This window comes from Numida meleagris, chromosome 1 (genome assembly GCF_002078875.1).
Source record: "Numida meleagris isolate 19003 breed g44 Domestic line chromosome 1, NumMel1.0, whole genome shotgun sequence".
Classification (NCBI taxonomy): domain Eukaryota; kingdom Metazoa; phylum Chordata; class Aves; order Galliformes; family Numididae; genus Numida; species Numida meleagris.
In genome coordinates, this window is record NC_034409.1 from 153,072,424 (window position 1) to 153,216,602 (window position 144,179).

The window sequence follows — 144,179 nt, forward strand, 5'->3', positions numbered from 1 at the left end:
GCAGCAGTAAGAAGACACCCAGGGCCCACCTCAGGCCTTGCCATGAGCAGAGCTGCCATCCACTAGCTCAGGCTGCTCAGGGTCCCGTCGAACCTAGCCCTGAAAATGCAATCTAATATAAATATAAAATGTAATACAATTATACAGAAGTACGGAAAAGCCAAGTAGCTTTTGCAAGCAGGACGGGGCACAGCCCCCGCAGCCTGCCCACCGCCTTCCCCCTCACCGTGCCCTTCCTCCCGAGGCGCTCCCCGCTCCAGCGCTGTGGACGAGGCGGACACCCGGGCCGGGCCGCACCTGGCGAAGCGGGCTCCCTGCAGCTCGGGGCAGCGCCGCTTCGCCCCCCGCCGTGCCCCGCAGCCCGCTCGGGGCGTAGCTTCGGCGCTCCTCCCCGGGGCGGCTCGGAGTGGGAGGGTGACTCCTCCGTCCTTCCCCGCCCCGCAGGCTGACCCGGCTCGGGAAGGCGGTGCGGTGCGGCGCCGCAGCGGGGCCGAGCTCGAGGCGAGCGCGGCGGAATGCGCGCGTAGCGGCAGCCCCGGCTCCGCCGCCCGGCTGAGCGCAGGCCCCGCGCCCGCACCTCCGCCGCGGTGTCCGCCATGGAGAAGCCGGGGGAGGGAGAGCCGCTCTCCCACCCGCTGGAACAGCAGCCCGAGCCGCCGCCGCCGCAGCCGCCTGGGGAGAAGCGCTTCAGGCTGTGGTACGTGGGCTCGGCTTGCCTGGACCGGCGCACCACGCTGCCCATGCTGCCCTGGCTGATGGCCGAGATCCGGCGGCGCGGGCAGCGGCAGGAGCCCGGCGGCGCCCTGGGCGGCGGCGTGCCGGCCCGCGAGGTGCTGCTGCTGCTCGGATCGCCCACGCTGCGCTGCGTGCCCGCCGGCCCCGCCAGCCCCGGCCCCGGGCGGCCCGCCAGCCCCGCGCCCGCCGTCTTCATCTTCGAGCACAAGGCGCAGCACATCGCCCGCTTCATCCACAACAGCCACGACCTCACCTACTTCGCCTACCTGATCAAGGCGCAGCCCGACAACCCCGACTCCCCCATGGCCTGCCACGTCTTCCGGGCCACCGACCCCAACCAGGCGAGTGGGGCTGCGGGGCGGGGGCAGTGCCTGGGGCCGCGGGGTGCCGAGCGACCCCCGCCCCGTGCAGGGGGTTCAGCCCGACCCTTGGTGCGCGGTTTGCGATCCCCCGACCGCAGCGTTTTGTGGGTGCCGGCGAGGAGCTGGGCAGCGGGATGGTGCTGAGCACCCGTCGTGCGGGAACTGTTTTTTTGGGGCCCGGCGGGTCATGCTAAGGACACCTGGCCGTGCTCAGGCACACTCCGGCAGCCCTGGGTCTGGGTGGAGGCAGTGCTGGGAAAGCGCCAGCGGGGAAAAAAACGAACAGTAGGGCTCTTTTTCTGCCTCTTGAACGGGCTTTGGCTCACGCATCACATGTGCAGGAGCAGCTCCTTGCTGCTCCGCGTCTAGAGTGTGACAGGCAGGTTCAGCCTTTGGCTTAGCATGGCAACAGCAAAGGCCTTTGGACAAGAGGACTGACTAAGGCAAGACACTTTCCCCTTATTTTTCAGAGACAAAGAAGTCTGTGAACAACAAAAAAAACCTTAAAAAGTGGAGGAAAACAAGAAGGATGTGGAGGGAGTATAGTGATAGGACAAGGGGTAATGACCTTACACTAGCAGAGAGGAGATTTAGATTAGGTGTAAGGAAGAAATTCTTCATTGTGAAGGTGGTGAGGCAGTGCAGAGAAGCTGTGGGTGCCCCATCTCTGGAGGTGCTCAAGGCCAGATCAGATGGTGCCTCGGGCAGCCTGAGCTGGTGGGTGGCAGCCCTGCCCTCAGCAGGGGGGTTGGAACTAGATATCTTTGAAGTCCCCTCCAACCCAAACCATTCTATGAAAATACATGCAATTAGAAATACTGCAATTTACCAAAACCGCTCAGATGATTTACCAAAAGTTTTTAGCGTGTTAAATTTTGATTTAAGCAAAGGTACTGCCAGAGGTTGTTACGTTGGAGGGATTTCGATTGTGTATGTAGCTGCGGGTTGAGCCATCCCCCCGGGGCAGGACAGGAGGCATCCCAAGAAGAAGTGACTGTGCAGCTTGTTGGCAGCTGCAGCCCTGTGGAGCTCTGCCAGAGGAGAACATGGGGTCAGGAGGAGCACGCAGAAGGAGCGTGGAACGGAGGCATGGTGTCTGGCAAGTGTGCAGCCAAGATGTCCTTTTATGAGTGTGACCATACGGGCTGAAGGAACCAAGACTGCTGGCAGGAGGTGTTGGATTAAGCATTATTTATTGGATAGCTCTGGTCTGGTGCCGTGACGTGGGACAGCCTCGTGCTGTGAGATACTGGCTGTGAATTACTCTTGCACATAGTATTTTTCATGTTCGCGTTTACACTTGGGATGCTGTTTTTGATTAAGCCATTTATCTATATGTCTTTGTTCCTTGAAGAGAACGTCCTTATGTGCATAGAATTAGTGCAAATTGATACCATAGGTAAAGACTTCCTATTGAAGGAAGGTATTATTCTGAATCCATTCCCTTTTGTAAGTTCCTATCTTGTTCCGACAACATAGCCTAAATTTTATCTGCAGTATGTTTTTTTAACCTTTTAACCATTAACAAAGAATAGAAGGTCCTCACAGAAGGGTTGCTTGGCACAGGCTCCTAGACAAAGAGCCCCAACAGGAATAGTAGATGCACAGCCAGCAATGCAATTTATGGGTTTCTAACAGACATTTTTTCAGGTACCAAAAAGGAAATAATACAGAAATTTATTTCCCTCCAAAGTTATGTTAACAACTGGAGAAGCTTGGTTGGCTCAGTCTGTGCAGCTCTCTGCCCTGGGTCCCTGCTCAGCCCCAGTTCTGAGTGGATGAAGCCAGGCTGCGAGTTGCTAGCTCCGAAAACCCTCTTTTGGAGCTCATTTATTATAAAACAGGTGCTGTTTGTGCACGGTTTCAAGATCTTTAAGTGCATGCTTCTGATTCATCGTGGTTATATGAGCTTCATGATGCATATTAGTTTAGAAATTATTTTTCACATCTGTTATTTTAAGATGACTTTGTTTTCGATCTTGGGCTGTGGTTCCTTCCAGTCAGCACAAGCTGGCACTGCTGCTGAGAGAAGGGGTCTCCTCCTCTCTGAGGTGCCCTCCTCCCCTCAGCTGCTTCCTTCTGGCCTTGTCCTTGTGCCAGCACAGCATGCACAGTGAACAGGGGATTTGCTGGGTTGGCTTCTGAACACTTCCGTTGTTTGCTTTCCTGTGCAGCACTTTGTCAGCACAGGTAGGCTGGAGGCTCGAGGTAGGAAGGAGCAACCAAGGGAAGGAAGGGTGGGATGGCCTTTTGGTGGCTGTACCGACATCAGGCTTCGCTTAAGGTGGCCACAGAGCCGTGGTGTTATTGGTGTGGTGGTAGGGGGTTCAGAAGCACGCTGGGGTTGCTCCGGATGAAGGAACGGTGCAGGAGCTGTCCAGTGGTCTGTGACATAGAAGATGGCTATCCGTCATTTTCATTGGTGGATGAAGCCATCGAAGTAAGATGGTTACAACTGGCTTTCAAGATAATAGTGCTGGTGAAGTAATTCAGGATGCAACATGGTGGAAATTTTGGCTTTGAGCCCATTACTTTGCCCACCAGATATGTTGCACCATGTCTAGGATGCATGTGCTTTCACTGTTACCATGAAATGAGCTGTTACTCACAAAAGAAACCAATACGCCTTTCTAATTCTTTCAAATTTCTAAAGTAGATGACCAATCAAAAGCCAATGCAGTATATGCTCTGATGACATCAGGTAGGAAGGCAGCATCTTTTAATGGTATTTGCCTTGATTGAAGAAAATAGCGGAGTAAGGTGGTGCATCCGTATGTTCTATTTGACAACCTGCAACTTGTGGGTAGTGCAGAAAAGCAGGAGTCAGTGGATGGGTTCCTGTTTTGGAGCAGTACCCTGGCGTCAGACCAGAGCTCAGCTGTCAGTATGGGGGTGAATGCTAAGATGATACTTTTGTTGGGGGGGTTCCTTTCTTTGACTCTAAGGGGAGGGAAAGCTTCTGGAGCTCTCTGGCTGGCTGGAGTGGGAACAAAAGTGTTTTACTCATTTCCTTTGGAATTACTGCAGTGTTTGCTGCTTCTGATAACTTCTGAAAGCAGCAGCCAACTGAAGTGGATTAGGGTAGTTGTCTGGCTTCGTGCTGGCTAGCAGCTTCTTAACAGCAGCCAGAGATGTTTGTTCTGTGCTGCTGTCATTTGAGAGTTATGTAGGATGCACTGAGTCTGTCTGTAGACTTAGATGACAGCATTGGCTCTTTTTATATTTGGCAGATTTTCTTCACAACCACAGGAGCTGATTGGGTTTTTTTGGTTGTTATAAAGCAAAAGTTAGTTTCTAAGAAGAGCAGGTATACCCCACTGTCAGCCACCGAGTGCTTCTGAGTAGTGTTTTCAACCAATCAAACAATGATTTTTTTACTCGAATTTACTGAATTTCTTATATAAAACAGATTTTGATTGAAACAGATCGATGTTGTTTGACTGTTGTCTTGAGTTCTCTGATCTCTGGGGGGAGGCAAAGGACTGATCTGTTTTTACACTTTTTTTTTTCTTATGCTTTTCTAGTTGTTATACTTTCTTCTTAATGCAGCAGCCCGCCTAATGAGCTGTTGCTTTTTTTTAAGCTGAACTTGCATCTTGAATCTAATTATACTGTAACTGATCCTTATCTGTGAAGATGCATTATCATAGCTTCCTCCAGTTAAGCAAAAACTTAATTGATGCATTTTGTGTTTCTTGTACAAACCTTCTAAGCAGTGATCTGAATATACTGCTACAGGGTTTCAAGCCCAGTCTGAGCTGGCCTTGGAAGAAAACTGCTCTATTGCATGGACCTCAGTATGGTTGAGCTTTTGTGTGTCTTGAATGTCGCTGTGGTGTTCTGCTGTAGCCACGAGTTAGTGGGACGAGGCTGTCTCAAGCCAAAGTAGGAGTAGTGGAGCATTTTGCTGACCAAGTAAAGCTGTGGTAGGAGCTGGAGAGGCAGAGGGCTAGAGATGAGAGCGGAAGGCAGCCTCCGTGTAGCCCAGATCCATGCTCTCTAGTCACTGCACAGGCCCAGTCAGAATTGTTTGTCTGTTGCAAGTGAGTATTAATTGTCTGTAAGATAATACCTTTCAGCAAAGCAAGGCCATAGGACAGCTTGTTGTGAAAAACAAGACATCGGTACAAAATCTTTAGTTTTCATCGTCTGAAGGAGGCTTCGATGCTATAATAAGATCACATCCTGTAAGGCTGATGATTAGAAATGTAAGTTAGAAACGTTTGAAGAAAGTTAGTGAACTTCCTATTCAGATTTGTTTTGTGCTTTAATTTTTATGTGACATAGGAGGATGGGCTGAATCCATGCAAATTTGTGGAATATTTAGTACATATGCACAGCATTGTTTCAATTAATATTAAAGAATGTTGCGCAGGTTGAGTCATCAGATAAGTTGTGTTTTGAAGAGGAATAACCAACATGATGGAAAAAAAAAAAGGGCTTTGAAAGAAATGAGAGAGGTGCACGGCTTGGTTAGGCAGACTTGAGCATATTTGGATTGCAGAAGAAAGAGGTAACCCTTTTCCATGGGAAAGATCGGTTTTCCCAGTTTTATCAAGAAAACAAGTTTTGGAGAGATCAAAACAAAATTTTTTTCAAAGACTGTGTGGGTTAGAATTTCATTCATCAATTGAGAAACTGACAAGCTATGGCTCAAAACAAAATGGATGCTAAAGACTTGCAATGAATGCAGAATTGTTCTGCAAGCAGCCTCATTATCTCCGGCCTACTTGGGCTACAAAGGCTCAGATGAAAACTCTTGCTGTCATTGCTTTGATTTAAAAAATGTCTGACAAAGTTTAGGAAATGTAACTGAAAGTTGAGAGCTTAAGGTTTCATTTTTGTTTTCCTTAATGTCAGAATCAGCACTTTTTTTTCTCTTTTTTTGATGAGTGCATTTCATTTTAGGCTTGTACAGCTGTCTTTAATGTCCAGTTCTGAAAAAAAAAAAGTCCATGATAATTTTCTGCCAAGTCTCAAACTGAAGGAGTAATAAAACCGAATTTGTTAACTGTTTCTATGTGCTGCTATGTACCGTTTTTATCTCTGATTAATGTTTAGAAAAAAGGAATGATTTTGAGTGCTCTCTTACCTGCTGGATTCATGTGTTTAATTCATTCATTTCTCTTTTTGCAGTTCCTGAAAACCACCCAGTTATTTGGGAACAGAAGGAATGTTACTGGGAATTGCATTTACAGAAGGATAAAACATAGGATGATAAATATATGAAATGATATAAGCTCACTCAGAGTGGCTGCAGGGCAACATACTGATCAGAAAATAAGGCTGTTTGTTTTAAAGAAAGGAGCTTGTGTGCACACCAAATCAAACTTTCTTTTCTGAGGTTGTTTCTGTGTTTTTCTATCCTGTTTCTCAAATTTCAAAAATAACTAAATAGAAAAATAACCGCCAGAAAGTTTGGCTAGATTATGTATATGTTGGCAATAGGGAGAACCTGACTTCTAGGCTGATTTCTCAGACCAAAGTTAGTGCTGATGAAAGTGAATGTTAAAAAAAAAAGTTTTGATTTCTGTCAGCCATTGTGGAATGGTAGCATGACTGACTGCTTCCCATCTCTGCTCTGTCCTAGAGGTTGGTATTGCTTTTGATGCATACAGTCCACCCTTCTTTGCATCTCTTCCACCTGTTTGGTAGCTCAGATCTCTTTGAGCATCTTGAGTTTCTCTGAGGCAGTGAAGTGAACTCAGATGAATTTCAGAGGCCAGACATGGAAGCTGCTGTCTAGGTCGTGGGTCATAGAACTTTTAGCAGTGCTGGTTTGGTCCCCTCATGGCATCAGCTGTCTGTTCTCTGCCACCTGTTTCTGTTTTTTTTAGATTTTTTTGTGGTTTCACATACTCTTTCAAATTCAGAGAAGAGAGGGAGGGGGGAAAAAAAGGAAAAGTTCTGCTGTGTAACAAACGACTTGTATCATTTGTCTCATCTATGAACTACGGCATTGTCTACCTCCACTGGCTGTGGTGTTCTGTGGCATCTTCAGAGACCACAAGGAGATCATGAGGTATAAAGGCCAGACCTGCTGGAGGTCTTGTAGAAGTCATAAATAATGCAGTGATTGCAGGCAGCTGGACAACAAAATGAAGGCAGTAAAATGAAGTAACTCAACTCTTAAACAGGATCTGTGGTCTTCTGTTCTGTAAAGACTGTAATACCATGCCTACCACCTTATCTTTTTAGGGCACAAATAGGTACATCCAGACCATATATAATAGCATGGCTTCCAAAAAAAACAGCATCAGAAATGCAAGAAACTGTATGATCATGTAATAAACAACTGTATCTGCTCTGAAGTCTTCAAAGTGTAGAAAGACAGTAAGAAGTGTTAGAAAGGAACTGAAAGCTTGAAATGCAGAGGTGGTTGCATCAAGGCTGCACAGAGAACATACATTGCTTTTGTGTATGAATGTGTTCACTGGTGAACATGTTTCCCCTTTCCAGGTGTTTTAATTAGGTGACAACTGATAGATAAGTGAGGCGGGCAAACAGACATACATGGTTGCCCTGTCAGTCTGAGAGTAGTCTGGTAATTCAATCTTCCTCTCAGCATTTGTCAGAGGTAAGCCTGTTTGTACCACTGGGGATTAGTTCTAGTAGTATATTTAGGACTACAGGGAAAACAATGTTAAACAAACAAACAAGCCAACAAACTAACAAAAACACATGCAAACATCCCCAAGGGCTTGTTGTAGTCCAAATCACAGTCTAAGCTTTTTAGCCTTTGCATCCTTTCAGGGCTTGAAAAATCCAGTGAGTCTTCATTTTGAACACGGTTGTACTTTACCAGCACAACATCTACTGGCATCTGAAGCCGTGCTCTCTCCATTCTACTTCTCTGCCTGAAGTGAAGTGTGATGTCCTGCTGTTTGAAGCGAGGCCTACTTAAAACGATCTCTCTTAGGAGTGAAACCGCTACTTGGTCCTGCCCTCCCTGCTGCAAGGAATTAGGGCTCCCATTAGGTTAATTGCACTGTTCTCTGGAATGGTGATGCTAGTGGGGTTCCTCTGTGCTCTGAGGGTTCTCTCTGGGCAGACAAGAATCACACAGCAGAGCAGTGCCCTGGGATCTTTGTCCTTCCTGAAGCACAGTGTTGCATGTTGACTTCAGCTGCAGTACTTAAACGTGTCTCTTCTGTTCTTATATGTGTCTTCAGTTCCTTAAGTCAACTGAATAAAAACCTGAGGTGTACTTCAAAAGCTGTCATACCATGAAGACTGTTCAGACAGCGCAAATTATGTATAGTAAGTACATGTAAAACATGTCTTAGATTGTGTTTTTCTGTTCAGAGCCTCTGAAAGGTGTCACATTAATAAGCAGTTACCTGGATGCACTGCAGTTCTCTTCAGCTTGAATAAGAGAGGCAAAATATTTCAGTTGGTTAACTGCAAAAAAAAAGTGATATGTTTTGCTTCAATGGACTCTCAATTGCATTTAGAAATTGTGCTTATTGCTTCCAAGGAATTCTATCTACGAAACCGCATTTCCCAGCTTTATTAGTTACTTGTAACAGTGAGTTATTTTCACCTCTGTTCAAATGGATTGCTTTCTCACAGAATTTTTTATTTTGTTTTCTGTCATTCTATTTCTTTGCACTTAGAGAATTTTAGAAATGATTTCTTCTGAAAATGTGGAAGGGTGACGTGGTAAGGTTTTTCTTGCTCTGCATCTCTGGAACCACTGATTGTACAGTACTGGGCACGTATTGCACTTTACTGAGGGATTAAATTAATTTAAAATGCAAACATGACAGCATCCATGTTCAGAGTTCAAAGGCTGTATGAAAAGGCTTGTAAAAGCTACTAGATGATGAGATAAAACCAATCCCATACAAGCTTGTATTTTTCCCTACTCCCCCGTTCTTGTCACTGTGGTTTTCCCCCTGCTGCCGCCACTTACTTTTATTTAAAGTGGGTTTTAGTCACGTAGTTCATTTTTGCACACTGATAAACCTTAACAACCAGTCTGCTCAGTTAAAATGACCGGGGTTATGTTTTAATTCATTACTCCTCTTGGCAAGAACATGTAGATCTGCACAGTGCTGTTTAGAGATCTGTGATGTATCTGAAAACATGCTGTGGTAAGTAGGAATATTATCCTCTGGGGCATAGCAATGACTGCCTTCCAGACTGTTCACAGTTTTGTTTTTCCTAGCGAGACTAATAAATATTTAATTTTTTAGGATGCTGATGTTAAATATACTTCATGTACTCTGTGACTTCGATATGGGTTTCCTGTTGTGTTCATTTTAAAAAGGAAAAAGCAGTGTCCCATGAACATTGTGAGCAGCCAGTGGCCTGTGGGTGGGTTCTTGAGTATTTCTAAACCAGAGTAAATATTCAGACACAGAGCAGTGAAAGACTAGGACGTGCGATGTTGTAACTCACTGAAACATTTATATATGCCTTCTCGTGGCTTGTTTCTTGCTTTGGCTTGATTCTTCTTAAAACTGGAAATCAAATTATGCTGGAACTTCCAAAGGAAAATAGAAGTAGGTTAGCACATACTAATAGGGCTGTGTCTGCCAGAGAGAAACAAGTTGCTTTCTTTAGGACCACTCTTCTGGAAGTGTAGAAACAAAGAAGCACACAAATTCTGGCTGTGCTCTGTGCTGAAGGGTGGTATATGACCTTCAAGTTGATGTGTATGGGTGGACTGCAGTGCCCCAAAAGCTCAGTGATTCCTGCCTGCCCTGCTCTGTCATAGCATGCAAAATTATGGGCTTGGTAGTGTAAGACACAGAAATTAATTCCTGCTAGCACACAGATTGGAAAGAAACAGTACTGTGTGTACAAAGCGCTTCCATGCTTGGCAGTGGAAATAAATATCGGACTGAAGTCAACATTATGGTACTTTTGTGGTGATTTAGGCAGTTTAGGACACAGATTCCCACACCAGCCCTTGTAGTTGCACTGAGGAAAACAAATAAACAAGAAAAAAACTGAAATAAGCAGAAAAGGTAATTTCAGATGCTGATGTGTTTAGTTTGCAAATTCTTTAGGATCTTTAGGAGAGGTTTTTGTGGAACATGCTACTCTTTCTGTAGCATTTGGTTTAGGCTCGTGTACAGGACTTTGTTCTTTTTGTGGAGAAAATTTTTAAACAATGTGCCTTCTGTAGAAAATACTTCTGGCCTGACTTTGTGCTCATACTCAATGGGAGTCACTTAATTTTCTGTGCAGCAAGACTGCCGGCTTGAGCACTGCAAAGCAGTTTGTAAATAGGATCTTCTTTTTTTGTAAACCACCTGCAGGTTGGATGGGGCCTGGGCAGCCTAATTTAGTGGTTGGCAGCCCTGCTTGCGGCAGGGGGTTGGAGCTTGATGATCTTTGGGATCCCTTCCAACCAAAGCCGTGTCATCATTCTGTGAAGCACACGCGGCTAGTGCGTGGCAAATGTGTGCATGTGCTCACATTTAGCACTGAGGAGAATTAGCGTTGGGGAAATGTGCTGACCTGAAGATGAGAGCAGAGTGGGAGCAAGACAACATGACTAAAGCCAGCTCAGAAGGAGAGGGTTTACATCCTGGCATGGTGCCTCCTCACGCCTTGGATACCATCTCTGTTTAGTGCAAGAAAGAACTAAAAATAATACCTGCAGATCAGTGTGGTGGCATGAAGTTTGCAAAATGAATGCATTTCCTCCACAGTGACCTTCTCTCTTCAAAATACCACAGAAGGAGATGGAAAAAAAAATTACAAAGAGCATAGTGGTCCATCTGTATGAATTTTGTTTCTTGTATTTCTTTTTTTCTTTTGCAGTTGTCCTTTAAATATACAGTAACAGTGTTGGGGTGTGAGAAACGTGGAGACCAAACCAAGGTGCTGAATTAACGTGCTTGGAGTTTCTCTCTGTAACCGAGTATTTTGTTTCTATGTATTCATCCACTGTTCTGCTTTTCAGTTGTTTCACTTCATGTCATACCCTTGTTAATTTTTGTGGTTGCTATATGGGAATTAGAAAGGTAACTTCCTAAATCCAGTGAAAATTAGACATCTCATGTGTGCCTATACAGCTGCATATGCCTAATAAGGTAAAAATGCACTGCACTGGTAAAATGCTTATTGGTATGCTACATATTTCAGTCTTTTTAGGTAATGTTTTGAAGTGTGTTCACATCTGTTTAATGACTTTCATTTGGATTAGATTACTGATTGCAATCAATACTATGTCAAGTATAAGGTTTAAACTTGGGATCACCTGACCTTCTTGACCGAAAGTTCAAGCATTACATCTATTATGTAATTATATGTATCATATTATGTATGATATTCTTCTCCCCATCAGTTTTAAGGTATTCAAGACTGCTACCTTTACAAGATATAGAAAATACTTCCTTTTAATCCTCTCCTGGCCAGTTCTGTGGGAGTAAAGGACAAACTCCATGGTGTCCTGCTACTGAAGTATCCTAATTCACTTGAGTATCCTGTTGCCTTGTGGAGCTTCCAGCTGCGTTACAGAGAGCAGCTTAGATAAATTCAGTGGATTCTTGCTCCTCAAGGGCTGCTGTTGTGTGGCAACAAGAATCTGCACTAAGCTGTTTAGGATCTGCTTTGTGCTTTCATCCCAGGGATAGTTACGTTAGATTGGTTTTGGAACATCAGTCAGTCCACAGCTTGAGACTGTGTCTTCAGGACCCTGCTCTTAAATCAGGGATCATTTTCAGTAGTCATTCTACCGGAATTGTGCAGTGTTTTCCAGCAGGATCACCAGCTGCTGGAAGGTGGTACTGTTTTACTGATCTGTAGCATAACTCAGGTTTTTCTACTGCTTTAAATATTACCCTACTGGCAAGTACGGCAGTTTCTTGCTGCTACCGTCATAAAAATAATAGTCTTGAAGTTTCTTGTTCTTGCTGGTGCTGTTCCTATTAAAATGTCAAAATACCTTTCAGCTCTGTTTGATAAGCAGGTGGATAAGGATGTGACATGTTTCTGAATCAGATTCAGTGCGTGGTGGTACTGTCATTGGGAGCCCCGCAGAGACCTGGGGAAACATGGCAATTTCTGTTGGCACGTGGATTAGCTGGCCTTGTTTGCAGGCACCAGGAGTGTTCCTTAAGGGGAACGTGCCTGCTAAAGGGCTGTTTTCTCTAGCTGATACACATGAATGGCCACAGTAAAGCCAGGATTAGGAACTTCGGCCTAAAGATGTGGGACTCTGCTGCAGAGCTGCACATAGAATAGCAGGGAATGCAGTTCAGCCGCATACTTGTTGTCAACAGGTTTTCAAATTTGCTATTGTCTTCAATCTTGTTACCACATGGGCATACAAGGCTACTGTTTGTTATTTTCTTGTGGTATGACTCTTGCTCTTCTGTTTTCTCAAATCCTTGAAATTTTCCCTGTCTAGGATTATAATCTATTTGTTGCAAGAGTTTTCAGTGCTGCATGCAGTACTGTTAGATATGAACAGCTATGATTCTGACCCAGAGGGAAAAGGGGAAGGAAATCCCCTTTTCCCCACAACCTTGCAGGATTCAAATTAAAACCAGAAAGAAAAAAAGAAAAAAGCCATTCATTCTTTTGATTGCATGTTCCTGAGAGCTGAGCTTTTCAGAAATAGCTATCAGGGTGACAAAAATGTTGAGTTATTTCATGTTGCATGCATGAGGGTAATTTCAATTTGAATGGGGATGTTCTAATGTTTTACTGCCTTAAGGCTCCTTTATGTTTGAAGTTTATATTTTCACCTTCACGCCCTTTTTGAAAAAACAACAACAAACAAAACACTGCCTGGCATATGGTTATTTTTAAGTCAACACCCCGTGGCAGATAAGAAGCGAAAGTTTGCTTCTTTTATGACCACGTCAGTCATATGGTGTTTTAGAAAGAAGGTAGGGGTAGCGAAAATAAAAAATAGAAAACAAACACAACAGCCTGCTTTGGAGGAAAGGGATGCTGTGCTGTGTGGTAAAAAGCTGTTGTGTTAGCAGAGTAACTCCTGGAGCATGACATGAACAGCTGAGTCATTTTCTGCTGGTACTGAGACAAATTGCTGCTGAAGGATGCTTGTTACTGCTCAGCTGCCCCTGCAGCTGGTAGATGGCTTGGCTGAGAGCAAAGTAAACTTGAGCCTGGTAGGAACTGCTGTGAAAAAGTAAACTCCAGATAAGTGTAGTCTAATCTCTGGAACATTTAATTGGTTCAGCAACAGTCTCTAATGGCTGAGCTTTTAAAATGTGTAAATATTCATGACATTGAGATAACCACGGATTTCTCATTCTTCAATATGAATCCGCAAGTAGTGGTAAAAGAGGACTCTTTTTTTTTTTCTTTACTATTAATGCAGTTACAGTTCGTATATCAACTTGTTTAGTCCTTGAAAGTATCTTAACAATTACTTCTGTGCATATTAATGTCGTACAAGACTGCTACTGTAGATCACTGTCCTGTGGTTTTATACACCTAATAATAATGAGGTTTGAATGTTTGTAAATGAACCTCAAAGAATGCTTTCCTTGCAACTGAGTTAAAATTAATCCTTTCAAAAATTTATATTTGATTCATGGTCTTTGAGCATCATGCCTCTATTGGAAGATGGTTTTGACAGATTAGTTGTTGATGATTTTTTTTTTAAAGCGTGTCTAACTCCTAATGAATACTATAGTTCTAACCATCAATCAAATGTTCCCATATATAAGATACTGTTTGAAATTTGATTTGAAGATGAAGCATGCTTGTGCTTTGTTTAACAATGCCTGTGCCCTTCAGCTCCCAAATGTTGTTTTCCCAAGCAGGTGGGCTCAAAACTGAACGTGAAGAATATCTCCCAACCCTCTGCCCCAGTGCACTGTGGCAGCAGGAGAGCAGGTAGAGTTTTTTATGAGCCCTCTGTTCTTTCACTGCTCTTCGAGAAATGTCCAAGTCCATGAGGAGCTGAAAGATTATATCACAGAATTTCAGAGTACTATTTATGTTCCATTTCAGAGACTTTATGGCAGGGTAGGTTAAAATATTGGGGGGAGAGGGAGCAATTAGGGAATTGTAATGTTTCTGTGGTTGTGCTTGTGCCAGAGTCAGCATGGAGGAAGGGGAAGCTTGGAGTGTTCTGCTTGACAATCAGACTTCTGAGTAATTAACTGATGTCTCTAACAAATACATTTCTTCCAGTTTTTAAATCACGTTATTCCTAAAACCAAGCATGACTAGTTGCCTGTTTACTCATGTAAGTAGCATTGCAAATTTGCAGACTAATTAAAAACTGTCTGTGACTTCTTGTGAGTTGTACCTCCCATTAACTTCAGTAGTTTATTCACATAAATTACTTCGGGACCCTTACACATTGAAGTACTGTAGAGAGTCAAGCCTTTGCCTACGTCTTCTGACCAATGAGCTCAGAGTACTGCAATAAGTCTTCATCACACATTTCCTGCAGTCGTTTCCTTCTGTCGAGTTGGATATTCTCAGCCTGTAGTAGAGTATATGACCGTATACATCAGTGTGCACCTCTTACCCCAACCCAGCCAGTATGAACTAAGAAATGGCGTGAGCTGAGGAAAGAGAACACAGTAACTACATCCATAAAGCACATATTTTTTAAGGATGCTGTTGCATGAAAGCATATTTGAATGCATCAAGTATGGAAATTAGATACATAGAGGTATTATTTCTCCATGGCATTGCAGTTTTTTTTTGTAAGTTGAAAATGAATCTAATTGGAGTAGATACAATCTGTTAGAGATGAGTACATTTAGAAGAAAGTAATGATTCTGTGTGTACTTTTTTGCCTACGTATGCAAATGCTTATTAGGACTATAAAAAAAATCAGATATTTGCAGAAATAGATTGAGTCACCAGTAGTGGTTAATATGCCAGTTGGGCAAAAATGGCCCTTTGAGCCTTTGGGGTAATCTAATGTTGGGGCATTTCTCTAGCTTTTCTGTGAGGAATGATTTTGTCTCTGTTAAATTTCCCGGCAGCTTCTACCATTACTATATTTTCTTATGTGATTTTAACTTTCTTCTTTCCAATTCTGAACATATAGCTTCACTTGAAAGGAGTGCACCTTTCCATGCACACGCTGACACAACAGTGTAGAATAGAAACGTCCCCGCCTTGCAAAAACAAATACACGGGAACATCTAGACCTTGTAAAGTAATTTAAATGCTATCAAGCATAACTTAGTGCATGGAGTTGTTCCACCTCGATCTGTAGTTTAACGTAAAGGAATCTGCAAAACGCAGTACTCTTGCCTGCTTTGAACAAATGTAGAGCTCCTGCTTGTGGAACACATCTTAAAATGTCCAGCTTTCTGTATGTCATGTAAATAGTTCCTTTTGTAGAAGCCAGAAGTCTAGAACATGCAGCAGGAATCCTATCTGTGGTTTCTAATAAAGTATTTTACTACAGGTTATTTCCCAGTTTAGAAACAACCTTCTCTGTGACCTTGCAGTCATGCTGCCTTGTTCAGAGCTGCAGTTCCTGTTTTGACGTGATATGCAGTTACCCTGTGTTACAGCTGGGCTGACTCTACAGATACAGCTATTGTGCAGAACTCTCCTATTTTGGTAATATTTAGTGCACTTAAATACTTAGAAGTGATGATTCTTTCAAAGTTTATTTCTAAGGGTGCTGACCTTCAGATGTTCTTGTAGAAGTCTGGTTGACTTCGGGGAATTTGCTCATGTGTATACATTTTCCAGAAATTGCCTGGAAGCCTGAGATTCAACTTGGAGGGTTAATCTGAAGAACAACGTAGTTAGGGCTCTTTTCTCAATGCAGTCCATTAGATTTATAAAAGATTGTATTAAATCTTAATTTTTGCAGAGGCTTTTAAAAATTAATTTATTCACTAGCTGCTTTGAAATATGCTTTAACAAGAATGTATCTAGAATTCTTCCAGCAGACATACTGCACTTTACCATGAAGTATTAACTTGAAGAAAGCACAAAAATATTCTTTATAAGAAGCTATTACTTGATTTACCACAAAGTCAGATACTCTAGAACATACTACTGGCTTTTTCTTCCAAATGGTGCGTGTGTTTGTGTTATTTTTTATTTTCATTTTTTTAGATCGTAGTCTTGTGACATTCTCATTACTTTGGGGGATCTGCTGAATAAGTTCTTTTATCAGAGTTCTGCCTCTGATGCTGATGGTAAGGGCCTCTGATTGTAGCAGTCCCTGCGGATGGCAGAAAGTACAAAAAAAGCCAAAGTGAAACAAACAAAAACTGTAGAAAGCAACGAGGAGGCATTTTCTTTCTTTGTTGTTTTGTTTTTACCAAATGTTACAAATGCATTATGCATTGAAGTCCTTTTCAAATGCCTCAAAGAATTTTCTGAGCAACCCATTAACATGGCATCTGAACGTTCTACAAGAGCATGATTAAATTCACTTCTACATTTGTGAGAATAGGGAGGAGGTACCTCAATTTAAGAAAAAAAAAAAAAGAGATCTCAGGGATTTCTTTAACTGAACAGACATAAAAAGTACCTGTTACTTGAATGCTTGACTTCAGGTGTTTAGGTGTTTAGGTGTTCAGGTGTCTTGTGAAAACAGCTTACATACCCAGACTTTCTACCTTTGTCTGTTCACTCTGTTACATCCCAGCTCAGACTCTAGGACTTCAAGTCAGTCACTCCGAAGCTGAAAAGCTCTCAAAGCATTTTGAGCACTTTGTCTAGCACCACAGAAGACCACAGCAGTAGAAGTGACATTCTCTTTCACTACAGTTTATCTTCTGTAGCTATAAATTTGTCTTATCTTTCTGTTTTCTGTTCCTGAAGCCATGTGCAGCTAACTTGCATATTACAAGAGCAAGAGGGCTTTCTTCCAATGCAGTTCTGGTTCCTTCTCAGATCTTCTCCATTTTTTGTCAGAAACAAACCAGGGTTTTTGTGGGGAGAAAAGAATCTCTCTTTTAGCCACCAGTCACCACACACAAAGTTCAGAGCTTGCGTAATCTCTAGCTTGATGTTGACTTTTGTTTTCATATGCATCACCAAGCTTTTAGAAAAAGAAATTTAGAAGAACAAAAAAACCTACCAAAAAAAAAAAAAACCCTCAAACCAAACCTTCATGAAAGAAAAAGCTGATGCCCTCAAAAATTTTCGACAACCTCACTGCAAATTTCTGTCCCTTTTGAAGTAATTGGATAACTGATGGTAGAAGAAGACTCTCATCCTCCAGAGCTAATGGAAGGTGGAGGAGGAGATGTTAATTTTTTCCAGATGTTTGATGAGAAAAAGCATTTCAGATCCTGGAGTGAGAATTCCAGTGTGCACTAGGTTCTCCTTGTTCTCATGTAATGCTTTCTGCTTCCAGCTTAGCTTTGCCTAATTTGTTCCTTTGCCATTGTGCCTCTTTCTCTGTTTGCAGACTGCTGCTGTTAAGCTTGTTTGCACTCTGTATAACTGAAATGTTTCTGACCTCTGTATTTTTGTCAGTGTTTTTGTATTGGCAGTCCTTCATCTGTCACAGTCCCTCATCAATCTCTCAGGCTTGTTTTTACCTTATTCCTTCTGTGAAGACTTCAGCCGGTCCCTACTATTTTTCAGCTTTGCCTGCAACTCATTTTCTTTTCTCAGTCCTCTTTCCCTTCCCACTCCCAAATCTGTGGACTTTCAGTATTGCTCTATAATTCATTTCACTCTCCCTTGTCTCTTCATCCTTCTCTTGCAAGTTTTCTTTTTTCCTCTCTTTAGACATATCTTCTTTTTCCCCGTATCTCTACCTATTTGGTTCAAATCTTACCCCTGCAGCACTCAAATCAGATGCATTCTTACAGAAATAGCATTCCTAAAGGTTGGCTGAAAGTACTTACAGGGTCTGGTGAGCATCCAGGGAATCTGCCCACTTATATATATTTATTTATTATCGAACATCTGTTAGCTAATGTCTTGCCAAACTGAAGAGTCTGAGTATCCAGATGCCTTGGAGGAGTTGCTTGGAGTGAGTTTTTAACGGGAACAAAAACCAAAAGAAAAGTGTAATTCTTTCTTAGCAGAGATTGAACTATTTTGAAGATGTCAGTACTGAAAGCTGGATAAATTGTGGTCCAAATCCAGCTCCTTGCAGCCTGAACTATTGGCTAACCTGAGCATCCTTTCATTCCAGGAGACATATGCAATCCTTATTTGAAAACTACTGATGGGGAAAAAACAATCCAAAGTGATGCTCTTCTGTAGAGAAGTGGCCATTATTTTAGTTTACTGAAGATGTCACTTAGTTCTTCATATGCATTGTCTGGGATATGAGTGCTGTCTCTTCCTCTAAGGCATTTTCATCTCAGAAGTGATGAGAATTTTACTAAAAATGTGGGGGGGGGAAAGGGAATGAAGATAAATGTGTTATGAATTAATGTAATCTCAGACATGAGTATGTGGAAATGAGCAAGTATGCATGTTAAAAACAATCTTGGATTAATATAGCGGATGTTTCCATTTTGTGCTTGAGGTTATAGTATTTTGAAAGGGATTAGGAGGACTTGAAGTCCTACTGTTTCCCATTAGTACTTTGAACATTAGATAAATATTTCCATCTCTAATACCAAAACGCTCGTTGGTAAAATACCCTACTTTTCCCTGACTGGTGCTTACAAGTCCATAATAAAATCTGGATGCTAAATGTCATAGAATCATAGAATCATAAAGGTTGGAGAAGATTTCTCATATCATGTAGTCTGGCCATCAACCCATTACCACCATGTCCACTAAACCATGTCCCTAAGTGTCATATCTGCATGTTTCTTGAACACCTCCAGGGATGGGGTCGAATGGATCTATACAAGGAGTTGAACAAATCAAAAGATGAGCACCTTATCTCTCTAGCTTCTTGTCAGAGTCCAGGTTTCTTGTCAGAGGGAAGCAGAGTGGCAGTTGACAAGGATGAGGTGGATTTTCTCAGTGTGAGAAAGAGGTGTGTGTGCCCACTTGATTCACCATTGTTAGATATGGCATGGTTGCTCCCTAAGTGTGAAAACGAGAAAGGCAGATGGGGAGGGAGAAATGCAAAAACAAAACAAAACAAAACCTTATTTTTTCACTTAAAAGACAATGCTGAAATCCACAGATGCCATTAGTTTTTGGAAATTAGCAGGCTAAAAACAGAAATTATTCTTAAATATAGCAGTGTTCCTTTGAGCTCACTGGAGCTCTGCACCATTGTGATGTAGCAGCCACAGATCTGATGGATGATTGGCTTTGTTATGTGGGTCTTAGTGCCTGGCTTCTCAAACGCTGAGATTTTTAGTGCTGCAGAAATTCACTGATTTAGAAGCATCATTTCCATTCATATTTTACAGGAATAATCTTGTGCTTTCTGATGTGTTCTGAGCAGTAATTGCATGTGTGGTGTTAAACACTGGAGTGCTGCAGGTTCCCTTCATGTAGACTAGTAGACCAGTGAGAGGAACTAGGAACTAGAATTTTCATTGGTATGTGAAGCTGTAGAAACAGATTTCTCTGTGAGATCACCTTCAGGAGGGACAAAAAATAGAGATGCAGTTAGCTGATCCTTTCACCGGCTGTCTCCTAACTTCATTTCTGAACTAATCTGCCAAGTGGCAGAACATCTTCCTGGTGTGGCAGTGTTAGGACTATAGAGAAGTGAAGGTCAGCAGAGCTGAGCTCATCCCTTTTGCCTTTGGACTAGACACTGAAGACAGAATTTGGGATTATGTATTATATGCAGCCTGGTGAGCTGGTGAAGCTCGTAATATGAAGTCCAGTGCTGAGCCTCTTACTGAAGCAAGAGAGTTCTGCTAAAGAGCTGCTTTTCAGGTCAGAGGAAAACTTGGAGGTAACTTCAAGGCTTTAGCCATGAGCTAAATACAGATTATTTATTTAGAGCATGATACAAATCCTCTTGATTTAGAGTCTGTAAAAATTTCTCTTAGCTGCATTTGGATTTGAGATGCTATGGTAAGACTGTTCCATGCCTAGCTGAAAGTAACTGGTCTCATTGTTTGAGAATAGAGTTCCTAATAAATAAATGTTTATCAAATATAATTTCAAAAATGATTACTAATTTACTGAGTTTAACTGCAAAGGGCAGCTTTTTATAGCCCACCATTTAGTAATTGGCCTAAATACACGGTAGCTACTTTTAAAACTGTTAATATGTATTAATAGCAAATGTGGTTCTCTTTAAGTGAAAAGGACTGCCAGCTATATTCTTTTGGGACAGCTATTGACTTTTTGAGACAGATTTCTATCATTTTTTTCAGATATCTTCATATCTAGATGGGAACACCTAGACTATCTGTAAATACAGAGGTATCTGCACATTCTTCATATCTCTTTGAAGATTCCTTCTATATCTATTGGTATTGACTGCTCAGTCTTGTTTCATTTTCACATATGTATATATGTAATAAAAGCACAATGGAGGACATTTTTTCATTTTTCCTAACGTTTGAAGTTCTGGATTGTGCTACCGAGCACATCAAGATGTTGCAGCCTTGCACCCAGCCAACACCCTACACTCCAGAGCACCATATCTTCACCCTGTAAGTAAGAATCTTTCCACTGACAAGGAACAAAAACTATAGTGAGTTATGATTTTTGGATTTTAATATGTGTATATATTAAATATATATATATATACACATATACCCACACTGTGGTGTATGAGGAGAGGACGCTCATTAAGATTCCTTCACTGTGTTTTTTTTTTAAACAGTTAATGAGCCAATGAGGTTTAGAAACCTTTGGAACAGACTACGTGGTAGGAGCAGTTGAATGTTCAACAGTTACTTACCCGCACATCATTTTAATTAGGAATGCAACAAGAAGGAGTTTGTTTTGTTGTTTTTTTTTTTTCCATGGGAGATTGCCTTACATATCCAGCAGATTATCAGTCTATTTTAGCTGCTTAGTACAAGTTTTATATAGCCTTAGTGTAAGTTGAGCAGAATTACTCAATCTTGCACAGACATACTGCGCAAATTAGTCTATTCTAGTTTTCAAATAAAAGATGGTGACAGATTTGTCTTTACAGGGAAATATCCCTAGGGATTGCTTCTTGCTGTCAGAAAATAAATGAGGTTCGTAGTTGGTATTTGTAATGAGAGAGTCGGGGGTTTTCAGCTTGTGAATTTGGTTTCCCCTGTCCATGACACACATTCTGGGTTTGCACCACTTCTTCCACCTCCTATATCCTTTTTTTTTTTTTTTTTCATGGGACATAAAGCCCACAGAACAGGAGGGGAGCCACTCTGAAACTCAGAAGACACCCTGGCCTGAAGCCCAAGTCTACCTGAGCATTCAAAGGGTGTCATGGATTGAACCCACCTGGCAGCTGTATTACTGCTGTGTTGTCGTGATTTGTCACGTGTTACAGAAAATAATCAGGATGTGCCTTTGAAAACCAGGCATACCAAGATATATCCCTTTTCCTCAGAAATTGGGCTTGCTTTCTGATCAGAATATTTTTCATCTACTCTGCCTGTTTTTGGAAGCAGCTCTTTGGCAACCAACTGTTCCCAGATTCCCAGTGTGGGAAGATCCAAGCCACATCCCTTGTCAGTGATGCTGATCTCCCATGCTTCAGTCTGGTCTTCAGAGCAATGAGTCAGAGTAGAACTCTTCACGTTCATATCCTTAGGCCATCACTCATGTGTTATGATTGGTTGAAAGAAACTCCCCAAACACTAAAATACTTCTGTGGAACATAACCTCCAAGCACCCTGAACAAGTATTTTTTTATGCAAGAACTGTTCCTAGTGTATTAAAGATTAATGTCTATGTAGACATTTAATTGGGAATAAACATCCTGTGGTGCTAAAGTAAAAATTCCTCTCCATTTAATAATAATCACTTGTATTTTTAAGTGGTCCCCAAATAGCTCTAAAATTTGGTATTTAGCTGGATGTTGTCCCATGGAGTAGTCAGAGAAGAATATGATACTGTTCTAAATCATGACCGTTTGCTTTGAATTTTCATCAAGGAAATCTGTTCATTTGCTTTTCTGTTGTACTTTCAGTGGCAAGGACAATTAATTATTCAGGCTGTGGAAAGTACTGATTAATCTCAGAAATATTAACATAATTGAACTTGCAAATATTTATTGAAGAAACCATAACTGTGCCCCAGAGCTACTGAAAGGAAAAATACACTTACTTATGCTTTTAGTTTTGAAGTCGATGCCTTATGGTATGAACTGTGTGCTCCTGTTTCTCAGTGCACATAGCACACTTCATTTTAGGCTATTTATTTTAAGGCAAAGCATAGGTTTAGATAATGAGTTTCATTACAGACACAAATTGCTCGCTGTGTAGTAGTAGCGGTAGTACTGGTGGTCTAGGATAAGAAGAAAAACACCATGAAATTTGCAAATACAAAATGGCTTGTTCCAGCCATGCTGTCTCGAAAAGGATGGTTAGACTCAGAAAATTTCAAGAATGTGTTTTTTTGAAATTAAAAATATTGAACAGGAAAAAATATCCCTATCTAATATGTTCACATTAGTGAACTCAGACATCCAATTTTTAAGGGAAAAAATACCCTCAGATCCAAGGTAACATTGACTGTAATGAACTTTCTTTAACACCTGTAGCATGGTACAGCCTCAGAAACGAAGTTATTTTTCATTTTGGAATATTAATTTGCATTTTATAGATTCCCATGAATTAGGGTTCCCAATCAAAGTTTACATTAAAAAAAATATTATAATGTTAACCAATAAGGAAGAAATGAGTGCCAATGGATCATTCTGAAGGGTTTTCTTTCAATACAACTTGAGAGTTGATCATAAGATTATTAATATTTTCATAAGATTATTTTGCAAGCATCAAAGCTCCAAGAATCCAATAAATTTTTAACCAAAATGAAAAGACCAAATATAATAAGGAAGAGTATGGTGTAGGAGTGCTTAAGTGTGCTGAACTTTTCTTTGTCCATTTCAAGTATGTGACAACACAGAAGTGATACGTGTGCTTACTTCCCAAAGTTGCTCAAGCTCTCAGTATCTTTGCGCACAATTAGCTATTAGAGATTGCAGGTTCTTTCATAGTCAGAATAAGCTTCCAGCTCTCAGCAGGGGGATTGAAGCTGGTCAGCTGTACTCCCAAGGTTTCTTTGAAGGAATTGAAAGTAAACCATCTTATTCACATATGTAAGGAGGATATTAACGTTAGCCCAGAATGGTAAGATTTGCTTTTTCTCACATGCAACAGCCTTGAAATACAGAAAGTTCTGCTTGTTTTGATGATTTTCTAATCCTCCTGGATATAGCCACTTCCAAGGCAAGCTTTTCACTCACCACTTAGATGTATGACAGCACAAAAAAAAAAATTTGTTTGCAGAAACAAATTACAGTAGGAGGTATTTGGAAGCAGTGGATCTTGGAGCATTTTCCCTGTCCAATACCAGCAGGAGAAACACATACAATCACAGAGTGGCCTGGGTTGAAAAGGACCTCAAACATCATCTAGTTTCAACCCCCCTGCTGTATGGAGGGTCGCCAACCACTAGACCAGGCTGCCCAGAGCCACATGCAGCCTGGCCTTGAATGCCTCCAGAAACAGGGCATGCACAACCTCCTTGGGCAACCTGTTCCAGCACGACACTTTCAACTACTCCCTTCATACATTCCCTTCAAGTACTGGAAGGCCACAATGAGGTCTCCCCAGAGCCTTTTCCTCTCCAAGCTAAACAAACCCAGTTCCCTCAACCTTTCCTCATAGGAGGGTTGCTCCAGCCCTCTGATCATCTTAGTGGCCCTCCTCTGGACCCATTCCAAGAGCTCCACGTCTTTCTTGTACTGGGGGCCCCAGGCCTTGACACAGTACTCCAGATGAGGCCTCACAAGAGCCGAGTAGAGGGGGACAATCACCTCCCTCTCCCTCTGGCCACTCCTCTTTCAATGCAGCCCAGAACATAGTTGGCCTTCTGGGCTGCCAGCGCACACTGCTGGCTCATGTCCAGCTTCTCATCTATCAGGACCCCCAAGTCCTTCTCCACAGGGCTGCTCTCAAGGAGATCTTCCCCCAGTTTGTATAAATACCTAGGACTGCCCTGGCCCAGGTGCAACACCTTGCACTTGGCCTTGTTGAACCTCATTAGGTTCTCATGGGCCCACTTCTCCAGCCTGTCCAGGTCCTTCTGGATGGCTTCTCTTCCCTCCAATGTATCGACTGCACCACTCAGCTTGGTGTTGTCTGCAAACTTGCTGAGGGTAACATGTATTGCGGTGCTCACTATTGCCACCTTTATTTAAATATTTTCCTATCACAACCCAAATGCTGCTTCTCCATCAGAAAACTTGGAAGCATTGGTCAAGATTTTACAAGGAAAATGTCTTTGGACATGGTATGTCTTCACCACAGGGAAAGAAAAAGAAAGATCAAATTAACATCAGTGGACTTACTTCCCTTCAGGCTCTCTTCCAGTGCAAGGCAATCTGCAAGACTATCTGCTAAGTTCCTAATATTTCTAACAGTCAGCAGGCTGCTAGCTGTGTTGTTTCAGTTTGTGTGTAATTCAAGCTCCCCTGTTTTGATTGAAGGGGAAGGATGTCAGTTACTTAAGACTTCCTCAGAAGTTTTCCAGAAATTAAAACTGCTTTAACAGTGATATTAGTTACACTGATGAAACATTTGCATTTAGCCAAAAGCTTTAGGTAGCTGTTTTGGATATATTTATTGGGCTGTTGCTCTCAGTTGCCTAACTCATTTGGTTGAGGCCAGCCAGAAGGCTTCCCAAACTGGCCAAAGCCCATCAGCTCAACATATTGAGAGGTAGCTTGACATTTTTAAAACCAAAGTTGTATGAAATAAGGATAAACTGTGAAGATGTTCTGCTATCGTAATTGAGTTGAAGTTATTTATACTTCATCCCTTCTATATTTAATTATATTGCAATTTAAGTTTCAGTTGGAATACAGTTACAAGCTGACATATGATGCTTTTAAGCAATAACATAGTGCTGTGTTTTCCTGGAAAAAATAGAATATCAGATAAAATATGCCATAGCTGACAGGCAGTATTAGTTTTGACAGTAAGTTTTAAAGCTGTGTAGTTAGAAAGAACTCTAGCAGATGTGCACATTTGCTGAAGAATATGGATTTGCAGATTATTGCATGCGTTACGATTTGCAAATTAAGACTATTGGAAAGCTTCTCCCTTTGCTGTGCCTGCAACTGTGTTCTCAGTCTCCATGATCTGAAAAGCTGAGGAACTCTCAGATGTGTTAGCTAGTTTTGTGATGCAGTTCCATAGCTGTAACTGAGTAATGACATACTGCATAGGTGTACATTTTGCTAGTTACCATGTGAAACAACCCAAAAAATGAACAAAATATTTCTTTGAGAAGGAGAGAAAACTGTTGGATTATATGATGTCCTTTATAATGTTTTTATTTTAAAATAAATTTGAGTGTTTCTCTGGGAGAGACTGAGCTGTAGGGAGAGTGAGCTGGTGCTGAAGATGGCTGGAGGAATGGCAACAGCAAATGCCAGAAAGTTCTGAACAGCTCAAGAGGGGAGAACAGCTCAAGGGCAGCTCACATCCAAGTCTGGTTGCTTATTGACCTAGTCACTGTGACTCCATGAAGCAGTAGAGTAAGAGAAGTTCAGACATCTGCTTACAAGCGATGCTGACATTCCCTAAGCTTTTAAGATAGTTTATAGTTTACAGTTTTTTACGACATTATTTCATGCTGTTGTGTGTCTATAGGATATGTATCATACATAATTAAAAAAAAAAAAAAAAGCTAAACGGTTGTCTTCCATCCAAGCTCCTTTTTCTGAGGTTGAGTTAACAGGACTACCAACTGGGGAAAAAAAAAAGCGAAAAAAAGAAAGTTGGATTAAATCATAGAATCATAAAGGTTGAAAAAGACCACTGAGATCATCTAGTTCAACCATCGACCCATTGCACCATCCCCACTAACGGTGTCCCTCAGTACCACATCTCCACGTTTCTTGAACACCTCCAGGGACAGTGACTGCACCACCTCCTTGGGCAGCTTGTGCCAATGCCTCACCACCCCTTCGGAGAAGAAATTTTTCCTAATATCTAACCTGAAAACGCAGCTAGTCAATGAAGTACACAACAGGAAACTGCAACTTTTAGCCAGGCCCTTGGATTATCAGGGTATTTTCTTATTGCCAACAGAAAGTATGCATTTTAAGGAAAATCAGCTGAGACTTCAGGTACACTGTCTGTGTCTGTACAGACAGACACCTACTGACATGAAGAAGGAACAGTTGTAATAAACATATGTCATATACAGATTTTGCACATGGTTGCTGCCATGGCTGCAAAGCAGTGAAATCCTTGCTAAGTAGATAACTATAAGCCAAATATTCATACTTAATCATTACAAGTCCAAAGTATATTTGTGATAGCTATTAAAACTGTTTTCAAAACAAGGCATCCCGTGATTGCAAAAGGGATTATTATTTTATTTTTTAGGCTTGGGGTTGCAGAGGCTCAGTAGAGCAATATACTTCTGTATATATCTAAGGAGATGCAGAAATAAATGCAGGGCAGTAGCCTAAAATGCTAAATCTTCTGCAGTTGTGTCCTTCCTGATATAGTGAATCAGTCAAACACTGTTCTTTCTGCCTGCGTGCAGATGAGACAAATTTGAAGCTGATCGCATTAGAAGGAAGCTAATAACCAATGTAAAGTTTGTGTTCTAGAAAAACGGAATAGAACAAAAGTTACTTTTTCAAAACATTATTAGAAGATAATGACATCTGAGCTGTCTCTGAGCTGCTTGGCCTTCTGTCACAGAAGTATGGAAGATTAATTTTTTTCAGTGTAAATTTTCTTTCCTACAATTATCTCATTTACTGGTCATGCTAGTTCAACCTCAATTTTAAGGCCTTTCATATAAAGCTGTAGGTAGCAAGACTTAGATCATCCTTCGTCTCATAACAGTATTAGAACTAGCTTAAGAAAAAAGATGTTAATTTTTTTATAGGATTGTGGTATTTTCAGTTGTTATTCATATATTTGCCATACATTAGTTTATACTTTTTGGAGGCTTATGCTATGTCTTTCTTCCTGCAGAAACAGAAACCATTATTTGTTAATTCATATCTATCATCCAGCAAGTAAAAATATACTAGTTTTATTTTAAAATTAATGATTTTTTTCCAAGCCACCAGGCTTCACAATGTGACTGGGAAATTATGATCAACTATGTAGTTACTCAGACTTAAATGGGTCTGGCATACCCAAACTGGGATAATTTGTTATTTGTTCTGTAGTAGTATAGATCGGGGTCACTAAGTCAAGAAACAAAAGATGGAACAAGAGCCTATGCAAGACTGTGTACTACTTAGAGGGAAAATTTTAATCACCCATGCAAGAGTTTATAAGAGTTGAAAAATTAAGCAAGTTTTCCTAAGAGATGTGGTACAGCAACTTGGGTGAATAATTAAGTAGGAATATTCTAGCTCGACAGGCAGATTTTTAGAAGGCTTTGAAATTTAGTCATTGTAATTCATGAAGTCTTGTAGTACATTAACTGTACGTCAACATGTCAAACACGGCTGCAGAATTAGTAGTAAGACTTTTTTTTTTTTAGTGAATGAACACTAAGAGTACTTCTAGGAAGAAGTTCTTCAGACTTGTTTCAGAAATGTATATCTTATAGTTTAGAAGTACTTAGAAGCTCAAAAGACCAGCTGAAGTAAAGGAGAATTTAGTAAAACACATTTGGAATATAATCTAAGAATATAAGAAGATCAGTTAAACAAACTTACCAACTTGGAAAAAAATTGAGGTTCATTAGCATTGCTCTGAACAACTGAGGCACAGAAGTTTTTTCATTGTCACTATAATAGCAAAACACAGTTGGCAACTATAGCACGGAAACTATAGTCACAAAAACCCATGGGACTGCAGCATAAAATAAACAGTGTTTAGAAACATACAAAGGGTTACTCAGATTGAGGCTTTAATTTTCAAATGAGAAAGTAGAAGTATATTTAATTTCATGATGATTTGAGCTAGATTGTGGTTATTGTGTTAAGATACTCATGCTTCTATTTAGGGATGTAGCAGTAGGCCTTACATCATCAGTAGATTTTCAGACAAACATAAGGAACATCATTTTCAGGTTAGTTTATAACCACCAAGCTTTGAAAATAATTCCACTTACAAAAATGAAAAACCATGCCTTTTATAGATTTTAAATTAGAGAACTAAAATATCACATTTTCAGAATTAATTTTGCTACCTCAAAAAATTAAATAGAAATTGTCTATTCAAGATGAAAAAACCAGTGAACTAAGTTCTCAAAGTACTGTCTCAAGCAAACATCACCTCTAGTAAATTCTTTAAGTAAGCATTTGAATGTGGCAGCAGGTGTTTTCTGTGTAAAATCTTGGCTCCCACCTCCCCACCTGAATGGTATTCAGTTGCCACTATCCCTGAAGAGAACTTGAGCACATGTTAGACTAAGTTGACCTGGCTATACTTTTAAGAAAGGGAATTCACCCATTTATTGCTTACGTATGTTTGAAAGGGAAATTTGTAATATCCTTTAGGATGCTGCTACATACAAAAAAAACAGATTTTCTAAAGGTAAGGGTTTTTTTTTTTTTTGTATTTGATTTTTTTGTTTATGTTGTAGTTTAGTGTATAAATCTGTGAAAGATCATGAAGTTGTTTAGTAATTTAGTAGCTATTTATGTGAATGTCCTTTTCTGGTTTCTATATTTTAAAGTTCCTGTCAGTTTTTTTACAAAGCTTCTAGAGCTGACTTGTTGGATATCTTTCCTCCTGTCCTTCCACCCTCCAAGTTCTTTACCCCTAACAATGCTTCAGTGTAATAGATCATTTATTTCTTACTGTTTTTCTTTATGTAAATTGATTTATTTCTCTTGTGAGTATGAAGCTAAATTCTGCTTTTTACGTTTTGTTAATTGTAAAAGTTATTGTGAAGTAAAAATCCATAAATTTAGTGCTTTTATACTAAAGATTTTTTTATCTAATCATTATTGTTGCAGTACAGACTGAAGCTATAAAAAAAAAATTCTGAAAGTCATGGAGATAGTCTGTAGCAGATGGCCTGCTATATTAGAGGTCTTATTTTCTCATGTGAACTTTGTGCTGTAGTCATAAAATTATTATTCCTTGTTTTTCTCTATTTGCCTTTGCTTTTTTGCTCACACTGTTGCTGAATTTCCATGATACTGCCCACATAATAAGTCTGTTTAGGATAACAATGGTAGAACAGGTTCTTCAACCATATAGGTTTTACTTGCAGTGTATTCTAGATTAGACTCTTTAGAAAGTAATCCTGTAACAATAGCCTTCAGTAGGAAACTCTGATTAGAACAGTTATGTTGGTGGGATATCTGTTATTTCTGTGTGGATTTTCTACTGAATCAAAGTTTGTATGGGATAGGGAAAAAGAAAGAAGTTGAAAAGTTGTAGCATGTGTATTTCTTTATTTGTAGTTTTACAAGTTACCTAAGTATGGAGGTTGGTAGGGACTTTGGTGCAGTGTGGCATGGATACAGCTGGCAGTGCTGAGACACCGGTGCGGTGGAACTAGTTCTTCAGGGGTCTGTGAAGATGGGGGAAATAAAAGGAGGATCCCTTTATAAACTGTTGTGCATAGCCCAAATGTGTTTAGGAGGAATCTAAGGTCGTATTTTAAGGTTGCCCATGCTGTAAAGTGAAAACAAAAAGTAGAAGTTCTTCTCTCAATTCAGAGGTCCACAAAAAGTTGCACCTTGTCCAAAAGGCTTAACATTGTAATAATCATTGATGTTGCAATGCTCTGTAAATGTAACAGAATTGTTAAAAGTTATTGCTGACCACCAACCCAGTCAGCAGGCTGGGGAATAAAAACAGGGTCCTTTAGTTTGGATGTTTTTGTAGTTGTAGGAGAGGACAAAAGCTGAAGCCAAGAAAAAGTTCGGCTGTAACGCAGCCATAGGCTTTAGTGCCCTGAGTTATTGATCAGTCTATTACCTTTTTGGATCCAAAGGGATGGTATTCTCAATCGTTACAGCTTTATCTCACATTAAGGCACACATGGAAAATTAGTTGAAAATTCTATTGTTGTGTGCTGCATTTCACAAAGTGCTACCTTTATAAAATAACTTCATCAGTGGTCTAGGGTGCATCAGTTCATCAAACAGGTGTTTTGGTGTTTAGATAGGTGCAGAGCTAAGATATGTTGTGAACCCACTGCCACTTAACTCAGTGCATTACAATGGGGAGAACAAAACTGCGTTATGTGTATAGATACTGAAAAGTATGCAAATTTATTACTCATTTTAACATTCTGGGAGGACAAGTTGTTATGAACAGCATGTGCCTTGCTGGATGTGGTAGTGTTTTGTGTGAAGTACAGTCTTGAGTGATAGGTTTAATCTTATTACGACGAAGCTGATAGCATTAACAGTTGAGGACTCTCTTGCGCAGCTGAACAGCTAGAGTCAATGCTGCATTGCAGTGGGTGATGTGCAAGCATAACTAATGACATGATATTGTCCTCAAAGAGCATCTTTGGATTGAGGTACTTCCTGCTGAAGCCATCTATTCTGGAAAGTTGTTCTTGAGTCCAGCACCAAATAGATCAGAGGCCCATGTTCAAGCTTGCCTGGCTAGCTACCTTGAGAGGGTATGGGCAGTGCCCACACTGCTATGCATCTGCTCGTGGTTTGGCCTGGGTTTCTTTTACAGCAGGCACAGGGCCTCCAGGGGTAGGTAGGTACTTTTTGTGGTTCAGAGTGCTTCCAACCTGAAGTGTTCTGGGTTGGCAAGCACAAGCACTCTGATGGTATGGTGTTGAAGGGGTTATATCATGCCCTGAAATGAGTGGAAGGGAGGATAATGAGTGGTTAAGGGTAAAGAGCAGCAGTTGAGGGTTAGTGTTGAGATACTAGGGGAAAAAAGAATCAAATCTTCTGCTATCTTACTGTTATCCCTTCTTGTGAAGGGGCTCTGCAGCAGCAGATTATTGTTCCCTTAATGCCTTATGTTTGAGGAAGACAACTAGGTATGACTGTGAGAACCAACAGGGAACCTGGGGGTGAGTTTGTGTGCACTGCATGGCTGAGCTAAGATGAAGATGGAGACTGGAACTGGAAGCAAGAAGCAAATTGAAAGGCATCAGCTAGCATTTTCAAGAGATTTTGACAGCTGCTGAAATGTTGTGGCCTCACCGCCAGTACTGTGAGCAGGTTTGGGTGCACACAGAAGGGTATAAAAGTACTAGAGAGTGACCAAAGGAGGGCTGCAAAGATGGTGAGGCTACAAAGGGCAAGATGTATGAGGAGCAGCTGAGGTCTGTTCAGAGCGCAGAGCAGGCTGAAGGTAGGCCTCATGGTGGCTGCAGCTCCTCATAGGGAGCGGAGGGGCAGCGCTGAGCTCTCCTGTCTGTGGCAGCACAGGACCCGAGGGAACGGCATGGAGCCGTTTTAGTCATGTTTTAGGGGAGGGATAGGCTGGGTGTCAGGAAATGGTTCTTCACCAGAGGGTGGTCGGGTGCTGGAACAAGCTCCTCAGGGCAGTGGTCATGGCACCGAGCTGCCAGAGCTCGAGATGCACTTGGACAGCATTCTCAGGCGTAGGGTTTGGATTTTAGGTGGTACTATGTGGAGCCAAGAGCTGGACTTAATGATCCTCGTGGATCCCTTCCAACATCAGGATATCCTATGGTTTTTCTGTACAAGAGTTTTCCTCTGAGGGTTGTCTCTTCAGAGGCTCAGTACAGGTTAATGAATGAACTAGAAGCAGTTGTAGCCACTCAAGACTGGTAGTATTTGAAGCAAATGATTGAATTTGTCATGGAAAAGTTTCTGGGTGCTTGGAGAGAGCTTTAGGTGAAGCTGACTGTTGGAACTAATAAAGCATCTAACAGTAATTGAGTCTCTGCACCAATGTAAACAAAATAGTTTTAGTAGTGAAGAGGGAGTTTCTTTCTCAGTGAAGGGAGAGCTACAGAGAACAGACGGGTAATGCTGGTCCATCTTCCATGTGATAAATGATGTGTATTTGATAAATGTGAGTGTTTTGGCATCCATTTCTGTGGATCATTTCCTTTCATTTTATGCATGAAGTAGGATATTAGGAAATTGTATTGATGCAAAATAGAACATTTGTGAATCTGTATTTGGTTAGCAAAACACTTATTTAGAAATAGTCAATCCATTTTACTTAGCATTTGTACCCATTTAGACTGGTTATAACTTATTTCCTGCGTTACGCAAGATTATGACAAAAATTCTGAGCTCTAAATTACTTGGGTTATTTTTTTTGTCTCAAATAAGGAAATGCTTATCTTGGTTCATAGCTGAATGCCTGTGTGAGGCTTGGGTTTCACTGCTTTTGCATTTAATTAATGAGAAAAATCAAGAGTCTGAATTTCAGAGCCAGAAGTATTTTGCTAATAGTATCAGGAAATGTTTCCACAATAGGGCTGTCAAATTGCCTGCTGATTTCAAGTGTTGTGATTTAAAAAAAAAAAAAAAAAAAAGTAATATTTTTCTGCCAGAATGTGTGAAATTTCACACTGCAGTTTAATATTAGTAATGAAATCACATCTATGCCAGACTGCAAAATAAGTCTCAGACAGTAGAGTCACAAACTATCCTTGAGTACAGTTGTGAGATATGGTTGCTTTGAGTGTTGACGTTCTCTTCTTCAGTGTTGTTCTCCTAATGCTTGTTTTTCCATAGCCTGCAGCAGGAAATGTGTGCATCGCTAATCCTGACATTACAGGAAATGCAAAATATTAAGGAGATTTTTAGATTTTTCAAAATAAATTGTCTCTAATAATTTTGGTACTTGTTTTCTGCTGTGGTGTCTTGGTATTATGATTTGCCTGGTTTATCAAAGCATGTATGGAAGTGAGGCTCAGTGCGCTGCAGGAGTAACAAGGTCAAATACTGAATTCATGCTGGGGTTTAGAGAGTCTGTTATGCAAATACTAGTGTAAAGTACAGATGGTTATGAACTACAGACATATTGGGAAAATTAAGTGGTAATGTAGATTGAAGAGAAGAATCTAATAAAATGTGCATTTACATCATTTACAAAATACGCGTCTTTGTCTCCTTTATTAATGCTTATAAATGACACGAGTTTTCCCATTGCTTATTACTGCACTTGATCTCACTGGACAGCAAAGTTAGTTCACGCCACTCAAGTGGTTAAGAGTCCACACCATATTTGCACAGACAATGTTGCTTGACATGTGCTTCAGCTATGCCCAATTGGACACACCACAGTTATAGTCACCAAATTTATGAGCAGTGGGGATTTTAACCTAATCTGTGTCTGTTCCACTGACTGCACCGATGAACAAATTTCAGTCTTCCATCAGTTTCCACTTAAAGAAATATGAATAGAAGTACTTCATTCATAGACTTAAGGTTTAAGTGGTTCTGCAGTAAAATTCATGATAAGGTACTGTACTATGTGCCCTAGAAAAATGCTGGAGGTGATGAGGGGGAGAGAAGGCTTATTATTGCAGGAAGAGTTGAAATAATCTATTAAAAAAGACAACAACTCTGTGTCTCAGCATCAGTGTGTTTAGGGGGTAATCTTTGCATTCTTCTATGTCAGTTAATATATTTACCAAGAATCAGTCATTTTCCCTCCTTTTTTATAATTCTTTATAAACTCATTGTGTCTTTCCATTGACTTGTAAGGCTTGTATCTCTAGTGAGGCAGGAGGTAGCGTTTTCTTGTTTGTTTGCTTTAGTATTTCAATTTCAAACAGTTTTATGTCTGTTCCTTTGTATTGTTCAGAGTGCCTTAAGCAACGAGCATATGGTGCCAAACTTCCACATGTCCCAGTGCTTTTCTAAACTTCAGAACCAAAGGGAACTGCATGTAGTCACAAATAAATGCTTGAGATGTAACTTGGCTCTTGTAACACTTAAGTTTTACAGAATGGCTTAAAGTGAAGAGTTTCAGTCTCTGATTATGCTACTTCATTTACAAAAAAATGATGAACCCTTGCTTACCTTAGCTGAAACACATTCTTCCCTTGTGCTTCATCTCGTGGTCTGTATTGGCTTCTGAGAAGCTGCTTGTATTTAGCATTTCACTCCTCAGGTTCTTGCATTTACTGTTAATGCAGCAAGCAGTTAGGTAGGTGTGTATCACTTCTGTAGAGCAATGCTAGTTCATTTCTGCCTTCCCCCTCTCCCACCTTTCTGTTGAGGACAACAGAGCTGCAATCCTGCCCCCTCCCCTGCTTGCAGCATCCTCATGCCACTGCTCCTGTAGGGTGCATCCTATCCATCTCATCCATCCATGCCTGAGAGTGTGGAGCTCGCAAGACGCTTCCAGCACTGTGTAAAAGAGGCCCCCAAGCTGCTGTTCACAGAGGTGAACTGCAGCTAAATATCTGCTTAGTAGCTGTTTTTAAAAAGCAGAGCTTTGAAGTGCTTCAAATAACATAGTGGTATGTGTACCTTTTGATACAAAGGATGTTCGATACAAATAGGAGAAAATACTGAAATATTAAGATAAGCAAAATTTGCTGTTATGAACAATGATTCCCAGGGGAGAGCTGACAGTGATCGAAGTTTACCAAAGCAAAACTGTACTTTCACTCAGTTCATAATGGCTGAATAAACAAACATCCTTGATTAAAAAGAAAGTGGGCTAAAGCACACTACTGACTGTTCGTGTTACTGCCTGGTTCTGGAAAAGACGAGTAAATTGCAAAGCCAAGGTCTTCTCAGTGCCCTGTGATGAACATCAATTCAAGTGTGCCTGGGTTTTGTACAGATTTTGCTGTCAATACTTAAGAAACAGTGGGACTAGCTGTAGCTTTTAAAGTAGGTTACCTTCTTAACTGTTTTTACTTAGGCTGAGGTTTTTTTTGTTCCTCTGGAAAAATGAGGTTAGGATTTTGGTTCAGGGGAGTGGTCCATAATGGAGCAGAACTTAGTTCATCTCATGCCAAACACCAGCACTTGATATCAATAATCTTTGACTCAAATATTGCTCTTGGGTACATTTATCGTTCCCATTGTTCTGTATCACAGCAGGAAAAACAATCTTGAATAATTGTTAGCAGAGAAAATCTGCAGACGCTGGGAGCTGAAACAGCTCTTGCAGCTTTGTAACAAAACCCCCAAAATGTTGGCAGTGTTTTGGACCTGGAAGGGAATTTTTGTTGGTAAATGTTAGCAGTGGTTTCAGAATGGTGCATGTTGTTCTTTTCACTCTGTGTGTGGTACTGTGTTAACATTGCACATGTAAAATGTAATCTTTAAATGCTGTGGTTTTGCCTCTCTCCACCCCAAAGGGAATAACTTGTGGGGAACACACAACTGATAAATCCTGACGCTATGAATTTGATTTCCACCTTTGACTAGATGGTTGGACTAGATGATCTTGTAGGTCTTTTCCAACCTAGCTAATTCTACGATTCTATGACTGGCAGTGAAAACTTGGGTGATAGATTTCTGCTCCAGTCATATGAAGCTTTTCTAACACGGAGGAGGCATGACAGGTGGCAGCCCTGTTGTTGGATGTGCATAGGTGGATGCCTAGGATCCTCAGACCTAACAAATTAGATCAACGCCACTGTTGATCTTGTCCATTAGACGGCACCGCCTATTTGGAAAGCCTTCAGACCAACCCTGAGATGGGTACAGACCAGAGCACAAGACTTATTCCAGCTCTTGTTCAAACCTGTTTGCTTTGCAGCGAAGGTGCAGGGAAAAGTGCTCGAGTGCTGGCTGCTGTATAGTTACTGTGAGATATCTGCTGGGTGTTGCTTAATTAGACTGACATGGCTGGTCATCAGCTGCAGAAACGTCAGTTCCTGGAAAACTGTGCCTTGAAGATGCACGATCTGATTTCTGCTTGATCATTAAGACGCTTAATGGAAGAGAAGCTTAAAATATTTAAGCTTACTCTTTGATAACATAATTTGATTCAAAGAGGCAGGATTAGAGATGGAGTTCTTTATTAGGACTTTATTTACAACAAAACTTCATGTCCAAAAAACACAGAAAGATTCTAATGTGATCTTGTGAGTGACTTCAACTTAGTTATTTATTCCGTAAGCTATTTCCCTTCCTTCAGATTGGTTGCATGCTTCCTTAGATTCATCTGTGGGACATTCCAAAGGCTTTTAAAAGGATGCACTGAATGGTGACATGTTACTCTGACTTGATTGTTCCAAGTACTAAGATTTAGGCAAGTTGTTAACCTGAATGTTGTCAATGAGCATAGGTGCTGCACCTGCAAGAATAAACTTGTCTTCTCTCAATCTATCTGATAACCTTTCTATTTTGGGTGCCTTCAGCTAGTTCATGTTTTGTAATTGGAGATACTGTGTTAAATACCTTCAGCACCAGGTAGGCATGCTGATAAAGACTTCTTAAGTTTATGCTGATGATTTTGGAGAGGCCACTAGACCAAATCACTGATGTAGTGGTAATATTTCATAACACAGTGGGATGGTAACAAGTCAAGGAAATACCTGTTTTCGAGAACAAAGTCCAGGTGGGTAGTTCTGTGCTGCCAGACAGTGTCATAGCTGCTGCTGTACCAGTGGCAGCAATGCTATTCTAGCAAAGCTTTCGGATGGGAACTAATCATGGCATCTTTTGGAATAGTTAATGGCATAATAATTGGCTTCTGAGACAACAGTAAGTGGATTTTCTGTTGTAGGTAGTACGGTTGACTGGGTGTATTCTTAATCTGTTTTATTGGTGGTTTTACGTAGGAAATGTAAAAAGCCACTCTTCCCACCAAGCATCAGAGGGGACTCTTGTTAGAGAACCCCTCTTACTGCTACTTGTACAACTTTCCCCAAAGAACTAGAAAAATGCTAGCTAGCCACTGCTCTTCTTCCTTCTGTCCCTGAACACAATCTCTTACTGAAATTTTTGCAGGACTTCCTAGAAGTGTCTTTTGACTCCTGCCATAATAGTTACTGAAAGGCTGTCATGTGAAAGGTCTAACACACAGGTCTAACTCCAAAAGCATTTTCCATATTTCAAACTCAGATTCGTTCTTCACTGTTATACAACTATTTCTCTGATGCAACTGAGCTGCCTCCACAGCTATTGTAATTTAATTGATAATATCTTTCAGTTATGTAGGTGCAGGGCAGGAAGAAAAGGGGGGGAAAACCTGTTAAAGTTAGGACAGGTGATGTTATACTTAATGAAATACTTTGGTAATGATGCTTAGGGGCAAAGAATCAACTACTCTATTACAGCAGAGTTTGTGGAACATTAACGATACCTTATTTCCCAGGTGATGGCACTGGATGGTGTTCAGATGTTGCCTTCACAACACCATGCAACTTCCAGCAAAGTGGTTTTCTTCTAAAGGCTGCTTTATTGTCATCATTTGCAAATGACCCTCACAGGCCTTTCTTAGATCATGTCTCCCCTACCTCCATACATTTTTCTCTTATCAGAAGTTAAGCTGCCGAGGTGATATTTCCTACAAGCTAATAATTATTATATCTCTTATAAGAGATATAATATAATCATATATGATTTGAACTCAGATCTAGATTTTTTTTTTTCCTTAAGCCCTGACTGTTGGAATCAATGGGAGAAGTTGAACATGTATTTGGCAAGGGTTTGTCTTACTTAAAACTCTTGAGTCTTAGTATTTGGGTCTCACTAAAAGTCTGTCTAAAATAAAAGACAAAATAAGAAGTTCTGAAATAATGGAAATACGATTATATATATGTCACAACTATAGCAGGGGTGTTAAACTAAAAAAAGTTGCTGTGGGGTACACAATAATGGCTTCTTTGCAGGCATAACTTCACTGTAACTATTAACCAAATTGAAATTAACTCTTTCTTCAAATTCATAGGGTGGTAGATATAAGGGAAGGAGTTCCTTGTACAACTGACATTTGTGTAGGAGTAGTTTTTTCTTTTTCTTTTTTCCTTTTTCCTGTTCCCCAGCTTAAAACCTGATTACTTGTATAGCAGCCTGTACAAACTTTCAGAAAATACTGTGCTTTTGTAGAAAACTGTCTCTGCAAGGTACAGTTTTGGTGAAGCTGATCCGTTAAACATCTGTTATGTGCAATCTTTAGCAAGCGGTTTTTTTTTTTCTTCCCATAATCAGTGTGATGTCCAAATGGTAAGCTTTAGTTGATAGCAGGACCACCTTCCACACAAGAGGAAGCATATAATTAAGATCAAGATCTTGAAATAAGTTTAGCTGCTTTCTGTGAGCAAGTGTCATCAAACATGCATTGACTAACGTATAAAACTTGAGCAAGGATTTCTTGGAAGCTATGGACTCCCTAATACAGAGGAAGGGATTTTTCTGAGACCTGTGAAAGTATGATGAGTTGTTCCATAAATGTGCATGAGGTGATGCTGTAGCAACTTGCTAGAGCTTTGTGGTGGGATTCCCTGAGGATCCTAGGCTTGCTAGATCCAATTTAGCTCATGCCTCCCTAGCATTTATCCTGCTAAACATAGATTCTGATTGAGAGAGATCCAGAGCTGATAGCAAGGGAACTGCTCCTTTGGAAATGGGTGCTTTTTTTTTTTTTTTTTTTAAATCACCCTCCTCATTAAGAAGGGAACTAGCTCATAATAACTGCATGAGGGCACGGTGGGGCTGGTAGGGCAGAAGGTTGTTATACCTGCTATCGTGTAAATGCACAACACTCTTTCTGTTATAATGTTCATATTACCAGGAACTGAAGTTGGAAGCCTTTGAAATGCTGCTGTCAGGTGTGCAGAATGCAACAGGAAGAGCCGTGCCTTCTCTGATGTTTGTCCTCTGGCTGATAACAAATAGTACTACTGCTGTGTTAGCAGCTCAAATGGCAGTTGATCATTAAGCCACACTGGAGGGTTATGCCCCTTCTGGATAATAGTGCAATGTAAGGGAAAGACATGAAGATTTTTAATTTTTTTTTCATTTATATATACATATATCATAGAATCATAGAATTAGCTAGGTTGGAAAAGACCTACAAGATCATCCAGTCCAACCATCCACCTACTACCAATAACACCACTAAACCATGTCTCTCAATGCTATATCTAAATGTTTCTTGAACACTATATATATATATATGCACATATGTATGTGCATATAACATTTTTATTATAATTATATTTATATATGCTAACTTTCATCTTTCCTGGAGAAGAATGCTAAATTCAGGCTACAAACCAAAATTGAAGTGCATGAATTCTCATAATTAAATAGGCGGATAGTAGGAAATGCCCCTGTTACCTTAAGCCATTTTTTAATGGTATAACTAAGGGGTTTTATGAAGAATTTGCTTTAAAAGGAATGAGTTTCTTAAAAATATGAATCCATTCCAAACTTACATGAGGCAGAGAGGCAAAGGTAATAGAAAATAGCTAGGAAAGAACTTTAATAATCAAGATGAAGATCAAAAAGCTGTTGTCTTTTCAACATCACTCGAGGTGAAAAATTGAATTCAGTAAACTTGGTTCTGGTGTGGTGCCCCGCTCACTTAAAAGTGAGTCTTTCCAATGACTTCACTGGAAGCCAAATTATTTTTATTTTTTTATTTTTATTAATAAACTGAGTACTGTAGGCAAATAGAAAAAGATAAGCTAAATGCTTTTGTCTTCAAAGGGACTCTTGCTTAGCTTGAGGACAGTAACCTTGGGGTTGGTTTATGTGGATTTCTGCTCTATTGCTGTTTCACAGTCCTGAATTTATTTACCCATAAGTACCCAAAACTGTGCTTAATAGAGATGTTCAAGTTGCCATTATACTTTGGTGACAGCCTAGCAAATTAAGTCTGTGGAATGGTTATCCCTGACCAAATGTTGGCATGATGAAAGGCATTCTGATATCTAACTGCATTTCTGTTATCTGTACTGGGAATTCAGATTCTTCAATTAGAAAGACTGACTGCAGGAAAAAGATGTTGCTGGGGAGGGGTGAGCATGACAGGGTGGAATGAACTGCAGATTCAAGTTCCATTTTATTCATCAGATGATTAGTACACATGAATAAGTTATAATAATATTCCTGATCATCTTTTATTTACCACCCACTAAATTATTAATCTAGTCTCATTATTACTGGGTATTACTCATAATAAATAGCCATGTCTAAAGCATGAGATGTCATGTTTTGATTGGCAGTCTCAGAACTATTGCATGAGGGAATTGCTTTAGCTCACTTAGCTAACGTCTCATGTTTTTGTTAAAGTTTTTAAACATAATGTGACTATCTTGGATTTGAAGATCTCTGACTTGCCAAACGTGGTAGTGCAACCATTGGCCTAAGGAGGAGTAGGAAGGGAAGTCACTGTGTTGATGTTCATGTGAAACTTGCTGCCCAGCTTCGCACTGGATAATAAGAAAAGCCTACATTGCTGCAAAACAAATACTTATGCCATTTCATGGGTTGTGGGCTTTCTCATTTTGATCCACTTCTGTCTTTTTTAAAGAGATAATAATGTTGAATTATTAATTCAACATTATTATCTCTTTAATTAATCTGTGGATGCTCCATCCCTGGAGGTGTTCAAGGCCAGGTTGGATGGGGCCTTGGGCAATCTGGTCTAGTACCAGATCTGGACGTTGGTGGCCCTGCCTGTGGCAGGGCTTGGAACTCGATGATCCTTGGGGTTCTTTCCAATCCAAGCCATTCTGTGACTCTTGGGCTTTATTTAAAGGGGAAGGGGAATCAGATCTAAGTAGAGAAGCTTTTGAACTCTGACTATAATAAACTCAAAAATACATATGCTCCATTTTTGTTTCACATTATGGCAACAATTTTTCTGCTTAAATGATAATCAAAGTAGTGGAAGGGCAGCAATTGAGCAAACGGGTTTGTTTGCTCCTTCCCTCCACGGTTAGCAAATAAAATGAAGAACAATTCCTCTCTAGCTTACTCAAACAAATGTAGCAGCAGAACAGAGAAAGGTCTTTCTTCCAAAAAAACAAACAAGCTCTGCCTGCTGTTGGGCATTAGTTAAGAAAAGGTGATTTACTTAAAAAACAACAAAACAAAAAATCATCCATCACCCACCCAAAAGCCTCTGGACAGAATAGCTAGGCTACTTTTGCTTGAAAATTTTGATACAGAAAGTTGTAGCACAGGCTGTAATAATTCTTGTACAATTTTTTTTTTCTATTGCATAGCATTTGCAATTACTGTATGGAAATCTTAGTGCTGTATATTGATGTGTATCAGACCTAAGGCACTGAACATAAGGCAAATAAATTCAGCTGCAAGATCAGCATTTTGAGAGGTCTCTTTCATAGAGACCTGTTTACTAGAAACCATTGTAGAAAGCAGCTGATCTGGACGCTTCTGGACATGGATGTGAAAGGAGACAACTTAGAGCCTGCATCTTTACAATGCAGAAACATTGGTGGGATGGGCAGTAGTAGTTTACTGCCAGAAAGAGCAGAGGTTTCCCTTTTTCATCTCCTTGAATGCCTGTGAAAAGTGAGTTCTTTTTCCTCCAAGCAGATAGACTCTAATGAATTCAATATTGTAACCTTCACCTTTTATTGGCAAACTTGCTATGCAGATCTGCCAAATAAAAGAACTTGTGCTTGTGAATATAATGAACACAGTACTAAACAAGTTCACTTTTTGCCCTTCATGATACGATGAGGAATGCTGTCTCAGTTTCTGCTTTGAAAATTAAACACGCTTGCACAGGGTCCTCAATGAACTCAGAGAATGCAGCAGAACAATAGGAATGAGGCTGGGCACTGCAGCTGCTCAGCCACACCTCTGTTCCTTTGCCAAGCAGTCTGAAGCCCACTGTGCATGCTGCAAAGTTTATTTACTGCACCTTTGCTTGTGGGCAGGTGTTTCTTGCTCTCTTCCTTGCTGACCTCAAAACAAAATCCTGCTGTCCAGTTCTCAGCTGTCTACGTGGGAAACTGGTAGCCGCTAACACTCAGCAGGATGACCACTGTCTAAAAACATAAAAGTCGAGGTGTAAAAATCTCCTTTGTGTTAAAATAAAGCACTGCTGGTGCCTTGAGATGTGAGAACAGCCCTACAGTTAAGCTACTGCTCCAAAGCAGCAGGTGTGGAGGCAGCACTTAGTGGTCACCATGAGATCATTTTGTGCATTAGAGTTAGAAGTCTCCTCCATCGGTGCATCTATCAGTTGGTCACTGGTAGCAAAGGCATGCAGTATGACCTGTGTTGTCCTTTCAGTTCAGGGACTGCTACTGTGTTGGAACAGTGTGATTAAATACATGTGTAAAAATAGGCTGTTAGAAGAAGATAAGAAGTCTATTTAACAATATATGGATAGTAATGACAGTGGGAAGCATCTCTGGTTTTTAACCATCTGTGGTGGGTCAACCTTGTTCAGCAGCCAGGCACATACCCAGCCACTCACTCTTCCCTTCCAACTGGGAAAATGAGATGGAGAAACACATAGGCTGATCTGAAGAGAAAGATCACTTACCAGTTACCATCACAGTGAAACAAACTTGACTCAGAGGAAATTCTATTTTTGCCAGCTGAAATCAGTTTGGATGTTGAGAAACAAAGACAAGAACTGAAACATCTCCCCCTTCCTCTTCCCAACTTCACTTCATTCCTGCCATTCTCCAGCAGTGCAGGGGAATGAGGAATCCAGGTCCCGGTCAGTCCATAACAGCTCCTCTCTTTGCCCCTGCTTTCAGTGTGGGTCCTTTCCACGGGCTGTGGGAGAATCCCTGCTCCAGCATCTGGAGCACCTCCTCCCCTCCTTTCTCTGCCACCTTGGTGTTTGCAGGGCTGTTTCTTGCACTTCTTTCAACACTGCCTGTGTGGTGTTTTGCCCTTTACTTAAAATTTCCCCGAGGCACCGCCATGTTGGTTGCTGGGCCCAGCCATGCCATGTGTTTTTGTTCATGAAAGGGAAGATCAAACTTCAACCAAGCATTGGATACATCATTCCTTTTAGGGCTATCTCTGCTGTCATCATATCTGTTTTGTCATCCTTTGACACTCACTGTGCTACCTGCAGTGCCTGGAATGGGGCTTAGTACACGCGCTCCAGGCCTGTGAAATGTAAGAGTGCCTCAGTGCAGAGTATTTTTATCATAAAAGGACAGTGTATGTTTTCCTAGTTAATGGAGGACAGTGTTCAGATAAGCAGTGAAATAATATAAATACAACTTTGTTCTTAAAGTGATTAAGGGATGTCTTGTAGTAGAAAGAGCAGATCCTTCTCCTACTCAGTCTTGTGTATATTTTAAATGACCTATGGACTTCAGAGTTCTGAAACTCCATTTTTTTGCCAGTTTTTGAACAGCAGCTGCTAGAAAGAGTCTCATAGCCATAGGTTTTTACCCATGTTCAGGGAAAAATTCCTCACTAAGCCTGTGAAGGTGCTGGGTAGCGTTGGTGTGGGAAAACTTTTGATACTTGTAAATGAGCATTTGGAATTCTTTTACCTTTTATGGGCATGAGTTTCTAAGTAGACCCTGTTTAAAAAAAAATAATAAAAAAAATACACTGTGATGTTGCAATCTTATTTATTTACAGCTATAAGTCTGTATAGAGACCTAACAGCAGCCTTTCAGTACCTAAAGGGGAGCTATAAGAAAGAAGGGGACAAACTCTGTAGTAGGGTCTTTTGTGATAGGACAAGGAGAAATAGTTTCCAAATAAAATGGGAGGTGCCCCTTTCCTGGAGGCATTCAAGGCCAGGCTGGATGTGGCTCTGGGCAGCCTGGTCTAGTGGTTGGTGACCCTGCACTCAGCAGGGGGGTTGAAACTCGATGATCTTTGAGGTCCTTTTCAACCCAGGCCGTTCTATGAGTCTATGTTATTATATGACATATTTGTTATTATCTAATGTGTCTCTTAGAAGTTCTGCCTTGAAATTGGCCTCCTCCTTACCTATTGAGATAGAGATTACAGATCAAATACAGAGAAATGAAATCTCAGCTCTGCACAGCATGTAGTAGAGGTCAGTTGTCTTGTGTAGTAAAGGCAGTAGAAGCTCACTTTCTGTCACCTCATATACTCTTCAAAAGGGCCGTGGTAGTTCTACTATGATACACAATTGAACGTCCAAGTCTGAGCTAGTCGTTCCCAGTGTTCCCATGAAGGGAAACAGGATGTAAAAATCATTTTACGAGAATTGAACTGTCTGAGCAGAGCAGCCTCAGCTGGGCTGGTGGCAACTTTTGCTGCTCTCGTATACCACTTAAAAATGTTTTACATACCAAGCACTTTATTTGGAAGAACGAACATGTTTGCTTATGTTTTTATATTGCTTTTACTTACAGTTTGTCATTGCATTAATATGCATTGTAATCCTTTTGTAGTGGCCTCCTCACACACACACAAAAGAGTAATTCTACTTGTGTCAGCTTGATTCCTCTTTATCTAAAGATATGAAGATGTAAATATATTGAGCTTTACTCACTTCTGTTCATGTAACACCTACAAATCCCTTCAAACTAAATTCCATCTTAGTCTATGAATTTAACTGAGTTTCCCAAATGAATTGGACATCTTTCACATTTTGCTGGCTAGCTGACTTCACATGAATTTCTGAACGTTTATAGTTCTAATAAAGCTCTCTTGATAAGCTATGAATCTTTTACTCCTGCTTCATTGTAAAACTCAGTTTTGAAGTTAACTAGTTTATGCAAGATGTAAATTCTTCCGAGAGCAAAACCACAGAAAGACATTGAATTGTATACTAGGCTAGCTTCAGCTCCCTGAGAGTTCACAAACAGTGCAGCACCTGTGACTATGCTGCATATGATTGAAAATCCCCTGACAGAATAATAAATCTAACTAGTGTTGCATGTTTCTGTCATATTTGGGATAAGCTTCAAAGTGGAGATTGCTACTGTGTCTCTCTGTAGTTCATCAATGTCTACTGTATGGAAAAGTATGGAATTGTTTTGGAAGCCCTCACAAGTGACACAGCATGTGAAGGAAGGCATGCATGCCAGTCCCCCCCTCACGAGAGACAGAAGCTCAGGGAGTAAGATGTATCTTGTCTTCCTAGGTATGATGAACAGATACATTATGAAATGTGCATACTCTCGTTGAGACAAGTGACATGTGTCCTTGCTGGATTTGCAAAACAAGTTTCAGCCTTGACTTAGGAAGAACAGGACATCCAGACATGACCAAGAATAAATTCCAGTGTAGATGATTCCCAGATAGGGGAAACTCCCCTGGGAGAGAGAGGGTAGATAAGGAGAAGGGGGAGGAATGAAGTTCACTCCTCCAGGGAGCTTATTTTGCTATTCCCATTAGTAGTCTCATGTTTACTGGAAACTCTCCCCAGCAAATTGAGTTGCAGTTGCAGAAAGAAGTATTTCAAAATCTGAACTATATTAAGTAAAAAATAAATAAAATTAAAAATTAGTTTCAGCTGCAGAATGGTGGAACTGGATAAAATGAGTTTTAAAGTCACCAGTCAAGAGGAAACTGTCTTTTTAGGAAAGAACTCTCCTACTTCTTAAACTTGAAGTTACCTAAAACTCACTCTTGCTTTGATTACAGCTGAGCATGAGAAGTAATATTCTAGCTGAAAAGATTTAAGAAACTCCTGTGGCTTTCTGAAGCAAATGGGATTTCTATTATCCTTTAAAATAACTTGCTGTCATAGGAATTATCTTGGGTCAGTGGCAAAAGCACTCTTCCCTTCTTATTCCTCCCCATATGAGTGCTGAAGTGAGCCTTCAGATGTAGGTTGGAAACAGCCATGTCACAGAAATTGCTGTGTTACGTCTAAATACATTTCCTCCAAACCCTGGACACTGAGTCACTGCTGCCCTTCTCCTGTACATGCAAGGAATATAACTTTATATATAGGTACCCAAGTAAGATGTGCTAATAATACTAGGAAGATGCAGATGCTGCCAGAAGTGGTGAAGCAGTGTAGGCTTCCACATTCCAGAAATCCTTGGAGTACTTATGGTCTTACTGCTAAGATGGGATAAAGTCCATGCCACCGTTCTTGCTGTGAACACTGTTAGCAGCATTAGCTCTGTAAGTTCACAGAATCATAGAATGGCTTGGGTGGTTGGAAGTGACCTCAAAGCCCACCCAGTTCCAACGCTCCTGCTGTGGGCAGGGCTGCCACCCACCAGCTCAGGCTGCCCAGGGCCCCATCCAACATGGCTTTGAGCATGTCCAGGGATGGGGCATTCCCAGCTTCTCTGGGCAGCCTGTGCCAGCGCCTCACCGCTCTCTGAGTCAAAATTTCCTCCTAACATCTAAGCTAAATTTCCACTGTTTTAACGTGACCCTGTTAAGTTAGTTCCACTAACTTAGACTTCCTCAGCTGACCTGCAGAGACAGGAGCCAGCCCCAGCAGCTGGTTCCCTGAATCCTTCACTTAGCAGGAGCTGCTGGATGAACTGCCTTACAGTGTGTGCTGTCAGGCAATTGCTAGCTTAGAAATAACTACCATGCCTACTGAAGTGAGAAAACAAAGGTTAGTTGGGAGCGCTGAGACAAGGAGTATCTATCAGCAGCAATTAGTGACACACTGCAAACGTTATTTTACCTCAGGTAAAGGAAAACGTTTGCTTAAAAACAAAGCCTCCTGCCCCACCGTGAGTCTTCAGCTCCCTTCCATATGTCTTGGTTCTCTGTATTGATTGCAGATTGTGTTCTCTGCCTTATATGGTAACTGCTTGCCTTCGTGCCCTTTGCCTGCAGTTTCAGAGAGCTCAGGATAAAATCTAAACCAAAACAACTTTCTCGTAAGATTTTTGGGAATATATGCAAATGGTCTCCTGGGTCTTTTTCCCCTTAGACTGCTCAGCTTGTATATCAGTGTTGGTGCAGTAATCTCGATCTACTGTTTTTGTACTTCTTCGACTTGTGTCAGAGCTTTCTGGGAAAGCATCTCCATTTCTATTACCCCTGAGTCCTATCAGCTGTGCTGTTTTTAATTTATTTTTTATTTTTATTTTTTTTTACTATTGATGGCAACTCTGTAGCTATTTTGGAATTCCTCTGCATAAAAAATTAAAACAAGTGCTTCCAGCTGTTAAATCTGAGATACTCTCATACATTCAGCTGTCTGTGTGGATTTTATTTTGAATGCCTTATCTAACTGTATTTAGTTCTTTTCACAGCTAATATAAGCAGCTGATGAAATCATACTATTATAACAGCTAGAGATTGACAAGATTAGACTCATGACTCCCAGCAAGAGCAGCGCTCTGTGTTTAGTGCTGTGCTAGCTATGCCTTCGGGCATGGTGCTAGTGATTTTTCTGCGCCCATCAGTCAGGCAAAGCAGTGATTCAAGGCTTGGATTCAAGGAGCAGTGCTGGAGGAAACCAGGTTAGGTGAGCGCTTCCTGCTCCACCAGACACCTTGGGCTCCAAGCAGTTGAGAATTCAGCATCTGGATCATTTGGGCTTCCTGAGGCTTCTTCATTCCTTCTATTTATTTTAGGGTCATTTGCTGGTCGTTATCTGGGAAAATGTAATTGTACTGCTGTTTGCTTAGGTGTTTTATAGTCTTGCAAGATAAAGCAATTCCTCTTCCAAGCTGTGAGATTACCATGCAAGCTGGAACTTGCACAAGTGGGTGCTTCTAAACTACTAGAAAACTAATGAGCCTTACTTGACAAGAGTAGATAAACTGCTGAAAAGCTGTTACAGTCCATGCTTTTTCTCCTATGTGCACACTGGCTGATAAATGTAGGTCTGTCTTTCACAGTTTCTTAGTGAATGCCCTTTCTAGCAAAGGAGTCTTGAGAAGTTTCAAGAAAACCATCTATAAAAGTTTGTAGTCTAAAACCTCTTACTACTGCAGTTAAGACTTTCTAGGAAAACATCAAGTGGGAGAAGACCTAACTCTTTGGTTTTTGATGGTTGGGCAAGATGATCTTCAAGGTCTTTTCCAACCTTAATGATTCTATGATTTTGTGTCATTAAGGAATTTCCAGCATTGTTGACATGTTTTGCTCTAGTTATTGTAGTACCTGACCATGTCCTGGGCTAGATGTTTAGACTCTTGCCAGTTCTCTTAGGCAGAATGGAGTCTAATTTTCCCCATCTCCCAGTGTTTGCAATGAATTAATAAACACACATCATCTTCTCCTTCAGTGACAGAGGGCAGCAGCTATCGTAGCAAATGAGTTTTAAATGCCATGTTTCATCCATGGAAGTCAGATACGGGTGGTTTTCAATGAAATGTGGGATCATAGTCTTTTTAGGAGTCATCCTGGTTAAGGAGCACAGAAACCTTGATCTCTCAACTAGGGAAAAGCCGCTTTACCAGAGTGTGTTAATTTCATAGTCAGTCAATATATTTGTTAGTTCATCTTTTTTCAGTTCTGTCCAAAATTACTGAATTAAAAAAAAAAAATCTGCTTTTTGATTAAATATCATACATGGAACACTTACTCATCTTAGCACTTGCACCTTAAAGCTAGAAGGAAATTCCTTATCTTCTGATCTGCATTTGAGGACTGACCATAAATGGGCAGAACACTTCAATGAGCCATCCAACTGTAGCACTTTTTTCTTTTTTCTTTCTTTTTTTTTTTAAAGGAAATGAGTGTAGAGGATGTATTAATTGTTTGGGAGGTCCATGTGACCATCTTCTCCAGCAAGCTTCTTTAAAAATAGGGTATGTGTTAAAATATATTGGAGATCTAAAAAGCAACATTGTCTTTAGTAAATCCTTCTAGAAGATGAAGTGCCAAGTTAAGATCGAAATGCAGTTTTCAGAAGTAAATTCATATTTCATGCCTGAATTTGTGCTTTCATACTTGAGGAAAACTTGGGATAAAGCCGCTGGAAAGTGTATGCGAGCTATCTCTGAAAGGTGGAAAAGCAGAATTTTGATTGGCCTAAACATAGGAATGAAATACCATGTGTGCCTTCCTCATGGGAAGCAGTGTTCTTGTTGCACTGCCATCCATTAAGTTCTTTGATATGCCCTAGTGGAGTGCTAGCATGCAAGTATAAAAAAAGGCATCTCTTGTCTGCTCAGGCATCCGAACAATCTTGTACCTCTTACACATTCTTTCCTGTTAAGTAACTTGATCCACCTTCTATCATTATACTGCTTATTTAAATTTGGATACTTGGCACAGAGCATCTTGTGCGCGTGTAGCACACAGAATGCGTTAGGTGATCCACGAGTTTCCAGCAGCACGTTAGGCAATGTGGCGGGTTCTCCAAGTGGAAGTCATGCAACTTCTGTAGACTTCTCTGCCTGGTGACTGCATTGAGACTAAACAGTACAAGTAATTCTTGGGTTGATCAGAAGTAAGATGTATTTTGACAAATGATTTTTTTTTCTATTTAATTTTCATCTTGCCTATTTAAAAATCTCTCTCCTTTTAGGCTGGTATAATGATGATCTTCAGGTCTGGCTTCAGTAGGAATGTGTGATGTCCCAAAAATGTGGTTTGAGTTTGAATAGCAGAGTAAAACAAGTGCATTGCTCTGCAGTAATCCTTTAGTAGCAAACCTAACTGGGTTATGAATGGAGACCTAGAAAACAGAATAAGCCAGGCAAATAGGAGGTGAACTGTGTCTTCTGTAAGTAGAACTTTACTGAGCGCAATCCTGAAAGGATTTTTTGGCTTATTCTTTGTGTTTTGCTGTACTTTGGCTGCACTTATGAACAGCAGAATCATGGAAGCACTGGCTGCCAGGGGTGACTGTCAGCTGGAAGCTTCAGAAGCCACTTCTGCTGGATCCTTCTTTGCCAGAGCCCATGTTCTGTCCTCCTTGCTACTGGCCTTGTTTTATGTTATTCGCAGACTTGCAGCAGAATGATTCAGAGCTGATGGAAGAAGTTTATTACTGCCTGCTGAGAGCCTGACTCGGTGTTCTGTAAGCTGTATTTTTTTAGAAGTACATACACGAAATGCAGATGGGTTGCAGAAATGCTAGGTAGTTCTGTTATTCTTTTCCTTTGCAGTGGTGTTTCTCTTGGCTGCAAATCCTCGTTTCAGTAAAACTGAAGATGTTGGTATTCCCTCAGCACTAAGTCTGCTGATGGAGACAAATTCTTCTGTTCCAGTTTCTAAATATCTGATATAAACAAAGCCAACAAATCGATTGTGTGCCTGCCTGCACTGAATCACTCTGAGTTGGTCTTTTTCTCTTTACAAGAAGGAAGCATTTTTAATAGTGAGCACTTCAGGAGCGTTGTCCTCAGCGTGTGATGCAGCAGACTGCAGCAGAGGTAGGAGTGCAGAAGGGCAGCGTGATCAGTGCTGAACAGCCTGGATGGGTGTAAAAGCGTTTGTATCAGGGAAGCTAGCAGTTAAAGCAGTTTGTTTCCCTTCTTTCTGGGTTGAGAAAGTTATTGATATATGTGCTTCAGCTGGCATTTGGATGTGTTTTTATGTGAGATAAGAACCTTTCTTCAGTGTTGAATGCCTGATACGCAGCAGGATATGATACATGGCTTATTTTGTCTTTGCTTGTACTTTGCTGCGGTGGCTGGCTTCTGCTCTACCATCTTGTGGTTGTGCAGCTTAGCCCTAGATGAAAAGAGAGTCGTGTCAGTCTGATTCCTGTACAAAAGTTGCTGCTTTTTGTGGTTTCTAATCAATAGATGTCAAACTTTCAATAATGAGCAAAACAAGGAGTATGAAATTCTGGGACAGCATCTTGCTTCTCTTTGTTCCTCTTTCTGGTTTATGTTTGTTTTCAAATATACACAGTTAGATCATCAGTGGGGGATTGCAGCTAATCAAATAGAGGCAGCTCCCAGTCCCAGGTCAGGAAGTGCTTGGCCCCCGAAGCATAACGTCTGCTGCGCTGCCAGGCTGCAAGCCGAGCAATAGATGCGCTCAGCGCTGCCAGATGATGGCCAGCCCCTCCCGAGAGGGGATCTTCCCACTCTCACCGATCGCAGGAATCTGCTGCCGAGCGTTTGTGCTCTCTGCACCGAGGTTCAGTGACAGCTTTGCCTGAACATGCCTCTGCTCCTGAGCTGGAGCCCGCGCCAGAAGGTACCAACCGCACACGGGACGTTCGCTTGTCTCCTTTCACTGTGTGTTGGAAAGATACGATGCTGCCGGGAGCTGGGTGGTGGAGTAAGAAAGGCAGAGAGGCTCTGGTGCTCTGCACGTAATCTCCTTACTAGAACTGCTGTCATTAGGCAGCCAGAGTTATTAGGCTTATTTGTCAGATTAGTCCTTCATGCTGATGGCTTTAAGCCTTGCACTAAGAAGAGGGGCTCTGCTTTGTTCCTGAGTTCCAGTCTGAAACATGCAGAAATTGGAAACAAATTAAAAAAGTTGTGGTGTAATAAAATCCTCTGTAGCTCTGGATATGAAACTATCCAGCAAATGAATTTTGCTTTTCTTTGCAGTGTTCATAGCATTAAAATGGTGTTGTTTTTTTTTTTTTTGCTAAAAATGGAAAACATTCATTACTGCTGGGAGCATTTGAATGTTAACTCTCCAGCAAGAAGGGGAGCTCCATCTTTGTTTGGTGAAGGCTGCTGTAAATTCAAAGAAAGTGTGTTTTTTTTAGTGCTCTGACTTTTGTCAGTGCTATTCAAGGAAACGTGCAGGATCGCCGTGGAGATACTCTGCCTGGAACTGTGACAAAGAAAAAGCATGGAGGAAAGCCGCAGCATGCACGATTTAGTAGGCTTGATACGCTCTCTATTTTACAACTTATAGGTATAAATGGTAGGCACCTAATAATTAGGTTTCTTCTTCTTTTTAAAGGAAGGTTGATAGAATTGGACTTTACTGTAGCAAAAATCTCATTGCACGACACGAGAATTTCTAAGAAAGTTTCAGTTTGATGATAAATATTTTCATGTGGTCTTCTCTTGCTGACTTTGGTTTTGATTGAGTCAGATGAAAGAAGTTGCATTAGATCTATCAGTTTGACTGATGTTCCCATACATTTCTGTGTTGAATGCAGTTATGCTTCCTGATGTATAGTTGAATGGTTCTTGCTCATACTGTATTTGTATGCGCTTTGTACAGTTTATACATGAGGAAGGTGTTTGTTCTCCATATGTGACCCTCTTGTAGGTTTGGTGTGGTTTAACCCGGCAGCAGCTCATCTTCATGCAGCTAGATGCTCACTCCCAACCATTGGGGTGGGGGAGGGAATTAGAAAAAAGATAAAATTCATGGGTTGATCATAAGGACAGTTTTATTAGACAGAAAAGGGAGAGGGAAATAATAGTAATAATGACAATAAAATAGTAATGATAAAAGAATATGGGGAGCAAATGATGCGCAGTGCAATTGCTCATTGCCTGCCAACCAATGCCCTGCCATTCCCTGAGCAGCAGCAACCGCCTGAGCCAGCTCCCTCAGTTTTAACGTTCAGCACAGCACCATATGGTGTAAGATATTCCTTTGGCCAGTTTGGGTCTTCTGTTCTGGTTCTGTCCCCCCCAGCTCCTTTCAGCATGAGGATCTGGTGGAATGTCCTTGACTTAGTATAAGCACTGTGTAGCAACAATCAAAATGCTGGTGTGTTATCAACATTATTCTCATTTTAAAACAAATAAACAGCACTGTATCAGCTACTAGGAAGAAAGTAAACTATTTCAGCTGAAACTAGGACGTGTAGTCTCAAAGGACAGGATTGGATGGAGATTCCGAACTGCAGGGCCAGAATGAGGAGATATAGGATATATTAATATACCTTCCTTTTTTTTTCCCAGGGTTAAGTGCTGCAGCATTAATCTAAACTACCTGGACAAATAAGTTATGCACCACAGTAGCTCGTAATGTCTAGGTAAAGAGTGATTCATACTATGCGAGGCTACTCAAATATGCATGATAACTGATTTAATTTGGATTCCCAAGTGGCTTTTTCCTTAATAAGACTTACCAAATATATCATGTTTCCCTAGAGTGAACTATTGCTTCCTTAATGTCGTTACAGAGCTATTCTTACTTGCCTCTCACCTTAGACTTTTTACTTCTGCGGAACCAAGTTTTCGGAGGCAGTTCTCTTCACACTGAGGGCTCTGGTATGGGCCCTGAAGAAGGACCTCTGCTATTTTGAGTTCTCTTGGCTCTTAAACATTGCAGAAGAATTGCTCTCAACTGTTAGCCTTGGATAACATCTCAATAATTCCACTAAGTTACTGAGATTTAGAAGGAATAGCCATGAGCACTGTTTCAAGAGTGTTGAAGTACCACTGCTGTCTCCTGGTAAACATGTACATCTCTGAGCATCCTGGAAGAGAGCAAAGCTCATCTGAAGCCCACACATTCCTTTTGGTTGGTATCTAGTAGAGTTTAGTTTACCTTTAACTATTTAAGCATGGAGTCACTGTTGTGCCAGAGAAAGCTCTGCTACTACAACATATATTCTAGTCCCTTTATCAGGATAATACAATTTCTGTCTGTCTCATCATGAAGCTCTCAGGACTTCTGTTGGTTTTATGACAACTTGTCTTTTTTAATTGCCTGTGTGATGTGTGTGCTCCTGGGCTCCTTGCTCCTTCTAAGGACCTTGCAGCTTCTGTTTCAGGAGCTCATCTTCTCTCAATTTTTGAAAGTTAAAAGTTAATGTACTTTTTACATTTGGTGGTCAGTAAATACACGATATTAGACAATTAACATTTAGAAGAGGTATGTCCAACTCATGGCCCATGGGCCACATATGGTCCTGGATAGTTAGTAATACAGCCCCACAAGATCATAATTCTTTAACATTATGGGTTTTTTTTAGCAATATTTTTTCATGAATTGATTGCATGTAGCTCAAGCGTGGACTGTGTAGGCAACAATGGAATGCTGTGGAGGGGAAGGCACAGGGTAGATCTAACTCCATCTCTTACATCTGGTACATACAACTAGCTAGATCAGGTTGCTCAAAGCCCCTTCCAGCTTGACCTTGGATGTCTCCAGGGACAGGACATCCACTACCTCTGTGGGCAACCTGTTCCTATACTTCACCACTCCTATTGTTAAGAAAAAAAAATAGAATTTTTTCTTCATATCCAATCTAAATCTTTTCTCCTTTAGATTGAAACCATTTCCCCTTCTCCTTTCACAACAGACCCTGCTAAAGAGTCTGTATCCTTCTTTCTTATAGCCTTCCTTTAGATATTGAAAAGCCTGGAGCATTTTAATCTCCAGGCTGAACAGCCCCAGCTCTCTCAGCCTGACCTTGTGGGGAGGTGTTCCATCTCTCGGATCATTTTGTGGCACTCCTCTGGACGTGTTCTTACACATCTCCTGTACTGAGGACCCCACATCTGGACGCATTACTTCAGGTGAGGCCTCACCAGCACAGAGCAGAGGGGCAGGATCACTTCCCTCGGCCTGCTGACTACACTTCTTTTGATGGAGCCCAGGATATGGTTGACTTTCTGGCTGCTGGCTTATGTCCAGCTTCCCCTCCACAAGTCCCCCAAATCCTTTTTGGCATGGCTGTGCTCAATCCTTTCATCCTCCAGGTTGTATTGATAGTGGGAGTTGATGCAACCCACATGTAAGACCTTGCACTTGGCTTTGTTGAGCCTCATGAGGTTTTCCTGGGCCTACTACTTGAGCTTGTGTAGGTCTGTCTGTATGGCATCCTGTCCTTCAGGCACGTCAGCTGCACCACACAGCTTGGTGTCATCTGCAAACTTACTAAGGGTACACTTGATCCCACTGTTGATGTCATTAATAAGCATTGATCTCAGTAGTGACCCCTTAGGGATACTGCTTGTCACTGATGTCCATCCAGACTTTGAGTCACTGACCACTACTCTCTGAGTATGATCTCACAACCAGTTCCTTGTCCATTGAAGAGTCCACCTATCAAAGCCATGTATTTCCAATCTGGAGAGAAAAATGTGGAGGACTGTGTCAAAGGCCTTGCTGAAATCCAGATAGACAACATCGCAGAATGGTTTGAGTTGGGACTTTTAAAGGACATCTGGTCCAAACCCTCCCCCAACAATGGACAGGGTCACCCACAGCTCCCATCAGTGGGACTTCCCTTGCTCACTGATGCAGTTACATCAACATAAAAAGCCACTAGATTGGTCAGGCAGGACTTGCCCTTGATGAAGCTATGCTGGTTGTCCTATATCACCTCCCTCTCTTCTCTGTGCCTTGGCATAGGTTCCGGGAGGATCCATTCTTTGATCTTCCCCGGTTCAGAGGAGAGGCTGACAGGTTGGTAGTTCCCTGGGTCATCCTTTCTACCCTTTGTAAAACTGTGTGTGACAATGAGTGTTCATGTAATAGTGTGCTGCTCCTCAGAAATCTAGGGAAACTTAATGAGTGATAAATATAGGCATGTTCCATATTACACTTCTGGTTCCTCCTGGTTTGAGAACAACTGTCCCAGAAAAATGCCATCAAGCTTTTTCACCTGAGAAGCCCTCTGCGACTCCCTTTGGAGTGTAGTCATTTTCTGCTTTTCTGCTTGGCAGTATTGGATGATGGTACCTGAGAGGATTAACTCTCCTGCAGAATTACAGTGCTCTCTCCACTGGATTTGTTAGGGCTGAAAGTATGTCTCTGCAAATATACTGCCTATTTTCCTCTACCACTGTCCTTGCTTGAAGTGACTTTATTCAAAGTTTAACGACAAAAATTCTAGATAAACTACTTGTTTAAATACTCTAAGCATTTATTTCCTCTCTGCATAGGTGAATAATAATAATAAAAAAACCACACACAAAAAGCTATTTATATAAAAACTTGCTTAACCTTTTTGCTCTACTGCAGCTGACTGCCAGTGGTTTATGTCCAGGAAGATGTGAAGTGTCCATATGGGTTTAAGGAATAAGCATCCCCTTTCTCCCCTTTAGCTGCTTAATTTCATGAGGCTACTGCAGGGAAGTACTAGAACTTTGAAACACTTTAGTAAGTTCTGTATGTTTCTCTAGCCTGTCTTCTTAATGCTACTAAACTGATTTCTAAAAGTATTTAAGGAGATTCATCCTGTTAATTCACTATTTTTAATCTCCGTTCTTCTTACTATTTTGTCTAACTTTGCCCTGCAATTTCAACATTAACAACTAGTCAGCTAATATTCAAATCCAAAATAGTTACACAACTTTGATGGTGTAACTTTGTTGGTGACTGGGGCTTCTTTTAATGTAAGAGAGGAGCAAAATATTAAAGAACAACAGCAACAACAACAACAACAAAAAACACCCAACAGTCTATGCTAAAGAAATGTGTAAAAAGCCATGTTGGCGTGGTTGCCACAACTGATAATTTTGTAATTTTTCTTGCATTTCAGAAAAGCACAGATGCCAACTGTTGTTAAGATTCCACTTGATTATGGTGTTTTCCCAAAGTCAAAACATTATCAGATTAAAATAGATTAGTTTAAGGTATGAGGCTTGACAGGTGATAGTGGCACTTGGTTCTTGATAGGTAATGCTGTTCTGGAAGTGAAAAAGTTCCGGTCTAACAATACAAGCTGGCACATAAACACTGGGATACGGTTATTCTTTTACTTTGAAGACCAGTAAAATCCATATGCATAACTAAATACCTAGCTATGTGTCTATCTAGAAGCTGGTTTTCATGCTGTGCTATCTAGAGAATTCATGAAAAGATGAGCAAGCATCTGGAGCTGGTTCTGGACCATGTGATGGATACTCACTGTACATTGCAAAGTCCCTCTGCTACATTGTTTTTCTCTTCATAGGCACAGAAGAAAAATACTCATAACTACAGAGATGAAACGAGTCCTAATTTTTCACCTTGATTTATCACTTCAGTTCCATGGATAGAAGTAAAAAAGAGGGGAGTATTGATGAGGATGCACCTTAAAAATATACAGCATTTTAATAAAGTTACCTAAACTAAACATGGAATAAGGATTGGTCACGCAGTATGAGCTGAAGCCTCTGCACTAATGCTAGAATCCCTCTATACTGAAATGAAAATACTGTATCTGCTTTTGTGGTAGGTAAAAGCAAAAGCTATAAAGGGCATAGGAATCATAAAGTAGCAATTATGGCTTAAAAACTAGTATTAGAAGAGTATGAGTGATCTGAAAAAGATGAATGTAAAACCAAGCAGTACGTAGCAGGATGGTAGAATTTTTTAATTATTATTTTAATAGAATTATAACTACGTAAAATTCCATGTGAATATGTGGGAGATCTCCAGGAACGGAGGGGATAGGGAATCCTACTATGATGCAGTTGAAAGTCTCTCACCCCCAGCCTGTTTGGATATTTGTGGGCAGAAGGTTGCATTAGGAGGCTCTTAGGCTTTTGTTGAAAGACTTCAAAATTCTCCAGTTTTTATTGTGGAAGTTAGGAGCAAGTGACGAAGCCCAGTTATTGGAGTGGAAGTTATGGCATGCTTTTTTAAAAATCTGTATAGCTGAATAAAGAGCTGGCATTGTTTAATCCAATTGATTGCATGTAGAATATCTGCATTTTGAATATAATTATTGTTTGTCACTACGCTTGGAATAGAAATATAAGTAAATTGACCTGTAACGTGTTGTCATGGTTTTGTGATTTTTGGTTATTGGTATTCCACATCATAACATCATGTAGTGGATGTACCTGGTTCTCAGAAGAGAAGGACTACTACAGTCCCCACGGTACTTTTCTCCTCTGTTACCATTTTCCAGCCAGAGGGAAAAGATAAAAGCTCGCAGTATAAAAGCTTGCAGATCACGAGACCTCATCCCTTTTTTCCGCTGTCTCTCGTCCTGGCAGCACCTCACTCTCCAGCTGTCTTATCATCGGTAGTAGAGTAAGGCCTACCTTGATTTTGGGATGTTCTCTCTCTCTGTATTGGATTTATCAGCTTAAATTGTAATTATATTGTATTGTAGTGTATTGTTTGGCGTTCCGATATCTTATTTAGTAAATTAGTTTGTTTCTCCTCAGATTGTTGCCGCTGTTCTTTGCTCTCAGGGCCATCTCCTTACCCTCTTCCCCTTTTCCCTTTTCCTGGGTCGTGGGTCTGTGGGTCCCCCGTCCCCTTCGTCACGGAACTGGGCCAAATGCCCGTAAACCGTTGATGTGTGTTCTGGATTTTCAAGAGGGAAATTTAATTAAAAGAGAGCTAGCTTGTGAACTTTGCTAAAATACAAAGCTAAGGGATTTCAGCTCTACAGCTTTGAGCACAGACCATAGAAAGAGTGAGAAGAAAAATGGTCAGTGAGAAAAACTGTGTCTTGGAAGATGAATCGGCATGGATACTTTGAGTGATGTCCACCTCCAGCTGAGATGACACAGACTGGGGGGAAGTGCACAATGGGCAATGGTAAAGCAGCCTGCAGTGGGAATGAATAAAGGTTAAGTACAGCCTACTGTCTGTACTGTATCAAGACTAACTTTTAGCCTCATTGAAAACTGAAATGATGATGATGATGATGTCTGTAAGGACAAAAGCCAAAGGTCAGTAGATCATGGAGTAATTGGATTAATTTTGCAACAAATGAAGTGGAAGCATATTCGCGTTGAATGCCCAATGGAGGAGGGGTGTGTAATGGGAGATGGTGGTTGAGGCCAAGTAATTTTCCACCATGAGTTGCAAAAGTGTTGGCATACAAGATCACTGCCTTATTAGCATGTTTCAGATGGTATCATGACTGGGATAAAGCAACACTCTAGGAAGCAAAGTTTATTTTCTAAGTTGTGGTTTCAGAATTACATTTTATCTTTTTATTTTTCTTTCTTTCAATTGAAAAAAGTCAAATGATATACAAGTGGTGAGAAGCTGTATGAAATAGAACATTCACTATTGATTGATTGCACTGGATAGGTAAGCACAGAGAACTGATCTCTCTTGCACGGAAAGTAGTATAGATAACCTCCCTGCATCTCATTGTAACTCGTGTCCTTCCAAATGCATGTGCCATGATGCCATTTGTTATCCTACCAGAAAAAAAGAGAGCTGGTGACAAAGAGGCTGGGTTTATCCAGGGTTGGGTAGTTTTGAAAGAAGTAAAAGCACTCTGATCAACTATCGGTAGACTTGCATGCATCTTGGTTTTCATCAGTGAAGGCAAAATAAAAAAGGAGCTTGCATATTAAGTATGCTGATACTGAAGACAGACATTCTCCAAGGTGATTGGGATAATGGAGGTAAAACCAGCTAGCCTTAAAAGACTGGGTGATGCAGGGCTGAAACTGAGAACTTCTACTACAGTTATGTGCAGTTTGGCCTTACAGGGATATAGTAGGAACCTGTAGGCAAAAACAGGGGAGGAGAGGAGAGATTTGGGTGTTCTGTGAAAGAGGTGGGAAACTTTCACAGGAAAGTGAAACCTTAAAGCTATGTCAGTATCAGTAAAATGAAAAAAAAAAAATTAGATACAGGCATCTGTCAGTAGACTTTAAGTTCATTGCTTTGGTAGTTTAAAACCTTATATTCTAAAACAGGTTCCTGTGAAAAATACTATAAACGATTTGCTTTGCTTCCACTTCAGAAGTAGTCTGTACAAAATACTGAATTTAGAATTTGTTTTTATATTGACAGCCAAGAAGTAATAGAACTCTACTGAATAACTTGTGGGAATATTTACAGTAACAATTGTTATTTCTTTATCTGTGTGCTCTTTTGTGCCTGCTAAAGAGACCTTTTAAATTGTCCTTTAGGTTCCTGATGTCATCAGCAGCATAAGACAAGTCTCCAAAGCAGCACTGAAAGAAGATGCCAAACCAAGTAAGGATAGTGAAGATGCCTTCTATAACTCTCAAAAATTTGAGGTCTTGTACTGTGGAAAGGTGACAGTGGCTCACAAGAAAGCTCCCTCATCATTAATTGATGATTGCATTGAGAAATTCAGCCTTCATGAGCGTCAACGCTTGAAACTACTAAATGAACAGCGGAATAATGAATCGAGTTTGGACTTACCCCTGTGTGAAGGAAATGCACCAGCTTCTCCGTTGGATAGCCCATTTGAGGAGCTGGAAAGTCCAAATACCACCACAGGGCATGCTGTGATGTTTACAATTGGCAGCCAGAACAACTTGACCAACCTGGTCAGCACTCGTAGCACCTTTCCAGAGCGAATTTTGGAGGACTCTGGCTTTGACGAGCAGCAGGAGTTTCGTTCCCGGTGCAGTAGTGTCACTGCAGTGATGCAAAGAAGGGTTCATGATGGAAACCTGAAAATACAGCCACGTAGAAGACATGCAAGTGCACCCAGTCACGTTCAGCCCTCTGATTCTGAGAAGAACAGGACAATGTTGTTTCAGGTGTGTACAAGGAGTTCATAGCTTGTCCAGTGTGAAGCTGAGAAAAGTTCCGTAAGAAAACTAGTGTGTATTTGGTGTTGGTTTTGTGATTTCTCAGAAATATTTATGCATATGTTCATAAATAATTGGAATAAAAGCAGCTGGGCTTCAAGGAAGTCAGCACAGTTCATGAGCCCAGGTAGATTTTGAGAAAAAGAAACTACTCATGCTCAACAAAAGCCGAGTTTGTGGGGACTGATTTGAGTATTTCATATGTAATTCTGGTTGAGATCTGATGAGATGTTGGTGAGATCTCGGGCTCAGCTGAAAAAAAGCATTCAAAAAAGATAATCTGTGTCAATTTCATTATGAATATATCGTCTTTTTTGTTCAGTTAAAAAAAAGCTTCTAAGTTTGCCTTATTTGAGCCAGCTCCTTCATGATAACTTGTGCTGATGTTAAACTTGTCTTTCCCAGATGAGTAGTATCTCTGCTTGCATTGAGGGCTTCTTGTTTCCAGCCTCACAGCTCTTTCTTCTCTTGCCTGAAGTGCATTTGACATCCTCAGAGCTTGTATTGAGAAAACAAAAGGGAGATTAAAGGAGGTGACCCATAAAATGAAAGTAAATAAAATTTGAACCTTAAAATAACAGGGAGCTAAATGCTTGAGTTTTTGTCTTTCTGTTTGCATTTAAGATCATTCTTGCATTTTATTCTCTTGGAGAAGTGCTAACTGAAGTGAGAATGCATTGCCTTTTGGAAAGCTGCGACTATCACTAGTGATGAAAAGGATTTAGCTGCAAAACTCCCCAAGCTCTGTGAAGAAAGTTCTGTACGCTTGAGAAGCAGTTTGGGAAAGCTGAAGGATTACTTGCTGCAGAACCTCTACTTTCTCATTCATAATTGGTATAAAAACTAAAAGAATCACCTTAAGATCAGCATAGTTTTTCAGTCAACCTATGGAATAGTTGTGGTGGTGGCGATTCTGAGTTTTTAGTTTTTTTGTTTTTGTTTTCCTTTTTAAATCAAACCATCCACAGATTGCGTAGTTCTGCTGTTTTCTTTATTGGACCTTATCGCAATCAACACAGTAGGGAAAAGGGAAGCCATCCAGAGGGACCTGGACAGGCTGGAGAAGTGGGCCCATGAGAACCTAATGAGGTTCAACAAGGTCAAATGCAAGGTGCTGCACTTGGGCTGGGGCAAGCCCAGGTATTTATACAAACTAGGGGAAGATCTCCTTGAGAGCAGCCCTGTGGAGAAGGACTTGGGGTTCTTGGTGGACGAGAAGCTGGACATGAGCCGGCAGTGTGCGCTGGTAGCCCGGAAGGCCAACTATGATCTCGGCTGCATTAAAAGAGAAGTGGACAGCGGGGAGAGGGAGGTGATTGTCCCCCTCTACTCAGCTCTTGTGAGGCTCCATGTGGAGTACTGTGTCCAGGCCTGGGGCCCTCAGCACAAGAAAGACGTGGAGCTCTTGGAATGGGTCCAGAGGAGGGCCACTAAGATGATCAGAGGGCTGCAGCACCTCTCCAGTGAAGAAAGGTTGATGGAACTGGGTTTGTTTAGCTTGGAGAAGAGAAGGCTCTGGGGAGACCTCATTGTGCCCTTCCAATACTTGAAGGGAGCGTATAAACAGGAGGGGGTACAACTGTTTTCATGGGTGGATAGTGATAGGACAAGGGGGAATGGTTTTAAACTGAGACAGGGGAGGTTTAGGGTAGATATTAGGAGGAAGTTTTTCACACAGAGGATGGTGACACACTGGAACAGGTTGCCCAGAGAGGTTGTGGATGCCCCGTCCCTGGAGGCATTCAAGGCCAGGCTGGATGTGGCTCTGGGCAGCCTGGTCTAGTGGTTGGCGACCCTGCACTCAGCAGGGGGGCTGAAACTGGATGATCATTATGGTCCTTTTCAACGCAGGCCATTCTATGATTCTATGATTTAGCCACTTTGTATTAAAGATCTTAATAATCTGCCAAATATGTGATCTTTTGATCACAATAACTCAAAATGAAAAAGTCCACCCCCCCCAGCTGTCATCTTTCCAAATCTTTTTCTTGTTGAATGGACTGTATTGTTCTTGCTGAAATACTATTACTCAATATAGGCTTAATTATGGCACCCCTACTCCTACTGAGTAAGCCTGGTATGCTGAAGGTATTTGGTGTGAACAGGAAAGAGGTAGATTTTGACATTTTTGTTGCCATTAGCACTGTGCCTCCAAGGCGGTCATAAACTAGACTTTCTTGTTCTTTGTGTTTTTTTTTTTTTTTTTTTCAAGGTTGGAAGATTTGAAGTTAACCTCATCAGTCCAGACACCAAATCAGTTGTGCTTGAGAAGAATTTTAAAGATATTTCTTCATGTTCTCAGGTAAGCATTAATGGGAAGCAATGTATAGGTTATCAGAAGAAAAGGAACGGGTTCGTTCTTCAGCTTGGTTGCCTTACTAGCTTATAGAAAACTGAAAAAATAAGTTCTTTTCAGCATTCTGTGCTGTTCTCCTTCGTTCAGTCTCAGAGGCCACTTTTGCACAGTTTATCCTATCTATCTAAATTACGGTAAATAGTAGATTGCTGCTTTATCCCATTTGATCCTTAACTTAAAAATAGGGAGGATTTTGAGAGATTGTGCTGAATATATATTAGCTCTGCACAAAGTTTGACAGGAAGACGTCATTGACTTCTTTGAGGAGTACAGCTGAAAGAATGTATTGGTTATTGGATATTAAATTGTGATTGCTTCATAAGTACTTGCAGCAGACAAAGTAGTGATTTGCCTTTACAGTAGTGGGAGCTGTTACTCAAGTCAGGGATTACGCTCGTCAGGTAGCAATTACAAGTAGATACTGCAAAAAAAAAAAAAAAAAGACATGCAGCGTCACTCCCAAAGAGCTTAAATACAGAAACGATGAGCACAAAATAATCAGCATGAGCTGCAGTAGTGGTAACTTTCATCACTGGTCAGAAAGCCAAGTATAAACTGTTCTGCTTTGGAAGAGCATCGGATTTAATTTTGGAAGCAGCTTAATCTCCATTCAGGATGCTCTGAGATTCTGAGCAGCTGATGTCCTGAAAGCCTCTGGTGTGAAAGGAGGAGCACATGAGATCAGCCGTCCAGAAAGACAGAAGTTTACCTACATAGTTTCTTCTAGAGGATATGGTAATAAGTGAACCTAGCTTTCTCCAGCTTGTAAATGTGTCTTATGAAAAGTGAAACATCAAGGCTGAGGGATTTGTCTTTCTATCTTTCTGTTGTTCAATGGCTGTTACTTGTGATGCTTTGTGTTTTGAGGTCTTTTTTTATTACCTTCTGCCATTCCCCATACACGTGCATTATTTCAGGCTGCCTTAAACATTATTATTCTAGTTTAAATTATGCTTCCTGGCATACTCTAAGCCTGCATTTCACCCCTCAAGTGCTTTCATTCTAATGCTAATTAGAAATCTGCGCTTGTATGGCTGTGCTACTAATGCAAATATGAATTAAGAACTGGTCGCTTCTTGAAAATCAAGGAGGGCCTTAAACTGCCAGCTAAAGGTCCAGGCCCTTAGATGGAGTCTGACTATGACTGCTGCTAGTAGTGGAAAAAGGCATGTGCAAATATAGAGTGGAACAGTATAATCATACAATTATTTATTAATAACTGTATATATATACAGATTAAAAACATTCTTAAAGAAGTGTTACAGAAAACAAAAGTAGGAAATGGTTTGACTCTTCCTTCTACCTGCCCCCTGAACTTGGTGGTGTACTGAGCTGAATAAAAGTGACGGTCATTATGTACTGGGCTCTGGTGTTGCACACAGGTACTTAAAATGGGCAAGCAAAACTGTCCTAGATGTGGACAGCCTTTGTTCTGCTAACTTCAGAGCATCATGCTTCGCACTGAGGGACATGGTTAGTGGACGTGGTGGTGTGATGGGTTGATGGGTGGACTAGGTGGTCTTAGTGGTCTTTTCCAACCTTAATGATTCTATGATGGAGACCAGCAAGAGCACTGCAGGCCTTTGACACCTACTTTTCCTTCACTAAAATAATTGTATGCGGTCAGTAATGTCAGGTAATGCTGCATGTTGGGCTTTTGGAAGTGGAGGATTTTGCTGTCATTTGGAGAAACATTTTTGTCATTTTGCATGCCTGAATAACTCGCACACTGACAATACTACAGGTTTCTCATTTAATGTAAAAAATATTTTAGAGAAGTCAGGTTTTTTTTCCTATGATCAGTAGAAATGAAATATGTAATTTGTTCAAGACTAAGGATTTGGTTGCGTAAAGCTCATCAGTATTTCTTTCAAGAACTCTGCTAGCCACAGGGCTTCTCTGTTATGGATTTATAGGGAAGTGATTTACTATGTATTGTGAGACTGCAGCTTAGCAATGTTTGTTCTCCTGAGCTTTAAAAATGATGAATAAGATGTTCTTTTCAGCTTGCATTCTGGATTATCTTAGTCTGGTGTAATAAAGGTGTTTTTATTCTGTAGCTTGAGTATGGTTGATTATTCACGTTCAGTTCATTATCCACGCTTTGCATAATTGTCAAAGCAGCAGATGCAATGGACAGGAGACCCCTGTGTGTGCTGTCAGGCAGCTGAAGAAGTTCCTGTGTTTCAGCCTTGCTGACCTTGAGAGAACTGAGAAAAATGAGAAAGGTGTGTGTGCTTTTGGCATTCCGAGTCAGACCACACTCTTGAGGAAAAGTGGTGGAGGAACATACCGTACTGTTTACACTTTGGTGGTGCAAGTGTCACGTCCTTCTCCCCCACGCATGTTCTCCTGCGGAGCTTGACAAATCTGACAGCAGTAGGCTTGTCCAGGCACTGTCAGCAGTGAGGGAACTGGCATCTCTCTGATCCACCTTAAGTAAACACTATTTCCTTGCAAAACAAGGCAACCCTTCATTGTTATATCAATTAAATTATGTGTATCCATCTGTTTTTTTTATATTATTCTTTTGAAGACTTTGCGTGTTACAGGAAAATGGGTTCAGTTAAGTCAGAATTGATGTGGACTAGGGTAGAATAATGGCAGTTGTGCCCTCTTAGAATGTCTCTCCGCTTAAGTGTCCCTTAAGTAGCACAGATTTAACCTCTGGAATTTTGTTTTTAGTTTTGAAATCTGCTGGGAGTAGCGGCAACATGTTCAGTCTGTCACGTATTGTTTTACCACTTTTGTCTGGAGTGTTCTCTGTAGGCACAGACAAGTCGTTTTGCCTCCTCCCCTCTTCTATGATATAGGTGTTTTCTTTGGAGATGGATCCAAGCAACCAAGTTCTGCTTTCTGAGGTATTTGAACTTGACGGGTTAGGCTTTCTTCTGGAGAGAATCTGCTATTACCATACTTAGATGATAAAAACATTGGCAAGAGCTTTAACAATAGTGAGTCATGTTCCATGAATTGAGACTGGGAAGATCGTGCTGCTTAGGAAGCAGCTGTCTTTGATCTTCTCAGTGCTGTTTTTAGCAAGGCACTGTTCCCTCTCAAACAGTTAGAATAGTATCTTGAAGTAAAACATCATCAGTAGTAATGAGTAGGAATTCATGAAACTTGTAGTAACTCAGTCTAAAAACAGAGAATTTATTTAAGAATCCATTTGGAATTCTCCCTGCCACCGCACACTCCCTGTTCCTCTTGATGTCATTCAGACATACTTTACAGGAAAGAAAAGATCTGTTGCTACTTTGATGCTACTCCAATCCCATGTTCTAGCATGGGTGCAGTGCATCCAGCCTTCACTGCAGAGACTGTTCCAAACACAGTCTCAAACTGCTTTGTTGACTGCCCTGAAAATCCCATTTTCCTCATGAAAGACATTCAGGTCCAGATATATTGCTGTACAAATGTTTTTTCAATTGTGAAGAGCTTTATGTGATTTCTTAATGCAAAAAAGCAATTAAAATCAACTATTGAGGTTGTATAATAGATCATTAAGAGGATGTATTTATAGTTTCTCAAATTTTTGTGTTGAGAAGTGTTGGAGTCTGGTGACTAGTTTTGGTTTTTCTTTGGAAACTAAACATGTTTTTATAATAGTCCACTAATGCTCTTTTTAAACTCTTTATTTTTTTAATAAAAAACTTTTTTTTTTTTTTAGGGTATAAAACATGTTGATCACTTTGGCTTCATTTGCCGGGAGTCTGTTGAACCTGCGTTAAGCCAGTATGTTTGCTATGTGTTTCAATGTGCAAGTGAGTCTCTGGTGAGTATTTATAAATGATCCCAACATTTCCCTTAGATGGTGTCTAAAGCACTTCCTAAACCATGGGAATCTCTGTTTTGATCTGTCAGCTGAGCCTCAGTGGTCACGTGTTCAGAGGTGTGAGACCTCAGTTGTGAATTTGAAACTAAGAAATAGGAAACACACACGTTCTATCCTTATCCTGGTGCTCTGCTGATGTGGATGTCAGTAACAAATAGAAAAACTCCAGGTGGATGAGTTCACACATTCAGGCTGCAAGCATGTTTGGACTCTGTATTTGATTTTAACTCTTGCATTTCTAATTGTTGAGACACGTGGTTCCCTATTAATAGTGCAATTACTTGTATTGAATCAGTAACAAAGCTGATGATAAAAGCCAAACAAATTTTTCAAGATTTGATTTCTGCTACTGGCCTGATCTTGCACTTGGCGTCTGCTTTTTTCTGTATTCTGTTCTGTTCCTCAGGAGAGGAAGATAACAGCATCTGATCAAAGAAGCAGAAAACCTGAGTTCACACATGCTACGCATGCAATTAAAAAAGTCCAATAAAAATTTCATTAAGTATGTTATCCCTCGGCTGGGGTACCAGGTGCCAGTGATTTAACTGATAGTTTGAACTGCTTCATGTGAGGCTTATGAAATCAACGGAATCTTTGCACTGACATGAAATGCTACACCTGATTATTGATTTATCTGACCATGTATAATTTGGTTCAATGACACTTAAATTGTGGTCTACGAAGAAACAAAATATCTTTGAATCCCTTTACGTGGTCAAATACTGGTTTGCATGGGAATGTCCATGTTGCAATACAAAATGAACATTGCCGAGGTACCCTCAGATGCAGTCACTTGGACATCGGCAGCAGTTTGACTGTGGTAGTGTAGAGCTGTAAAAACCTGGTGTTTTCCAAATTCTGTGCTGTCAGGCAGGCTGTGTTAGTAGGCTTTGCTACACTGGCTCTAAACCTGGCTCCAGTGCTCATGATTTTAGTGTAGTCAGAATCTGTATGCTTAGCACTGTTTTGTTGATCTTTCATTCGAAGTATCTTTGCTGACTTACTCTGAATTATATATCGGTATTATGAGATGGACATTCATTTTACCACAGCCCACCTTACTGTGAAGAAGAGAGGGCACGTAGGAACTGCTGGCCATGCTTAAAACTTTTTAAAGAAGTAAATGAATACAACCTAAAATAACTGTCTTCAGTCTCACCTGCTGCTAATATAAATACATGAGTAAAAAGCTTTTAATAAAGATTGTGTTACCCTAAAATACAAACAGGGAAACTCCAAGTGGTGACCAGTCTAGTGGTCTTTTATTTGGAGAAAAGTGAACTTGGGGGGAGCTCCTGTCTGCTAGCAGGGTTAGGTCTGTGGGGCTTTGTGCTAAAGGGTGGGCAGTTGTTAGAGGAAAATAATTGAGAGGAACAACATGTAGTTTTCAGGAGCAACTTGAAGCTACAGAGAAAAATTAATTGTTTATTTAGCCAGTAACCTTGAGTTATTGTAGTTTGATGTTCAAAATTACGCTTTTAACTGAGCTTTAGGATGGTGAGCATTCACACAACTCGTATTTCAGTGAAGACTGAGGAAATACAGAATCTCGGATAACCTTTTTTCTCAGGCCAAAATGTGCTTACAGTTGAACAGTAGAAACTTGGAAACGTACTTTGAGACCTTTGCATGGAGAGTAAGTGATAAACTGATTTCCAAAATTGTAATTGTTATCATTTTTGCTATTAGTGGAAACTTACTGTATGTCTCTGAAGCTCTTCTCAACTGTACTAGTAGATGAGTCTCTAGAAGTATTTAGGTGCCCATATGTACAGGTACATCCTAGACACAATGAGAGCTAGATGCGGAGGCTCTGCAAATTGAGACTTCTGTCTTCCACCCTTATGTGCCCATTTACCTTTTGAAATTGTCTGCATCACTAAAGCCTCTATCAGCAAAGTAGTTGGAGATTTCAGAGAACACGAGTGTTGAAGTCCAGTTAGCAAACAAGCTGCCTTTGTCTTTGGAGAGCGGGCAGAAAGCAGGGGATACAATCTTGAGCAACAGAAGACAGCAAACAGGTTTTTTGATGGCAAAGCACCTGTCTTTGATATAATTTATGAACCGTCTTTGATATGTATGGTATGCGTTGTTGTTTACATGTTGTCTTCTCGCTCTTTCCCCTTTAGGTTGATGAGGTAATGCTTACCTTGAAACAAGCCTTTAGCACTGCTGCAGCTCTTCAAAGTGCCAAGACACAGGTTAAGCTGTGTGAGGCCTGTCCTATGCATTCATTGCACAAACTTTGTGAAAGAATTGAAGGTAGCAGCTGAATTTGTGTCATAATTTTTTTGCGTGATTATTTGAAAAATATCATACTGTACATGTTAAATTTAATTGTGTCAACCATGCACTTTCAGTTTAATTGATGTGAGAAGAGGGGGAAAAATATCCCAATAATCAGGTCTTTCCATTGCTTTCCACTCCGTGCAGCCAAATGGAGGTGGCTGCAGTAATGGGCAACTGAGTATAATACAGATTGTGTTATAAATAAGTACTCACTCTTTCACTGTCATACTTTTCTTAAGTGTTAAGAGAGCCAAAAAAGCCAACAACTCTCCCTTCTGTTTTTCTGAAGATAAGCTCTTTCAAAATGGATCATAAAAAGACAGCAGTGATCAAGAAAGGATCTTCCTTTCTCATCTATTCATTCTTTCCTGGGGGCAAGGGGCATTCTTAGTCTTTTTTTGTTTGTTCTTTAATTTTGTGTTTGTTCTCTTAGATACTTCAAAATCTAGTTTCCTTTCTATCATAGGAAATAAATGATTATGATAGGAGATTAATATCTAATAAAGTAAGTCAAGAAAACTACTTGACTTCAAATGTGAATCCATAACTCTTTTTGGTTTCTGTGGAAGTGAGGTATGCCAAAACCCGTGCAAAATATCTTACAAGATAGAATTAAAAAATATTAATAGCAGGGTCCTATTTTTGTAGTCACTCTGATATGTCTCCTTGCAAAGTGTCTTTGGCAAAAAAAGCAAGTATGTTATAATAGATTTGCATCTCCTGGTCTGGTGATGATGGTGATGATAATTGCTACTTATCTCCCTCTGGTGGATGAAAAGCAAACTGAGGTCTTGGAGAAGGGACATTCTGATGGGCTGGTATTTTCTGGATTCAGCGATTGGTATTTGGAAGTGAAAATTTACCTGGGAAAGTCTTCTCTGAATAGAAAACTATAGAGGCTTCTGTCTGAGGGAACATAATTAACTTGAATATGTATACTTGCAAGACTGAAGACAGCATCTGGTATCCAAATAACATGGTAACAAATTGAATACCATGGCAGAATTTTCTTAAACTTTGTGCTTACTGACTTAAAGACTTAAGTGTCTGTTTTGCTTTCTTCTTTTAGAATCTAAAATTCTACAATAATCAAACCCAGGACTTCGTGACTTTTGAGAATTTTTATCTGCTCTGATTGCAATTCTGTTAGAATGATATCTAGCTTGGGTGGAGTAGAATATATTTTTATCTGATCTAGGGCAGTTGTTTTCCCCATAGGTTTTTGTAGGTTCCTAGAATAAGGTCTGAGCAAGTGCGGGCTTTTTTGAAGATTAGGATTTCTTTCTTACTTTGTTACAGCTTTTATGCTGCTCTTGTTTTTAAAGGTGATGTCTTCTGTTCTCTGGTATGGCCTGTACCCTTCCCTTGTCTAGAAGTTCATCTAAACTTCTCAGTTAAAAGCCTCTGTTAGCTTCTTAGTATCTTGTGCATTGAGTATCTTTCAAATCTCCTCCAAGGTCTGTTCCTCTCTTCCTCTCCTCCCATACAGATGCCGGGCTTCCATCTCTGATCTCTTGATACTAGGAAAGCAGATGTCAGTGGAGCATCACCACCTTTTACTCAGGAAACAGCAACTTAGCTGCTGTTCGTTCTATTTTTACTACTATCAAAATGAGACAAAACCATATGGTTTAGAAAAACCTAAAGCATCTCGTATCAAGTACGCTGCAGATGTACAAATATCACACATCAAAGTTTTATGAACTTAAATGCAATTTTATATTTTTTTTTATACCATTTTGTTTTCCAAAACTGTTTCAAGAGATTGTTTGGAATCTAGAAGCTTTAATATTCTTTTCTCTTCTCAGGACTTTATCCACCAAGAGCCAAGCTTGTAATTCAGAGACATCTGTCGTCACTAACTGATAATGAGCAAGCAGACATTTTTGAACGTGTTCAGGTAATAAGTTAGAAGCTGTTACCTCAGATTTGAAAAAGCCCATGCCAAAATGGACTGGATGGATGTTTTTTTCTTTTGGTTATGTTTTTGTTTGTTTGTTTTATTATGTTGTTGGTTTAGAATTTACTGTTGTTCCATCCACCATCATACTGAAATAGTATGCTTTAACCTAACATAATGAGTGATATGCTCCTCTCAGACAAGTTTTGGTTGCCAGGTCTGCTGAAACTTTTTCTGCACCCAGAAGACATTTTATGTCTGAACTTAAATCTTCATCTGTAAACGTTTTTCTCTACATGAAAGTGATGTGAAAATGAGTTGAGAGCAGGTGAGATATACAGGTGGCAGGCGACTGGTTAGCATTTTCCAAAGCTCTCTTTTGACCTAAATTCTGAGGCAAAATTCTGGTGTAAGCAAATGTACTCAAGTGGATGACCTATACAGTAATTCATGTTTCCAAAGGCTGGACTGCTTTCTAGCAGTCTCAAGAAGGGAATGCCTGTTTGATTGATATGGGCTCTTTCTTCCATTTATAAGCTTAGACAATAGCAGACAACCTTTGAAAACAAAATGTGTAGTCATAAGGCCCCCTCCTCTCCACATCCTGTAATGCTCTTCATATGGAATGTTTTGGTCTATTTTACTTGTGAGTATGAAGGCACACAAATGATGATGTAATGTGACTCATTAATTGTGCACTTTGGCAGCTGGAGCATCAATATATTAACTTAAAATAATATATACATATGGAAGTGAAAATAAGCAAATAATGACTTGAAAGACTACATTTTTCTTTTCTTCGTTCTGTTACTAACAGAAAATGAAGCCTGAGAATGACCAGGAGGAAAATGAACTTGTGATCCTACATCTCCGCCAGCTCTGTGAAGCTAAGCAGAAAACGCACATTCACATTGGTGAAGCTCCGTCGGTAAAGCTTGATTTCATGTGATTCCTCTTCCCCTTGGTATTCAAGTGTAACCTTGAATACAAGAAAGGTCGCTGCTAGAGTTCATCAGGGCTAGCTGAAAGAGAGTATTGTAATTGAGAGAAGATGGTGGAAAAAAGTAATTTGATTTAATTTAGTGTGGCATGCTTACGAGTAGGAAGAGAGGAAAGAAGACAACCAATTATTTTTTGGTTTGTTTCTTTACAGCGCAAGGATACCACTTCTGTCCTTTTCCTTCCTCCCCAATCTCCATTCTCAAAAAGCCATTTCTAGGGAGAATGAAGAGGGCATTGGTGTCAGTCTGAACTACAGCTTTGTCTGGCAAGGGAAATTGATATCAATGTTATTAAATTGATATGCTTTTTCAAGATAGTCTTTAGGGATAGAATGTCCCTTTAACTTCTCTTTTATTTAATTTAATGTTTTAAATAAAGGATGGGGATGTATTGTCTGTTATGTAACTTGGCTTAGTTCTAGTCTCTGGAGGTCTGCAATTGCGAAAACAATTGCCAAAGCTGAATTGTGTCCTTGCTCATATCAACAGGCTGCTGCTAACAGTGCGATTCCAGAAAACACCACCAGTGGTGGCAGGTTTAAACTTGACGTTCTGAAAAACAAGGCCAAGAAATCCTTGACTAGCTCCCTGGAAAATATCTTCTCAAGGGTAAGATTAACAAATCATTGTCAGCAGTTCTCCCAGATATCCTTGACAGTGAAGTCCTATCAGATTTTGTTTGTTTGTTTGTTTTATGACTGCAGTCTAATAAACATGATGAAACTAGAACACTGTTTCAAAATCAGAAGGTTCTGGCTGTGCTGATGGTGTATTAACTGTGATAGAAAGGTTATAGTAAGGCCACACCCACAAAAAGAAAGGGCAAATTTCTGAATAATGAGCATTTGTTGCAGGTGGCAAGAGAATTAGCTGAGCAAGATCAGATGACTTGCTTCAGAATAAAAAAATAATCAGAATGGTTATAAAGAGACATATTGCTTTTTTTTAAGTAGTTAAATATACCTACATAAGCTGGACTTTTTTTGTTCTGAGAATTAACACCTTGCTTCTCATAGCTAAAGCTCATGTTGGTCATTAACAATCTTTGGAAAGCAGTAGTAAAGGGGTCCTTTTGTAGGGGGAAAGAAAACCAAATAATTTGCTTAAGAAAAGGGGAGGGGAAAAAGATGGGGAAAAAAAAAAGAGGAAAAAAAGAGTGTTGCTCCTCATCTCAGTGCTGCTAACTGGGTACAATGTGGATAATTACTGGGAATCTCTTACAGTAATTAGCCTTTTAAAGAAAAAGTCTGAATTGCAGACTTTGATTTTGCCTCTTATCTACAAGCAGAGAAGAGGCATATAGAGAAGTAACAGAAGAATGTGTCCTGTGTGTCACTGCACAGAAGGGGCAAAGAGGTGTGATACAAATGAAGAGGTCCAAATATAGTTCAAGCAGTGAAGCTGAGCTCCTTCTGCTAATAATTTTAAAAGTGTCATACTACAGTGCCATCAAGGCCTAAGTTGCACTTGTCCTGCAGCTTTATGAGCATGTCATAAAGTAACCTGCAAACCTGAGATGTCACAGATGTTCCATATTAAGAAACCAAAACATTATTTGCCAGGGTGAGGTCTTAGAACAGCTTGTACTTAAGGTGAAAAGTGAATTTGAGCTAGGAGTGACTCTAGGATTAATACTCACCTGGTCAAATCTGGGTTATGTTCTTTAGCAAATTTTACTGAATGTATCTGAATATAGAGAGAGAGCAAAAGAGAGATGATGGTCAGAAGATCTGGATAATTTCAGCGGCCTGAAATACCATCAGCTGGTGACAGCTACAGTCATGCCTGTGCTGAGTCTGATTTCTTTCTCATGTCTAAAGGACATGTGACTGGAAAGTGATCTAACTCTGACAGTGGGGTACTAACTCTGCAGTGGTTGTGGAAACAGCATACATCACTGGGAATAACCCAGTAAAGCAGGTTGGCCATGTATGGACACATTATTTGGATTATGTGAAGGAAAAATCTTTTACAAGAAAAACGCTGCTGAATTGAAATATCTCAGAAGGGAGATACTCATCGATTGCTGTTTCTGATATAGTATGTTCCTTTCTCACCAGGGCTGTTGTGCTGTGCTGCGTTCTATAGCACAAGCATCCACTTTCAGTGATTTAGTTTAAGCAGCAATGGACACCCAAATCCACACTGGGGCCATTTTAAGTTTGCCTATCTGTGAAGAATATTTGCTGTTACGAGAAAGAGTGTCTCATCTTTTGCTTGTAACCGCTAGAAATCAAGATCAGCATCATGTTGCAGTGAATCATGATGCATGTAGGGGTTCATCATTGCAGATCCATTTAAAGGTCACACAATGCAAGAACTAGAAAAATAATTGACAGTGCAGATCAGCCACTCTTAATTTCATGAAATCAAGTAACCAGTGGGTGGTGGGGCACTGGAACAGGCTCCCCAGGGCAGTGGTCATGGCCCCAAGCTGCCAGAGTTCAAGCAGTGTTTGGACAATGCTGTTAGACTAAGGGTCTGATTTTTGAGTGGTCCTGTGTGAAGCCAGGGGTTGGACTCAGTGATCCTTATGGGTCCCTTCCAACTGGGGATATTCGATGTGCATATGATTGTTTCTGTACAGTGTCTGTGTGTGTGTTCTGTGTGTGACACGTGCTTACGTGTGTTGTGCAGTGGCCGTTTTGATAGCTCTTACTCTTCATCAGACTATTATAACAAGTCTAATAGATCACTGCTAATTCCTAAAGGTACTTAGGCACCAAATACCCATTAGTGTAGTGGATTTTTGTTATGGTTGGTTGGTTTTTTTTTCCCCTTGAGCCAGCTACAAGTTTTACATGGTATTAATGTTATGGAATGCTAATTTTACATGACTTAGAATCTTTATTTTAAAGTGTAATTAGTAACAAAGAGAGCAGGAAAGGAAACCACTTCTTGTAAAATTGGCTTTCAGCATCTTATTGCATATTTAAATATATATATTAGATATATATAAATATTATATATTTATATAATATTATATATTTTTATATATTTGTATTTATATATATTTTTATATAATATATATATATTTAAAAGTCAGTAAATGTAAGATGAGACTAAGCAGCCTCAGTCTTAGCAAATTAGAAATAAGAATACAGTAGCCAGGTATCTGGGAAGACTCATTAAGTGAATAGCTTCATAGCTAGGATAAATATCGTCAAGTGACATTTTAAGCTACTTGAATGAGTAGTTGTTCACCACTTACCATAGGGAAACATGCTGGGTTTTGTGCTCTGGCATCTCTTTATCCCAAAGGAATGCCACTTTTTCACTTGTTTGTTTTGCTCGTATTATCTTGTTTTTGTCAGGTTTGAACTGAAAACAGGCTGTGGTTTCCTAAGGTGATATCTCAGAAAAAATAAATATAACCTCCTTTTGACCTCCTGAACACACTTCTACTAGCCCATGCTGCACTAACCTTTGTTGTTGTTGTTTTCTGAATCAAAAAGCCTTTCTTAGCGTGCCAAAAGCATATTTTTAAATTTAGTAAGAAACTTCCGAGTTATCTTTTCTCCAATTTTATTGTGAGGGTCAATGAAGAGATCCCCTTCAGGCAGAGCATTCATTGGTAATGAGCTTAAATGGGATAATGTACTTAAGGGGTACTCTAGGTCTTGAAAATGAAAATAAACCTAACCAGGGAAAAGTTGGCTAAATAAACACAGCTAATGTTGACAAAACTTCCCCTCGAAGTAACAAGAATACCGAGAAGAGCTACTGTGCCCTGTGTCTGTCTGTGTTTTCCTCCGAAGCCTAAAGTGTTTTTTTTGCCTGTTGAAGTGTTGGTAACAACTTACTTCAGCAGTCAGTAATGTTCAACAGAAAACATTGCCCATGTTTTGTGGGTGTTGAAGACAGGTAGAAGGATGTAGAAAGCACTGCTGATCTATCATCTCTTTCTGTGAAACCAGATGACTGAATAGGTTTGGCCAAGATCTGCTAATGCCAAGTTCTATCAACTTTGCCCCAGCGCTAACCTCACTGCCATTGAAAAGGATTGCTCATATCTGACCTTATTTAGTTGGATTTGCCCCCGAAGAGCACTTCCCAGTTCTAGTGCTTTCTCTACTTTTGCCCAGGTAGACTTAATTTGTCTGAGATCTCTAGATATGGAGTAAGTTATCTGAGATCATAGCAAGTCATGTGCATCTGATAGCTGCAGCGCAGGGCGCAGTACAGAAGTCTGCAGGTTTTCTCAACCTGGCTGTTCAAGCCAGCTCAGCTAGTCTACCTCACGTAGATGAATATTCGGTTGCTTCAGACAAGAGCTATAGGGTTAAAACTCTTGTGGGGAGAGAAGAACTGCTTGCAAGATCTAGTACTTGCCCCATTATCTGCTATTTTCTATCATACATGTCGTGTGCCTGAACTGTCCTGTACTCACCTGCACAGCTGTAGCCATCTTTGTTTAATCTTTGGAAAAAGCAAAAATTCCAGATTAAATTACACACCTTTTTTTCTTGCAGGGAGCCAACAGAATGCGAGGCCGCTTGGGAAGCGTGGACAGCTTTGAGCGCTGCAACAGCCTTGCTTCTGACAAAGTGCGTAAAGAGCTTAGTTCAAATGGGCACGCTTTCATGTGTGGGTGGTAATGAAGCATGAGCATGCCTCTCTTCTTCAGTTTGAATGAAGTAGCACAAAGCACATCAATTTAACTAATCTCAAATAAGAGTTTCCACTGGGGGGTGGAGGTTGTAGGAAAGCTGGCATATATTTTGTCCTGGAGCTTCAGCTTTAATCTGTTGCTTGATTGCCAGACTGGTGTTTTTTGTGTGTGTGTGTGTGTTTTTTTTCCTACGTTTCCTTTGCTTTTACAAAAAGCAGGGAATTTTTGGTCAGCTTTGCTGAACCAATTGTAAATGGTCATATCTCAATGTAAGGAAGTGCTCTGAAGATGAGAAATCCTTTCTGTAAGTAGCAGTTCCTTTAGGGAAGTTAAAATACTGACCTAAAAACATCTGTTGGGGATGCTCTGTGGGGGCAAGGGGGGAGAATGCTGTTCACTTTCATTTTATTTCCTGTTTTCAGTCTCTTTCTTGTGACCTCGTGTGGGGATTGGTTACTGTTTTTCCCAGGAGATGGAGATTCTGTTAGGGTTTTCCTGCCACTGTTACTCACAAACTGGCTGTGTAATAACAGGCTCTCTTCCAGGATATCGTTGTGACGGTACAGGAAGCACGCTCATGATATGTCGAGGAAACTAGCTCACAGCGGTTTCCCCAGTCTTTTCAGTCTCTGTGCTCTCCTGAAAGAGCCCCAAGCCCAGTAGCTGGGATGCTGATCTTTGTAAGAGGATGCCCAGAATAATCAGTATGATTTTGCATTGTATATAAATTTTTATTCCTCCTTTCTCTTTCCATTTTTGGTTGTTGTTGGTTTTTTGTTCTTTTTTTTTTTTTTCTTCCCTCCAAGAAGGACGCTTCAGTCTCAGCGTAACTTACCAAAGGATGTCTGTTTTGGGTGATAATTAGCATACAATAGGCCATGACCAAGAGGGAGGAGAGGCTCCGGTGCCCCAATGCTGCATGGGGCTAGGCGAGCTCCTGCGGGCCTCACTCCTCCAGCACTTCCTTCCAGGACGCTTCTCCGGGCGACTCTCCACCAACCACTCCTCCGGCGTCCCCGGTGTCCTCAGCCTGGCAGCCGTTTCCCGAGGAGGACTTGGACTCCCCCCAGTTCAGGAGGCGCGCTCACACCTTCAGCCACCCTCCCTCCAGCTCCCGGCGGCGGATAACCTTCCAGAACGGCCGGTCCCTGAGCGCCCGCTCCCCGCTGCTGCGGCAGAGCAGCATCGAGCCAACGAGGTGAGTCCCATCTGCAGTGTCAGCACACCAGCTTCTGATGTAAGCTGCTTCTGTGCTGCTCTGGGTTTATTAGTTTTCTTTCAGCTCGTCTTCTCCACCTCTGAATAGCTTGGTGCAGTAACTGGCTGATCCCCAAATTAGTGACTCAGGGGAAGCGACAGGACAGTGGAGAGATTGCCAGGCTGAGTGCTGATCTGTGTGTTTGCTTATTGCCATCTCTGAGCTTGAGCCTCTTGGCTGTGCCACAGGCAGGCCTTCCAGAGAAGAGATCCTCAGCACTTCTAACTGCAGAGGCTGTAGCCTGAGGGTTTATGCTGGGATGAGATAAATGCTGGCAGCTCGGAGTGCTGGTTGCTGTATTAGCCAGGCTCCTGAGAAGTATGTCCAGAATTAAAACTACTGAAGAATCCCACTAAAGGACTTAAGGATTAAACGCCTCCTCTGAACTGTGAGGCATGCAGTTCTGCTGTTTGCCTTTCACAGGAGTTTCCCTCTGTAACTTCTGTACCCTTCCCATTTGGAAGCTCTCCAGCTAGTGTCATGTGGGATCCTTCTGCTTCAGGAGCCAGGCAGAGTTCCTTCGCTTGGTCAGGAGAGGTCCCCTTAGTTCACTGTGGACCTACTCAGATTTGCTTAATTTTCTCTGCCTCCACCCTGCCTTCCTTCATCAGTAAGTCACCAAGCAAACTCTAACACCTTTACAGGACTCTTTACAAGAAGCTGCGACTGTTCCATCTGTGGGGGTGTTCAAGCCCAGGTTGGATGGGGCCCTGAGCAGCCTGATCTGGTGGGAGGCAGCCCTGCCTGTGGCGGGGGGTTGGAACTTGATGATCATTAAGATCCCTTCCAGCCAAAGCCATTCTACAATTCAGGCTGAATGTTCTATGCTGGCAAAGCACTCTCTCCAGGCTGCTCATCTGTTGCAGTGCATGGCTGCACTTAAGCTTTTTGAAGGCTCTTTCTAAAAATGACATTAAATAATCACTTATCACTTGTTGTCTAGATTAAAATATCAGTGAGAATGCCGCATCAGCCTTTAGAGAAAAGTGAAGAATTTTATTCTCTTTAAGAGACTGGAAGGGATGAAGTGTAAGGAACTTCCAAGCAAGGCTTGAAAGAAGCTTTGAAATAGCCATGTTATGTTTTGTTTCTGAAGAGATAAATAATGTGGTGTTTTTGGTGTTTTTTTTTTTTTTTTTTACTGAGATAAACTGGTTATTTTTTTTCCACTGTCCATGTTGTATGCAAACAGGAAACCCTGAAGGACTTGCTGACTTCACTTCTTTGTAGTAACTTTCAAGAAGTCACTGATTAATTTGCACCATCAGCAGATTTTTCAATCCAAACTGCTTTGTAACAACATGGCTCTAGGTTGGGGTTTTCAGTCTCGCTTTTCCTGCTCAGGATTAATCAATGTTAAGTAAGAGGAAACTGAATTGATTTTAATGTCTCCCCGGTACATTTTTCCTCTTTTTAAGCAATGTTTAACTGTATGGGAGGACTGTTGTCTTTGATTGAAATACTCAATAAAAATTTCAAAAATTCATTCAAAAATATTGCATTTAAATAACATCTACTTTGTAGTATGTTCTAGCAGTCCACTACAATTATTTCTGAAAGCAGGAAACAGGGGAGAGGACAGAACCCACAACGTGATTCATGTTATTGGAGGCAATTTTTAAGGCTATTTTATGAATGTTTCAGAAACTATCTTTCTGAATTTCTTTTTGAGGATAATAAGGCTGAAAAAATAAGGTTTTCTGCCTGCTCTGCGATGTCATCAAAATATTTCTTGAAAGAAATCAAACATAACAATAAAATCAATGTCAATGTGAAAACTGCAGTGGTGCACTTGATATGCTTCATTTTCTAGGAAACAAAGTTACTATAAGTCAAAAGGAGGTACTTGGCCAGTGTTTTTAATTTGGATATTTTGTTGTATCTGATTCTATGCTGACATGTCTGCTATGTTCTCTTATTGCCTGCACAGTCCTATTGTTGGGATTCAGCGCTTTCACAGTGAGAGTGAATCTGCATCTCCTGGTCTCCCTTCCTCTCTCTCTGCCCCTTCTTTCCTGAAAACCTTTTACCAGGGCTCAGGAAGGTTGCTCCAGCACTCAGAAAGTGACCTCTCCAAGAGGTGAGAGCATTGTCTCCTGCCTAGTTCTTCACTGCCAACGGCTTAACAACAGGATTCCCAGTGCAAAGTGACATGTGGGATCCTTCCTACTCTGCCTTGTGCTCCTGCATTTCTAACACACTTCCTAAGTACTTGACACTGATTTGCACCGGTGAATAGGCTTTTGGCCAAAAAAGCCTGTTAAGAATAGAGGCTTGTCTGCTGACATCTAGGAGCTGCATCTTGTTTCTGTTACGGTGTTGCAAATCAGCTGCATTGGTTTGTCGCTTGAAATGCAGTGTTTTTAGGAGTGTGCTTTCTCTGCTGAATGCAAACCAGCATGTGAGGCTGTAATTGTTGGCATATGAAAATAAGAAAAGAGCAAAGTGAGAAGAGAATAGTACTAATGCGGGATGTATATGGGGAAGGGGGAACATCAAGTTAGCTGAGTGATACTAGCTGCAGTCTGTCTAGGGAGTGCCAAGTGACTTCCAGTTAAAGATGAGTGGGGAAGAAGCCAAGATACAAGAAGGACTTTCTGACATCAGTGTGAATCTGGATGGAAGTCATACTTTTTAGTATAAAGAATAGGCACTCCTTCAGGATGGTGCTTAAGGAAACTGCTTATGGATTATTCTTCTGAAGTAGGCTCATAGTGAATAAGGTGGAACTGCAGTTTTGTATTTCATGCTATTTTTTTGCCAGTTGCTTGCCTCTCTATTTCTCTTCTGTCAATGACTACTTCAGTCTGTACACTGACAACTACTGTTCATTTCTGTACACTGAACTGTTGTCAGGTTTCCGTTGCACCTCATCTCTGTGTGGTTGTCCTCTGTCCATTTCCAGCAGGAACTTCCAGGGTTATGGAAGATGTTCTTGTGACCGTTTCTCCCTGAAAAAGTAGCAGTAGATTGCACTCTTAACGCAAACAAATATTGATGAGACCTTGTTTTTGGATGTGTCAGGACTCTTTTGTGGTGGTTTCAGTTGTGAGATGGAAGTTTTCAGGGGTGCCTAATGAAATTTTTTCACTTTGTGGAATGTAGTTTTGTTAAACGTGTTCACATTGATTTGTTATCTCCATTTTAGGAAAGGCTATAAGGAATTGTAAAGCCCCACCCAGAAAGGGAGGGAAAGGGTTACCAGATTCACAAATATCAGATTAAGGTAAACGATATGCAGAGATCCACACACAATCATCAGTTTCGGTGAGAATCTATATACTGCAATTATCACAAAATGTTGATGCGCAATTGTCCTCAAAATATTGGCTTGTAACGATTAAGTTACAAGCCAATATTTTACAGTTACACAGTCTAAGCTGTGTAGCTAAACTAAATGACTTTATAAGATGGCTCCCTAACACTTAGAGTCAGTCTTATGCTGTGCAGCTGAACTATAGGACCTTAAGGAACCCAAATATTTTGCAATTACTTAACAACTTGACAACTTAACGACTTTACAAGATATGGCATTTAGGAAATCAAAATAGGTGTTGCAATTACTTAACTTCAAGAGAGAATAAGGGTGAAGAGAGAAATGGAAAAAGAACTAAAGAGGCAGAGAGATGGAGAGAAAAGAGATCACTGATCCGATTCAAGGAGTTCCAATGTCAGCCTGCAGTGCTGGAGATGGGATGATGGAGGGTGAACATGTTTGTCCGGGAGTGTCAGTCTCAAACCACCAAAAAGCAACAACAGCGATGACTTGGATCCCCTCTCAGGCATCCTTTTTTATGCCTGCTGGGTTTGCAGGTGCACTGTCCCAAGGCCGTGAACAAGTGAGTTTGCAATAACAAGTTTGTCAAAAATAAGTTTGTAGCCAAAACTTTCTGTCAGGAAAGGTAGGCCACAGGATCTCATACCTTGCTGATAATGGCCTCTGACTGGTTGTCATGGCGACAGCCTTGCACAGCAGGTGTTCGAGACACACCAAGCACACCTCAGAAAGTCAGAAAATACTTTTGTTGGTTCTTCACAGGAATTAAATAAATACACTAATTAACAGGAGGCAGTTGACCTAAATGTGGCCTTAAGGTATGGTTTAGGTTAGTCATCTCTAATAATACACAGGTCAGAACAGCGAAATACAAAATATATATCTTCCCTTTACACACACTGTATACTGCTTTAATTTTTCTGACATTTATAATTTCTCTTCCTGGTCTCTTGTCTATAACAGCATGAACAGCATGCAGCCAGAAACTCATAACATGGAGACAATTATGAAACATGTAGTGGGAGGATTCTACAGTTAGGTCTTTCCAGAAGAGTAAACTGGTGTGCAAGTACAATAAGGTGAGACATCCTTACAGGAAGGTCACTACGTTGCCTTAATGGTGGAACCAGTGCCCATTCTCTTCATCACCTTAAGTCCACAGCTTTTAAAAAGTAAACGGTAAATTATCTAGATTCCCCGTCTTAATATGGGCATAATATAAACCAGTCATTACTTGGGAAGTATTTCCAAAACCACTGTTAGTAATGTGTCTCATCTTTGAAGATGGAATAACGTTTTAAGTGACTCTACCTTTCTACCCAAGCACAAATGAATAAGGAGTAATCGCTGTATGCTTTTGAAATTTAAGAGGAGAAATTGCCATCACATCCATTGTACAAGTAGGCTTTTAATATCACCTGTTGTACACCTTGTGTCCAATAATAGTCAATATATAAGCAAATTAGATACCTGGATTTTCCATTCCCTATTAGACTGAAGTAATACTAGACTAAGCAGCAAGTGGGTTAGTAGAAATAACAGAAACTGATGAAAAAATAACTACTTACAGACTACTTTGACCTTTTTTTTTGAGTTTCAGTCCAACTTTGTACCTGTGCTCCCTTCAGTTTTCAGACTTAGTTCAAGCTGAACCAACTCCTGAATCAGTTTTCATGGGCAGCCAGAGCTATTAAATACAGTGTTCTGAATTTGGGGAATGTAGGTGTGGATAAAAACCATACTTAATGCCAGGTAATGCCAAGATGAAATATCTGAGGTACTCCTGTTTCCCTTGTGGCTGTACATGGTACTAAAGGTATTGGGTTTCACAGTAACAGTGTTTGAATTGTATGTTGAGGAGATCTTTAAGTTAGGAGCAATTTCCATAAGAAAACCCTCCTTCTGCTTAGGTTTCATAGTATACAGGCATTCATTAGCTATAGCTCTTTCTGGGGGCAACTACACCTAACCTGTTACGATAAGGAAATTAGAGTAGTTGAGGGTGAATACAGCATTGGCAACTAGCAGGGTTCATTTTAGTGAAGTGAATATTAAAAATATAGTCAAAAATACGTGCTAAACAAGTAATCCCCATTTTGTAAGTGACTGAGGTCATCCAACTCTCATTTTAAATGGTTAATGGAGAATGAAATATATTTTCCAACCCATGATTGTTAAACTCTTTAGACTTTCTCCCATTTAGCTTGCAGATGTGTCAGTGAAAGTATCTTGTCATGCCTCTGGGTTTGTGCTTGAGAGGAAGTTCAAATCTCTTATGTATTTTCTCCTTTGGTGCTGTTTTGCTGAGAGAGCTGCCTGCTATCCTGATAGAGAACAAGGCTCTACATGTACTGGGCCCAGCGTGAGGTTTTTTTAGTGTTCTCCTGTGAATGTAAGTTAAGATGGAATAGAGTGAAGTGTGACAGCACTTTACAAGATGAAGAATGGCAAGCTGTTCAACTGTTAGGAACTCTAAAACCTCAGTGCATTTTCCTCACTAAGCATAGTTATGGTGACTGTGTGTTCATAAGTGTATCCTAGCCACAGTGCATTGGAGACAAATTTTTGACAGTCTGATCTCCCATACTGTATAGCTTTGAGACTGCACATACTATAACCAGCAGCTTTTCTTGGTGTTCTGGTGAATGTTGATGTGGAGGAGCAGAGCCACTTTCAGTCAGAATTCCTTTGAGAAACGTGTTTGATTTGTTGCAATCTTATGTAAATAACATCGAGACAGGGTCAGCTGGCGAGTAGGATGTTGAAAAGCAGCTCCCCGTATTTACTTTTTTTTATATTTAGGTATTGGTCTCTGCGTAAAAGATAATTCTGATCCACGTTCGTGTCACATTTGTACATAAACTCAAAAACCAACAGTAAGGGAAACTGGTACTTGGGTACACAGGGTACAGTGGCTCTCATTTGTCTGTAGAGAATCTCCATCTCAGCTAATCAATGGAGAGAAGTAAGCATTTCTGTGGCACAGTTGCTTTCATCCTAATGGGACTGTCTTTTATTATTCTGACATTTACAGAGCTGACCCTGCAGTTTTATCTATCTGCCTTGCTTCCTGAACAGTAATAGAGTCAGTTGTGCCACTCACTGGGAACATCTCCATTTAGAAATGGTGAATCACAGCCTAAAATCTCTTTAATTAAAAAATAAGTCCTAGTTGCCTAGGATTTAAATGGCTGTCTAACGGGAGATACATGAAGACAGGAGAAAAAATATATTTCCCAGAGAATTTCACCGTGGGAATAGTCATCTCTTTTTCCTAGTGTTTGTGGGTAGGCTAAGATTATTATTTTATTTCTAATAATCACCGTTATGATGCTTTATGTGGGTGAGAGTTTTTTCTACTTTAAGAATTGAGCAGTATAGTAAAGTTGAGCCCTAACACAGTATTAATAGGCACCTTCAAGATGCTTTTACTTTGGTGTTAACTCATTTCTTTAGAGAAAAATCTAGGAGGGAAATGGTGAACTCTGGAGTTCTGACAAGTTTGTTGTGCAGTGTTTAATACTGAACACAAGCACACTCAAGGTTTTAAAAAACAATGACTTTCCCACCATAGAGGTAAACAAATAGAAATTAGCATAATCTGTTCTTAAATTTTAATTTCTGTAATTTCTGGCTTTTGTCCTATGTTTACTCTTGAGAGCTTAGCCATTGGGAGAATTTGTTGTGAGATGTTTTTCTTTTTTAAAAAAAAAATAGAAATATAAGAGCTGCATTTAAAAAAAAATAATAATAAAAAAATAAAGAAGACAACATACTAGCATAGGTTTGACTAGCCCTAGCTGTCTCTTGGTCTTTGTGTTGTTATGCAGTTGTGATTTAAGTTGGCTTATGGGCACTTAAATTTGAACAGGCTGCCTTTTCAGAACAGCATCTTTCTCATGCAGAAAGTAAAATATTTGAGAATATTCTTTAAACAAAATAGCTGAAAGTAATTATTCTGATTTAAGGTAAATTACAGTTCTGAGAACCAATGGAGAGGTACAAACTGGCCGGAACCAATTTCTCTTCTTCCCTGAGTGGAGGAATACTCCCTGCTTACATATAAGCTTCTGTCAGCCAGAGTTCTGGGAATGGAAATACTAGCTGTCGTTCTATACTGATCTTGGGGATTTTGTACTGACTTAGACTCCAAGTTGTGAAATATGTTGAGTTGATTTAGTTGCTACTTAGAGTGATGAAAAGAGAAATCAGAACTGAAAGTAAACTGGAAAAAATGCAAACACTAGCAAGAGCAGCAACAGCACTTTATTCTTGAGTTAGATGACTTGCATGGATTTGAATGCAAAATAATTCAGATAAGTATTGTGAAGTGAGTTCATTTGTAATGGGATAGATTTATACTTTCTGGATTACTAGTCTGTGGAAGCCCTTGAAAGAAGAGTTTTGGAAAGAGACTTGGGAAATTGAAAGGAAGCAATAAGCATGTTTGTAATATGAAGATTGCAGAATTGTTTTGGTTTTTTTTCCATCTCTTTTTAAACTACATCTTTACACTCTGCATTATCTGATAGAGTAGTGAATGGGATGATGCCTTGGTGAATTGAATTATCTGAAATAGAACGCTTAGATGCTCAGTAATCTTAATGTTGAGTATTTGGGTTATCGCTTGTGACTGCTTAGGGATGAAAGTACAAACTGAAATGTTTAAGGCATTATGTAGAATGTATAGCTTTTCTCTTTTTATCACATACAAGCTAACAGATGAATTTAGGCTTATGGAGGGAGAAGCAATGTTCTTCAAACTAACTCTGATGCTTTTGGCTTAAATGTAGAGTGCTACAGTGCTGCAGTTTCCAAAGCTGCGTGTGGAAGATACGTTGAGTGATTAAAACAGTAACAGCACATTATTTCAAATTCTTCTTTTTTTTTTTTTTTTGGAATTTTTCATGAATTATTTGGCTTTACTATTTTTTTTTGCATGTCTTGTTTTACTAGGTTGAAATAATCTGATTTAAAATCTATACTGTAATATAGTTGTCATCTACTTAAAATAAAAATTCTTGCAAATCACGTCCTAGTTTGCAGTTAAAATTCTTAAACATCTCTTCTGTAACTCATTAAAGTGTTGTATACTGTCATATCTTTTATTGTGATGCTTTGACTCTGGTTGCATTTAATCTTGCATAGTTCTGGGTAGGTTGCACTAGGGCAGTAACTTGCAGAATGTAGCAGAATTGTGTGGTGTGCATGTGTTTTGTGTTTTGCTTCTTGTTGCCAAGAAATATCCATCTTCTGCCTTGCCCCAGTGCCTAGACTCTATAATCCATAGTTTATGCAGAAGTTATATAATTCCTTGAGCTTTAGGTAGCAATTTCTTGTAAAGTGGAAAATATAATTGAAAACTGGTATTAATGATTGACTATTTCTGCTAGATAACCTTACAGAACATGTCCCATGTTGATGTTTAAGCCTGTCTGTTGTCAAAACAGGGTCTTTATGGTCTTTTCTTAAGAGTTTACCCTCTGAGTGTTTGAGGTTTGATAACAGTGCCCTGACAAGAAAGTTGTGAAAGTCTCCTTTTCCCCATGTTGGGAGGCAGTGAAAACTCTGCTCTGCTTTCAGGTAGCTATGACTGAGCTCTGTTTATGTTTTTGTCGCTTTTGTCATTGGTTTGAAGCTGCTCGTGTTTTTAGTCTCTCTGCTGACATTAATAAACCTCTACTTTTAGCAGGGAGCAGTTAAAGAATGCTCAGGTGGAGCACCCTTGTTTAGAAGAACTGTCTGAAGTGTTGTTGGCTTGTCTGGGCAGAGCATCTGCCTGCCTGCATGAGTCTTAAATTCCAGTTACCTTAAAACCAGAAGTAATGTGATTTCTCGCAAATTTGGTCTAGAGTGAAGCCACCAATTACATTTAAGCATGGGAGATAGGAAAGTCTAGGGATAAGCATTGTGCAACTCATATTTTCAAGGTGGGAAATAGGTAATTGAGTTAACTCGTTAGTTTATTGCACCAACCTTCTGAACCGTTTCATCACAGTATGAGTGATATCACCATTTTGTTCCAGTTTCTTCCTGCTTTTATTCTATACTGTTTCACACCTTCAGATCTCATGTTAAGCTAGATCTTTTATTTTGCTTTCTTTCTTTCTAAATAGAAATAAGGAAACTTTGCTCTCTTTCTCTCTCCTCTTTCTTAAATTTCTGTGTTTTCTCTGGTGCCCTTGCCCTGTATTGAATACAAGGTGGGTGCTCTAATCACTCATCAGACAGCTCTTTGAAAGAGAAGATGGTCAATAGCAGTTGCTCAGAATGCCAGGGGAACTTAGGTAGGTATGACCTAACAGGAAATAAAAGGCCTAAGAACTGCAAGATTTGCACATTTCATGAGGTAGCATATATGACTCATGCATCCCCCTGTGAATTCTGGGATTTGAATGTCTTAAACAGCTTAAACAACTTAGTTCCATTGCCGAAAATAGCCAACATCTTATTCTGCCTTTCCTGTAAATTTTACTACCGTAAATTGAACACTGTTCCCAAGACTGCCCATTTAAGAGCACACTAGACAAATATAGATTTTTGTACATGGCAGTAGAAATTGAGTTTTCTTTTACTTCTTGCATAGCTTCTGCTTAGTAAGCCCTGGAATAACTTAGATTTTGTGTTCTAACGTGGTATGTAAGATTTGAAGTAGTGAGTAGCGGTTTTGTTAGTTATAGGAAAATGGGTTCTTATGATTAATATATACAAACTCAATACATTTCCAGGAGTCATTCAGCTGAAATACCTTTTGAAGACAGCAGCTCTAGTTTCAAAATTGATTTTGTAGTCTGTATCTAGCTAGCATAAAGAGTAGTTCCTCCCAGGTTATGTAAGAATTAGCCCAGGGAGATTGTCGCTGGGTTTTGTTGCTATTTTGGTTAGTGCAACGTGGGTCTCAATTGAGACCACCAAGCAGTGTTAAGCATAGGGAACTGAAGTGCTGTAGAAAGTACATCAGGAGTAGCAAATAATTAGGAATTTATGTTATCCAGGGCTGATGGCCCATAGTGTTGTTTTTAGGGGTAAGCAGGGGTGGTTGACTAAGTGTGGGAAGGTGAACTTGAGAACAGTTATTTCTCTGCCAATGATGTGAAAGCTGGGTCTAATGCCTGTGTGTAATAGTGAGCTTAGTTTGCTTGCTGAGGTTTAGGGACATCAGGGAGCTGCTGTAGATCACTGTCATAGGGACAGCACAGATCTGTCCTAGTTGTGTGGGTAATCGTTCAGCACAGAGTATTCAGTGTGAAATGTGCCGCTCAGTATGGTGTAGCTGGTAGACTGGTGTAGCTGAAATTTCAAGACGTGGTCTTGCCTTCCTTGCAGGTGTCTCCTTTTGTGTGAGCCAAACATGGAGAGCATGGCTGCAGCTGGAAAACTGTGGTCTTTGGCAACTGGCTAACTATTAAAAGCATAGCAAACGCCCATCTTACTGGGCTTTTCTTTCGTCTAATTACGTTTTATGGACGTTGTTCTGTAACATGTTAGTTCTTCACAGGATGAAGGTCTGAGTGCAGCTGCTGGTGTGTTGATGCAGCTGTTTTCCCCTTTGGGGTTGTTGGATTTCCCTGAGATACCATACCCGAACTTCAATGTAATTACAGCCTGTGGGACTTTGTTTCAGCTTATCTACTCCAAACTACAGTGATACCTTGAGGCCCACTTAATAAAGGACTCTGTCAAATGTAGTCACCTTCAAGTAAAGTGATATACCTTTGGGGAAATACACTTCCACATAATATATGTTTGTTGTCTCTAGTGTGTTTAGTCTGTGGTAGGTAAGTACTTCCATTTCTCAGCTTTGTATTATTTTGTAAGAGGTTGGTATGTGCTCTCTGTCCCAGAGTGCTGCTCTTACAGGTGACTTCTGTGTTCATTGATTACTCAGTGAAAAAAAAGCAGCTGGTGAGTGTGTAAGAAGAGATGAAGTCTTGAGAGACATGGTCTAGTGGGGTTATTGGTGGTAGGTGGATGGTTGGACTGGATGATCTTGTAGGTCTTTTCCAACCTAGCTAATTCTATGATTCTATGAAGTTACCAGTGTGTCACATTGCTAATGTGTGGAAGGATATGTGGCAGAGGATCAGTGTACCCATTGCTATATTAGATCTGTGCACCTACTTCACTACTGCAAGTGCAAAATACTGAAATATTTCTGAAAATGGTTCAAGTACTGACAGAAGCTAAATATGCTTACCTTTGGCAATGGTCAGCAGAGAGTTGTGCATGGTGCCCTATTGAAACAAACTTCTAGCGAAGCTTCCCTGTAGCATCTCCTTGCTTCTTTCAGCAACATAAGCTACTATTGAAATTACTGTGTAAGTCTGCCTGGTGATTGGAATTTTTTTCACTGTGGTGGGAACTGAGCCTCCCTCTGCAAAGGCTGTGTTCCTCCAGCTGGAGGTGCTAGTAAAGCATGAGGACTTTTGACTCCCTTTCTGCTAGTGGAGCATCCGCTTCCTGAAACACAGGTAAGAGAAAGGCACGACATTGCCTTCAAGAAAATACTCAGTGTGAGCTCATCGTGCCATTTAAAATGGCACTAAATGGAGCACTGGTTCAAGCACCATCTGTGCTTCTAGGGGTATTACATCAGATCACACCTGTAAGACCATTGTATGGCAAGGCAAATTTTAGCAGCTAAATATTACCACGTTTTTTTCTCCTGCTTGAACTTTTCTTAGCTGTTAACAAACTTAGCTCTTATTCTTAGCTTCCAGTTGAGCACTGTATGAATGTTAAGAATTCTTCCCCGTGGTATTGTGCAGACCTAACAGCACTGTGCTACAGGTTGGATACTTCTGTATTCACGGTGAAGCTCACACACAGCACTGCCTTCTAAAGCTTTCCAGCAAATGCTTCTGCAGTTTTTGTTGTACAGTAGGCAGAATTTGTTTGTTTCAATGTGTTGTTATTTTTTTTAATCCAAAGGTAACTTCCTTTGATCACCCCACCTGTTTTTTGTTTTTTTTTTTTCTTTTTTCTTTTTCCTTCAGCGATGGGGAGGGAAAGAAAAGAGCATCAAACATCTGCAGCAGTGAATCTCTAAATGCTGTGGGGGCCACGCTCACACCTCGCCGCATCTCCTGGCGGCAGAGAATATTCTTGCGGGTAGCTTCACCTATGAACAAATCTGCTTCCAAGATGCAGCATCCAGGTTTGTGTGTGCTTTCAAGCAGTTGTTACTGAATAGTTAGTCCTACGGTAAGCTGCAATACGAGAAGATACGAAAGGAAAAGAGGGATCAGTTTGAAGTGTTCTTGCTAAAACCTTACTGGGGAGGTTGTGCTTATGTGTTGACATACTGTGTGACCATAACACTCACTTTAAAAATGATTCTCTATTACTAAAGTGCATTTTCTCTGTATTTGGAATCAGTGCCTCACTGCTGAATGTGAAACTCAGCTATTTTTGTTCTGCTGTGACATAAATTTTCGTGATATGTCAAACAATCTTGAGTTCTCTCTAATAGCTTTCTGATTCTTTGCAGATAGTCATGACGGAAGTGAATTGTTACCGCTATCCCCTCTTGCTCCACCCTTGGAGGAGGACCCTCTTCTTTTAGGATTGCAAAATGAGGATGGTACAGATAAAACTGGAGAGAAGAAAAACTCAGAAGAACTACAAAGTCTGTGGAGAAAAGCCATCCATCAGCAAATTCTATTGCTTCGAATGGAAAAGGAGAACCAGAAGCTGGAAGGTTAGCTATTTAGAAAATACCTGTAAAGCTATTACAGATTCTGCTGCCTAACACTGAAAGTTGTACTGGTGTCAGGTACCTTGAACGTTGTGTTCTTGTATCCTCTGGGTTCCTCTTACTAGAAAGAAATGCGTTTGCTCAGTCCTGTGTCAGTTTGTTGGGATCTCTGTCCACCTTCCAACTCTCCGAGTCACTTTAGTCAAAGAAAATGATATTTTTTTTCCCTTTTTAGTGCATATTAGATAATAGTTGCTATGGTCTGGCTGACTTCTCCTGGAATTCTAATGTGAGATGGAGTAAGGAGAAGGGATGCTATGTGATCATTAAGTATAGTAAACCTTGCCCTTTGTATCTCATTTCAGTTCTTTGCAGCATGTGACGTTTCTGACCAGGCTTTCTGTCCCCTGTTAACCACATCACAATGATAATTTATAAATATTTGAACACAAATATGATTTTCGAGCAACTGACTCGAGGTATGTCAGAAAGGGATCTGAAGTTGGCCATGCTTATTGTTAATGGTCAGAGCTCCTGACAAAGATATTTTATTATGATTGGTTAAGACTCGCACAAATAAGCAATAGGATGCAATGTCTGTCCTAGAATAAAAAGTTCCTGAAACTAATAGCTTTCAATGCAAGTTAAAAATTTCAAATGTCCTCTCTGCAATTGCTTCCCTCATCTTCTCCTGTATGGTGTATAACCTCAATATATGATAGCTGGATTCTTCAGACATCATGATCTTTTAAAGGTCAGTTAATTGTTTTTCCTTTTTTAGTGGTCCTTATTGAGAAGACAGGGAAGCATATGTATATGACAGTATTTCCTACACAAGTAGCATGTTATTGTGTGTTCTCTCTACAGTTTGTCACACTGTGTTGGCGCAAACTTCCATGGAAGCTCCTTGATTCATAGGGAGCATCTAGAGAGACGTCTGTTTTAACTTCAGCCAAATCACTGTTTATTGTTTTAGCAAATGGTCACTTTACCATTGTGGGGTGGGGAAGTTGGATGCCTCCTGTAGTGACTAATATCATCTTAATCCCTCTGGTAGTATGAGCTTCAGAGGGACAAATTCTTTTCCATACTTTCCTCACACAGCTGGAGTTGCTGGAAAACAGTTAAAATAAATCCAGTTCCTTCAAGATTCATCTGTAATTTATTTTCATTCTGTAACTCATGTAGAAAAGAAGTTCTGCCTACCGAATTGCTTATAGTGAAGACAGGAGTGTCGTAGATTCAAGGAATGGTTTGGATTGAAAGGGACCTTAAAGATCACCTAGTTCCAGCCCCGTGCTGTGGGCAGGGCTGCCACCCACAAGAACAGGCTGCCCGGGGCCCCATCCAGCCTGGCCTTGAATGTATCCAGGGACGGGGTATCCGCAGCTTCTCTGGGCAGCCTGTGCCAGTGCCTCACCATCCTCACTGTGAAGAATTTCTTCCTTAGATCCACTCTGAATCTCACCTCTTTTAGTTTAAACGTTACCCCTTGTGCAGTGACTGCATGCTATCCGTGTCAGCAGTGAGGACTCCAAACTGGGACCCACATCTTGGTTTGCACTCCAAGAAGCTCCATTCTTGTATGCAGTATCGAAGTACTGCTAGTGAATCTGGTCCTCTCATAATGTGCTCTGGCTAGCTAGAATTCCTTATCTCATTTTCGGAGGGTGAGAAGTAAACTGTATTAATGCCTATCTCCTAGGCTTCTTTCCTGTGGCTGCTGTAACATGAACCATTTTATGGATGATACATATGCAGAACTGATGTGTGCTTAAAAAAAAAACCACAGGTTCAGGCAGTGGTTAGCAGCTTAACCTACAGTTAAGTGTAGATTTCAGGAATTAAAAATGTGATAACAGAAATATAGCCATTTCTCTACTTGCAGCTAGGTTCCAACTTGTGAATTTATTCAGCTATATATGACTGGTTTAAAACTAGAATTGATGTGGAATGGTATTCAGTAGTTCTCTGTTAATTTTTTTGTTTGTTTTTATTTTTATTTACAAAATGTTAATAGAACCTTTTTTCCTTTAATTTTTGCTGTCGAGGAGACTTGGATACTATTAGCTCTTTGTTTTGCAGAAGGTAAGTTATACAAATTGCACAAGCTTGGTTGGTTTTTGTCTTTTTTTTTTCTTTTTTTCTTCTGAGCAGGTAGAAGCTACTTTTCCTGGTAGATCACTTAGAAATCTAGGTGCTGCAAGAAGCAGCAGGTCACCTAGCAGTGACTAGGAAGGTCCTTAACAGGTGATTGCAAGCAACCAAGGTTGACGTAGTGGTTAGGACAAGTACATTCAACAGGCAAGCTTGCTGACTTTCACAGGGTTAACAGCAGAGTCAAAATACAGTAAATGATAACCAGTGCACTGAATTCTGGAATTCCCTTTTGCCCATACATTACTTTTGTCTTGAATCTGTCACAGCCTTGCATACTGCTTGGAAGAATGAGCATTCTCAAATGAAATCATAGAGCAATAGGGTAGCATTTAAAATTGGCCCAGGCAGACTGCAGATTCTTTTAGTGAGACCCCATTCCTGATTTTTATGGAAGAGTACTGCACCTTGCAGAATAGTTGCCTCTACACGTCCTGTGAAGTCTTCAGGAAATAGAATCTCACTGGTTTCTCACAGCTTTTGGACATACTTTATCATCTAAATCTTCTGGATCAGCTAGGCAGTGAGCTTACAGATTCATCAGCATTGGTTGTATGCACAGTAAGGTGATTAGGTGAAGGAAGGGATTTGCAGGTTGTATGATATGAGAGTTTGCTTTAACTTAGAGATGATGATTGGGAGCGGGAGTTCGTCTGTGCAGAGGTGAGAGTCTCCTGCAAGGAGTGAATACTGCACACAGATCAAGGCAAATTTGGGATAAACTGGATTTCAGCTTTCAGAGATGATACTGTGAAATATACAGTTCAGCTGCATGATAATTAAGCCTGCCTCTGTAAATTAAGACGCATTCAGATCTTGACTCCAGTTTGATGCCAGTAGTTGATGGAAACAGAATGTCTCACTGTGTGCATGTAATGTATAATAAAATGACCCCAGTTAATCTCTCAGTAATAGAAATGGAAGCTATTCTTCCATGAAATTTCAGAGTAATGCCATGATTTTATGTCAGAAATAGGAAATTCTCTGGATACAGTATCTTGCCATAGGTAGTGTTATGCAGTAAAACTGTCAAGTGTACGGTAAGGTATGTTCTGTATGAAGTATAGATGTGTCTTTCTGGATATGATTGCTGTTAGATACTTGATATTATTTACTTCTAGTCAGCCTGATGACGCCAGGCAGCAATGCAAGAAACCCTAATGACCCTCTTAAGGGATGGGTAAAAACTGGGGCCAGTGTGACAGACTTCAGTTTAGAAGACTTGCCTAGCTTGTTTCCTAAATCTCTATTATAAACGTTTATACGTTTGGGACTTTCCCTACTAAAACCATTCTGATGTTAGGTATAAATGAAAAAATCATCAAAGGTGTTTTTGCAGTGCAGTATGTTGAGCAGGTTTTTGTTCTTGCCCCAAGCCTTAAAAAATGTTTTCATGTATTTCATGAATTACTAATGTTCACGACCCAGTAACAGAAGCTAAATTGCTACCTGCAGCATTTTATGACAGAGGATTGGCCCCATCTCAGCTGTTAACTGATGGATTGTAAAAAGTTTATTTATCTCTAGCCAGATTATCAGATAGACTTATCCAACTTGATTTTTGATGTCTGGTATAATTATCTGATGTTTTAGTTTTTCCTTGTTCTCTTTTTTTATGCTCTGTGCTCCAGCAAGCAGAGATGAGCTCCAATCAAGAAAAGTCAAACTGGACTATGATGAAGTTGGTACATGTCAGAAAGATGTCATAAACGTTTGGGATAAGAAGTTACTTAACTGCAGAGCCAAAATCCGATGTGATATGGAAGATATTCACGGCATTTTGAAAGAAGGTATTTACATAGGTTGGCTTTTAACTATGAAGTCTGAGGATCTTTTTTGTTGTTGCCTTTTTATACTAAAGGAAATCCACCAGCAGTACCCTGGTTTCAGCAGCAGAAAATCATGGGAAAAAAAATGGCCGCCTTTTTGCACATACCTCCATATCTTACTGCTGTCAAACTGAAAGTAGGTGGTGGTATGTCTGAAAGATGTGGAGTTTTGGAGGGCGTCTAGAGGAGGGCCACAAAGATAGGCTGAAGGAACTGGGCTTGTTCAGCCTGGAAAAGAGAAGTTTGTGGGGAGACCTCGTTGCGGCCTTCCAACATTTAAAGGGAATTTATAAACAGGAGGGAAATTTTTTTACAGAGGTAGATAGTTATAGGACAAGGGGGAATAGTTTTAAACTAAAGGAGGGAAGATTTACAATAGATATCAGGGAGAAGTTTTTTACTGAGAGAGTGGTGAGCTGCTGGAACAGGTTGCTCAGACAAGTTGTGGGTGCCCCATCCCTGGAGGTGTTAAAGGTGAGGCTGGATGGGGCCCTGGGCAATCTGATCTAGTATTTGATCTAGAAGCTGGCAACCCTGCCTGTGGCTGAGAGGTTGGAACTTGATGTCCCTCCCACCCCAAGCCATTCTATGATTCTATGATATGTAGTCATAGTCCTAAAAGTAGCTCTGTATCTTGTTCTGCATGGAGTTGTGCATCTCTTCCTGCTGGAGGCTAACAACCCGGAGATGGCAAACTAAGTGATGTTTGTACCTCGGTTGCCTAATGTAATTGCTCAGTTTGATTACTGTAAGTCTGTAGTTAATGTTTAGTTAGTGGGACTAAACTGAGAGAATGCATTTTGTAGTGGACAGCTTCTGAAGATGTAAGGGATGCTCTCTGAGCTGGTTAAGTTAAGACTTCATAAAGCAAATTCTTGCATGTTACAGCACAAAAGTCATGCCCCTGCTTACGCCTCTTGTTTTGACTGACCTGCAGGTGTACCAAAAAGTCGTCGAGGAGAGATTTGGCAATTTTTGGCTGTGCAACATCGAGTCAGGCACAGACTGCCCAACAAGCAGCAGCCTCCTGATGTCTCTTACAAAGAACTTCTGAAACAACTGACAGCTCAGCAGCACGCCATCCTTGTAGATCTAGGTATGTCTGGTGGTAGCTGGGAGATTTTTCTGATGTTTTCCATGTGTGTCTGAGAGTAAATACACTGGTCTTAATGGAAGTTTTTGCTGGAGATGGATGCTGCTGTACAAGCACAGTTTTCTGGACTGTGAGGATATGTTCTACATGTGCAACTTAGTGTCCTCTTAGCAGGTCATTTCTTAGGTTATGTTATTCTTATTTATACTCTTCTATGTCTGTCTGAAAAGAGGATTTGAGCAGTCGTTTCTGCAAGTTCTGTGCAGGAAAAGAGAATATGAAATAAATTCAATGGATACAATCTGAAGCCAGTGGTAAAATATGGTTTGCGTTGACTAAAATCAACCTGCATATGAAAGCAAAGGGAAAAGTCCTATGGGAAGGATAGGAAGGCTGTTATCTAACGGATCTGGGTTTTTTTAGAGGGAGTGGATATCAACTACTCATCTCTCTTTACATCAGGACGGACATTCCCTACGCATCCTTACTTTTCTACCCAGCTGGGAGCAGGACAGCTATCTCTCTTCAATCTCCTGAAAGCGTACTCTTTGCTGGACAAGGAAGTGGGTTACTGTCAAGGTATAAGCTTTGTAGCTGGAGTGCTGCTTCTACACATGAGTGAGGAACAGGCTTTTGAAATGCTAAAGTTCCTCATGTATGACCTTGGCTTCCGTAAACAGTACAGGCCAGACATGATGTCACTACAGGTAAGTCAGTACCTCTCCTAAAGCAAACAGAGTTTTAAATGAATTCTGAGCTCTCTGAGGTTGCTCACGTTCTCCAGGGGCTTACGAAACTTCTTAATGCTGTTTAGGAGGTAGTTAGGTGGATGAAAATGTTACTGTTAAGCCCATTTGTGACTCTAAATTTGCAAACAAAGAAGTCTGAAACTTGCTGACTCTTCTTGTCACACGTTACCATGATCTCCTGTTTGGAAAATCTGCTTTTGTCTGCCTGCATCTGAATTGAAAAATAAATTTGATTTTGTTTTTCTTCAATTCATGAAGACTTGGGAGTTACAAAGAGAAGTCTAAGTCAAGTCAATAGTGACACCCCGTGGCCAGTCTATGTACTCCGCGGGCCATTCTTACGTGGTATCATACTGCCTCTTTTCTCTCATTGTATTCTCCCCACTGCAACCCGCAACACAGAGAAAAAACAGGCAAATTATGAATCATTTAGTTAAGAAATGAAGTGGCTTTTTCGGTATTAGTCTTTACTAGCAATCTGCAGGTACTCAGACTGCTTAGGAAGGAAACAGGAGATCTTTCAGATCTACATAAATTGTTTTTTCCCTAGGGAGATGCCCTGTTAATGTTCATATGTTATGCTTCAGTAGTAGACTTTAAGATGCTTTAAGAGTGGTCAGATGTTTAGGATTTCGCCTTTTGATTTATGTAAGTTTGAAACTTCCCATCAGAAAATCTTAGGAAGAAAGTTATCTGATTTTGAGAAGGTTTACCACATGTAGCCCCACTTGCCCTTTAGATGACATCTCTTCCCCCACCGTTTGCTCCTAGATTGTTATAAATACACGTTTAGTCTGCTGAAAACAAACTAGACTACTGAAGGTGACTTAAGGAATCTCACTAAAGCCTAATCCTTTGTTCTGTTTTTTAGCATGGTTAGAGCACTTGCAAATTCTTTTGCAATTACAGTACCAAAATGCATGCAGGCTTACAAGCAACATGAAGAAAAAATGTTGGATGTTTCTTTAGGAGAATGAAAGCTTCTTACTTGATTCATCTTTTTAATTTTCAGATTTTCAGGGAAAAGCAGTAATCTAGATTATTTTATAACAATACTACCCTATAACTGGTTTACTGCCTCTGTGATGTTATTTAAAATTTCCCACGTAAAAGTGTTTTGTATTGACATTATTCAGACTGTGTTTAATCAGCATCCTTACCATTTAAAGCAAGGATTCAAATGCATGCAGAGATTTAATAAACTTGCTTGAATGAGAAGCAATCTATCTGTGGACACTGACTGATGGTTTCAAGTACAGTCAGTTTGTGATAGAGAATAGTCATGACCACTGAGAGTAGGAAAGCAACTAGATCCACTAAGTCATTTTCTTCTTGAGGAATAGATTCACATTAAGCACAGGACACTGATGACAGCAAAATTGCACCTAACAAGTAATAAATATTCCTGCTCCTTATTTTCTGCTTTTTATGAGCAACTTACTGGGGAATATAAAATCAATACAAAATCAAAATGGCAAGGAAATAGTTTGCCACAGAGTGCTAGTTTTAGCATGGAATAGCAACTTTTAACAACTTTGCTTTGCACCCTTTGAGAGATTATATAGCAGCACTTTTTTGCATCAGTATCTTAAATTTCTCTGGACTGGTGGCATGAGGGAGGTGTGCTGGGAAATACATACGTGGTGCATCTCTGTTGACTTATCTAATGTATTGCATGGGTACAGAAGCTGTCCAAAGTGATGTCTGTATCATATGAGTCTTAAGTGCAGCAAAAATATGGCCAAGGTTCAAAGGATGAAAGCTGAAATCTGTAAATTTATCCAGAAATAGTTTTGATTCTGTGACTAAGAGTTTTGACACGTTGATGACTTTACATTACTTACACTTTCATTGATCCAAGATGGCAAATTCTGGTGTGTTGATGCAGTTAGATCAATATGTTCTCTTCTTACCTGAAGCGTATGAATCTGAACTGAAATGATACTACTTTAATTAATGATGAGGTTCAAACTGTTCATTGTTATTGATGACTGTGTTGGTTTTAATTCATTAGGGCTGAGTTGTTTAGATGTGGGTAGATATCACCTGAGGCCCTAAGCAGCAATTAAGCTTCATTTTGCAGTGCCATCTGCGCTGAAGTTAATATCTCTTGAGTGAAATATGAATGGTAAAGCTGAACTTGTCTTTCTCCACTTCCCTTTTCCCTGCTCCCCCGATGCACTGTAGATTCAGATGTATCAGCTGTCAAGGCTTCTTCACGATTACCACAGAGACCTCTATAATCATCTTGAAGAAAATGAAATCAGCCCCAGTCTTTATGCTGCTCCATGGTTTCTTACACTGTTTGCATCTCAGTTTCCACTGGGATTTGTAGCCAGAGTATTTGGTAAGAAAGATTATTCTCTTGCGATAATAAATAGAATGACATTGTCCATTGTGTTTTCAAACTCAAAGAGAATAGCTTTCACTACATACTAGTGACATATTGGGGTGACTGTTGTGGGTGGCAAGCAGCAGTACTCCTCATGCTGGGATGTCAGCTTCTTTTCAAAGAGAAAAACCAAGTGTGTTCTTTGAAACATCAGACTTGAGCAATTAATTATGTCTTCTGTTATTAGTCAAGATTTGACTTCTGAAGTGTGAACAGAAGAAAGTTTGTCTCAAATGCTTTTTGCACATCAAGTGTTTAGTCAAATCTATAGAAAAGTTTATCTCATGAAACTTGCAAACTGAACTTCAGCACGGCGAAGAAGAGAATGTGTTGATTTTCAAGAAAGTATTTCTTAAAAACTTCTGAAAAGTTCTTTCTAGTAAAATTTCAAGTTAATTAAGACTTAAAGGATGTTTTCAGTATTCATTTATATGGGAGTCTTATGCTTCCTGTTCTATATGGATAGTTTTCCACAATACTCTTCAGATAATGTCTAGTACAGAAGTTTAAATATTGATTGTGCCTTGTAGCTTTTACAGTATCAGCATAATGGTTTTATATTCTTTTCATGTCAGTAGGAACTGCCAACTTAATCAAATCCCTACAAATGCAGCATTTTATTATTTTGTTTTGTTTCATATGTAAAACTCAGTATGTTCAAATATGCAGCAAATATGTACTTCTTCTCACAACAGACATTTTTCCATTTGATTTTCATTTTTCTATTTTCTTAAGGAATATATATATTTTCTCACATTTTTTTAAATTGAAAGTTGTTTTTCCTCTTTTTTTTCCCTCGTTTTGCACAGATTTTCTAGTTTACTTCGTTTTGATGTGTCAAACAAGAACTCTGGAATAGAGAAATTTCTTTTTCCAGCAAACATTTTCTGACTATTCTTTGGGTGAACAACTGATTTCTATATCTGTTTTTCAGTGGAATTCATGTTACTGATTCACATCCTTTCATGACATACAAGCATTTTTGTGTGTTTTCTTTTTGAGTCTATTTTTCAAGACAAAAATGTGGTTTTCGTTTGTTGCTGTGGTTTTTTTCTTTCCAGTTTCAGTGGGCATCTAATTTGGAAACCTAATTCTTTAGGTGTGTAAAGGGTCGGTGTTTATTACCCTGTTAAGTGAGCTGAGCAGGGCATGTTTTTATATGAAAACTGAGAAGCCAACATACTGTTTTACTTTTAGTGCTTTGGATTCCTGCCTCTTCAGTGTCTTACATGCAGTTGTCACATACTGATAACAGATGGCTGATGTCTACCGATTACAAATTATATGCTTATAGAATGTTCTTACGCTGGTTAAATGCATATCCTAGACTTGAAAAGGGAAAGCTTTGGGAACTTTGTCTGAATAGGATGACTGCCTCAGTGGTGTCCTGTTGCTAGTCCATGGTGCCAGGCCATGATCAAGGATGGCCTCACTGTATCATTGTTGGAGGCTGGGACGTTCAGCAGCATAGCCCTGCTTTTGGTGGTGTGACAAAGCCCAAGAGCACAGGAGGCTTATTTGAACTGCTCATGTGTGTGTTCATCTCAATAACCACTAGTCCACTGCTGATACTGAGCTTCTAGTTAGCGATCAAACTTCTAATTTCTGTGCAACTCACAGAACTCTCAACTGACTTGTACAGGGCCTGGACTTTCCCCCTCACACCCACGCAATTTTTATACAATTACCTCAAAATAAAGGTTTGAAGCTTAAATTTTAGCTAATGTGATCACTGTGATGGATTTTGAGAAAGGTAGGGTTGGTAGTGGAAATCTCATGATCATTTTTAAGGACTGTCAGATCCTCTGGGAAGACCTGATAGCCTGTCAGTATTCTAAAGGGGGACTATAAGAAAGAAGGTTTCAAACTAGAACAGGGGAGATTTAGACTGGATATAAGGAAAACATTTTTTATAATAAGAGTGGTGAGGCCCTGGAACAGGTTGCCCAGAGAGGTGGTGGATGCCCCATCCCTGGAAAAGTTCAGGGTAAGGGTGGACAGGGCTCTGAGCAACCTGGTGGAGCTGTAGGTGTCCCTGTTCATTGCAGGGGAGTTGGACTAGGTGTCCTTTAAGAGTCTATTCCAACTCAAACATTTCTATGACTAGCTTCTGTGTAGAAAACAACAAAGCATCAATATACTATTATGTGATCCACTTCCCAATTGTTTTTCAGTCACAGATGCATTAAAAGCAGTTAGCAGTTAGTTAACAGTCTATAGTTGAGTAGATAGTAATGAAATGTTTATTGCAGACAGCTATTGTAGACATAAAATCACGTCATCTGCAAGATGATAGGAAATGCCTTGTATATGTTTTAGCCTCGTGCTGAAGTCCGATAGGTTGCTCTTCTTCTGAACTGAATAAATCTGCAGTATATTTGCTTTAAAATAATAAAACAAAAACAAAACAAAAGAGTCACTCATTTTCAAGGTATTTCAATTATTTTCTTTTTTAGACATTATTTTTCTTCAAGGAACAGAAGTCATATTTAAAGTAGCACTGAGTCTACTTAGCAGTCAAGAGACAGCTATAATGGGATGTGAGAGTTTTGAGAATATTGTTGATTTTCTTAAAACCACTATTCCAGACATGACTCAGCCTCAAATGGAAAAAATTATTACCCAGGTAAGGTTATTTTTGTCTCTACTTCTTTTTCAATATAGTATACTTTTAGAAGTCTGTGCCTGAGGAGGCCTACAGAGTGTATGGAAGTCTTCTCAGGATGTCCCTTTTGGTGTGAAATGCAACAGATTCATCTTCCCAGTAACTTGTGTCGAAATAGGACATTGGGAAGTACTTCTTCACTGTGTGAGTGATAGAGCTCTGGCTCAGACTGCCCAGAGAGGCTGTGGAATCTCCTTGGAGATCTTCAAAAGCTGCCTGGACGTGGACCTGGCCACCCTGCTCAAGGTGGCCCTGCTGGAACAAGGTTTGGGCCAGATGGCCTTGAGAGATACCTTCTGACCTCAACTCTTCTGTGATTGTGTAATGATCTAATTTTGAACTGCAATTTTGGGAAGACTTTAGTTGCTACATAATTGTTAGTACTAAAGATACAAAAGAGGGTTATCTTTTCCTATCCCAGCTATTGGGAAAATGTGACTTTGCTTGTACATTTCATCATCAGAAGGGTGAAAGCAGTGTCACTACAACTTCGTGGCAAAAGTTGCAAAGACAAAGGATTACTGGTGTTGATGTAGGAAAGCACCTGCAGTTTGCTGTGAAGTACTGTCAGTGCTTGGGCTCTTCATCTCTCCACATCCTCTTTTTCTGCAATGAAGATGCAAATTGAACATGAATCTCAGTCTAGTTCCTGAGCTGGGAACGGGTGAGCAGCTTTTCCCCTTCAGGTGGCAACTCAGAGGTAACAGATGAACTCTAGAAAACCATCTTTCCATGCAGGAGTTCAGTTAATATTGGTACGTTCCTGTGGCTCAGTTAACGCTGGAATGGTTCAAGTGCTGTCATTTAAGTCACTTGTTAACATCATTTAAATCTTCACTTCCTCTTTGTATTGTCTTTGATAGCAATGCTGAATCTGTGTCAGGCACTTCAGTGTCTACCTTCACAACTCAGTAATTCTGGCAGTGGTGGAGATGGAAGTTCAATGTCTTTGATACTGTGGAAAATAAATCTCTGTCCTGCAGTTAGTGTGTGTAGCAGAGCAACCTTGCTGTGATGAGAATGGTAGAGGTGGCTTTGAGCAGAGCCATGTCTGATCAAGTAAATAACAGTTTATGTTGCCTGAGTGGAAATGAGTGTGATTATACATGGGTCAACATAGCTCTGAGATGAAGGTCACTTGCGTGCCTGTGGTGTGGTCCCATGCTGGCTGGCCTTCTGGATCTGCATTCATGTGCCCATTGCTTGCATCATATCACTCCTACCTGGGCTGCTGCAGGTGGAGTGATAATGTTGTAATTCTCAGGACCTATGTTATTGCAGATTACGAAAGAAGAATGCAGATCTGTGGGACTATATTGGACAGATAAAGAGTTGTCTGGGTAGTCATCAAAGGAAAATGGCATTTACCTAGAATGAACAGTTTTAAGTTCTGTCTCATTTTAAATAACCTGAAGAGTAGTGGATGTAGAGCAAAACATGTTGAGAGATCGATGTGTCTTTTATTTGTGAAATGTTTGTGACTTCTGTAATAAGGAACAGAATTGATGTCATAGTAATCATCCTTCCCAGTATAAAGTATCTGGTAACTTTCAGAAGCTGAGACACTGTGACTAGGTGTACAAACAATAAGGAGTCATGTGGCCTTGTTGATGTGAGATGTTCAGTCCCATAGTATTTATTCACAGTGCTTCGGTATTTATTGCCAGGATTATCACAACAGGAAAGTATTATGTCCAGAGCACAGTAAAACAGTAACTACGAAGACTGTTCTATAAATTCTATATAGGCACTTGGACTTGAGAGATCTAATTTTCAGAGCGATTATCTTAAAATTCCTGAATTATTCTTCCTCACTGTGAGATCTTGATCCATCACAGGCAGATGAGTGATCGGTTTCATAGAATGGCTTGTGTTGGAAGGGATGATCTCAGAGATCATCTAGTTCCAGTCCTCCTGCCAGCCACCCACCAGATCAGGCTGCCCAGGGCCCCATCCGTCCTGGCCTTGAACGCCTTCAGGGAAGGGCATCCACAACTGCTCTGGGCAGCCTGTTTCAGTGTCTCACCACCCTCTGAGTAAAGAATTTCCTCCTAATACCCAATCTAAAATCTCCCATTGTTTAGTATAAAACCATTCCACCTTATCCTATCACTGTCAGACCATGTAAAAGGATGGTATCCCTCCTGTTTAGAAGCTTCCTTTAAATACTGAAAGGTGACAGAGAGGTCTTCCTGGAGCCTTCTGTCCTCCAGACTAAACATGCCCTGCTGCCTCGGCCTTTCTTCATAGGAGAGGTGCTTCAGCCCTCTGATCATTTTCATAACCCTCCTCTAGACCTGCTCCAACAGCTCCATGTCTTTCTTGTGCTGGGGCCCCAGACATGCATGGAGTACTCCAGCTGGGTCCTCACAAGGGCAGAGAAAGAAGAGGGGGCAATCACCTCCCTTCCCCTACTGGTCACCCCTCTTTTGATGCAGCCCAGGACACCGTTGGCCTTCTGGGCTTAAAGCACACACTGCTGGTTCATGTTCAGCTTTTAATCCACCAGAAGTTCTTCTCTGTAGGGCTGCTCTCAGTGAGTTCTTCTCCCAGTCTGTACGCATATCTGGCATTGGCCTGACGCAAGTGCAGCACCTTGCACTTGGCCTTGCTGAATCTTGTTAGGTTCACATGGGCCCACTTCTCAAACTTTTGTCCAGGTCTCCTTGGATGACATCGCTTCCTTCTGTTGTATCAAATACACCACTCAGCTTAGTGTCATCTGCAAATTTGCAGAAGGTACACTTGATCCTGCTGTGTATATCGTTGATAATGATGTTAAAGAGCACAAGTCCCACGATGGATTCCTGGGGGACACCACTTGTCACTGGCCTCCACCTGGACATACAACCATTGACTGCAGCTCTGTGGCTGCAGTCATCCAACCAGTCCCTTATCCGAGTTGACTAAATCATCAACTCTTCGAATCCATCTCTCCAATTTAGAGAGAAGGATGTCATGTGGGACCATGTCAAAGGCGTTGCAGGAAAAGGTAGGTGACATCAGTCAGTCTTTCTTTGTCTACTGATGCTGTCACTCTATCATAAAGATGACCAGATTGGTCAGGCATGATTTACCCTTGGTTGAAACTATGATGGTTGTCTTGGATCACCTCTTGGTCTTTAATTAAAAAAAGTAAAAATTCTTCTTCAACTTATCACTCCTGCATAAAAGATTATAAGATTTGGCCCTATTGTAAAGTTCTTGAATTAAATAAGACTTTTCTGCTGATAAGTCTATAGCAAGAGGTGATATTTGGCAACATTATTGTGATCAGACTTATTCTAAAGTCTCTATGCTAAGATATTCTTGCTTTAAAACAGTTTTTTTAAGGTACAGGAAAAAAAACATTAGAATAATCAAAGTTTTCTCTTAGACAAACTTTCAAATAGAATAAATGTGCTGTCTCTCTGATGTAGTTAATTCTTTTATCTCATGGCAGGTATTTGAGATGGATATTTCAAAACAGCTCCATGCCTATGAAGTAGAGTACCATGTTCTGCAGGATGAACTGCAGGAAAATGTGAATCTCTGTGATGATGGTGAACCTCTGGAGAAGCTGGAGAGGGCAAACAACCACCTGAAAAGGCAAAACATGGATTTGTTGGAGAAGCTACAGGTAAATTTGACATAAGATCACAAACTTGTGGAGAAGTCATTCCTTTGGCTCAGCTGATAGCAAAGCATTTTTTTTAACTGTACGAGAAGTGTTCTAATTGTAAGACCTTATGGAGCTAAGCATTACAATTATTTGCTTCTCAATTAGTGATTTGCTTCTGTTAGGCATTTTTAACTCATTTGTCATTCCTTATGTTCTTCCTTCTTGTTTTAGATTTCTTTTTTCTCAAAATATTTCTACATTTACTTCACCTAAAAGTTGTTGGTTAAATTTTATGTGTCTTGCTGAAAAAAAAAAAGACCAGTTCTGTCCCTTCGTCATCTTGCTTCTCTACTGAAAAGTTTCAAGAAATAATCCATAGTTGAGTAGGCTTGCTTTTTCCAGATCTTTGTAGGCAGTATCTTTCTGTTTCTATCTGATGAAGCTCGTAGTCATACTTCTGTAAAGTGAAGATCAAGATATTGTTATTTTTCTGTTCATGGGCTGAGATTGCTGTGCTATGCTTTTCTGGAGTTGCTAAAAATAAGGACTTTTTCATTATCATTATTTTTACTTTATTACTGTCCTTTTTGACTACTACTACCTGAGCTTTTGTCTCTGTTCTGAAAATGCACCGAGGGCATAGAATGAGTTAATAATTTGAAAGGCTCCATATAAGTTCTTCTATTCTTCCAGACTTCATAATGTGTCTTCCTACGTTCCTTACACTCTTTATCTATTTGTTTGCGTAGCTACTTCATTGTTGTTCTTTGCTTTGGCCCTCATCTGGGAATGGTCAGAATTTCCTCACTTCTTACAGAGAGGCATTTGCTTCTTCTGAGGTCCAGGGTTTCTGTTTACTATTCAGTGTCCTTTTCCCAGAAGAAACTGTAGGTCTTTTGTTGGAGTGGAGGGAACACTGCCTGCTTATCAGCTGAACCATTTAAGGTTCACTTCCTCTCTCATCTCTCCAACCTGCTAATTTTATTTCATAGGGTTCTCATTGCTCCCTCACTGTCAGTTGTGTCTTTTCCAGTGCTACTCATGCTCCCAGTTTCCGTTTTTCCTCTGTAACTTCAGTTCTTTGTTACTCCCAAGCGTGGCTTACTTGATGCAGCTGGTGTATCTCCTTCCCTCTGTAAAGCTTTCAAAAGTCCTTCAGATTAATCTGGCCTCTCTAAGGTGATTCAATGCATGGTATACAGTATAAATTCCTTGTATCGTCTGCCTACGTGGATGTCTTTTAGAAGTATCTATATAGCTATGTGATGTTGTTACCAAACAGCATACCATAAGAAAAGTAAATGTTATTCAGAACATCTTAATTTATTAAAAAGATGACGTTATTGTTTACAGGTTGCTCATGCTAAAATTCAGAGCCTGGAATCCAGCCTGGAGACTATTTTGACTCGAGAGAACAAAATGAAGACTGCAATTCAGTCCCTGGAGCAGGAGAAGATAACGTATCAAAAGACTCTTGAGCAGATAATTAAGTATTTGCCTACAGAAGCATTGTCTGACTGTGAACTGCTCCTGAAAGAAATAAACTACAATCCAAATAATAAAACAAAATAAGGAATAAGCCATAAACCAGGGTATGATAGGCAGCATTTCTTCAAATATTAAGGGAAAGAAAAGATGAGTATGCTGCTTTCAAAGGACTTAGCAATAGGCAATGTTATTATCCAAAACTAGTGCTGGGACACTTATAGCTACAGATGGGCCTTCAAATCTCAGTATGCAAATTCAAGCTATTAATCTTTTTTTATGATTATGTAAATAAATCACAAGGGGGAAATAAAGGATTCTCACATGTAATTACGATGAGTAGATGTATATTTAGAGTTGACCTAAAGGAAAAGGTAAATTTGAGTACTCAAAGCCAAGATAATGGTGAACTACAATTTCACTCTAGGTGTGCTTATCTTGTAGTGAAATGAAGATAGCGTGTCTTTATATGTATAAATATATATATATATGTTGAATAATACTTGAAGAAGGAAAAAAAAAAAAAGAATGTAATTTCCCTCCAAAGAGCAGCATGTTTCACATCTTCTGTGGAAAATCTGTGTGAACTCATGCGTGCCTCTCCTCAAATTCTACTGACGTTTTGCGCATAGACCAGTAATGCAGAGTAAATATCATGGCCTGGCTCATGCAGGAGGAGCTCTAGTGCCATTCGCTGCCTGGGCTGCATTGGTCAGCGATGTAATTCCACATGCATGTTGGACCTGAAAAAAAAGCATCACATCAGTGTCAAGCCTTTGTAACTCAGACTTAAGAAATAGGTATCTATACACAAACACAGAACTTGTAAAAGTAGCGATACCTCCTTCCTAGCCTGCTTGTTTCCACCTGGGACTGGTCAGTGATGATGTGGGGAAGGAAGTAAAGCTGTTGAGTGGTATTTATTCTGATGTTAATTTTCCACAGGATACTTAGGTAGGCACGTTAAAGGTTCTTGTTTAACCAAAGAAATACTGCAAGAAGCCTTGGCTTAGCTTAATGGGTGCCAGAAAGGTGTTTTTAAATTTAATTTGAAGAGAAAATTGAGGCGGATTGCAGGAAGTAGAGCATTAAATGCACAGAGAGAGGACCAAGCAAGTTTTAAAGGTGACATATACCTTTCAATTTTCATATAGTGAATATACATTTCAAAGGTGATTCTGAAGTACAGGTGTGGTTTAATAGTGCTTTTCAGGTTTTTCATGTTTTAATCCTGCTTTGTGGTCTCCTTTTAAAAACAACAAAGAAAAGTCATGGATTTATGTGTTCTGAGCAGAAGGTGAGGTAAGCTCTGATCATTTCAAGGAAGGAAATATCTTTATAAAAGTTTAAAAAGATGCATTTAGATTTGAAAATGTTTTGGAGTGGAATTTTGGAGAAATCTTAGATAAATTTGTATAGACACGTATTTTGGAGTGCATGTCTGAACTGTTAATCGGGTGTTACTGTGGCTCACGTTATCTCTTACCATTTATACTGTATTTCAGGAAACACTTAGTTTTTTTAAACAAAAGCAATGAAGCAAAGTGCCAAATCCAGCAGTGTCTTTATGCATAAGATTGTCCAATTTAGAAAGCCGAGTATTACACTTTCATGTAATCTTTAACACGATTAAAAGGGAGGAACAACAATGCTGATTTGCTGCACGCTGCTGCGGAACTAAAGGGTTTGGGGTCTATTGGTTTTTATTTTATTTTATTTTCTACTTCCTTGGTGTTTTACTTGATTAAAAATATTGATTTACTTAATGATCTTTCTTTTCACAGCTGGGGTGCAAGGTCTTAACACTGTGTATAAATTTATGTGGAATCTGTCTAAGTATTTCAGGAATGTTGTATTGTACCAGGTGGGAAAATGCCAAGTGAAAAGGCAGTTCTCTTGCTGTTTTGTTCAAAGTAAGTTTTAGCTGATGTACATACACAAAACCAATCCCAGGAACTGCAGTAGTGTGTATTAGAAAGAATCAAGGTTATTCAGATGCATCTTTTTTTAAGATGGGCTGAATATGCTTTATCCTCTGTTTTACTTATCAAATTTTTCATGTGATGCCTGGAGAAATTCCAATAAATGTCATTGCTGCATTTCCCATGGCCTCTGGCAAGTTCTATTTTCTTTTAGGCTTCAGGTACCAATCTTATTGTCAGCAGTACTGCTTACGTGAAAGAAAAGAATCTGTTAAGTTCCTGGTTGTGACAAAACAAGATTTATGGAGGGATGTGAGGAGTATAAAAATTCTTCCTGGGAAAATATTTTCATTGTCGTTAATGGATTGCAAGGTATTTTTATTCTGTAGTATATTTAGTGTGTAAATATGTTGAGAATAGTAATTTGATGAACCCTGTACTGTACGTGTGACCTTGGAGGAGGAGTGCACCATAGCAACAAGTAGGAATAAACTACAGTATTGACAATACAAAGAGGTAAGTGTATCATGACATTAAGACATCTGTTAATATCCTTTGTGTTCTGGACTCAAGTGTGGCTTATAACAGAGTATCTCTAGGGTGTCTAGCTTGAAACCTGTAATCGTGCAGATATGCCCCAGGCCTCCTTCAAATGAAGAGCTAAATAATTATTTAAAAGACTCTCCATCTATTCTTTTATCCCTCTCTATCTTTTAGGTAGCTTTACAGGGGTTATTTCTTTTCTGGTTGCAGCTGTGTTACTGTAGAGAGGGAAATCTAATGTGCAATAGGCCAGAGGCAGAACAGCAAGAATATATGCTTGGGAAAAGGGATGGTTAATGGGTTTGGTCAAATTGTTGGTTTTTTTTTCTCCCTTTATCTTTTTATTTCTGTTGTGGTAAAAAAGAAGTTTTTCAGAGTAAAGCTATTGTTCTGCCTCAGCTAAACGCAATAGAACTCTTTGTTTTTGTAATCAATGTGCTGAGGAATAACTTAAGAGGAAAAAGTATCTGCTTTTTTCAGGAGCAGCTAACTGAAATGGGTTTCTGTTGGCAGAGGGCTTTCTTGAATCTTGAAAGGTCTGGGAAGAGATCCATCTCTGGAGCTAGCAAACTATCTTGTAAATGAGGAACATGACTTGCTAGGAATACAGCTGAAATAGGTCATTCTGGTAAGATGGGCTAACATAGGGAATTCTGGTGTTCACATCTTCTACAGATTGAAAACTTGGCCAGAAAGCTTATTCTTATCCCCCCTCCAAGAGGCACCATACTTACGTAAGGCGCCTTTAAGATCTATTTTGTTCACTGTTCTGTAAAAGACGATCAGTTGTTACTGAAAAATTATTCTAATAAAGGGCATGTTCCAATTGAAGACCTGACTTGAAAGCATAATCTGATATGTCCAGCTAATCTTAAGTGGGATGATTATCTCCTCTTCAGCATGACGCTGCTTTGCTTAATAACATTACTGCAAGAAAGCAGAGCAATTTGCAATTAGAGCAATTAGAACAGTTTATTCAAAGAATTTAATATTGTTAGTGTGGTCCAAAGGGTCTAAATTTGGGCAATTAATCTAAACCTAAAGCTACATAAGTATCAGTGTGAATAGCTTTTGTCCTTTGAGGTGACTTAGCTAGAGCACAAGTAATAGTGAATATCTGCTCAATCTACACAGTTGTCATAGGTGGTTATTGTCAGATGTGTTAGAGCTGTAAAATGTGAAGCTTTTTGTCAGGCTACACCATCATTTTGGAGGTTCACTGTTGATTCTGTGCGTTCATAGTTTAGCTTTTAAAGTCACTGATAGCTCTTCAATGTATTTGATATATGTTTTGCCTTCCTCAGTCTTTTTAGAGTCTGTAAAAGAAAAAAATTTAGCTTCATTTTCCAAAAATGAAGGCAAGTGGGCTGCCTGAAATAATGGCAGTCTTGGAGAAGCTTGAAGACAAGATCCAGGTTAGCCAGAACCTGGAAGCAGCTGTTCCAAAACTGTGTGCTGTTACTAAGCATCCAGGAAGGGAGCAGAGGCTCTGTGTGGCTCTGGGAGGTCTGGACATCGCTGTGCTGCATCTTGGAGCTCCATGCTCCAGGTTAGGCCAAGTCCACTCCTGTGGGTTGGGCACCTTTGTCCCTTGCCGGCTGTGTGCTCCTGAAAGGCATCTTCCAGTTGGGTTTTACATGCTGAGACAGCACTGTTGCAAAACTAATCAGAGTAAGTGGGGAGAAGTTGGAGCCCAGTGCTAACTAAAATCCTGTCGTCACGTGCCTCCTGTGTGACTGTGTATCGAGACTGTGTTCCCAAACCTTGTCCCAGCACTCAGTCAAGTGTGGTTTTCCAATGTGGCAAAGTACCTTTGCCATAATCTTTCAGTGATCAATCTGCTACAAGTTGGTGCTTCAAGAGAAATCTGTTATTAAATTTGTACTCAGGCATTGTCCACGAGATGTCACTGTTGCTTCTGTATGTGCATCTCTATGCCTGCGACAGTTTCATGGTGTTACTGCTCCTGTGCTGTGTAATGTGTGCAAGGAGCACGCCATGGCTCTGGTTTTAGAGAGGAGAAAGAAATGATCTGCCTGTCTTATGGTGCTCTGTTTGCACACTATTTGTAACAAAATGAGATGTTCCTGGTTGAATAATTTATTGTAATAAGAGGACTTGCTGAATGACAGATACAGCCTGCTCAGAAATGAGTGCCTCAGTTGCAATGTTTACCCTCTTTTGTTGTGCAAGAGAACTATGGAACCACTTTTACACCCTACAATGGGCACACTGTGCCCCAGCAATCCAATCCTGGGTGTCTCCTTTTAACTGCACTGGCTGAGCAGGATTTATGTTTGTCTCTTGAAACCAGCCCTGAAGCTGATCTACCTGCAGTGTGATTCTTTATTTTTTTTTTCTAAACACGACTTCCTTGCAATAAGCTTCCCTAATTAATCTTACTGTGTTTCCAGCGGTTAAAACCTAAATGATGGCTTTCTTCCTATTATCTTTTCTTGGAGGTGCAGAGAAAACATTGCTTGCGAATTCCATTTTACGCTTCAAATTTTTCTCTCCAACAGTATTGCTTTGAGATGTCACAGTCTGAAATGCAGAGGATGCATTCAGGGTAATGTGGTGTTCCCGCCACCAAGACACAGCTGTTCCCAAATACGTGTGGACAACACAGGCACAGCATGTTTACCTACTGAGGAGAGCCTAATGTTCAGCCGTACTCAGGTGATTATGGCATCAGCATTTCCCTGGGGACCCCTGGGCATAAACAAAGAGACCACATCTCTTCTACAAATGTGTTTGCGTTTCTAAAAGCGCCAAATTATAGATGGGCCTAATGGGTTGGAGGTGCTTAAAGTAGGGCCAGTGCACTTCATGTGCAATGTGCCATCATTTGAAAAGCTATCACGTTGTGGAAACATCGTTCAAGTGCTAATTTAAATAATACCAACATCTAAAATGAAGGCATGCTCTGACATTTATAGGTTTAATGTCTATTTCTGCGCTCTACCAAAATAGATGGGTTGTGGGTGGATCTATGATTATTGCTGTGCATTAGCAAGGCAGAAATTGCGTAGGCAGCTGGTATTCTGCCTGGGTAAATATAGATGGGGGAGAATCTACAGAGTAATTTCTTGATGTCACATATTTACTGAAGAAGCCATTAGAAAGTATTATATTCAGCAGTACTTAAGGCTTTGGAGAGTAGGAGGTCTTAAGACCTCGGTGGTTACACACATCACCTTCTTATAAAGCCTGCAGCCCTGGTGGCAGTAACTCCCTGCTGCCCTTTGGCCACTGAGCAATCACAGGGCCATTGGTGCTGGATGCACTGCCAACTTGTGATCTCAACCAAAAATCTCTGGTACTCGTGTCATCTGCCATTGTGGTTATCTGGAAAACCTGAGAGAGCTTTCATGGGCTTAAACAAGTATTCATTGCTAACTCTTAGTATTTCTATTGTGGAAGGAGCAAAGGTACCGGTCTTTCTGGAAGAACGTCAGTCTGTCACTTTCCAAATAGACCAGTAAAGGGAAGAGAGGTATGCTGAACCACTGAACTGCTCACAGCAACTTTACTGCTTTTATAATAATATGTGCTTGTGCGTAATAAAATAACGAGGCGGTACTTCTAACAGTTTTCTGATAAAGACCGATAAGTAAAGTTCTTGACTTGAAAGAATAATAATGAATCTTTTTCCCTTTGGCTCTTTTTGGTTAAGAAAATTAGATAAGATGGCCTTCACACCTATGAGGCCTTTCATACAAAGCTTTAAGCATACATGTAAAAAGCCTGTCAATGCCCTTGTAGAGGGAGAAAAAAACGCTTTTGTGTTTGCAAGAGAAGTGGGGCAGTTGCAGAAGAACAGCCCCTGGTTTGTGCTCTTCCCCATTCCCTTCTTTCTTCTGCCTTTGAATTTATCCAGTCCACAAATATTTTTGTTTCCCCTTTTCTGTGCCAGACACATGACAAACTTTGCCTTCTGGGAAAGGGTGGATTGCTTATATTGGTGAATGGGAGAAACTGATAGAGCAGCTAAGTTTGTAGTCATGTAAGAACAAGAAAGTTAAGAAAGTCATCAGGAGCTTGGATTCTCCAGAGGAAGTCATGCTTGACCAGCTTTATAAGCTTCTATGATGAAGTGACAGGCTTTGTAGTGGGAGGGAGCTGTGGATTTTGCCCACCTTGACTTTAGTAATACATTCAGTACTCTCTCCCCCAAGAACCTCATAAAGAAGCCGATGAGATAAGAGCAGGATGAGAATACAGTGAGGTGGACTGAAAACTGATTTAACAGCTGAGCGTGTAGGGCTGCGATCAATGGAACAAAGACAAGTTGGAGGCCAATAACAAACAACTTCATTAATGATCCATATGGTGGGGTAGAGGAAATGCCAGAGGGTCATGCTACTGTTTAGAGGGACCTTGACAGACCAGAGGTAGAGTCAGACAGGAACCTCATGAAGTTCAATGAGAATTGCTAGGACCTGCACCAGGAGAAACCTGAGACGTCAGTACGTGCTGTGCACCACCCAGCTGGAAACCGGCCTGTCAGAAAAGGTCCTGGTGGGCACCAAGTTGATCGTGAGTCATCAGTGTTTCCTTGTTGCTAAGAGGGCTGAGAAAACTGGGGCTGTTCAGCTCAGAGGGGACTTATTAATGTATATAACTATATAAAGGGAAGATGCATAGAAGACAAAGCTAAGCTCTTTTCAGTGAGCCAGTGCCAGGACAAGAGGCAATAGGTACAAAATGGAACACAGGACATTACCTCTGACCACCATGAAGCATTTCTATACTGTATGGGAGACAGAGTACTGGCACAGGTTGCCTGGAGAGGCTGTGGAATTTCCTCCTTGGAGATCCTCAAAAGCCACCTGGGCCTGGGCACCCTGCTCCAGGTGGCCCTGCTGGAGCCAAGGAGTTGGACAAGATGGCCTCCAGAAGTCTCTGCAAACCTCATCCCTTCTGTGTGATTCTGTGAAACATGACAGTGTGATGGAGGGTAGCCCAGCTCTTTCTACAGCCTGATTTTGACTGCAGATCAGCACTGATTTTCTCCTCAGAATAAAATACCCACGTTACCATTAACATGGAGAGAGGGGGGTCCTTTTCCCCCTACTTCATCTTTTTATTATTTTTTCTACTAAACATTTTCCTTTTTTATTTTTTTCCTTCTTGATCATCACTTCCCCACCACCGCTTCTTTTTTACTCAGTGGTTTTGTTCCCAAGTGTCCCTGCTTTATCCATGTTGCTTTGTGTTTTGTGGGTTTTTTTTTTTTTTTTTGCAAATGCCCCGCCTCTCCATCAACTCCTGCTCTTCTCAATATTTGTTCTTAAATGCTCTATTATTTTGCTGCCTCTGCAGGAAGATGAGATCCTGCTGTGTATCTTGCTTTCCTTCCAGGCCAGATGGTTTCCACGTGTGCAGCCTTTCCCCTGCTGTTTGCATTCTTCACCAAGGGTGGGACAATTGACCGTTTCCTTGGTTTGTGTGTGGTGTGCTTCTTACCTTTGCCTGCTGGAGAAACACAGCATCAAAGCCCTGTGGTTTCCTAAGATGCACTTCCATCAGCCTGATGGAGCTTGTGAAAAGGCAAAGCCTTGTATGCCAGTTCCTTGGGTTAAGGACACATGCTCCTGTGGAGGTTACACATAAGCAGTGCAAGAACATGCTTTACATGCCTGACATGGCTAACTCCTGGCTAAAGGTCCAGGGCGCTGTGCTGGATGGGGCCACAGGCAATCTGATCTAGTACTTGATCTAGTGCCTGTGGCAGGGGGCTGGAATTTGATGATCCTTGAGGTCCCTTCCAACCCAAGCCATTCTATGATCCTGGCTGGTGGCTTGGGTGTCTGTAAAAACCCTTGGGTGACTGTACCTTGGGTGGCTGTAAAACCCCTAGTACATAAAGGTGTTGTTTTTCTGTCCATCAGTGTAAGCTGGCCCAACACGGTTAAAAAGACCAAGAGTAAACTTTGGCTTCATTAGGCAGGGCTGGGGAAGTGTAAAGTGGTTGTGTGACCAAGTGTTGGGTCCTGCACTTTGGCCACAACGACCCCAGGCAACACTACAGGCTTGGGGCAGAGTGGCTGGAAGACTGTGTAGAGGAAACGGACCTGGGGGTGATGGTTGACGCTCGGCTGAGCATGAGCCAGCAGTGTGCCCAGGTGGCCAAGAAGGCCAATGGCATCCTGGCTTGTATCAGAAATAGTGTTGCCAGCAGGAGCAGGGAAGTAATTGTCCCTCTGTACTCAGCACTGGTGAGGTTGCACCTTGAGTACTGTGTTCAGTTTTGGGCCCCTCACTGCAAGAAAGACATCGAGGCCATGGAGCGTGTTCAGAGGAGGGCGATGAAGCTGGTGGGGGGGTCTGGAGCACAGGCCTTATGAGGAGCGGCTGAGGGAGCTGGGATTGTTCAGTCTGGAGAAGAGGAGGCTCAGGGGGGACCTTATCACTCTCTATAACTATCTGAAGGGGGGTTGTGGTGAGCTGGGGATCGGCCTCTTCTCTCGTGTAACTGGTGATAGGGTGAGGGGGAATGGCCTCAAGTTACGCCTGGGGAGATTCAGGTTGGACACTCAGAAATACTACTTTTCTGAAAGAGTGGTCAGGCGCTGGAATGGGCTGCCCAGGGAGGTGGTGGAGTCACCGACCCTGGAGGTGTTCAAGGAACATTTAGACATTGTGTTGAGGGATGTGGTTTAGTGAGAGCTATTGGTAATAGGTGGACGGTTAGACTGGATGATCTCGTAGGTCTTTTCCAACCTTGGTGATTCTATGATTCTATGTGTGGGAGAGCCAGAAGAAACAGAATTGTGACAGGAAATCATAAAGTGGATGTGGTAGACACTTCTGTCTTTTAGTAGCTTATTTATGCCAAAGCAGATGATAACGTGCCAATTTTTGAAAATTTCTGGCTTCTTGATATTTCTCCTACTTACTCTTTTCAAAAAACTTGCCTGTTTCCTAGCACTGCCTGAGGTGATCATGGCATCCTAGAGAAAACCTACAAAAATAGCCAAAACAATTGTTGGAAACAATATTTAGTGTTTGTGGTATAACAAAGCCTAGAGAGATGCTGCAACATAAATCTGGTAAGGCTGCAAAAGATGTAGAGCATCCCAGGAGATCTAGCATTAAATCAGTGAGGTGAAGGGGAGGGTGAAAGTTGCAAAGAAGAGCAGAATGGGTCCAAGATGAATGGGATCAGCTTGGGGAGATGTGCAACCACATTGTGCCTGCTGTCAGAAGTGGGGTGACTTGATGCAGTCTTCCTTAGGCTCACCACTGACTTTTATAGAGACACCTCCAAAGAGGAAATCTAGTTCATCTCATACTGATATCCACTTCTTTCTGGCTGCGGTATGTCCTAAAATGTTCACCTATTGCTCTCCTCTCTCTCCAGGAAGGGCATCCTAGAAAAAGCATAAGTAAAGAGAAAACATGCAACAGCGACAGCCCACACAGTCTCTGTATTTGTTATTATACTTGGAGATTCAAATAATGAGTGTGATTAGACCCTCAAAGGCTCTCAATTACTGACTCCCTCTCCTATGGCATACTTTGAGTGAAATTATAATGAACATGCTATTAAACAAAACACGAACCCTCAGGCTATCTGGGATACAGCAGATTTTCTGCTTCTTGGCATGTGCGTAAGCCTCCCTCCCTGCTCTCTGAGGTGAACCTGCATCCTGGCAGAACTTTCTGCCCTTCTTTGCTCCTGGAGACCCAAGTTGGGCTCTCCAGCCACCATGTCTAGCTGAGAGAGGCAGGAAAGGGGGAGGAGGGGACAGTGATGCTCTCAGTGTCCATGCTGGCACCTGAGTCACTGCTCTCTGCCAGTCAAGCTGCTCATCTTTTCTCTTTTTCTTCCCTTTTTTTCCCTCTCACCCCATGGGACTTGGAGCCTGAAGAGAACCTCAGTGAAAACTTCTGAACACAGAAATGCACTGTAATCCATCCTGTGCGTGATAGGAAGATGAAGAGCAGAGATTTGCCTGGGGCTGCTAGGGGTGCTGCAGAAGAAGGATGAGCTGCTGCAGGTGCCTTATGTAGATAGAGAGGATGTTGGAGTTTGGGGCCTGGTTCAGTACATCTGTCATGAAATAGATGTGCTCTCTCCCACCGTCTGTGATGTGTGCGGAACAGCAACCAGCTCCAGACAGAGTGAGATGGCTGAATGCTGGGAAGGAAAAGGAGAAGCAGAGGGGAAGGAAGGCTCACAAATTGCAGGTGGGAATAAGGACCGGGGTTGCATTGGGTATACAAGGAGAACTAGGTGCCAGGTTTTTTTTTTGCATGCTCGTGATGCCTGTCGTCATGAAGTCCAGAGTCACAAGTCAGGTCCATGATCTCTCTTTCAGGCTCTGCCAGCAACTTTCTCATAAACTGTAAATGTTTCAATGTGTAACTGCCCCCTTCTGTCTCTATAGCACAGAAGGGGGGAGGAAGCAGCTACAACCAAATCCTTTAGCACTGTGAATACAACTCTGCTCCTTCCAGCACACTGAGTTCAGCATCGTTTAAACTTTTGAAATCTGGGAAAGGAAGAAATGATGTGGTACACTGAAAGCCCCCATCCATGGGCTTGGCTTCTGAACAGTGGGTGAAGAGCAGCTCTTTGTTTCAGAAGAAATCAAGATACCAAGGTAGGCAGTTAGAGCACATGGCTCCTTGGGGTTGGCTTTGTTGCAACCCTACAGATACAACAGTGTCTGTCTGGTTTGTTTGGTGTTTCTCTCTCTTTTTAAATGATAAATTATATGCTACATCTGTGTAATTGATAAATAAAACCCAAGCATAGAGGGCATATAGCATGTTTCTGTGATTTTGCAGGAGCAATAAAACTTGTGTGCTGAGAGTGGCTTCTTTTGGGCATCTTTTTACAAAAGCTGTTAATACTGCCCTTCCTTCCCCATGAAAAGCCACACTGTCATGGCTATTATACCATGTAGGATTAGCTATAAGTGTAACATGGATTTTGCAAAGGTTTGTGGTGTTGAGCTTTCTGCAAAGTCTGCTACCTAAGTACTGAAGCACTCCTCATTTACATAATCTAATTGTTACGGGCATTAACAATTATTCTCTCTTCCAAATCCTCTATCTGATTTCCACAAGGCAAATTTTGTCAGAGCAATTAAATAGAAGCCCATTAGATGTAGGCAAGAGGATAAAAGAAGAAAAAAGGCAAAGAGATGATCACAGTTTCTCAGCAGAGTTTGTGACTTTTTAACCACAACACAAAGCCGGTTCAGATGCTGATTCTACTTCCTTCTTCTATTTTGTCCCTAATAGCTGTGGAAACAAAGAAATGTCAGCAAAAGCAATTGTTTCACTTGCTCGCTTTCTGACCGTAGTCTGCTCTACTAGCTGTGTTATTTGCTCTTTGCTGTGCATGCTGGAAGGAAGGGAAAATTACTACAAAAATTGCTGCATCCAGATGTGGAATCCTCAGTACAGGAAAGAGATGGACGTGGTGGAATGCATCCAAAGGACAGACACAAAAGTGATCCAAGGGATGGAACACCTCTCCTATGAGGACAGGCTGAGAGAGCTGGGGGCTGTTCAGCCTGGAGAAGGGAAGGCTGCAAGGTGACCTGATAGCAGCCTTTCAGTATCTACAGGGGGGCGGAAAGAAGGAAGGGGACGGACTCTCAGGATCTGTTGTGATAGGACAAGGGGAAATGGTTTCAAGCTAGAACAGGGGAGATTTAGAATGGATATAAGGAAGAAGTTTTTTATGATAAGAGTGATGAGACACTGGAACAGGTTGCCAAGAGAGGTGATGGATGCCCTGTCCTGGAAACATTCCGGGTGAGGCTGGACAGGGCTCTGAGCAACCTGATGTAACTGTAGGTGTCCCTGTTCATTGCAGAGGATTTGAACTAGATGACCTTTAAGGGTCCCTTCCAACTCAAACAATTCTTTGATTCTATGAAGGAGAAATGAGGCAGCTCGAAGAAGGCAAAGACCACGGCAGGTGCAGCAGGGTAGAGGGAAGCAGCGTGCCAAGCTGAGATTGTGATGATTCAGCCAACTGAGAGGTGATGTAATCTTCAGAGAAATCAAGACCCTCTCAATGTTTCCTACCCCTTCTCCTTGTATTTCAGCCTGGAAACCTCAAGTAAAGGGTCAGGTTTGGGTGATGGTTGGTGGAGAAAATCGGAAGCAGAGAACTCCACAGAGCAGTGTGGACAGTGAAGGCAAGGGTGACTCTTTGGGGGCTGAGGAAAAGTCCTGGCTTCCTCTGCTCTCTCACCAGCCTGCTTGTAACCCCTGAGGAAGGATGAGAGAGGGCTGAGAAGTTAAGCTGTGAGAAAGGAGTAGAACAACTTTTCTGGAAGAAAAAGGATGAGGAGGCAAAAAACAGGGTTGGGGAAATGTACATGTGGGTTGCAGAGAAGGTACCAAACAGGACAACATCAGCACTCCCTAGATAAGACCTATGCAGTGCTCTGACTCAAGAGTGAGATATAGCATGCTGCTATATATATTATATGAAAATATGCTTATATTGGTATTTATAGAATAAGATGGTCATTTTCTGATAGCCATCAGTAGTGCCAGACTATGAATAAGAATACTTGAAGGTGGTAATAAAAATATATCCTTCACTGTGAGCAAACTTGGCAAAAAATAGTGGAGCTATTAGTCATTTTCTGTTTTGTTTCTATCACTCAATAGGAAAATAGCACCAAAAATTTCAACCTGCAGAATTTTCTTTATCACTCTAACATAGAGTTATGGGTGTTTGCAGCTCAGGTTTAGGAGACTGAAAGTAATCCATTTGAAATCTGGGCTTTGTGCAAACTTTCAAAATATATACAGTGATAAAATTTTATAGATTTCTGTTTAATTCTATGAAGGTGTATCTCATTGTTCTCTTCATCTCTTAATCTCAGAGAAATGCTTTCCAGAGATTCCTGCTGAATGAAGATACTGAGGCAAACCCGAATTTGCTGTGCACAGGCAGAAGATGTCACCGCCAAAGTACTACAGAAGTTATCCACCAGAAAAAGATGACTGGGAGCTGACATCAGTGAGGATTATTTTAGAATATTGAGCCATATGATAACTTTTTAAAATACAAGGGAGATTGGGTGCATGTGGAGAATGATTGCTGTTAGAAGCAGAAATGAAAGGGAAGTTTTAATACAACTGCATTAAATGTATACTTCAATGTCTAATAATTTATAGAATATATATTTATACTTATTAAAATGTATGCTGGAAGAGTTAGGTAGGGCAAGAAACCTTGGCTGAGTCTTGGATGTCCTTTAAGCCACTACAAAAGAGAAAATCCCATCTCAATGCTAAGAAAGGCCGTATGTTGGAGGAGAGGTATTGTCCAGCTTTATTCCACAACATGCGGCACTAATTAGTGTATTTCTATGCATTCTCTGTGGGAGGGGAGGAGTGAAAGACCTCCAGAGGATAATCCAGATCTTATGCTAATTTTGAAGTAATTTAGTCTAAGGCTGGTACTGCTCTCTGGAGGGATCTCTCTTGTTTCACGGACTTCTGAGGAAATGTGAAATTAATTAGGTGCACCTGACTTAGCTGGACAAGTCTAGGCCTAAACGATGGAATTTTCATAGAATCATTGAGATTGCAGAAGACCACTATGATCACCAAGTCCAAATCCAACCCATCCCCACCATGCCCACTGTCAATGTCCCTCAGTGCCACATCTACCCTTTTCTTGAATGCCTCCAGGGACAGTGACTCTACCAGCTCCCTGGGCAGCCTGTTCCAGTGCCTCATTACTTTTTCTGAGCAGAATTTTTTCCTAATATCCAACTGGAACCTTTCTTTCATTGAAAAGGAGCTATCAGTGCATTCTGGGCCCTGTCTGGTGAAGGCATCTAGTATCACATAGTTCCCCAAAGGGTGAAGTTTCTGGTTATAACTGATGTGCACCTACTGGTGGAGAACAAATGTTTGATTGAAGATTTAGGATGGAGACCTCTTGCTCTTTCAGCATATGCTGAATGGGATTCCTTTAATGTTGAAGATCTGTGTGTATATGGATGCCATTGGGTCAAATTTGATGGGATTTTTACCAGTCCCTCTTGTAGCCCTGGTTGTGCGCGCTCCCTTCTTTTTCAAAGCCTTCTGGAGTGCTAGGCTAGTTCTCCTTCCTGGCAGTGTGTTTTGGTTTTATGTAGCTTAACCCCAGGGGAAATCAGCAACTCTCACCAAACTTCTTAGGTTTCTAAATGAAAGGACGTGAGTGGGAGGTGGAATAAGTATCAGCGAAACCTCACTATTCTCAGTTATACCCTGTCCCAGGATTTCTGTTCTGCTGCATGGTTTGAAATAGTGGCACTTACCTGTTCTGTTCAATGGAGCCAGAGACAAGAGAGTAAATATTGCAATAGGGATGAATTTCGATATGTTCCACATGCATTTTTAACAGTATCTGCTCTATTACTGTAAGTTATTTAAACAAGACTTTCTTGTTTCAGAGCCTGAAAATAGAACAGCAAAACACTGATGTGTTTTTTTTTTTCTTCCTTTTTTTTTTTTTTTTTGTAACTTTAATCATCTTTCTGTATTTCAGGGCTGGAATGTAATCATAGAAGTTAACGCAGCTCTTCAGATTGTTCTTCTTTCTGTAAGCACAGCTTCATAATGGAGATTTAGTGGGCTGTAAACAGGATGTCGTATGGTGCTCTCTGTCAAAAATTAATGATGGCAATGAAGATTAAATTATTCTTCCGTGAAAAAATGCAGCACATATACAGAGATGTTTGCAAGCAGGCTTAAAATAGGCCATTCCCTGGGGACAGCCTGCAGTTTGCTGCCTACCCCCCGCTCCCAGCCCTGGTTTGCCACCGAGGGGAGCTGTGTTTGATGCCTGCCAAAGAGGCTTTTGTTCCCTGCCTTCCAGGTGAGGGGAAGCTGTGCACATCCCATCAGGATAACCTGATGCTAGGCTACCTGTGGCACGCTCCCAGTGCTCCAATTTGCTCTGCTAGCTGCCCATCTTTGTCAGAGCTCTGAGCTCTCCGACTGTGAGGGTTCACTGTGAATTCAGCTCTGTGTATTTGAGGAGGAGGGATCTTCTGCAGTTGGAAACTGAAAACCTGTAGCATATCTATAGGAGGAAGGCCTTCACTTTGTCATCTGCTTCTGCTTTTTTTTCGCCCTGGATGCAGCACAGAGGTGTTGGTGAGAAAACATACTGTTTTCTGAGACAGATTTGCAACTGATGCTGGCTGTATGGATGGCCTGGTGTGCCGAGTAGAGCTGTTTCACATGAAGCTTTCTGTAATGCAGCTCCCAGCTGTTTCCTGATTCACATTTTTTGCAGTAGGTGGCTGTCTGCCTCTGCAGAGGCTTAGCCAGGCCCAGTATTCCCCAGGCCGCTTGCTTCTCCATTCCCCAGACCTGTTTTCCATATCCTGCTCGGTGAAGATGTAAATATTAAGCAGAAGATTTCATGCCTTCCACAAGGGCACCGCTTTCTCAGTGAATTCATTCCCTGGTACTGGAGAGAAAATGAGGAAAATACCTCTTGGAGGGAAGACGTCATCATGGCCCTTGTGGGATAACTGCTACCTGTATCCTGATAACCTTTGTCTTCTCACAGCTTCATCAATTACCAGTTAGGATACTGGAAAGGGTCAGGTTTGGGGATTTTACATTTTTGAACATTCTTCTGAGGCTAGCAAGTTGGCTTGATTCCCAACTCCCCCCTCCCATCACATCCATATCCATACCCCGTGCGTCTTCTCATGTGAATCCCCTTGTGAGGGATCTGTTTAGCTGTACAATCCTGCGAGCAGTCCAGCCCTGGCAAAGCACATCTTCCCTCTTGTTTTTGAAGCCTGATGTCTAAGAAGATAACATGTTTGTGTACACTCAGAATATATGAGCTCATTGAAGCGAAAGGGGAAAAAGAGTGAGTACAGGCACAGTGCTGGACCTTTGACACTGGTGAATGTATAAATTGATGCACACCTGACATTTTAACTCTCCTTGGGAGGATTTGGAGACCCATCGCTATATGGAGCTGCAGCATATGTTATGTAAAACCCATCTCCTCCTGTCTATTCACCAAGATCCCATCTCCTTCAATTACTTGTGTATTTCATGGGGAAAATTGCTACCCTGATAGATTTACTCTCTCAGTGAGCAGTGAACATTGTTGTTGTTGTTCCCTGTCTCAGAAATTAGCTGGATAAATTACTTTGGTTAAGTTAATCAAACCAGCACAGTGTGCAAACATGTCTCTCCATTTTACGCTGTTGGCTGGATGTTGCCAGTGCTGGTGTTGGGGCAGGGGTGACCTCACCTTCTGAAGGGAAAAGAACCTGGCAGGGCTTCCCAGGTTTGCCTTTCAGATATGTTTGTCTATCAACATGCACTCCAACTTGGTCCCTTCCAGTTCCTACAATTCTGTGATTCTGTGAGAATTTAATTGAGCTGGGAATTTTTGCCACTAAATCTCATGAAAGATCCTTAAGCCTCAAAGTGCAGGACCGCCTGATACTTCCTAGTCTTCATCTACTGGCAAACTATTCAGGAAGCACAAATCAGGTGGTAGCATGGCTACTACTCACACTGGCTGCAGGATGAGAGAGTGTACATTTCCTCCTGGATTTTCCAGGACATCAGTAGAGAAATCAGTTCCGAAACATGATTAAATCAGGTAATGTTTTACTTAATAAATCATCTTCCTTCTAGAATAAGTCACTTAAGTGGTCATGTCTAGACTGGTAATTGAAATCCCTCTGGAATTTGGCTAAGGAAAGTTATTGGCCATACTAAAGGGGAGTGACTTAACATCTAAGCAGTGTGCAAAACAGCTGAACCTCCAAACACAGAGTTGTAGTCTACTTAAGTGAAAAAATATGGGTATTGCTCTCAGATGAATCATATTTTTCTTTCATTTTTTTGGTTGTGGCAATTAGTGAAAAAGAATCCTAACAACTGATTCAAGCCTGACCTACCTTGAAGGGACAATAGTAGAAAACATGAAATTAGTTGCCTTAACAGTAACTTAACAGTTGGAGTTGCAACTGGAGGGACTGCTGTCCTTCACCTGCCTCATGTCAATAATGAATGGCCCACAGTGAATTTCTGGAAAAAAAAATAATTGCTCTGTAATGGTAGTAATGGGAATAAATAAGGAATAAGAACTGCTCACTATAGAAAGTCTGCCCAGACATGAGCAAACTCAGAGATATAAAGAAAGACAACAAGAATGAGTCTTGAAATTATTGGGATTTTTATATATCAAAAAAATCTGAACTATATTATTCTATATATTTCAGACAAGCCAGAAAAAATCTGGGTAGTTACCTACATAAAGCATCCAACCTTTGTCTCCTATTCCTCACTAATATTTGTTCTGTTTCTTTTCTTTGTAGACGTGATGCTAAACTTCTAGTAACCTAGTCATCATCAGCAACTATCTCAAGCCTAGGAGGAAGTGATTGAGAGGAAGTATTCTTTCTCTACTGATTGTGATCTCAAAAGAAAAGACTACGAATAATTTTACAAGCTTCTAATAGATTGGGCTGCAAAAACACGTAGAGTGGAAAACATCTTATTGCTTCTTTGTACTTTGAAAGATTTTTTTTTAATATTAGAAATTGAATAAAAGCCATAATCTCTGTTGCCTTGATACAATCCTTTTCCACAGTCTGGTGAAGGAATCTTTCTCTGGGTTCCTCTGTTCATTAATATAAACCTAGTGAATAAATTAATCTGCACTACAAAGATGCTAAAACAGCTGGGACATCACCCCTAATAACCTCTACTATTCGTATGTGTGGTGGTCTTAGAGAAGTAGAAAGGGAGATAAATATATCTCTTCTCATCAGCACAGGTTATATTTGGAAGACCTCATGTGATGTAAATTTCCATTGTTAAATCATTGCAGAGAAAAAATAAAACAAAAAAAACTCCCAGGCTCTCAACCTCTGCAATGCTGATGGGAAATCATGGTGTCCCACAGTTGTCTGGGGGTCAGTGTGTCCTTTAGGAAAGTACAGATACTTTGTCCAACCAAGTGAGACTTCTCTTTTTACATTTGGGTTGCTCTTGAACCTCAGTGAACTGGCCAGAATAAGCAAGCCTACATGTAGGGTAGCATAGGTTGTCATACAACCTAGCAAACATGTGCCGTGTTAACAGCAAACATGTAACAGAAAATGTCAAAAGAAAACAGACCACAAGGGCGATGCCTCAAACATAACTAGCTTTTGCTTGCTCCCTTGCTTTTGCTTGCTCCAGATCTCACATTTTACTGTAAGTATGAAAGCTGTGAGTTTGTTTGTTTGTTTTTTTTAATTAAATACAGCAAGCCCACAGAAGGAACATCTCCTTTTGGTGAAATGTCTCTAAAATCTCCTCTTCATTCTGGAGCTAACAGATAGCATGGCCAGTGCTTTGTTCTTTCTTTTAAATGCTGCAGTTTCATTCACACTCTCTTGCACTAGAAATACCTAGATAAAGTGTAATTGATTCCTTGCTTGTATCTGCAGCAAATCATCTCATTTAAAATGTTAATTTTGACCCATTCATGCTCAGGTGAGAAAGTACATTTTCAAAGGCAGCTTACTTGAGTTGTGATATCCTCAAGCCTCTTTAGCTCTGAGGTTCATTATGAGCGCCGAAGGTCTTTATTAAATAGAATTTTTTTCCTAGGCATCGTACTGTCCTACTCTGTGAGGTCTCTGAGTGACTGTGACAAGGACAGTCATATGAAAGACGTATTCATACTTGTGTGAAGCCCAGTGTGGATGTGGCATTGTGGTTCACCACAGACCTAGTCCAAAGTCCACAGTATGCCACCTCACTGTTGGTCTTTGAATTTTTTGTCAAAGATCAATTTGGAGAAGCCCCACAAAAGATCTCACAGGAGAAATAAGTATCACGGTCATATCTATATGATTGACCTTACTTTGTTAGGGGTCACAAGGAAGATTTCTATTTATTAAGTCATTTGCATACGGAAAATAAATCTGGACAGGCTGATTCCATTCTGTATTTCTTTTAGGTAGCAGAGTGTTCCACTTCACTATTTAGGGTATCAGTCTCTGAGAGTTCAACATTTTCTTCAAAAGACTATTCTAATTGTTCACATTGAGGATTGCACTTACATTTAGTGGTCAGATAGAGTCTCGCAAATATTGTGCACAAACAACAGAGAACACTAACTCTTACAGAAAAGCAACAAAAATGGAGGTGACTGAAGTGGGTAAGGGGAGCAATGAGGTGTGAAGGACTAGGTGTGGTTTAGAGTACGGGTAATTGTCTTTTAAATGTAAAAGCTTAATCTAAACACTAAGTATCTGGATCCTCCAGAAGCTGGGTCAGTTCCAACCCAGAATGAATTGAATTGCCATTGGAGGTGCCCATCTTTTACCACTAACTATGAAGACAATCCAAAACTTGGTATGAAAGAGTTAAAAATATTTTAAGCATTTGAATGTTAACAAATTAATCCCACTCTAGTGATGCCAATCAGAATAATAATATCCAGATTTTTGCGGACCGGGAAGCTCTTTCTAGAGGAGGTCGGTATTGTTAGTCCTTTTCAAGCTGAGGGAGATGCAGCATAGCAAAGTAACTGGCCCAGCATCACTCAGTCAGTGATGGAAGTGACAGGAATAGAATCCAGATCTCCTTCATTCCAATCCAGTGAACTTCACGCAATCCCTAAACATCACTATCTTCATTTTTGGAGGGCAAAAGCTGACCCTGAGTAGAAAGGAAAGGCACAGGAATAGTCCCAAACTTGGGCCTCCTATGTGGGCCATTAGTGCCTCAGCTCAGAGTCTCTGAGGATTCTTCCATTCCTCACATTGTTATTTCTCTGCATTTCTACATTGTCTGTTCTGTCATTTATGGGGGAAAAAAACCAAACCAATTGATTTTCTCTTTTGAATTCCAACCAGAACACTATGCTGAGCTGAGCATTTCAGAATTGAAGCAAATCCAACTGCAGTGGCCTTGCCATAGGCACACCCTAATTAACAGCAAAAAATTCCATATGTTCCTCTTTCCGTGCAGGCATGACTGTTCTGTGACCTAAATGCTCTGGTGTGTCTCATGTGGGAAAGTTTTCACACTGTGGGCAAATTTGTCTTGTGCCACCACCTACATCTGCTTACCTTTCGGGTTTTTATCTGCTTTTTCTCCCATCACTTTGTGGCCTTTAAAGGCCTTTGTTTGCTTTACCAAGTATTTTTAGTTCTACAGTCTGTTTTCTCTTTCTTCATCCCACAGTAAAGTTATAATGCTGAATTTATGATATGGCAATTATTTTCATGGCAACAGACTGTGGCATCATAAAACATGATTATGATGACTTCACTGCAGGATCAAGCAGAAGAAACAGCCAGGTTCTGGATAGTGAAATTCACCAGTCCTAGAAAGTCTTTTAGTACTTATTTTCTATTTATTCAGAGATATCCTTTGCTGCTATGATGGCGATTAACATTCTACTGCGCATGTGGAGCCAGAGGTATGTACTATACATATGTAATCCCTGTTTGCCAGGGGAGGTTGAGGTTAGATATTAGGAGTAATTTCTTCTCTGGAGGAGTGGTCAGGCACTGGGAAGGGCTGCCCAGGAAGCAGGTGGAGTCACCGTCCCTGGAGGTGTTCAAGAAATGTGTGGATGTGGCACTTAGGGACATGGTGAGGTTGGGTTGACAGTTGGATTTGGTGATCTTAGAGGTCTTTTCCAACCTTAATGATTCTATGATTCTATATGGAACAAACTTTACAGATAAACAAAATGACAAGTTGTTGCCTCCAGCTGCCCTTAGCCATATAAGCAAAAAAGCCAGCGAAGCTTGGTGTTAGGATGGAACTCTCCTGTGGTAGCTCTGTATTTTGAACTTCTAAATGTGGGCAGTTAAACAGTTTCTCAGAACACTCATCATCTTTTAAGGCTTGCCAAACTTTAGGCGACTCATAATGTGGATTCTACTCTTACCAGAACTGATTATTCGGGGTTTTTTTTCTGCATTTCTTTTCCTAAGGAGTCATCTCTCATCAGTTATTATGTCTTCATTTGGTATGGAATTTTGATTCAATAGGAATCTTCTCTTGACCTAAGCACCACATGCCTTACTCTAGAGTGGGAGCAGGCTGGGGCACATGTTGTGGGAAACTGGTGAAACTCCTCATTTCCATTTTTTCCACATAGGAGTTGTACAGTAGGGCAGCCTGTAAGATGCCATGACCTTTGACAGGATGTAACACATATAGTAACCCCCAAGAAAGAATAAAGCCTGATAAAATTGTTTTTGTAAACATACTAACATACAGCAAGCATTCCCAGAATACAAATCACATGAAAATTGAGGATTCCTGCAAATGGACTTCCAGTGCAGAAATGTCTCACTTCTATGGCTCTTGTATTCCCAACCACTATTGGCTGTTCTGTGTAGGAGAAAATTACAATGATATCTCTATTTATCTCTATCTCCCCTTCCAGGTTCTAGTGATAGCTGCATCTGATGTGCTTCATTGTACTCGAAGATAGCATCAGTGTATCCTAACACTGCACTGTATCTTTTCAGAGCCAGTGGGAAATACTGCGGACATCCAAGCCAGACTGCTCTTTTTAATGGAAGTATTTTTTTTTCTGTTCAAAGAACCTACTCTAGCTGGTGCTGTGGAGTGCATAACGCAAGCTGTGAGGGTTTAATGGGGTGTTTCATGAGACTCAAGCTAGCCCCCCCACCGAGATGAATTTTGCTCTGATCCTGTTCTTGCTAAACCCTATGCAAATATCATATTCAACATTTCCTTTCTCTCAGCACCAAACCACCTATCTTTATTTTTTAGTAACTCCCCAAAGCCCTAATTTGCCGTGCTAGTATGAAAAATCTGACAGGAACATATGACAGCTCTGGCCAATCTCTCCCCTTAGATGTAAGTAAGACAGTTAATAACCTTTTTAGAAGGATGAGGCAGAAAGCCTGTATATATCATCTCTCTGTATTAATAGGCTACATATGAGGCCCATCCACCACATGTGTCTGGGGAAAACACAGGTTTCTGATTTTGCTATTTTTACAACACAGCTGAAGAAGATGTCGGTGCCATCTCAGCCCGTTATGTTAATCAGTCACCTGCAGCACCTCTGTGACCCACACCTCACAGTAAATCACAGGAATTTGGGATGTAGATTTTAACAGGGCATATAAAGAGGTTCTCCAGATTGTAGATGCTTTGATTTTTCTGTGTATTTGGGAAAAAAAAAAAAAGAAAAAAAAAACCCACACCTTACTATTTAAAATAGTTATGAATGTGAGGGTTTTTTTAATCAAAACTTAGATTTACTACAGATGTTTCATAGATATTCTAATAGCATATGTATCCAGTGACTAATACTAAAAGGCCTTTACAAGAAAGCAGAGCTGTGTAGTTTTTTGTGTGAGTTGGCCAAAGGAAAGGCAGATTCCTGGGAATGTACACCCAGAGACATTTGACAGTGGTCCCTCCCTGGACAAAAATGAGGTAAGATACTTGGTTTCCAGCCTCCCTTTAGGGTAATACAGCAGCCAGAGGCACCCTGGATGCATTCAGAGGTTTAGCATCAACCCCTGGATATGCTGCAAACTTGGAGCTGCGCTCCTGTCAGACTGCTGGCTTGCTTTCTTCCAAGGTTCTGGCAAGAACCAGGGAATGAAAAAAGAAGTGTTTCATTCAAGGAATACAATCTAGCAAGTCATATTTAGCTAGATATCCAAAAATATTAGCTCACATGCAAGAATGGAAACACTCCCTGAACAGAGTTCAGGAATCTTTGGCAGCCCAGCTTGGTCCAGGGCTGCTGATATCCCAAATTAACTGAAATCAGTGTGAAAGCTTACATCTGTGTGTGCTCATCATCCACGGACCATGGCCCATGGCTAACAGGTTTGCTGCAAATCCATGGTGGTCCTAGCTGCCCTTCCACAGGCCCATGGTGTGCAGGCCAGCTCCTCCAGCCCCACCAGTGAGCAAAGTGACATGTTACCTGCCTGGGTATCTGTGGCGTAAGCAATTGCTTCATAGTGACTACAGATATTTAATCCCACAATTTATCTGTAGTATATATTCGTGATGCGACTGCCTGGTTTATGAAGGCTTGGCACGGCTGGAGCTTGTATGTTTGCCAGTGATTTGTAAGGTTCACCCACCAAGAGCTAATTTGGGAAAGGTGAGGGAGGACCGCTGGTGGAAAGCATCTTTATATTTTTAAAATGTGTGAGCTGAGCCAGCAGTGTGAGGAGTGCGAGGGCATCCTCAGGAAATGAGGAACAAAGAGAGACAGAGACTCACGTCCCCATCTAAGGCAGCTGGGGAAATGCTCGCTGCCGATTTGCAGCGGCGGAGGCAAGAGGAGGCTGGGGGCTCTTAGCCCAGTGCTGGAGGCTGGTTGCCATGGATATCCCCACCTCCCACCACTGATGGAGGGGCGTGGGCAATGCTGCGGCTGGGGGGCTCTCTGGGGTGCAGGACGAAGCAGGCACACTGTGAATGCAGGGAGCAGCAGCCAATTGGAGTTTGGGGACTTGGAGGAGGCCTTCCTGAAAGCAGGGCATCCTTTTTGTGGCTGTGGTGGGTTGACTGGCATGTTACCACACCTAGGTCTGAATTAGCTGTTCCCCAGGAGTACAGAGGGATATTACTGAGATGTCTCTTCAACATTTTTTTGTCTGAGTGCAAAATTTGGCAAGGTTGGGCTTTGATGCTACTGGTTCTGCCCTCCAGTCACGAGGCAGATGCAGAGCCAGTATTTGCAATGAAACTGGCATGGCAGGAGTGCAAGTCTGCATCCACGTGTGTAGTGCCACGCTGCAGATTTCGGTGTGTGCAAGGATTTTCTCCTTGTTGTTTGTTTTTTCTCTCTCTCTTAAACAAAGAACCTGGTTGTAAAACTTTGCTTTTGTTTCCCTTTCAGATGATTTCAGCAGAGTGCATTTGGACAGATACAAGTCATTCTGGTACAAGAAAAAGCATTGTGCTTGCCTGTACCTGTGTTTTTCTTTCTCTGCTGCTCACATGCAATCCTCTTTCCAATCTACTGTCACCCTGAAATAGTGAATAACTGTGTGAAGTATCATAAACTGCAATTATTTCCTGTTTTGCTGAAGTAGCAGTAATGAACTCTTAGTACACACTTCTGCAATGGTATTTAATGAATACTTGTGACTAATGTTTTTTACAGCCTCGATCCTTTCAACTCCTTTATTCACTAGGCCATCTGTTGCTGTAGTAGTTAAACCCAAACCTGCCCATTTGAGCTCTGTCCCACTATGGCCCTATAAAAGTAGGGTGAAATTTACCTGAACTCACTGGCTGACTTGAAATATAGAAAACACATACGTTTGAAATTGTCAGTGTGTCCTCCGTTGTGTAAATCCTGATGAGATACTGCTAATGGCTGTGTTTTCATGGGTAGAAACCAGCATGGCACATGGAGATGAGGTCTGAGGAGGCAGGACTGGCCTTAAGTGACTTGTGACTCATTTGGTTGTGATGTACTGGTGATAAACCAGTCTCGCAGAGGACATAGGATGGATTTATATTCATTAAAAGAAAAGAAATGCATGCATCATTGACTCTTTATTCACTGTGCATGGAAGCACGTCAATGAAAATTTATTCTCAGAGGTATACTCATCTCTAGGCAATGTTCCTGCTTCAGAATGCTTAGGACCTAAGACATGATCTGGTGGACATGAATATGCTTAACCTTAGGCATGTGAGTAATAGCCACATTCAAGTGTCATCAAAGAAGCATTTGTAGGACCAGGGCTTTAAAGGATGCAGCCTTGTAGAAACACTTCACACATTCTGCTTGTAATGAATAGAAGTATTGGTGAAAGGCAACATTTTAGGGTTAAGGACGTTTTATGATATAAAATGATACTGCAGCTAATGTTAAAAATACTGAGGGAGGCAACTGCCTGGAGTATATTTTTTTATGATTGTTTTCTACAGAGGTGATTATGGGTTCTGGTGGATTTTCAATGAAAGACTTTGAGCTAATCACAGGTATGATTGTCGGGTTACATTAATGGGTACCCACATATACCCTTGGTTAGTGCAACATGTGTCCTGAATGTCAGAAGGCAAATTAATTCCTGCTGTAATGTTGTTAATTGGTAGGGTTGTGTGAACAATTAGTCCATTATCATTGACTATAAATCTGTTCTAACAACTGGACAGAATTTTTTGTTTATAGGAATAAAAGGAAGCAGCAATCATGTTTCCAATCTGCTTTCATGTCTAAGTAATAAGGTTAGAACTGAATTATGATTTTCTGTATTTAACAGGAAAGAGCTCTATACAAAGGCCAAGAAAAAGGGAGATAATCCATCTACTATGCTAATTTCCTAAAACTAAAGACACCAAAGCTGTAATTAAAACAATTCAAACCCAGAAGTAGCAGCAAGCTGATTCAGCTGAATGTCAAAAGAGAGAAACTATATATTTTGGGAACCTGATATATTTGTATTGATGCAACTGAACGTGGTTTAAGCAATTAAAAATAACATCCCTACTGAAGAAAAATCTGGCAAAAGGGGAATGAACACACAGCTATTCTAGCCACTTTTTAAAAGGGATGAAACTGTGTTGTTGCAACTATTAGAAAGCAAGGAACACTGGGTAAAATGCATTATGGAGGCATTTAAAGAATCTCCATAGAACATGTCAGGGTGAGAAGGATCCTGGCTTTGAGAAGCGAGGGATGGCTGCAGCTAAGATCAGCTGAACATTGGGACATACCTAGTATCTGGAGTCTCCTGTATGTTATTTGTGCTACCTGTCACTGTACATGGGGAAACTGATAACAGTCATGGCAAAACTGATTATTTTACACTAAATTTCACTAAAACAAACTTATCATTGCTTTGGGAACTGTCCGTAATTTGTTCCTTAGATACTGTTTGGCCTGTTGGAAAATGACATATTCATCATGACTGCGGTAGGACTTACCTCCCTGTAGTTGCCAAATTGGTCCAAATTGGCCCACAGCCTTCTCTACTGCTGCTTTACTCATCACTGTGTCACTATCCTGCCTATCTTTTCCATATTCCAGCTCTTTGTTCTGCCTATTTGTCATTTGCAGTAATATATCTTATTAACCACAGGCTAGCATGCACAGAACAGTTCTGCAATGATTTAAGCATTTTACATTATTCTTAATCTGCAAGGAGATCCAATATGAAGTGTGGACAAAAGGGAGATGAAGCTATGCTAATCTCTTTGGCATTCTTCATCAGCTGAAGTGGATGTTTGACTCATAAGCAGTAGTGTCCTTTCTCAACACAAGGACAAGCTAATGATGCAAAGAGCCAAATCATTTAGGTCTTCATTGCAGAAGCATGGTTTAAGAAGCATAACATTCCTCATCTGAGAGAACAGACTTATCTAATACAGAAATTGAGGGAGACAGTGAGAGCTGACAAGTAATCCTCCAATTTACAAAGCATATAGCACTGAAATCAAGTAGGTGTGTATTTCTCTATCTTTTGACCAGATAAAGATGAAAGATCGAGTCATTTCTCTTTATAAAGATACCAGAGCACTTAGAGAACAGACTCCGGCAGTGTTAGCTCCCATGCACTGTCCTGCAATATCCGTAAACCTCTTTTTTTTTGCGTAAAGGGAGCATTCATTACTAGCTGCTTGCTGAAACCACCAAGAGTATCACCTAGAGGCCAGTCCACTTTGGTCTGGGCTGAGACTGTTGTGTGCGCGAGAGATTTAATTACTCTTGAGCTTATGAAAGGTGAATATTTTCCCTCTATCTTAGTGCCTCTGAATAGGGGTAACACGGAAGGCAACAAAACTGCAGACAACAGCAGTGGTTGTGTAAGTGTTGAAAGTGCATCAAGGGGCTCTTTTCCCAGTTCTGTTCTTCACAGCAAGAATGATTTTGAGGTGAGTCCTGTCTTTTGTCAGGAAAGTGTGGCTGCCATGCATTTCACAGTAAACAATGTTGGCATGACTTAACAGCAGCATTTTTCCTATTTTGTCAAGGCTTTCATTGCATTGCAGCACGCTATCACACACTTGTGAATGTTGTGACACTCAGGTGTAGGTAGCTGTAAAATCATGTAGGGATGTGTATCACAAGACAACTACAGAGGAGCTGCTGCCTTGTGAAACTTGCACATGAAAGGTATCGCTTTGATAAACTGAATACTCACATGCATAATTAAGCACCTATGTGATGTTGTGTATCATACCAATCTGATGATCAAGATGAAATGTAATGATTTTAAAAAGTAATAAGGGAAATACAGAGCAGCAATAATGTAACGATGTGCAGCAGGAACAAGACAGAACTGGCATTAGTCTTTGTTAGAACAAGGGAATGCCTTTGTAGATCCACAAACAATATGATCTCAATAATTTCTGAACTTGGAAACAGATGTACGATACATTCCCTCCAGCACTACAGTTTTGATTTTCAGCTTGTCTGCCAGAGAAATTGCAAACAATGAAAAAGTGGGTGGGATGGGAAGGAAATGAAGAAAAGCCCGTATCTCCAAGTGTTTTGCTGTGGCAGTATGTTTTCAGAAGTTACATTAGCTGAGTCACTCAATATGCTCTGACATCCCCCATTCAAAAAAGAGCAAAACAATAATCTTCCTTTGTGTCATGACTGCTTTAGTACTACAGATTGCAGAGAATATACGAAGAAATTTAAGCAGAAACGGTCTGGGAACCTATTATATATCCAACTTTAGGGAATACGTTGTCATAAGCAATGAAGCAGCCCTCCGCTTGCCAAGACAAACTTGCAGTTCATTGTGGGGTAGCTTTTCAGGACTTCCTATCACTTCTACGCACTACTGAATATCTGGTCCTTGGAAGAAACAGGCCATGGTAGCCTTAAAACTGGTGAAGACTGACATGCTGAGTGCACAGGTTATGCAGCCCAGTGCACTATTTGTGCCACAGAAGCGGCAGAAGGAAGAGGGAGGGAAAGGGAAAGAGAGAGAAAGAGGGAGGTGGGCTGGGCTTCTGCATCTCCTGAAACCTGAAGGAAAACAGTCCGGAAATGCTTTATGTACATACAACTGCAGACAGTGCATTTCAAAGGCAAAACCACCCTCTTTTCAGAAAGAGAAAATCCTTCTTTATGAGAACTGTTCACTACCACAAGGAATGATGGAGAGTCACTGAGGAAAGAAATCTATACTTCTCTTGTCTTTAGGCTTAATCCTCATATCAGACATGCATTTGCTTCAAAGTGCAGCTACTCACAATGAATACTTCTACTGAATATGGCAAGGTATATGAAAAGCAAGCAGAGTGCATGCGTTGTGCTGCACTGGCCCCTTTCCTCAGAGAAAGAAACATCCAATGCAGGAACTTTGCAGAAAACAGACAGTACATCCTCATTGCAGTCACATGAAGTAACTCCAAGGTCAGCTCACTGGATGCTATTCAGAGTTATGTTTCTATTCTGTTCTTGCTGGGTAGTTGCTCATGTTTCCTTCTAAACCAGTGCAAACTCTGTCTGTATACTGTTACATAAAATGTGAATGCAGGCTTGAAGTCCATAACACTACTGAGATACGCTGAATCATAGAATCACCAAGGTTGGAAAAGACCACTAAGATCATCTAGTCCAACTGTCCACCTACCACCAATATTGCCCACAATATTGAAAAATATGGAATGTTGAACAATGTTGAAATATGAAATGCCTTTCATATTTCAAGGAACCTGGCAGAATAGGGCCACATCACGAAGCTCCTGTAGCTATCTTCAGCCAGCCTGTTCTCTGCTTTGACCTGGCCCATTTCGCTCCCCTCTGGAACATGCTGGTGTCTGGCACAAACCAGTCCAGACCTTTCAAATTTCAGAGGATTTAAGATTACTTTCTGCTGAGTGCCTGCAATGTGTCTTGTCCCATGTGAAGCTATTCCCCACATGGGCACCAAGAGAGTTTTCCTCCAGGGAAAACTGGCAAGGAAAACTAGAGGGGATTTTTGACCGTAGCATAAGTTTTTACTTAGTTTGATGATTGTGGGAATAGGCAAGTGAAGATGTACTTTAGTTTACAAAGAAGATGTTAACAAACAGCACAGGTGTTTACTCTTAAGTATTTGAAAATTCATTTCCTGTGGGTTAATGTCATCTTTCTCATGGTTCAAAATGTTGCTGGATCCCTGATTCTTTTCTTTAGCCACAAATGCCGCACATCAGGAGCTGACAGTGAGCCATACTGATGCTGATATTCAGTGGACAAACCATGACAGCTGTCTGTTCAGAGGTATTTCAGCTGTGTGTCCCTCCCTTTTCATAGTTACATTCTGAATAGTATTCCAAAGCCGTTTTGGATCTGACTGGGAAAGACATCCACTCACACATCTACATGACTTAGGCTGTTGGTGTTTGTTAGCACTCTCTAACAAAAGCCTAGCCTATCATACATATCTTTCCTATTAAAAGAAATATTTACTATGGTGTTCCAGTAATAATAATGATGATGATCCAGTCTAAGACCTCATTTCATGTTCAGCAACATTTTTTTTCCTGTTTGCTTGTTTTGCTGTGTGGGTTTGTTTTTTTTTCTTTCTCCTTTTAATATCAGTCAGGGAATGTGAGGCAATTGAAAAGCTCTTGGAGTTTTACGATATTGTCCAGCATTTGTCTTTAAATAATGCAGCCCCGTGTCCAAGGAATAGATAGATGTGTAGAGTCGTAAAAGTGAAAAACCTGATTACCTAGTATTTATAGCCATTCTCTTCTTTATATAATAATGTGTTAAGCTTTGTTCCATTGTGTGTATTTGTGCCTCTGACAAGCTTTCTGGCACATCTTTTTTGTACAACAGCTTACTCATCTTCAGCTGCTACAAAGAGAAGCATTTTCTCTCAATCCATCATCTTGAAGGAAATTATTTCTTATGGTGTGTGGTAAGATTCTTGTTGTTAGGGGTGATGCTTGGGTAAGGAACTGTAAAACTATTTATGACAGATAACAAAAATGCCTCTTACCTAATCTAGTCTGTCATATTATCTATTTATTTTTCCAATGAATTTCCAGTCTACATACTTTTAAGGACTGTCAAATACAGTTTTAAAAATCCAGCTGATTTACCTAACAACCTTGAATATATCAAAAGAACTCTATCCGTTATTTACAGTGACCAGTTTTTATGAAAAAGGCCACATCTTCATGACCAGAAAGAATAAGCAAGAATTGCCATCTTGGCTGCAGATCCTTCTTTGAGGAGGTGGATCTCATCCATGCTTAGGACATATGGAGAGTGAAATAATAACTAAGCAAGGATTTTCAAGGATGCAAGGATGAACTCCGAGCCAGCATCAGGGATTGTGCTTCAGAGTCATGTTATTACAGCAGCAGATAATCTATTGCCAACTACTTAACTGTGAAGAAAACCTGTCACAGTTGGGAAGTGCCCACCAGAGACCAACGCATCCCTGAAGCACTCTGTCTTTTTTAAATAAGGGATAAATACATTTCTTTAATTTCTCACTCTCATGGACTTTCCTTTTATTCATAATTCTCCTAGTGAGTAGAAAAATTTGTCTGGGGATTCAGCTCCCAGAATACTTGTATTCCCCAAGAAGTGGTGAAGGTTGTAGGTGACTTTGCATGAGCAAAGTGTATCCAAACTGTAGATCCCAATCCTTCCACTGCTTCTACTGGGGGTTGCTTCCAACGCACCCCACCCCAGCAGAGAGGGTCACTGGGATAGGGAGACACTAGCTGATGCTAACATTGCTTCAGAGCCACAGGTGGAGAGGAAGCAACTTTCCTGTCTGAAAGAACATCTGTGAGGCCTTTGCTAGCTTTAATTAGGATGAAAAGGTAAGAGGGAGAAGGAGAAACAACTTAAAAGAAATATGAAAAAAAGGACTGGACCATTTGGAAATTTTTATTTCAGATTTTTAGGTTTCCTTAATATAAATGATCTTTTGGGAACGGTTATTTTGATCTCCAGAAAGAAGCTATAACTCCAATAAAAGTTAAGATCAAAATTACACACGTTAATAATTAAAAACTCATACTTTCAAAATATTGAGAACAGTCCAGTACTTAATGATCTGACATTTCCAAAGGTGAAAAGAAAAAAAGAAAAGAGATAAATCCTTGATTAGGAATACTCAGTAGTGTTGCACAAAGATATCTGAGCACCTCAGTTCACAAACATGTTTGCTGGTGTGACCAGGAGAACCCCTGGAGGAAGCAGTCCCTGCCTGCTCCCTCTTGCTCTGCACCCATCCTTTCTGGGGATCAGGGCACAGAGAGGAGGATGGAAAGGATTGGGGTGAGTTCCCCAATGCAAACAGCCCTGTGAAACTACAACCAGCTCAACTGCTGGATGCTCCTCCAGAAACAACAAGCTCCTAGGAGCACCAGAGCTTTAATGTGCTTATTGAAACTATTGGTAAGGCTCAAATGAGGTGACAAACCACACCTGGCCCTACCCCTGCTGACACATCCCACTGTAATCAACACTTCCAGCTGAGGGCAACAGAAGCAGCACTAAGGTGGGAGTAAGAAGAGAGTGTACCACTTTGGTAGATGTGGTCAGGGAGATAAGGTGATTGCTTAGAGACATGGGTAAACATGTGCAGTGGGGAGATAGGGATGATCAAGAGATTTAGGTTGCTGGGAGACAATCTGGTGAGGAGGCAGTGATTTCTGCAGGGATAGAGAGAAATGGGAAGAGCCCTCTGTTATTTCTGCTTCACACTCTTCCTCCAGCTACCAGAACCTCCTCTCCCAGCTCTCAGGCCTGTAGATGATGGGGAGCGTATGGCTACTGGGAGCCCTACAGCACTCATGAGAAGCCCAGCCTGGGTATGTGGGCATGTTGGGTCCTGGTCCTGCACCACCACTGACTTGGCCAAGTGTATTGTCTAAGATACAACTAGAAGTGATTTTTCCCTCACCTTTGCGGAAGAGAGAAATCAGAATTGGAAACAAAGGACACAGCGGAGAATGAGAGCACATTCTTTATTTTTGTGAACTAAGATGTGTAATAGCATCTTGTACCACTCTGTTTATTCAGATAATGTTTTATTTTTTTCTGTATATTATAACACGAGGTAGGCATAATCCATCATGTCTCATGGTTCAAAATATGTTTTTACTATGAGAAGCAGTACTATGAACAGCACGTTACTGATCAATGGTTTTGTCTCATTAGTTTTCAAGGAAAATCTGTTTATCTTGGGTTTCCCAGCTGCATAAATTACAATCTCAGCCTGAGTTTGCAAGATAGATTGTACTCTTTTCTTTTTAATTATTATTTGCATGTCAACACTGATTTGTGTTTTTTTTTTTTGTTTTTTTTTTAAGTGTATGACATGGGAATTTTTCCATTTCTGATATTTGCCCAGTGTGATTGTCTTTGGTGGATTGCCACAGTAAAGATAAAATGTAGATATTTCATCAATGGTATTTCAAACTCTTTACAAATTAGGCTACTGTGAAGGCTAAGGAATGAAGAGATGATACAATTTATTTCACAAGCATGCAGCAGACCAGTAGAAGAGGCAGGCAAAAACTGTATTTCCAGTATACTACCTTGGTACTCTCTCATCTAGGCCAATTTCAGCTCTTTCTCACTTTGGCAAGTTTGGTGCAGAAGGAAAGAATGTCAGCTTTCATCAGAAGAAATAAATCTTGGTTCCATGAAGACAGCAGATTTATTAATATTGCGTCTTTTTAACTACAGCATTGAAGTACTAAGGCCTGAACACTAGGCCTTGAACCAAAGTTGACCTCTAGATGAATCGCATAACCCAGCATTATATATCATCAGTATCTGATCACTAGTGAAATATGTGTGATCATTAGAGAAATTTATATCTTGGACAAAATATCTCATTAGCAAGAGATGTAGCTTAGATAAAGCATTATGAGAATGTATTAACATTTCCTTGTTTAGAAGCATACTGTCAAGGCCTATTAGTACACAAACCTCCTTGATTCCTCCTTGAGCCCTGAAATCCAAAAGGGAAAATGAAACCAGATCTTTCCATCTAATTATCACGTACACTTGTTTATTCAACAATATAAAAGCTGGACCTTCTTGTAGCGGAGCTGGAGACCTCACCTATGAGTGAATGCACTGTATAGGACCTCCCAGTTGCCAGGAAAGGCTCTTCAAATTCTTGACATAATTGGGGGACCCCAACGAGTGTGGATCTGGATGATGATAAAGTATTAAGGCAGTTGATGATGTCTCTTTCTTAATCACTATCACTGTCCTCATGTAGTAACAGTTAGGTTCATTGCCTTGTTCCGTTTTATTCTTGCTGTATCATTTAACTTATTTTCTCATTGCTTTAAACTTAAGTAAAGATATATGCACTTCTTTAACTTGGTGTCTGTGACCTTTGTGCTGACCCTGTCCACAGGCAAAACAAACACCTTTGCAAAATGGAGCTGAGCTTCATTAAACCAAAAATAATATTTAAGATAAAATGCTAAAAGATTCATTCAGTGGTTCTTGCTCAATTCATGCTCTAGTTTGTTTTGTATGACTATTTTAATGTGACCCTAAAAAAAAAAAAAGAAATTAAAAAATCTGAGTGATCATGTAAGAACTGAACTTAGTTTGCAGTCATTTAGAAACAGTTAAATTTGAGTAATACAATCCTGAAATGTTGAACAGCCTGAGAAACCCTTCATGAAGGAAGAAAAATGACTCATCTTCTTTATTTTTTTGTGTTGTCTCTCTTCCCCTTCCTCTCATTAAATGTGCATCTCTAAGCATGAAGAAAACATTTTTGGTAAGAATTTCAATAAAGTTCTTGGTAGTTCTACTATTAACTGATAATTCAAAGGCTTCTCTTCTTGGCTGTCAGTGGGGAACAGTGGCTGAGCAAAGTCTAGAAGCAGCTGTCTCCTCTTGAAGCCACACCAGAGATGATATAGCAGGCCCAGGCTCTGTCTGCATGAACCAGAGCAGGCTTTTCCTGCCCAAACTGAAGCACAATCCCATCTCCAGTCTAGGAGCTTATGACCCGTGGTACAAAGCACCATGCTATATGCACTTCTACGCAGAACTAAGACAGTTGCAGTGCCATGGCCTTGCAGTCAGCAGTTTCTCTATGTTGATGCTTCATAGCAACAGAGTAGAAACACTTATAATTTTGGTAGCACAGTGGGGAAAAGTAGGTGCCGAAACTGGCTATATCTATACCGCTTCCCTACAAGCCAGAGCCAGATGATGAGCCAAAACCTATCCTATTCCCTGAATCATGCATTCCTACATGCTCTGCCACTCCTGGTGTCTTTGTGGGAGGCAATGTAAGTGCCTTTCTGGAAAGAAACCCATGGGAATATGATCTTGCTATCCAACTTGTGGCTGTCTGTTGAAAAATGCCATGGTCAGCCCATCACCAGCTGTAGTTTCACCCTGATGGGCAGCTAAACTCTGCTGCTCTCGCACTTCACCTCCTCAAGGGAAAAAGGGGTGAAAATACAATAGAATAGGGCTCAAGGGTTGAGATAAGGACAGGGAGGTCAGTTGCCAATTACTGCTATGTGCAAAACAGAGTCAGCACAGGGAGATTAATGTAATTTATTGCCTAATGATAACAGACTAGAGCAGTGAGAACAAAAAGCAAACTAAAAATATCTTCCTTCCCATCCAGTCTCCTCTACCCCCTGCCTCCAAGTGGCATAGGAGAATGAGGAATGGGGGATGAGGTCTCTCCGTAACACTTAATCTCTGCTGCTCCTCCATGGTCACTCCCTGCCCCTGCTCCACATGGGTCCCTCTCACGGTTGGTTGTCCTTCCCAAAGGGCTTCCCACAGGCTGCAGCTCTCCAAGCACTGCTCCAATATGGCCTTGTATCATGGGACCCACCCTCCAGGCACTGCTCCACACAGGTCCCCACAGACAGTAGGCCCCTCAGCCCTCCTGCCCCACTGCGGGCTGCTCTCCACGGGCTGCACCTCTGGCCTGGAGTGCTCCTGGGGGGGTATCCATGGGCTGTACCTCCTTCAGGCCTCATCCACTTCGGCACAGTGAGCTCCTCTATGGATGCACATGGAGATCTTCTCTGCATGGTCCCTTTGCAACTCACTGGAACTGTCTCTTACCTGACATGGAACAACTTCTAGACTTTTCTCACAGCTCACGCCTGGAGCATCCTCTGCTACCAAGAGTGGTGCATAAACCCAGTACACCACTGCAAGTAGCTCTTTGTCTGAGGCCATGAAAAAATATAGCCTGAGTTTTCCCATGTGAGCACAGGAATTTTTGCCCAGAGTGTGAAAACAAGGGAAATCTGACCTTGAGACCTGCTTTAAATACACTGCAGATGTACCAACTGAGACAACAGCAAGTTGACCAAAACCCAACTCCCCAGAGAAAAATCAGTAAAAATTATTACTAGAAAGTTTTTTTAAGTATTGGAAGCTTATGAACTATGGTAAACACTGGATATTGCCTTATTTGTAGCTCAGCTACAGTGTAGAATGAGATAAGATTATTTCTTTGAGCTGGACATGATAGAGTACTATCCCTCCAGTATGTATCTCATGGAGACATATTCCAGGTTTGATATGCAACACAACTGTTTTGTTCTGTAGAGTCCTGAGATAAACTGGAGATTTAACATTACTCAGGGCAGCAGGAAGATGTTCCTGGTGTAGTCTTTTGTTTTGAGACTCAAAGAAACAAAATCCTTAGGAAAGCAGAGCTACTATAATGCTGATGCTTTGGGTTAGTTTACATCATCTGAAAATCTACTGTAAAAATAAAATCTGAGATAAATTTGCCTTACTTTTCTTCTCCATTTGTAAGATTTTTTTCCTGACGCCATCCTTTCAGTATCTCTATTACACCATACTTAAGATTTACTGTGTCAGCCTCAAAAAACAGCTACATATGCCTATATACAAAGTGAATGACCTGAATAATATCATACAAAACTGTGTAAAACATTCAAAATTCATGCCTTCTTATTATTTTAAGATAGTTGGGATCAAAAGAAGACTCAATGTCTTGTTTTTATGTTTATAATGTATGTGTTGTGTATATGATATATATGAATTTATTAAGATATTAATTTATCCTCTTGCCTGCATTCTCTGTTGTGTGGAAATTTTCATATAATAATAATAAGCCTAGTCTCCCCAAAGTGCAAGAAGAAGGGGATATGTTTAGGCACATATACCAACAGACAAATGAAGAACCTGAAGTTACCAATCTTTGTTATTCTTCCATGCTTCATCTCATCGTAGAAGGTGCCAATCTGTCTATTTTCAGTATTCATAGACTATGTCACTCAGGCAGAGGTAGTAAATACTTACAGGTTTACCAGTCTCAGCTACATACCATGAACTCCTCACCACTGTCTCTGCCGCTACACTCCTCAGTGGCTTCAGACTGTAATCTGTCATTACAACTAAAATGGAATTAATGGATCTACTGCAAATAGGTTTCATTTATCTATCTAAATATAGAGATCTATTGACTCAGGGTTCGGGCAAGGTAAAATTTAGCTTTTGATCAGCAGGTGATTTCCATTTGCAATCTCAGTGATGCTAAAATAAGAGCTTTATTCCACTGGAAAGAGTAATTACTCAGCCCTCCTGTGGGCTTCAGGGAGCTACAGAATGCTGCATAATAGAAACCTCCAGTAATACAGAACTCTCATGGATTAAAAAAATAATGCAATTTTACCAAAATGATTTAAATTACGAAAATTGAGAGCCAAAATTTTGGGAAACAGATTATCTTGTTTATGTTTGTTCAGTCTCCAGTATACAGAACACGTAGAGGTTACTCAGATAACATAGGTTATGTACTTACATGTATTTAAGTATTTATGCGTTCTCTCAGCTCTCATTAGACTCGGGGCAAAGTGATATCACATAGACAAGCAGTGTGAGAATGAGCTAAGGTTCAGTGGGAACTCAAGCTAATATAGCAGGTGAGGAATGGTGTAACGAAGTATTTACCAGACTGAGATGGGCCCTGAACCAAGGATTCATCACCCTCTATTAAATGTTCCATACTTCATGAGTCCTTCACAGGGAAATATCAACATGCATAACAGAAAGGCAAATTTAAAGTACTTTGATGATAGTTACTTAAACCATAAGGCAGAGAAACACTAGCTTTTGACTGAGTACCTTCACTTCGGCTCTGGGTCAGTCTGATTCAACTTGTTTTGTAAAAGTGGCAAGGCACTGACACAGGCTGCCCAGAGAAGCTGTGGATTTGCCCCCCCTGGTGGTGCTCAAGGCCAGGTTGGATGAGGCCCTGGGCAGCCTGAGCTGGTGGGTGACAGCCCTGCCCATGGCAGAGAGTTGGAACTAGATGGGCTTTAAGGTCCTTTCCATCCCAAGGCATTCAGTGATTCTATTATATACATCAGAAGAAAACTTTGCTGAAGCTAAAAAATCTGTACTGGCATAACCTGGTCTGAGATCTGATCTGGATCTTATGG

The 144,179-nt window shown here is 40.7% G+C and overlaps 1 protein-coding gene across 4 annotated transcripts; it reads left to right on the forward strand.

Moving 5' to 3' along the window:
* On the forward strand, positions 456–108,422 carry TBC1D4 (TBC1 domain family member 4). 4 transcript variants are annotated; one of them, XM_021417372.1, is made up of 21 exons: positions 456–1,076; positions 59,469–60,071; positions 62,335–62,424; positions 66,149–66,253; positions 68,443–68,575; positions 70,411–70,502; positions 71,320–71,430; positions 71,993–72,112; positions 75,976–76,050; positions 77,087–77,313; positions 79,304–79,453; positions 89,647–89,807; positions 90,141–90,350; positions 92,433–92,435; positions 94,136–94,294; positions 95,271–95,429; positions 95,889–96,133; positions 98,363–98,522; positions 101,024–101,193; positions 104,675–104,851; positions 106,187–108,422. In XM_021417372.1, exons 1-21 carry the CDS (start codon positions 597–599, stop codon positions 106,403–106,405), a joined length of 3,849 nt encoding a protein of 1,282 aa, XP_021273047.1. In that variant the 5' UTR covers positions 456–596; the 3' UTR covers positions 106,406–108,422. The 4 variants fall into 4 exon arrangements, with proteins under 4 accessions (XP_021273047.1, XP_021273020.1, XP_021273030.1 ...); XM_021417345.1 differs by lacking the exon at positions 79,304–79,453 and having other exon boundaries at positions 459–1,076; XM_021417355.1 differs by lacking the exons at positions 79,304–79,453; positions 92,433–92,435 and having other exon boundaries at positions 460–1,076.

Coding starts and splice junctions, on each gene's coding strand:
- TBC1D4 (XM_021417372.1), top strand. CDS start 597: ATGGAGAAGCCGGGGGAGGGAGAGCCGCTCTCCCACCCGCTGGAACAG. Junction 60,072..62,334: donor ACAGGACAATGTTGTTTCAG/GTGTGTACAAGG, acceptor TTTTTTTTCAAG/GTTGGAAGATTTGAAGTTAA. Junction 68,576..70,410: donor ACTTTGTGAAAGAATTGAAG/GTAGCAGCTGAA, acceptor TTCTCTTCTCAG/GACTTTATCCACCAAGAGCC.